Below are 144,179 nucleotides of genomic sequence, written 5' to 3' on the forward strand. Positions count from 1 at the left end.
CAAATGCAACATAACATCGTTGCATTTTCTCTCCCCTCCCCTGTCTGAGTGATGGGGAACCTCTGGCTCTCCAGGTGTTGTCGAAATACTACAACTCCTCCCATCCAGAGGCTTAGCTAGCAAGTCGGGTGCCCAGTGCGCCCTGACCCTCCTCCCCTCCTAGCTATACCTCTGCCACCATCCCTGGTTGTTTGGAATCCCAACAACCTCTGCAGGACCACAGTTGCCCCACCCTTCTTCCAGGCAGGTCTGCACCATACATTTAAAGCACACAACTCCCCCCACCCAGAAACCTGGGAACTGTGGTTTGTCAAGGGTGCTGCGGATTGCAGCTCTGCAAGGGGGAAACTACAGTTCCCAGGTTTCTGGGTGGGGGGAGTTGTGTGCTTTAAATGTGTGTTGTGTGCCCTTTAAATGTGTTGTGTGGATCTTCCCTCTATATCTATCTATCATCTATCTCTATCTATCTATCTATCTATCTATCTATCTATCTATCTATCTATCTATCATCTATCATCTCATATCCTCCAACATTTCTCCAATGAAAATAAGAACATCCTAATGAAAAGCAGGACATTCTAGGATCAAATCAGAAACTGGGCTGGCTTCTGTAAATCTGGGATTGTCCCTGGAAAATAGGGACACTTGGAAGGCCTGCTATCTATCTGTCTGTCTGTCTGTCTATCTATCTATCTATCTAGTGCTTTTTTTCTTTAAAAAATATGTTTAGGGGTATTCTCATTTTCCTACTCATATTGAATTACTGTCCCTCAATGAGGCCAAACTTAGATTCACAACATGTTTAGGGGTATGCGTACCCCTGCATACGCCCAGAATAAAAACACTCTATCTATCTATCTATCTATCTATCTATGAATGAATGAATGAATGAGTGATATAAGTATAGTTATACTGGGGAATATAGTTATATTCCCCAAAGAAGAGTATATGGTTCATTCTACTTCACATGTGCTGTATACCTTTCTCTCCCAGAATCACAGTACACATTCCTCTCTGACTGGATATCAGGCAGCTCCCTATGACCTGGCAGGTTACGGGCTTCAAGATTCGCAGCCTTTGTTTGCTTCTGATGTAATTCATTTAAGCCAGAGTTGCTACCTCAGTAATAGGCCTGCCTTGTTATGTCGGCGAGTGAATCGATGAGCTGGGGTTTCACTCTCCCTTAATTTGATGTGGTGTTTGAGGCTAAGTGGTGCCCCTTCTGTCATAGCCTCTGGCTTTGTGGTGGTCATTAGACCTTTTACGTCTCTCGGGAAAGGCGAGCGTCATCGCAAGCCTCACAAGCTGGGAGCTCCCATGAAACTGTATCGCCGCAAAGGGCTGCGGGAGGCTCCTGGGTCTTCTTAATGGAACTGAGGTAACTAATGGGACCTGAGGTTTCTCGTACGGAACCTCCCAGTTACGAAACCCAAGTTGTTATTCTGTTCCACTTGACAGGTCATCCTAGGGAGGAAAAGATCCAGCCTGCTCTGTCAAAACAAAAAGGAGCCAAGAAAGCCTTGCCTCTGAGGATTAATTATACAGACTGTAAAGCACAGATGCAAAAAGAAAAGAATCGGCACTGAGATCCTAAGCACAACACACTTTCTTGGAATCAGAAAATTGAGAGCAGATTCTCAAATAAGCCTAAGCAGGGTTATGTTTTCAGACAGCATTGGAAATTGGTAAACAAATTAAAAATGCACTTTCTTACTACCATGGTGCCAAGGGCTGCTCCAGACAGTGGCGGAGCTTCATGCTCTGGCACCGGGGGGGGGGGTTAGAGCAGGTGTGGATGTGGCTGGCGCACATCCCGGGGGCACATCCCAGTGCGGGCAGGGTGGCAGCCACGATGGCACTCCACTGGGACCATAATGCCGGGGACAGTGCGCTCCCCCCTGCACTCCTCTTCCACTGCCAGTGGCTCCAGATTATTTATTGAGCACTTGTTCTGATCTGCTTGCACAAAGCTTACATGATTGGACTATAGCCAGTCTTTATTGTACATATACTGTACCACTTTGGTAAGGTCCGGTTGCAAAGTGGTTTGTAAATCTGCAAATAAAGTAAGGGGAAGGGGAAAATGTGACGGGGGGCGGGACTCTGATGAGATGGAAAGATGGGGCAGCTTCAGAAGGTGCTGAGGCCATGGAAAATGAGACTGGACTTGTATAGGATCCCTGAGCCACAGGTTGTCCATCTGGGCTTTATAGCAGGTGTGGGGAACCTTTGGCCTTCCAGTTGTTGCTGAACTGCAGCTCCCATCACCTCTGGCCATTGGCCCTGCTTGCTGGGGGTGCTGGGAGTTGTAGTTCAGCAACATCAGGAGGACCAAAGGTTCCCCATGCCTCCTTTATATAAACACTGACATTATGGTCTCCTCTGTGCTGGAGAAGTGAACCTGCTTGAATGCTTCCTGTGTAAATAAACAAAGGCACCAACCTCCCCAGCCTGCAGAAAACAAGAACATCATAAAGCAGGCAGAGCTAAAATCCATCTCTTGCATGCAGAAAGAGTTGTTCTGACTGGAGAAGATTAAGGCTCATTGGGCTTCTTGTCCGGGCTGCATATGCTGGACCCATCCTCCGAGTCCCATTGCACTTGTGACCCTTTCAGGGATAGTGACACACCAGGCAGAATAAAAGTTTGCACAGTTCCATATATATTACAGATCTCAGGTTACTGGTGATTCTGAATGAATTTCAGGCTAGCAAGGATGCAGAGACAGTCCTCCCAGATTGGAAGGGCTAGTAAATTAACCTTGCCCAATAAGAAGAGCCTAAAACTGCAAGGATTTAATATTTCAGAGCGAAACCTCCGGCCTACTAACTGGTTCTCCTGGCAATCTGATGAACAGCATGCCTTTATGCCTTCCCAATTTCACCAATCAACAATCAAATGCATACGGGGCACTTTTACTCATCCCCGATGAGGTGGTGGTAGACCTGTTCGGCTTTTGCCAGTATCTGATGTGTGAAAGTATCAGCACTTCCTACATTAATGAATAACCATTTATGGCCCTCCTGAATCCCCAGCGGCTGTTGACATACGTTGGGATCATTCCTAGGCTAAGCAATTAAAAGGAACTTTTATTGCCACATAACGCTGCGTGTTTTGCCAGGGAGGTCTGGCTTTTTAGGTGGCAAAATACCTTCCTCTAGAGTCTAGGTTCCAAACAGTGCAAAGCCAATAAGGAGCTTTGGTGTGTCATATTGGCAGTACCCTCCTGTGGGTGACAAAGTAGAAGCTCCTCACTCCCTTGCAATCTGCATAAGACCTGGGTGGAATCTACACACATATTAAAAACACCGTGAAAATGCCGTTTTTTAAAAAAAAACATTTTGAAAAATACATTGAATTTGGCATAGCTCACTGTCACCATCTAGTGTCACACTTGTATATTGCACATTACAACACATTTAAAACCTTTTATTTGCAGCTGTATAGCTGAGTCCTTGGATGCCTCTTAGTCTGTGCAGGACACACCTTAGGGCTACTCTTCAATTCTGCACAAGCACAGAATTTTCTTGTTTAAAAGAAAAAGCTAATGGGCTTTAGGACTAGGGAATAGCTTAGTTGGCAGAGCATGAGACTCTTAATCTCAGGGTCATGGGTTCAAGCCCCATGTTGGGCAAACGTTTTCTGCATTGCAGGAGGTTGGACTAGATGACCCATGAGACCCCTTCCAAATCTACAGTTCTACGATTTTATGATTCTGTAATAACTTCTTGGTAATAATGCCTCTGAACCCAGAATGCTTCAGAATAATTTTCAAGCTTCAGAGAGCTATGCTTTAAGTGCCCTAAGCTACCCCTTTAAATGAACTAAAATGCATTATTATGCTTTTTAAATGTATAAATGCAAATATATCTCATTTATACAGGTTTCAGCACTTGGCTTTTCTTTGTACAGTTCAGTCACTTGCAGTGCAACATAAACAAAGCCCACCTCAGGGATGGATTACGTCTTCGTCTCCTAAACATCAATCATATAGAAAGCCAAAATTGCAGTGGAAATAAATTTGGGTAAGTAATCAGAAATTCCTGTCACCCTGTTGGTAAGAAAGCATGTATTGGACCCATTCCCTAGTTACATTTCCTAAACTGAAAGCAGATATGTAGAAATTGCCACGAGGATTAGCTTGCCTTTTGTTGTTGTTGCTGTTGCAAATATCTCGGCTCAGCCCTGTGCTGTTGTGAAGTGTGTCAGCCTGGCTTGAGAAAGCATCTTCTAGGTTGAAAGGAATCATGGGAGATGTGTGTCTCTCGCATGCTGAGCTGAGGATACAAGTTCCTGATGTCATTTTAAGAAAATCATTGGTCTAATCTTGGCTGGGTCTTTTGTTTGTCTGTCATCATCTGGAGTTTGTTAAATCCTTTTGGCTTAGTAGATGTGGATGTTGTTGTGTCATTCATCGCGCTTGCCAGGACAACAGCCCTCAGCCACTCCTGCTTTGGGTTTTTTTACAGATGTGGAACTGAAAGAGGGTGACAGTTTATTCCTTTTTTCCCTCCTGAATTGTTGTGTCAGTCATCTAGAGGCCTTCTTGGTGCAATGAAGACTAGAAGTGACTTAGATCATTTCAGCATTGTGGCCCTGAGGATGTCAGCAGAGAGCTTGGGGTTGGGAAGGCAATTATGTGGTGAGATTCTTGCCCATCCTGGCTTGTTAAGGCCAGTTGAGTGAAGCTTAGGAGCCTACTAGCTGAAACCGTCAGCATTCCACTGCAGGGAGGGAGGGACCGTTCTCTGTTAAAAGAGGTGGTTGTCTGCCCACTCCTGAAGAAACTGTCTTTAGATGAGGAGGATGGAGCCAACCTGTTTTCAAAATCTAAGAAAATCAATCAAACGTGTGGTGCCAGGGCAAATTAAGGCGTACACAGACGTTGCATCCTCCGTTGACCCATTTCTGTCAGGTATTGGGCTTGGTTATGGAACTAGGATGGCTTTAGTGGGACTGGTTGTCCTATTTCCTGCCAAAAAACCCATGACAGGTACTCTTACTTGAAATAAAGAAAGAAAAATGTGAACATGTATTATAGCAGTGTAACTGTACAAACTTGGCATCGAGGAAAAAACAAGAATCTCGTCTAGCAGCTCTTAAATGGCAAGGGAACAGCAACCAAACAATCCAGCCCAGGAGCAAGGGCCAGCATTCAGGCACCTGAGAGTAGTAAGAAGGGTTTCAAGGCTGAATGGGAGCTGAGAGGTTCTTCCAACAAGTTTCCCCACCTACATGCCAAATTGCCAAATGTTTAATCAGAGGTGGAGAATACCCAGTACACATAAGAATCCCTGCCCCTTCAGGATTTCCTGAACTGCAGACAGGCTTTCTGCCTATGGGGTTGAGTTCCCTGTTTCCTCTTGATGTGCCAGCTCTCCCTGGGTGGCACCACTGAATCCACTTTCCCCTCCGAATCCCCCTGCTCCTGAGCCCCCCTCACCTTCCACAGATGAGTCAAAATACAGCCTCTGGGCCTCCTGGTGTTTAGTCAGAATCGCCTTTCTTGTAACTGGAAGCCATATATTCAGTTCCTACCCTTTGGAGCAGGAGAAAACAAGCTTTCTCCATCTTCCATGTGACAGCCCTTTAGATACTTGAAGATGGCTATCATATCTCTTCTCAGTCTCCTCTTTTCCAGGCTAAACATACCCAACTCCCTCTACCATTCCTCATAAGGCTTGGTTTCCAGACCCTTGATCACCTTGGTTGCCCTCCTCTGCACACGTTCCACCCAGTTTGTCCATATCTTTCTTAAATTGTGGTGCCCAGAACCAAGGCAGAATAGAGTGGCACTATTACTTCCCTTGATCTGGACACTAGACTTCTGTTGATGCAGCCTCAAATAGCATTAGTATTTGTTGCTGCTGCATCACACTGTGGGCTCATGTTATGTTTTGAGTCTACTAGACCCTTTTCACATGTCTAAACCACAGAGCCTAGGGCAGCGGTTCAAATCCCCACGACAGGGTGAGCTCCCGTTGCTCGGTCCCTGCTCCGGCCCACCTAGCAGTTCGAAATCACGTCAAAGTGCAAGTAGATAAATAGGTACCGCACTGGCGGGAAGGTAAACGGCGTTTCTGTGCACTGCTCTGGTTCGACAGAAGCAGCTTAGTCATGCTGGCCACATGACCTGGAAGCTCTCTGCGGACAAATGCCGGCTCCCTCGGCCAGTAAAGTGAGATGAGCACTGCAACCCGAGTCGGCCACGACTGGACTTAATGGTCAGGGGTCCCTTTACCTTTACAGGCATTGCATTGAAATTCATGCTGTTAGCCTGGGGCTAGTTTGAACACAGAACACAGCAAGCTCATCTACCTCAATATTGTCCACACTGACTGGCAGGAACTCCCCAGGGTTTTAGACAGGACATTCCCAGACCTATCTGGAGTTGCTGGGGGCCTTCTGCTTGCAAACAGATGCTCTAACCACTGAGTGACAGCCCCACTACTATTGATCCTTTGTATTTAGAAATCTTTGGTTATTTTATTGTCGATTGTATCGTTTTACTTTGGAGAAGCTATCAGAAGTTTTTGAGATGTTGTAAAGGAAAATCTGCTTGACCCAAACAACAAAATTGGCTAGTAATGGATTTGTCTTTGGGGTTTATTTAATGCATAGGGCAGCAAAAATGGAGCGTAGGTTCCAAGATTAACCTCTTTAAAAATAAAATTCATATATTATTTGAAGGATAAAAATACAGTCTCTGTGGCCCTGTGTTTACCCTGCCGTCTTCAGCGCCCTCCAATTATCTCTCCATCTCTCTTACGCTGCTGTATAATTTATACCCCTGCAGTGGAGTGTTTTGAAGTGGGAGGTCAGGACTTGTGAGCTATGAGCCCGGAGCCTTAAAATTACCCCCTTGAGCCCCTTCGAGGTATCATTACGGAGCCCTCAGAATAGACTGCTGCAAAGTCTTGGCTCATCCTTCAATTTATCTGAATTTGCTTTATTTCTGAGCAGCACCCCTCAACAAGTCTACTGAGCGACCATGACTCTTAAATAAATGGTGGCCAGAGAAGAAATCCTTGGAGGAGCTGTGGAGTATCCTTTTGCCTGGAACACACTGGCTTGTTCCTACATCGCAACAGAGAACCAGGGTATAAGTCTCCCTGTGTTTTTATTCTCTTTGTGTCAGGCTGCTGCCAGCGACTCCCATGGCTGGTTGCCTAGGAATGTACAAAGCCAAGGAAGGTTCTTACCGTCCGCTTTTTATTCAATACTTACAGAGAGAGGCTATAGAACCCAGCCTCTTGGATAATGCCATTGTCCCAAGTGAATCTCCACTCCACCCCCTGTCTCTCCCACTTCCTCATTCGTCAATCTCATCATCTCTACGGGTGCTGATAAGTGCTCTCTGCCTTTGAGCTCTTTGCTCTCCTAATTTCAAGGCTCACCCGGTTCTGGGAGAGGGGGGTCTGGAATGCTTTCTAAAGACAGTGTCCATCAGCTTTCCCCAGCCCCGGTGCTTCCTCTTTCTCTTCCTTCTCCTCCTCTCCCATTATTTTTCAACTTTCCTAAATTTATTTCCTAAATCTTCAAGGATGCACTGGCAGCCTCAGTGTCCTATTTGGGAATGACCATCATAATCATAGAATTGTAGAACTGGAAGGGACCCTGAGGATCATCTAGTCTAGGCATGGGCAAACTCGGCCCTCCAGATGTTTTGGGACTACAACTCCCATCATCCCTAGCTAACAGGACCAGTGGTTAGGGATGTTGGGAACTGTAGTCCCAAAACATCTGGAGGGCCGAGTTTGCCCATGCCTGATCTAGTCCAACCCCCTGCAATGCAGGAATATGCACCAGTCCCATAAGGGGATCAAACCTGCAATCTTGCTGTTATCAGCACCATGTTCTAAACCAACTCAGCTATCCAGGCTCAATTTCTTATCCCACTGTTGAGTACAGACTGAGGAAATCTTAGGCCTCGTCCATCCTCTCCGTTCTGGAGCATCCCTGGTATGGGAAAATCCAAACGGAGGGAGGGGAAAGGGTGGGAAGACAGTGATTTGGAGGAAAATGGCATATAGACAGCAGAGAATTAATGGCGATACAGGATGCTCACTATCCACATGGAACAACAATGATGATGGATGAGGCTTTAAACTCAGAGCTGACTCTCCAGCTCTGCCTTTCAAGTATGAGACAACAGGCTTTGCACTCAATTCCACAATCAAGTGGCAAGTGGGTCATGGAAGTGGGAAAGTAAGAGTGCCTCCTCCTTCAGATCCGTCAAGAAGAGCGAAAACAGCCAGCAGGCATTCTTGGGTGTCCCTACAGTGCCAGAAAAAAAGTGCTTAATTGACAAGAAGAGGCCGTAGCAAAATCAACTGGACTGTTTTTCTTGGGGTAAACAAGCCAAGACGGACAAGTTAATGGCTTGCGAGAGTTTGCCTTGAAACCCTCCATGTGCACATTTGCAGACAGAGAGTCCCTTCACACTCTGCCACCCATCATTCTCACCATTTCCCCCCTTTTCACTTGCCTTGTTCCCTGGACCTTGTACGACCTTTTGTCTTTTTCTTTTTTTTCACTTCTAGGAATTCCAGCTGTTGACAGCAGCTGAATGTTCCTTCTCTGGGACTTCAAGGGAGGGGCCCTGGGACACTGCCAGGAGCCTCTATAGATTCTCTGCACAACAGGTTATGTAATAGAGCCTTTCGACAAAGAGGGAAATAATACAGAAAGGCAACAACAAAACTCTGCTGCATCTGCAAAGACGAATGATGCCAGCAAGCCACCCAGATGCAGACAGCCCCTTTTTCTTTGGGTTTCTGTTTACTTCTCACTCGCTGTAAGCCAGGCTGGAGATGAACATGCTGGTGTTTTCAATTAGGTCTCCTCAGCCAGCTCTCTCTCCCCTGCCTCACTTCCTTCTTGGCAGCAGGGTGACCTTGTGTTTACATGCCCTGCTAATGGAGCCTGATGTCCTCAGCCAGAGGCAGCGGAGATGATTTATTCTCACTGTACAGGGATTGTCTTTCCCTGCTGCTGGCTGGAGACGTTTGTTTTTGTGTTTACCCCTCGATGGAGATAAATGAATTGAATCTTGCCAGTTGAATTCCAAGAGGGGAAAAGGAAGCTAAGTAGTGACTGGCCTAAGGAACAGCACCAGTGCTTTTGAACTGCAATGAGGAGCAGGACTGGCCTTTCCATGAAGCAGAGTAGGGCAGTTGCTTCTGCATACCCTCCGACATTTCTCCAATGAAAATAGGGACGTCCTATTCCATTATTATTATTATTAGTATTAGTATTTTATAATTTATACCCCACCCATCTGACTGGGTTGCCTCAGTCACTCTGGCCAGCTTTCCAAAATATATAAAAACATAACAAAACATTAAGCATTTAATAAACTTCCCTATATAGGGCTGCCTTCAGATGTCTTCTAAAGGTTGTATAGTTACTTATCTCCTTGGCTCGGGGGTCGCATAACTCCATATCCTCCAATGAAAATAAGGACAACCTAAGGAAAAGAAGGCCATTTCTGGATCAAATCAGAAACTAGGATGGCTTCTGTAAATACAGAACTGTCCTTGGACAATAGGGACACTTGGAGGGTCTGCCTCAGGTAGCAAATTCAGGTAGCAAAATGTCGGAGGGTATGCAGAGGGTATGCAAGTGGAAAGTGGCAAAAAAAATGTGTGCCCTGTGGTCTGCCCTGCAGCCCCTAAGCTTAATTGCTGCCTGAGGTTGAGGTAGTCTTTTAAACTACCTGTGATTGTCTTTTAAACTTCATTCCAGAGGTGTGAGAAGATATGTATGACAGACTCAGTCAAATCTCCACTCGTTTCTCCTTTACATCATGTGTATAGCCATCACCTCGGTCCATGGATCTACCCATCTGTTGCTTTATGTTCCACTTATGCATAGTGGGGAGATTTGTGTTCTGCTCTTGACTCTAAAGCTGGATATGAGTACCTGGAGTACTGTGTCCAGTTCTGGGCACCACAGTTCAAGAAGGACACTGACAAACTGGAACGTGTCCAGAGGAGGGCAACCAAAATGGTCAAAGGCCTGGAAACGATGCCTTATGAGGAACTGCTAAGGGAGCTGGGCATGTTTAGCCTGGAGAAGAGGAGGTTAAGGGGTGATATGGTAGCCATGTTCAAATATATAAAAGGATGTCACATAGAGGAGGGAGAAAGGTTGTTTTCTGCTGCTCCAGACAAGCGTACACGGAGCAATGGATCCAAACTACAAGAAAGAAGATTCCACCTAAACATTAGGAAGAACTTCCTGACAGTAAGAGCTGTTCGACAGTGGAATTTGCTGCCAAGGAGTGTGGTGGAGTCTCCTACTTTGGAGGTCTTTAAGCAGAAGCTTGACAACCATATGTCAGGAGTGCTCTGATGGTGTTTCCTGCTTGGCAGGGGGTTGGACTCGATGGCCCTTGTGGTCTCTTCCAACTCTATGATTCTATGATTCTATGATTCTATGATTCTATGACACATTGTCCTTAATGTCGACAGCATAGTTTCCCCATCTTTGAGTACGAATGCAAAATGCAATTTCGCAACGCTGTTAGATTTCCCCGGAAAAGAATGCTGTGGAACTCTTAGTAGTTTAGGCTGACCCAGCACATGTGCTTGCCAGGAAGGACCTTTCCCCTGCATGATTTCCTTTCTGTGGTGCATGATGTCAGTGTACCACGTTGTGCAAACATTACTGCGTGTGATCAAGCACTGAGGATGAGCTGCCTCACTGGAGAAGGGCAGTGAATCCCTCAGGTTCCTGAGCAGACAATGGCCGGCACTTAAACTTGTTTCCTCTTGTTTGAGAGATTATCCCATTCTTTGTATTATCAAAGTAAACTTGGGTAGGGCATGTTTCTACTATCAGTAGCCTGCTTTTGGTCTGAGCATCTCAAAATGGCTACTTTTTAAACCCTTGTAATGCTAAGCTAGGGACCCTCAACCATTAGCTATCAAATTAAAGTCTTCCTTGCTTTGGTGTGTGTGAAAAAGAGTGAAAATCTGAAGTCTAGAAGCAAAGAGGATATAGCCAGCAAAGAGGATATAGCCAGTTTTATGCTCCTATAAAACCCTGAAAGAAGCTTGAGGCCAGAGCACAAGACATTTTTTGTCCTTTAAAAGTAAAATCCAAATAGCCCCCACCTAGCTTGTGTATTACCATGAACTGCACAGTTCCTGCTCATTCCTACGTGGTCTATAGAGTAGAAGGCCTTGGTACATGGAGCTCAAAGGTCAGATGGTCTCCTTCCCTGTCTGCTATTGTGCCCAACATTTGCTGCCTAAGGTTGGCTTCCTGTCCCCTTGTCTTGTGGTCTGCCTGCCTCTGAACACAACCCACCACCTTTACGCAACATGATCCAGTGAGTATTAATGCTTCTTTCCTTGTTTCATTTGAGAAACGGGGAAGAAACACACCTTCGGTGTTTCATGTTCCCATTCCAGCCCTGAGGGCCATTAAATCCTATCAAAGCTCCATGTACTTTTTGCTCAGTGCCATATAGAGGTGGAACAGAATAGCTTCTATAAAAAAACCAACACGTTTGAAGAATGGTTGCTTTGTTTGTGTCATTTCATCTGTTACGCAAGCAGTCTAAGGATTATATAAAGGTATCGAGAACATGGATGTCCATGTTTATGATACTCTGGAAAATATGGGGCATTTCAGAGAAGCTGGGTGTCAAGGGCAATAGATGCCTGTTTTCTGTGTGCAAGAAGAATCACTTTATACAGAGGGTACATAGAAAATATTACTGCCGTGAACTGCAGCAGTCTGATGAGTGGTGCCTATATGATCCATGTTTGTTGCAATTTGACTATTGATTCATACTCCCTAGAAGTGCCTTTCATTTAAGAGGCTTATTAACTTGGGTTTTATATATACCGTTCCCTGGGAGGGCTCTAAGCATAGGCCTGCAGAAGGGTTTGCCTAGACCAGGGGCAGTCAACCTGGTCCCTACTGCCAACTAGTGGGTGTTTCAGGATTCCAGGTGGGCGGTAGGGGGTTCTACGGCACATGTTACTGCAGCACTGGTGGGCAGTAAGGAAACTTTACCATCAAGAAAGATGCATTAGTGGGCGGTAGGTATAAAAAGGTTGACCACCCCTGGCCTAGACCAAGGGAAGAGAGGAAGTGGAGAACATATGGAAGTTAGATGGTTCTTAGGGGAACTGTGCACAGCTAACCCTAACACATTTTTAGGTGGACATTCATAGTGTTTGAGGTGTACACCAAAAACTGCAAGTAGAATGGGTTGTGTCCATATAAATGGACACAACTAACTTAGGTCCATTGATTTCAATGAGCTTATTCTGGGTGCGACTAACATTGGCTACAACTCAGTGTGCAAAGTTGTCCCAGAAGTTAGCATGTATGCCTGGAGAATAGGGAGCAGTCACAGATCAGCTCCGGTTTTACTTCAAACTACCTATCGCCCCCATTTCTGCATCTACAGCGGAGCAGAGATGGATAGGGCAACATGTGGCCCAGCGCCCACCTACCTGTCAGACCTGGAAATAAGGTGCCCTCTGGGTTGTGGCAGCAAAATAAAGGCTTACTTCTTGTAGCTGGAACTGAAACGGCCAGCACTTCCACTGAGTCCCTGCCTAGCACCTCCCCTCTTCAAACCACCCTCCCCATGGTGCTTTCTAGGGTAGAACTAAATGCCATGAAGCAAACATGGGGTTTAAAACCTCAGGTTTGTCTCCTAATGCTCATGTGGGGCTGGAGGGTGTTTGCAGGAGAATCTGTGGGAAGAATGCGGTGCCTAATGATGATGTCCACCACTCCTCATCCCGTGAAAAGAGTCTAGGAGAGGGATGCAGAGGACAGTCAACACACGGAGGAAGGCTGAAGCATCCTTTTCTCCACTGAGTGAGATTCTCCCCCTGCCTCCACATTGCTCCTCACCTACAAGCGTGTTTGGGAAGCATGTTCACTGGTGTGACATCTATTTGGATGTTCTGCCAAGACCCAGGATCCCAGTCTGGGGTCATTTCCACCCGACTTCTAGTTTGAATTAGAGTGTGGAGAAACTTTTAAGCCAGAGGGAGGGATAGATCAGGCCACTTGCTGTTAGAAGCTGACTCACACTGAATCGGTTTGTTGATCTACGCCACTCACCATTATTTAATCTGGCAGTGGCTTCCCAGTGTTGCAAGCAGAAGTCTTTCCCAGGTCTGCTACTTGTTATGGTTCATCTGGAATTACCAGGATTGAGCCTGGGGCATTATAGTTCCATCACACATGACCTGGGTCACAGCACTTTCTTCCCTCAGAAAAGGCTGGTGTCTCGTTGCCTAGGTGATGGGGCCTGTTTGTCAAATTAGAGGCCATGGGTCTCTTTGCATGCTTCTTGTTTGCTATGGATATACTGTCCTCACCAAGCAATAATTTATGATGTTTGCACAGCACTTGGAATTGCCTAGAAAGCTTTCCTATTGTTACCTCAACAGCCCTTGAACAAAGGTAAAGGTAAAAGGTAAAGGACCCCTGGACGGTTAAGTCGAGTTGAATTCGACTATAGGGTTGCGGTGCTCATCTCTGCTTTCAGGCTGAGGGAGCTGGTGTTTCTCAACAGACAGCTTTCCGGGTCATGTGGCCAGCTCTGGTGCACGGAGCACCATGATGGAAGCCAGAGCAAAAAGAAAACACTGTTCCCCCCCCCCCCACTACCTATTTAACTGCTCACACTGGTATGCTTTTGAACTGCAAGGTTGGCAGGATCTGGGAGAAAGAGAAGATGGGTGGGTGGATTGGAACTGCCAACCTTATGATCTGCAAGCTGAAGTGGGCTGGTGGTTTAGACCACAGCGCCACCCACATCCTTCTTTACCTTTAACATAAGAATGTATGAACACCAGCAAAGCCCCAGAGGCCCATCTCATTTAGTATCCTCTTCTCACAAGAGCCAAGCAGGTGTCTCTGAGAAGCCCACACACATGACTTGAGTGCAACAGCACTTTCCCTGCTTGCAATTATCAGCAACTGGTATTCAGAAGTATTACAGCCTCTGACTGTGCACAGCAGAGCCATCACGGCTGTGAACCACCCTGAGACCTTTAGGTATAGGGTGGTATATAATTTCAATAAATAATGATAAAATAATAAATAATAATAATAATGGCTAATAGCCACTGATAGCCTTACTGTCAGGGCCTGGACTGAGGAGGAATGGTGGGGGCCGCCGCCCCTTCTCCCGAACCTTCTCAAGAACCGGAGGACAGTATAGATTTAGAACAGTGGTTTGCAGAGGGGCATAGTTCAGAGGCTGCAGAGGGGTAAAGCTGGGAAATAGTGGAAGAGGAACAGCAGAAAGAAGAACAAGCACCAGGGAAGACACAGCTGACAGACTCAGTGTCCTTGGGAAGCATTCCTGACCCCCCCACCCCAAACTAGGCGGGCATTACGGGTAATAGAACAGAGAGCTCAGCGACAGAAAGCTCAGATTAACCGGTGCAGGAGTGATGTAGAATAGGGATGACGTAGGGGGGTGGGACTTTACTTGGAGCAATGTCATCATGGCATAAAGCAGGCATAGGCAAACACAGCCCTCCAGATGTTTTGGGACCAGTGGTCAGGGATGTTGGGAGTTGTAGTCCCAAAACATCTGGAGGGCCGAGTTTGCCTATGCCTGGCATAAAGACTACATTCCTTAGTCTCTCTCTCTCTGAATACTGAATAAATTCTGCGGTAAGGACCCTTAGTGTTATCTGCTTTTTTGGCTGCCATGGGGGGAGGGATAGGATTCCCTGAGCCTTGACACTTATTCTCCATTAATTTCTCAAACCCTCTTTAAACCCATCCAAGTTGGTGGTCATCACTACACAATGTGTGAGTGGATTCTGTTGTTTAACTATGCGCTGTGCACTTTCTTTCGTCTACCTTGGACCCCCACAATCATGGCTCTTGGAAGCACAGAGAAAGAGGATCAAAGGACCCCCCTACCCCTCCCCATCAAGATCAGTGCCCTGGGAGAAGCAAGGCATGAGAACTCCTGGCTTTGTCTTCAGTGCTGCAGGATGCGAGGGGTGTGCTCTGCATTCAGCTTGTGGCACTTGCTGCGCTGCTGTCTTCATGGAAACGTGGCATAATTATCCAGAGTGTAAACAACAGCTGAGCACATTCCAGGGAACAAAAGGAGTTGCCTGAACACCTGGCCCCAGCAGGCACCTGTTGCTGCCATTCTGAGTACAGTATGGAGACAAAGCTGGTGCCAAACACCAAAGCAAATTGCAGCATTATAAGGGACTGCTGGGAGGGGATGGGATAGGGCAGGCTTCCTCAACCTCGGCCCTCCAGATGTTTTGAGACTACAATTCCCATCATCCCTGACCACTGGTGCTGCTAGCCAGGGATCATGGGAGTTGTAGGCCAAAAACATCTGGAGGGCCGAGGTTGAGGAAGCCTGGGATAGGGAATCATCTTTGCAGGCTGTGCAGGGTTACTGTTTCTGTAGCCCAGAGAGTGATGTCTTTTTTACCAGAATCAGGTTCAGAATCAATAATTCCAGGCTAGATGAATTAAGGAAACTTTGTCTGTTCAGGAGACAAGGCAGAGAGTGATAAGGGCCAAATAATTCCAAGATCCATTGCAACTGAGGTCCACCGCTGGACTGGAACTTAGGGGCATAGGTGTAGGCAGATAGAAGCTTTATATCAAGTCAACCATTGATCCATCTAATTTAGTTCTGTCAGCAAGGCTAGCCAACATGGTACTGTCAGGTTGTTCCTGCACTACAGCTCCCATCATCCCTGACCCCTGGCTGTGCTGGCTGAGGCTGATGGGAGTTGGAGTTCAGCAACATCTAGAAGGCATCGTGTTGGCTACCTCTGATCACCAGGGGCTAGAAAGGCTCTCTGGGGTTTGAAGCAGGAAGTCTTGCCCTGCCCTGTCTGGAGAGATCAGGGGTTGTACCCTGGGAGCCCTTTTGAGTGTGCTCTGTGGCCCAGTGCAAAGCTGGGAACAGGTTGAGAAGGCCAGTTCTATGCATGGAAGGGCCAGGAAAGGCATTGAATGAAAGTTACTACTAAAGCTGTGAGGAGAAACAGAGGGCTGGGCAAAACTGTCCTGAACATGCAGCCACAATGTGCATTTCATGTCTCCTATGGAGACACATTTCTTTGGTCGGTGTACACAAATTGCTGTCCGCATAGTATGCAGGTATGGACCCTTGTAAAGGTAGGTCTACAAAAGGGCTTTTAGAAACCCCGAACTGCAGTACTTCTAAGGCTGAAGTGTATACACAGCCTAAGTGCAGATCCTCGTTTTTTCTTCTTCCTCCTCCTCCTCCTTCTTCTCTCTCTCTCTCTCTCTCTCTCTCTCTGTGTGTGTGTGTGTAGGAGAAAGAATGCATTTTGAACACAGACTTGGTGAATTGTGTCCATAATCTCTCCACTGCTACCTGCCAAAAAAGATTCCATCTGCTGAGTCATTTGTGTAGCCTTTAGGCGTTAAAAAAAACACCCCAATTTGTCTGAAGAACAGAACATGCTTTGGCAGAGATATCCTTCAGCGCTTTGCTCTTTGGACCTCTTATTTCCCTTTGTTTACAGCGTGTCTTTATTTAGCTTCCATTTGTCAAGAGCCCTGGGCTTTTCCTCACCCTGAGAGGGACACCTTAGCTTCAGGTCACCGGTCGGTACACGTCGCTTTCCCCACCAGCCCTTGAAACGCAATGCTCCTTTGGTGGCTGGGCCCTTATGCCCAGGTGAGGCCTCTGTTCCTTTCCCTTCACGGCAGGAATACAACACTTGGTGTTAGTTTACCTCCGTGAAGGGACAGCCAGGTAATCTGAGCGTCTTGCCATTGTATCATTAGGCCACGCTTGGTTTTGTAGCCCACACATGACATGTGGAAAACTACCCCAGTCCCATCATGCAAATTTCCCTGCTCCCTCAGTTTTGATTCAAACCGGCATTTGACTTTTGCCTCCTCACTTTCTGAATCATATGGAGGCAACTCTAATGGCATCAGTGCTATAGTGACAGGGATCCCCCACCCTGCTATGGCAGCTACTAAGGCAGAATGAAACGCAGAATACTTTAAAAGCTGAGAGAAAAGCCTATTGCACATAGTTTCTTTGAACGATCTAGTCCCTCTGTTCACTCTGGAACTGTGCCTTGGCTAATTTAAGATTAGCCATAGTGCAGCCTCAGGGGTGTGGGGGTCTTCTTACAGGGGAATTGTTAAGAGGTCATTCCTGGACGTCTTCCATTTATGGCCTTCTTCTGAACCACAGCAATGGCCCCCTTTCTCGCACCATAAGAAGAACACAGAAATCTCCTTTCTACCGAGGTCAGACGAGTTATCCATGTAGCCCAGTGCTGTCTATCCTGACTGGCAGCAGCTGTCCTGAATCTCAGGCAAAGACCATTCACATTATCTGTTCTGATCCATTTACCTGGAAGTTCCAGGAACTGAATATGAGGCCCTTTGCAAGGAATGCCATTGCACTCCCCATCTAATAGACAGCAGGCAGATGGAGCTCATAGGCTCTGGGTTCATACCACAGAAGAAGGGATGTCAGAGAATCCTGCAATAAAACAGGGGCAGATATAGAAATTGAAACAGACTGCTTGTTTGCATCCCAGAATGGAAATAAGTCAAGGGAAGACAAGTGGTATTTGCTCATATCATTGTTGTTTCTAAGCCCCCACATGGCACATGTGAACTATTTTTCACATGGTTTTACATTTATATTTATGCAGGGTATAGATGTGTGAAAATGTTCCCCACATGGAACATTCTCATGCTCCTGAACCAAGCGGGACTGAACTCCCTGCATATCAGCGGCTGCATGGGCAGTTCAGCCCTGCTTCCTGCAGAACAGAAGTGTGCCAGCCAGTTCTGTGCAGGGTGGCACGCCCAAAGCAAGCAGGATTGAATTCATGGTGTGAAGTCACATAATCATACCAATAATCATCACAACTGAAATTATGTTAAATTTGCAAGGTGAATAACATACTACTGGGCAGAAGACAAACTGCAGCGGAAAAGAAACAGCATCGTTTATGATGAACACATATTGGAATGGAAATTTCTGCCATCTTATATTCCTGCACAGTGAAATAGCTGCCATCTCCTAGAGGAAAAGAAATGCTGGGTTTACTCATTGTTGCTATATGACCATGTATCATTCTATGCAGAAATGTGACATTTCCTGCAAAATATTGTGGTCAGGCTGAGCCGTGTAGCAGCTGAATATTGCAGCAAATGAGAAACAGGAACTACAGCAGGTCAATCGAGGCCGTACTACTTCGCACCACCTGCAAGGATGTTACAGTGATCCTCATACCATACAAAGTGCAAGCTGATAACACTGATCATTGGGCTTCCATTAATTAAGTGAATCTTATAAATGAAACTGAGGGGGGGGGAGGTGTTGATGCTTACCCTTCTTTCTCCATTTGCAGGAAGGTGGAATATTTATTTCTTCTTATCCCACTTGTCAACAGAAATTCCTAGGGCAGTTCTGCATGAAAGGAAAACACACAGAAACAAAATAAATAAATAAAGCAGAACAAAATGGAACTATAATAAAACACAAGCTAAAAAGGCAGCAAGACCTTTAGAGCCAGATTAAAACAACTGGAGAAGATCCACAGCACAGCGGCAGAGCATCTGCTTTGCATGCACGAGGTCCCAGGTTCAATCCCCAGTATCTGCTGTCTGAAAACCTGGAGAGCCACTGCCGGTATTGTCAGTGTTGACAATACTAAGCTAGATGGAGCAAAGGCCTGACTTCAGTAAAAGGCAACTTCCTTTAGCAGGGACTAAAATTAAGACTGGGGAAAATAGAAAAGGACTTTGCCTGGCACTGAAAAGTCAACAAAGTATACCATAGGAAAAACATCTCATAATTGGGGGCCACCATTGAGAAGGTCCTCTCCCTGGTACCTTGCCTTAAATCAGGGGTGGCTAGACTGTGGCCCTTCAGATGTTGCCACCCTACAGCTCCTATAATATCTGAACATTGGCCATGTTGGCTGGGGCTGATGGAAGTCCAACATCATCTGGAGGGCCACAGGTTAACCACACCTGGCTTAGATTTTGGGGGGCATTCGCAGAAGGTCCTTGACATGGTTGTGCTAAACGCCCCATGACTGCCAAACTGTACTGCCAAATACTCCATTACTGTAAGCTGCAACCCTAGACACTGTTCCCATAGAACTAAATAGGACTTACTTTTGAGTAGACGTGTATGTGATTGTTCTGTTAGGCACCGTAGCAGCTGCATTTCAGGCCTCTATGCTGAGTTCTGAGTCATAGCTGCTGTTTTAAAGAAACATTTGTTAAACTCGTGAAACTGTTAACTATTGTCTGAATTTTATGTGTGCTAAGTCACTACAACTGTGGAGCCCTCATCAGTCACTAAAATTCCCCTCCTCTGTGAATATTACCTCCGTTAAGCACCTTTTGAATGAAAGCATTAACAGCAACTGGGGGAAAAAACAACGTACTGACAGAGAAATCTTAAGAGAGTTCTGTCTGGGGAGAAGGGCTCTGAATCTTCATGAGTGTTTCATCTCCCTCAGGAAGCAAAGTGGAGCTGATGGGGTCTGCTCTCAGGCTGTTATTTCATCATTAGCCTAGTAGCTCCTTTGAGAAATAGTGAAGAATATGGCTGTTAAGGTCAAAATTAGGCTTCTAAAATCTCGGCTGTTTTGTTAAGATGGTCTTAATGCTAGGGATGTGCATTGGCTCTGGATGGGAACAGAATAATGTGGGAAACTGAGGTTATTTGGGGGTCAAGTGTGGTGTCAATAATCCCCTGAGTCAGATTCTGTAGTGTATCGTTCAGCTCTAAATTGTCCTATATATCTCTATGGTCCGTGGGCTTTGCAAGGAATGAGGCTGTCCAAAATGCTGCCTGCAGAACACTGGATTTTTTGTTTGTTTAAGAATAACAGTGTGGGATTTTTAAAAGTTAAAAGCTTCATTTAAGTTTGTTTGTTTTTTAATTATATGTTGGTCTGCTAAAACTAAAACACTCAGAACTTGCCAGAACTCTGGTTGTTTGTAAGTTGCTTTGGGCAAGATAAAGAAACTAACAAATTTAATAAATAATAATAAATGGTGGAAGACTTCTTTAATATAAGACAGTTTATGGAAGGAACAAACCATGCAGCAGGCTGGTGCTGCTGATGCAGAACTGCAAACTAAACTGCTCACTGCCTAAGAGCTGACTGGTATGGCAAGCCAGGAGAGCCAATACACTATGCAACAGCCAAAAAGGAAGTCTGGAGTAAAGCTGCAAAACATTAAAAAAATGTAAGCAACAATACACAGCACTTCACCACTTCTTAATTATTTGAGGGAAGAGTCAGCCCCCTTCTCCCACCTCCATAAGGAATTCCTGAGAAATTGGATCCCCTTTGCTCCTCATATAAACAGCGCCTGGACTATCTGTCTGCATGGCAGGCTTAATCCCTAGAGACGACTGCTGCCAGCCAAACCACTTACATATGTTTTGCCTGTTGTATTCCAATCCTAAACAATTTGGCTGTGTTACATCTAAGCCCTTTGTGTGCTGGAGTATCAAGAGATCATCCCACTACTCACTCTGAAAGGGGCTGGCTGAGCTTTTGTGAGCACTTGCTTTGAGTGCTCGAGAAAGGTTTATAGGTGCTCAAAAAGCACCCACCTCTGCCACCTCCCTCTTCCTGTAGCTCTTACCTTTTAAGGAAGGGGAAGATGGCAGTCCACAATTTACGCACATTTAACTTGTGTGCATTCAGCTTTACGAGTGGCAAAAAAATAAAAAATAAAAGAGGGAGCAGAAAGGGAGCAAGGTTCTTGGGGGGAAATGTCTTTGGCAATCCCACCCGCCACTGAACCCAATGTGTTTTGCGTATACGTAATTGTGGCAATCGGAAGGTCAGCGGTTCGAATCCCCGTGACAGGGTGAGCTCCCTTTGCTCGGTCCCTGCTCCTGCCAACCTAGCAGTTCGAAAGCACACCAGTGCAAGTAGATAAATAGGTACCGCTCCTGTGGGAAGGTAAACGGCGTTTCCATGCACTGCTCTGGTTTCACCAAAAGTAGCTGAGTCATGCTGGCCACATGACCCAGAAAAACTGTCTGCGGACAAATGTTGGCTCCCTCGGCCAGTAAAGCGAGATGAGTGCCGCAACCCCAGAGTCGTTCGCAACTGGACTTTACTGTCGGGGGTCCTTTACCTTTTTAATTGTGACTTTAGGTGTAATACCTGGAACGTAACTCCCACATAAATTGTGGGCATACTGTACTGGTGGAACTTGTTTCCTCACCAACGATGAGATTGGGATTCCCAGTCTCATAATCCCTAAAAGGAAACTGATACTATTTGTGTCATTTCCACCAGACAGAGGAAAGGCCTGGGGGGAGGGGTGTATCTGCAACATGGTAGCAAAGGGAGGAACTAGATCTCTGACAGGCAAGGATGTTCTAGACACTAGCCAATACAGCCCGACCCCCATGTGCTCCAAAGAAACAGGCTGTATTCTTGCAGCCTGTTTCTTTGGAGAAAAGGGGGTGGGGGTAGTGACATTGCTTGAAATATTAGTGCTTGCAAGGAAGGTGTTTACTGAGCGAGAGGTTGCATAGTCTTCCCAGGAAAGCCCAGTTCCTGAAAAAGGCTCCTGGTGACATACAGTACTTGGAAATAAAGTGCATAATTCAAGCTTGGGCGTTTTGCTGTTCTGATAAATATGATGAAATCTCATAAGGAAATGAATTGTGTTTTCTAAGAAAACCTTGCAGTATTCATCTGAATCATCTGAATTTATTTTCCGTATGCCTGTTTCTTTGGCTGTTGGTTCTCTAATAAATATTTTATTATTCTTGTGTGCTTTTAATGTTTTGTGCATTTTTTCTTTATTGCCCCAGACTGGGCCAAGGGTGGCTGTCGTGCAATCACAATCATACCCCATCTCTGGCCTGGTGTTTTATTGTAGACCAAGCAGCATGATAATTTAGGATAGCACAGAGCTGGCCCCGAAACATTGCATTTGCATCGACAAACATTGCATTAGCACCCAGTGGGAATGAAACCTGTTTGCATCTGTGCAGCCTGCCAACTTTCCATTCCTGTTTGATCCAGAGAGATCGTAAAGCTGGAAAAAGACAATACATTTCAAGAGAATTCAAAACAAGTTGAGAAAGGCAAACCGCTTTTGTTGATTTGTCTCTTTTAGTGGAACTCTCCAATACCCTGCAAAACCTGGTTCGTAAGGCCCTGTGTAGGTGCCAAATTGTGGGGATAATGTGGAGGAGTAGGATTGTGCCCAGCGGTCTGGCTCCTGACCACTATATACTGAACATGTCTCTTGTGCATGTAGAAGCTCAGCAAAGAAGATCTGTTGGAGGTGCTGGTGGGGTTCAACCTGCTCCTCCATCCATGCATTGATCATGCCCACATTTTGGTCATGTCTCCAGGAATTAGAGGCAAAATTATGATTGATTGATTGCATTGATATACAGTACCACCTTTTTCTCCAAGAAATGCAACGTGGTGTACATGGTTCTCTCTTTTCTCGTTTACTCCCCATAACAACCCTGGGAGGTAGGTGAATAGCCCAAGGTCACCCAATGAGCTTCATAGCCAAGTGCAGATTTGAACCTTGTTCTCCCTGATCCTAGCTCAATACTCTAACCACTATATCACACTGGCTCTCAACTAGATTACTTGCAACTAAATGATTCTATATGACCATGAGCAGTGATCCCTCTTTCAAATTACCAGAACAGAAAACCTGTCATCTGCTCCCATCCTAGGCAAGTAAATAAGGGTTTAGAATGGACCTTTTCTATAGCTTTAACAGTGCCCAAATGCACAAGTAACTGAAGTAGTTGGGCAACATGACTTTTTAAGATGCTGGTGGAACATCATACAGTCCAAAAGTTGTGCCCTTGAAAACGTGAAAGAGCAATGCCAAAACACCATGCCCAGGTAGCATAAGCTGAGAGATGCATGTGCATGGAGCATATATTAAGGGCTGCAAAATGTCTTAGGCCAGCATGAGATCCAAACATAGATTGCTGTTTGCAAACATCCCTGCAGATTTAAGCATATTTGTATAAATGGTAGCAGTAAAAGCTCTGCTGAATGAAGTACAATTGCCTCCAGTCTATTTTTGGGGAACTCTGCATCGTGTTTAAGTTTTTTCCACCTCTGGCAATGGCATGACAGAGACGGCTCTGGACCTTGCAGCTCCCTGATGAGCCAGAATATGATGCACCTGCTTCCTCTTTTTCCTGCCCTGGTCCTTGTTGCTCAAACAGCCATGACATTGCAATGTGTCCGTACATTTATCATGCCTCTTTTAGACATTCCCAATAACAGCTGTTATTTTGGGGGCTAACAGCAGCTCAGAGGAGAGTTTTCCTCAGGATGGTGGCATGGGGTGAAAGGGGCATACTCCCCAGTCCCCACAGACCTGCTCCTGCTCATCTCATGCAGTTGCCATTTTGAAAATTAAAGAGAGAGAGTCAGTGTAGTCTAATGCTGAGACTGTTGGGCTATGACCTAGAAAACCAGGGTTTGAATCCCCGCTCAGTCATGAAGCTCACTGAGGATGACCTTGGGCCAGTCACTGTCTCTCAGCCAAACCCGCTTCACAGGGTTGTTGTGAAGATAAAATGGGGAGAGGGAGAAGCATGTATGGCACCTTGGGCTTGTTGGAGGAATGGGGGGAGTATGAATGTGAGAAAGACATGCAAGATCAAGAAGATGACTTTCTCAGCTGGGTTAGGCACAGCCTGTTGGCCGGGAAACATCTAGTGTAAAAAGTCTCAACTCTTGTGTTTTCCTGGGAGATGACTGAGACCTGTTTATCAGATCCCCTCAGTCCTTTCTTGGTTTGGGGCCAGGTCACCATGACTGAGTAATCAGGCAGAATCAATGGGAATTGTCCAATATGTATTTTGCTTACCATCAGTCAGTCCATGATTTGGCAAAATTGGCCGGGGGAGGGGGGGGCTTGTGTAAAGTTCTTGGGGGTTCCATTTTAGTGCTATGTGCATTGGCAGGGTGTGTTCCTATGACTGGACAAATTCATGGATAATAAGGCTCTCACTGACTACAAGCCATACTAGCGACATTCTGCCTCCACTGTTGACGGGACTATGCTTCTGAGTACCTCTTTCTGGGAATCACAAGAAGGGAGAGTGCTGTAGCATTCAGGTTCTGCTTGTGAGCATCCCATGGGCATCTAGCTGGCCACAGTGAGAACAGGATGCTGGTCAGATGGGCCTTTGGTCTGATCCAGCAGGCTCTTCTTACAAGGAGGGAGGGAGGTACCTGTTTATTTCTGGTCTCCTTCTGGGAAAGCTAGCTTTCACCTCATTGGTGCTTTCTTGGCCATCTTACTTTTTTGCTCACCAGACTCCTGCTTCCTAGTTTCACCCACTCTGCTCTCCACCATCCTTTCAGTTATCTACCACTAGATTCAATCCATATCTGTTTGGGGTGAAAAATCTCACATACCTGAAAGCTGGCAAATTAGGCCATTGCCTGCAAAAGATCATGCCAGAGCATGTTGCCACACTGTTCTAGATCTGTGCATTTTTATATTTTTATTTTTAGCTGGTAGGGAATAAAAGTAAACCATGACTTCCGAAAGCAAAACAAAACAGTTCAAAAAAAGCAGAAGGCAGAGCTCGAGGGCTTTTCTATATTTGGTAATTTACAAAGGAATTGGATAGCGAAAGAGCTCTGTTTTGCAAGCTCCGATCGCCCTCTACTGAGCATTTGCTGAACTAAAGCTTCATGGATATTGTTAGCCACACACACACACACACAGAGAGAGAGAGAGAGAGAGAGAGAGAGAGAGAGAGAGAGAGAGAGACCAGACACACAAACACGAGAGTTATCAGCAATCTTGGAGGAACCCCAAGGTTTGCAAAAGTACAAACAACTGCCTGCGAAAAAATTACAATGGAAACTCTGCAAAAGACTTATGAGGACTCTCTGAAGCCACAGAATGCTGGTTGATTTTGGTTGGGGAGGGAAGGAAGCTCAGAAAAGGAAAAACTCAGTGGGAGTGGAAATGACATGGAGTATCCAGGAAGGCGGGAATGGCTGGCTGGTTGGAATTCTCAGCAGGAGAACTCTATGCTGCAACACTTCGTTGCAGATTCCACTTGTGGCAATCTAACAGTCCTTTGTCCTTGGAGCTTTGTACTTGGAGCTATAACACTCCGTGAGGACTCAAGAGACAGCTTTCAATCTCAATTCAGAGACTGATAAAGTTACATCCATACCATACATTTAAAGCCCATTTGAAGCACCTGGCTCCCTCAAACAAATAAAATAAATCATAGCAACTGCAGTTTACCTCTCATAGATTTACAATTCTCAGCACCTTAACAAACTACACTTCACATGATTCTTTGGGAGAAGCAATGTGCTTTAAATGTGGGTATGGCTTGAATAATACATGGAAGCCTCTTTTATTTACAGGTCTAAAAAAAAAGTATTTGTGGGGCATTCATGCAGTTGGGGCTGTGGTTAGTCCTAGAATTAATTTTAATGTCTCTACTGTGACTAGGGCCTTGTTAGATACAACTCTCAATCCGCCCCCCCCCCCGTGTTTTTACTTGTGTAGCTCCCAAGCTCAGTTGGATCGTTCTGCTTTCTTGCCTCTGCCATAACTCATGAAAAAGACTGTCATAGTCAAGTCTCCTTGAAACAGTTCCTTTTATTCTCTGTTTTCCATTACAAGCCTTTCAGTCTTACTGTGCCTCTCTCTCTGTCCTTGTCAGGTAGCGGAGAGTGAAAGGAGATATGTGCTCCGTACAGTTCATTTTCACTGGGATTGTCATACCAGTTTCAGATGCTTTAAATCAATAGAACTCTGTGTTCTGTTTAAAAAATAAAGAAAACTTGGCAAGTGACTAATCAGTTCTGTTTTGCATGCATTTACATAGTACAGTACCTTAATAAAGGTGTGTCTTGAAGGTGACAGTTTCTCTCAAGTATAAGGTGACTGAACATTTAAATGTTCTGAAAGCGACCACATTGCTTACGCTAGAGATGCCTGCAGGCAATACCCAGCCTCCCCTCTCATTCCCTTGTCCTCATTCATCCTCTCACCACTCCTGGCAAGAGTGAAGGGAGCAATCTCTGCTTTCCGCCTGGCTAGCATCACTTCCAGGATGTTAGAAAACTGTGCAGGCAGAGCCAAAAGGGAGTGTGTGAGAACTGGCACTCTGGAGCTTTTTTCAACATAATAGCCAGCAACAAACAAACAAACAAGCCTTGGCCCACTACAGACTGTAAAAACAAAACAAAAAAACCTTTGTGTTTTTACAGTGGATTTACATCTAATTGTTCCAGTTTGTTTGCCATTCCTTTACTTATTTATTTCATAAAATTGATATGCTTCTCGAATGTAAAAAAAGAAGACGTCTGCACTTGCCCGCAGGTTTCAGGATACAGTGGTACCTCAGGTTAAGTACTTAATTTGTTCTGGAGGTCCGTTCTTAACCTGAAACTGTTCTTAACCTGAACCACCACTTTAGCTAATGGGGCCTCCTGCGTGCCGCCAGAGCACGATTTCTGTTCTCATCCTGAAGCAAAGTTCTTAACCTGAGGTACTATTTCTGGGTTAGCGGAGTCTGTAACCTGAAGCATATGTAACCTGAAGCGTATGTAACCCGAGGTACCACTGTAGTCTTGTTGTACATAATAAGCAGCTGGTGACACAGTTCAATGTACAGTATGTCTTTACATTAACCAGTGTCACTGGCAGCAGATTGCAGCTGAAAGGGAAAAAAAATTTCGGTCAAAAGCATATGAGCAAAGAGTGCAGTAGGGGTGGGTACTGATCTCCACTGCCCCAGTATTTCTCACTAACGGTGATCCCAAAATCAGCTTAGGACATCATCCCAGTGCTTAGATTCATCACTGTCTTCCTGCACTGCTTTCACTCTTTCTGTCTCTGAGATTTCACCTTCCTGCACTAGCTTTGAAAACTTGCCACATGCTTTGCAGTGCTGTCCATATGCTAGGCATTTTTCTTTTCTCTTTACATGTTGTTTCCCGCAATACAGGCATTGTCTCCTGCATGCTCCTCCACTAGGTGGCACATCCTATTTATAGTGATGTCTGGACTGTTGGACAGCATGCACCTGTGTCTCTTGGGTGCCTGCTAATATTCTAATTCTTGCTTTAGAAAGTTCTGCTGACCTGCGTACATCCAGGCAGCGATGTAGTGTTAAACTGGTTTCTCGCAACAGCTGCTCATGCAAATGCTGATCTCTTGTCCCCCAAACAATTGTGAATCTGATGAGTCACCCTAAAATTACAGGTTGATGCTAGAGTCCTTAACACAGCAACATAAGCATCTGCCTTCAGCACCATGTTCCCCCATAAAGAACTTGACAGTGTCCCACTGTTTCATTTTGTTCAGGTATACAGTATTCATCCAGTGCCTTAAAATATCTCCTCCAGAGTACTGCCAGTGATTAGGCCAAGAGACATGTCCTTCTTGCCCCTTGTCTCCAGTAAGGCAATAGGACAGCTTTACTTTGTGATTTTCCTCCTCTCTCTTCAAAGCAAGAACCAGATAAGAGTTTAAACTCTTCTCTCTACTGCCTCCATGCCTGGGTTAGATTAGCTGCAGTGAAATTTGGTGGTGAAACTACTCTCCTCAATGTGTAGTTATTGTGGATGCATCAGGAAAGAAAGGCCTGTAAGAGCTTTTCTGTTGTTGTGATTGTATGCTTTTAATAGAATATCTATCTACCTATGCTCGTTTTTTAATGAGTGGGGGGCTTTTTTGGCAGTTTAAAAAAACCCTGTAAGTTACCTTGAGACCCATGAGTGAAAAATGAGGGTGCACACACAAATATATATAAAACCACACTATGGTTTTATATTTGCTGTGAGCCACCCAGCCAGGGTGGGGAAACCCCAGCCAGATGGGTGGGGTAGAAATAATAGAATTCTTATTCTTATTCTACTATTTCTAATAAGAATAAGACTAAGGGAAAATGCAGCGTGGGAGCATTTTAGTATAGAGGGGCGCCGGAGACGTTCCCCCAAGGCGGGGCGAGGGACGACAACTTGACCCAATAACAACAGCAGGAGCAGCAAGCAGCCGCTTGAGGCGCTGTTGCTCTTTCCGCCCCGGGCCGCGCTTCCCGCCTCCCTCATAGAGCGGCAGCCCAGCAGGTGGCGCCGCAGCCCCGCGAGCCCGGCAGGGGGCGTGGCTGCGCGCTGACATCGCCGGCGAGGGTGACGTAGCCCGGGGCGGGGGCGGAGCCTGGGGAGCCGTGTTTTGCATCGGGAGCCGGCGGCAGCGGCGGAGGAGGCGGCGCTGGCACTTGACCGGAGGGTTCCCTTCGGGTCCGCTGCCCTGTAGTGTTTTCCCCCACCCCACCTTCACGGCCGCCATGTACCGGGCCCTGTACGGCTTCCGCTCGGCCGAGCCCAGCTCCCTGGCCTTCGGCGCCGGAGAGACCTTCCTGCTGCTGGAGCGGAGCAACCAGCACTGGTGGCTGGTGACCCGGGCGGGCTCCGGGGAGACGGGCTACGTGCCGGCCTCTTACCTGCAGCGCCTACAGGTCAGGCGGGGGGCGGCGACGGGGGCAGGGGGGCGAGGGAGGCGGCGGCGGGGACAGCTGTCTCGAGGGGGGCGCGGCGGGTCTCCGGCCCCTTCCTCCTCCTCCTGCTGCTCCCCGTCTGCCATGGGTGGGGGGTGGGCCTTGCGCCCGTGCCCCCCCTTCCAGGTGTGCAAAGTACACGCACGCAGCTGTCCTGGGGGGTTTTCCAGGCGCAGCCCATAACTTCGAGGGAAGGAGGCAAGTCCGGATTTGTTTACGGCTGCTTCACCTTTCTGTCGCTGCGCAGGTCCATGGGGCAGGAAGGTGCACCGGACCAAGGCTTCCCAGAGCCTGTGGCCTCTGGGGAGGTTGAGTGCAGCTCCGGGCACTGAAGAAGCACTTCGGTACTGTGGAAGGAAGGGGCGGAAGCGTCCCCCACCCCCGGGGGCTTTGCTGCCTTTAGAGAGCTGCTGGGCACCCGGTGAGAATGGTGCGCGCACCTTCCCCTGGAAAATTAGGCGGCGCTGGTCTCGGCGACGCCGTGCCGCTTTGAGTTGTGTCAAGTGGCGCAGGGCCTGCTCCGAGGAGATGGGCTGCTTGGCGTGTCTCACATGGTGTGTTGACAGGGTAGGGGTCAAATGACAAGCCTCGTGAGACTTGAAGGTGACTCTGGGCTAGAGAGAGTGTCTCCTTGCTAAAGGAAGCCTCACTTTACAGTGCATCCTAGTAGTGACTGTGTCACTTTCACCTCTCCATTTCAGGTCTTTTTCAAAGCTCTTTTGCGGATGTTTGTCCTTGGTTTGTCCCTCAGTGGCCTCGTATTGCTCTTGCCATGCACTTTAATTGACTGTGATTTCTTATAGTTGGGCCAGGCAAATGGTTAAAAATAAAAAGAATATTATGCAAAGAACGCTTTGCAATCTTACATCAGTAACTGCTCTAGTGTGCCAAAAGGAGGGGAGGGGGCATTTCTCCTTACTTCCAAATATCACTATGTGAGATGGAAACTGATGGGGATTGGTACATAGGGAGAAATGAAAATATGCAGTCTTGCTTAAGTGGCAAGGAAGAGAAACAGGTGCAGAATGAAAGATGGGATAGTATATCAGATGAGGTGCACCCTAAGATGCTTAGCCTACACCTGCTTCTCATTGCCCAAGGGATGTGATACAAGCATTTCATCCTAACATTCACACCAGAAAGTCAAGCTCTAATGTGGGCACGTTCAAGGGTGAGTTGCATACAACCCAAGGTATTCATGGTATACTGTATTCAGAAACTGATCATGGGGGGGGGGGGCTAACACACACTCCTTCCCTTTATCTCTAGTGTTTGCAAATCCAATGGCCCATCTTTCACACCTGATCTCCATGTGCAGAATATATAGTGCATTGGAGCTCGAGTGTATTGATGTGGATGAAATGTGAAGGCATTTGTAATGCTGAAAAGGAAAAGGAAAAGCTATGTGGCAGTTACTCCCAGAGGGAGCCTGTGTTGGATGATAGCCATTACAAAGGATTCAGAGCTCGACTAATGCATGTATTTCTTGATGTTTATGTATACATTTGTGTGTGTGTACGTACACACACACACACACAATCAGGCAGCTGTTTAGAAAGTATCTCTGAAGCTGGCTTTCTGTGTCTACTGAGAATACTGTGACTCCTTGAATGCAGAGGAGAGCAGCAGTGGTTTCAAACCTCCTTCTAATGTGGATTATAATAGAGAGAGGCTAATAACAGGCCTGTCCAACTACTGATGAAGGGGCCAGACGGCTAAGCCTGAGCAAATGTTGTAACAATAGTGGCAGTAATTATAGCCAAGTCAGACATGTTAGCAATTATGGAAAGTGAAAGAACAGATTGCTTCAGCCCAAATAGGAATCAGAGTGATGAGTGATAACACCCTCCTCTCTAGTGTGAGGGTGTATTTAGTGGAGAATTCCTAGGGATAGCATAAACATTGAAATGTGAATTTGCTTTGAAACAAACACAGCTTGGCTTAAAGCATTTAGTTCTAATGCTAGAAACTTGAACTTGTGCCTGAAGCAGCTGCATAAAGAAACCATGCTTTTGTGCTTAATAGTTATAATTTACTTACTTAAGAGTCAAACTAGAGGTGATGTTTGTCACATAGTTTACTCTTGCATCGTTGATTCCCTCCCCCATATTTGGGGTGGGGGGTAGCCTCTTTTGGAACAGGCATGGAAGAAGGGGATCATAAGTCTCTAACCCCAACCACTGTCCTAACCTCCCTCACACTTGCCATTTGCAGTGGGAGAAACACTCCCCTCTTTCAATGATGGGAGCATGCAACATACTTCATTGTAATATTTTAATGCACATATGAAGCTTCCAAATTTTTGAAAATGCAAAAATCCTCCAGTTCCCTCCCACCCAAAACCCCACAGCACATGTACAAGGCCCTATAATGTTCAGAACATTATACAAGGCCCTATAATGTTCTTAATATAGGCAATTAATTAGTGTGCAAATTTTAAAGAAATCGTGTCGTCTCATCAGAAGCACTGGCCTTTGTGCTTTTCAGGCTTCCCTATGTTTCAGTTGCTTATTTTTGAAAAGGCCTCTTTTGCTTCAGTATCTGCCTGTCTGCCAAGAGAAAAATGGGCCCAGTGTAAGGATGGTGAAGCCTTGCCGCTTCCTATTAGTGGCACTGCCACATCCTGCCAACACCCTCCTCTGTGGGCTGGATAAAGTGGATATGTGGGGCTGGAGCTGATGCAAACCAGCCCCGTCTGCTGTCCCATGCTCCTTACTGTATTTACATTGATGTGGACTTAGAACTTGTAAGTTATTATAACTTGTAAGTCATATTAATGCATGCTCCTTACTTCACGGGTAGCAGTTTATATTATGCTGTGTGAAGAGCTCTGAAGTAAATGGGACAACCATGACTGGTTATGGGAAGTTGTGCTCTCATCATAAAATATTTTTCGGCAACTGCTTTATAATGGATATTGGTCTGGAGCCTGTCATTAATTTAATGTCCTGTCAGAATGTACCTGAAACATTTGTTTTTTCAACCTTGCCTGGTGCATGATTATAGGAGTGTGTGTGTGCAAGAGAGTGTGCATACATGTGTGTGTGCAGGGAGCAGAATACATTCAAAACAGTAGACTCCACACTGACCTCTGCAAACCGCTCGATGCCAGAATTCCAGTTTTGTATCAAAAAACTGTGAAAGGATCAGACTGCATTGGGGGTGCTGTCTTCATTGATGATGTGAGGGTAGGAGAGAACAGTATTATTATTTTTAATAACCAAATTCAGCCAAACAGGAGTAGGGCATTTTGGAAATAGCTTCAAGCATTTTTAGAAATAACTGCACACAAAAACGTCTTCCATAGGGAGATGCTTAGTTCCCTGGGGAGATGTAAACTCCTCTCTGCCCTTGCGTAGCATGGAGCAAAATGCCAGCCTATCCCCTGTCTATGCATGCAGTAAGAAAGGGTGCTCCAAAACTTCTTTATTTTCACAGTTGAGGATCAGTGTCTCAAACTTGTATTTAGCAAGCATTTTCTTCTTCCAGTACCTTAAAATGCATTTTGAGTCCATCTTTTGCCATCTTTTTGTCTGTATACAGAAGAAAAATAACTAGTGGACTAACTCATCCCTTTTGGTTTAGGGATACTCTGTATTGGTTTTTAAGAGGATTTGCTTTTTGAGCAGTCCAGAGAAATGAACTCCCAACTGATGAGTGATGCTTTTGATGATCAGTTTCTTTCCAGGTTAAATTGCCAGCATCTAGAGCACATACTCAGGGATGTGGTTGGTGCTGTGGTCTAAACCACAGAGCCTAGGGCTTGCCAATCAGAAGGTTGTCAGTTCAAATCCCCGCGACGGGGTGAGCTCCCATTGCTCGGTCCCTGCTCCAGCCAGCCTAGTAGATAAATAGGTACCGCTCCAGCAGGAAGGTAAATGGCGTTTCCGTGCACTGCTCTGTTTCACCACATGACCCAGAAGCTGTACGCCGGCTCCCTCAGCCAGTAAAGCGAGATGAGCACCGCAACCCCAGAGTCATCCGCGACTGGACCTAACAGTCAGGGGTCCCTTTACTTTTATAGCACACACTCTGTTCTTCATAACACACTATTTTCTCTTTTGTTGTGTTCAAGCACCAGAAACCTAGCTCTTCTGGTTGTTCAGTAACTTGCTGTTAATTTAGTTGTGACTTTTCCCCCCACACGAGCCTAAAGACATTTCTCCCATGAGTTCATTCTGGTAGGTACTTACAGTGGAGTTCAGCTAGCCTAATCATAGCATCCTGTACTGTAGAATAATTAGCCACTGATTTCAAGGATTTGCTAAGTTATCCATCTATTGATTTTCAATCAAAACAAGGTTTATTTTTTAAATTGCTGTAGCATAGCATAGCTAGGCCTAGTGAGCCCAAGGCTTCAATTTCTAGGAGACAGTGTTCCGGTTGTTTCCAGTGATCTGAGCAGGAGGTTCCCAGTGTCTCGGTAACTGTAGGATGGCAACCTCTGTCCCAAATATTTCTGAGCTGCTTTCTAACTTTGAGTGTACGCCTATTGCTTCCAGTTTGGTGGTGATGCAAGTGTTGATGGATCGAAGATGCCAATAATAATATTTGGAAATGAACCAAATCTTTTATAGAAAACCTGTGTACCAAAGAGTAGCTTAAGGGTTCAAGAGCTGTCTGTTCTTGAGTCTCATTTAATAAGTGCATTGATGCTAATTAGCAAGATGCTTAAAGGTAATTTATGTTGCCACGCTCGCTGCAAGAACATTGCATCAAATGATAAGTGACAGTGTGTTGAGACGAGAGAGGATGTGTGGTGCCAATGAGAATCACTGTTGCAAAAAGTAACCCAGCAGCGAACTTCATTAATAATGCAGTCAGGTTCCAGGTAAACTCCACATGCTGCAAGAGCTACAGTCAGCGGAAGAAAACCTCCCTCAGCTGGTGGAACTTCCCAGTGGGAGTTATGAACTGATATCACAGCATGGCAATTGAAATAATGTAATTTAAAGTGGGATCTCTGACTTAAATTAAGGCATGGCACCTGTTAATGCCACCTGCATGTTTCCTTTGAGTTCTTCCGTCACATCTTGGCTTCAAGAGGCAAAATGCACAACTAGCTTTGTTTTAGAAAATGTTCTGCCAGGCCGTGTGTGTTTTCTCCAGCTTAGTGGTATGTCAAGCTATTTTTGTTCTGTGCAACTACAGAATTTATAGTGCTTCAGTGCAAAACGGGGCACTGCTAGGGTTTTACTGTTGACCTGGTTGTAAAGAGCAGCTTGAGAATTTGAGGGCCGTATCTGGTGAAACCTAGAACACCAAAGGGTGGTTGATTTCAACTGCAAGTGCATACTTGGTGAGGCTTAGTACCCAGTGAACCTATTGACCCCTGTCCCTGCAGGTTACCTGGAACAGACGTCCAAATCCATCTTTTCTCTTGCCTTATGCCCTACCATCTTTCTCTTCAGTAAGAAATGCAGATTAATTCATGAAAGAGTCCAATTCAGTTTTACTTTGGTGAATGGTTTTTCTCATGTTCAGGATCTGTCACAACATATTTGAACCGAAAAAAGCTAGCAGTGATCCTGGGCTTTCTTTTTTGCCTTCCCCTTGAAATTGTGGCTTGAGTCACCTTGATAATGGGAGAGTTTAATGTAAGCAAGGCTTTAGTGTCTAGAGTTTTGGATACAGGATCTGAGGTCAGCTACACTGTAGGGAACAATGACTTGAACAGGTGCTACAGCTGAGAGGTATGAGAAGCGCACCTGACAGCATCATCTGGTTAATTGCTTGGAGTTACCTGAGAGTCCCTAGTAAGTGCTGCCAATAGTTTAATGCAAAGCAGATGTTGTGGTAGGAAAACCAACCTATGAACTTCACAGTGTCTGACTAAACAGGAGGATGCCAGTTGTTGGAAGATCTCAAGAGTGTAAGAGTGATACTTAAATAGGTTGCGCACAGCAAAAAAAAAGTGTGGTGGCTACAATGGAAGCTTTCATCTGAGGCAGAGAATAATTTATTGTAGATAGAAGAGTGAAGTTTTATAGGAAGTAATAAAAAAAAATCAATTTAAAAGCTTCCTCAGGAGAAAGGGATTTATTCTGTGTGTCAAGGAAGTGAATAGTTGCTGAATAGGAAAGAAAGCCTGATGTAACAAATGAAGGCCTTATGGTTAGGTTAAACAGTCCATACATTATCTTAATAGTAAAACATGTAATCACTTAATGGGAATCTGGATCTCTTCCAAGTTTCAGCTTTTAGACCGTAAGGGTTTGGATTGCACCATAGCTGTACAGGATCTTCGTCATCAAAGATGAAAGTGAGAACAATATTGCCTCTGTCTCTGCTGTTGAAATCATGACCAAAATAATAACAATTTATTATCTGTTACTGTAGGACTGTTGTCTTCTATCTCTGAGAGTGAGATGAGGAAAAGGCCGGCTCAGCTGTCACTGTAGCCTGTTTATTCAGTTGCGGGAAATGGTCTGTGAAATATTAATCTGTTTTGAAACCCTCACACGTGCAAGCAGACACATGGGTAACCAGTTGCAGCACAGCTACATGGGTAGAACTCAACATGACCATGAGCAGCTCATCAGGCAGGTTGGATGGATTCCAGCCATGCCAGTGCAATTCCAGCAAAAAAAAAAAAAAGGGGGGGTTGCATTGACATGGCTAATCTATATGAACCATGTAGAGAGCTTCTCTTACATATGGTTTGCTACACGTAACTGCTCCCTTGCTGTGGCTGTATTTAAGAGCACTTGTTACCAGCTTAATATCACAAAAAATCTCTCAAGTGGCATACAAAGCTCAGAATATAGAACAGTATAAAACCACGCATCCCATGTCATTGTAATAATGGATAAAACACAAGTCACAATTGTCAGGTACAGGGGTGCAGCTTCAGTAACCAAATGCAGCGGTCAGGGAAAGCGTGGGAGAAGAAATATGTCTTTTAAAGATCTGTAAAACACAACCGAAGTATGGCAGAAGGAAGAGCATTTTGAAATGCAAGGGCACAATAGCCCATAGGACTTGTTGCTACAAGTAAGATTGAAGTGATCTATCTGTGGGCAGGCAGTCTTTCAGGTACCCTGGCCTAAAGTTGTTTAGGGCTGTATATGTCGACAGCAAGACAGCCATGGACCAATAGATGAATAGGATCTGTCTTTTGAGCACTGTGGATTTTCGTTGTGGCAGGTTAATTCAGACTTTTATTTCATGTCAAACTCTGAGCATTCCACGCAGCTGATTGTAGAAAGGGTCTTTAAATGATGAGTGGTGAGGACAGAGCAATGAGAACACAGCAGATGAGTCAGGGCAGGAGGTTAAGGGTAATGGCCAACAGAAGATCCTGTACAGGAGTGGGGAACCTCCAGTTCACAGGCCAGACTTGACCTGCCAGGAAACCACAACTGCCACCCCTACACCTGAAATCAGGTGTGCGGCAGGAAACTGGGACTTCAAAGAAAATGGGCTGCCTGTTGCTCCTTGGCTGGAGCAAGATTACTTTGTTGGAATGTGCCTTGCTCAGCAAGGAGAAACAGCAAATATTCTGTTGGAACTGTGTCTCCCTCTCTGCACTTTGAAGCCTCCCTGTGCTTCTTTCCATCCCCTCTGTGGTGGTCAAGGAACAACTGTGCTCCCAAATGTTCTTTTGCAGTGGGGTTTCATTTGGTGCTGGATCCAATCCCTGATGAAAGCAATGGGACTTGCATTTGGTGCTAAATTTTAAAAGGACTGAGTGCATGCTTCACTGCAAAGGGACAACTGGGATGACACTCTCAGCTGTGCCCTCCCAGTTGTTCTTTGGCAGCAGGGCTTGCAGTTGTCACTGTTTAAATTCAGTGCTGAATGCATCTCTTCCACACCCCATTGCTTTTGGCAGGGATCGGGTCCACCTTAGAATCATAGAATCATAGAGTTGGAAGAGACCACAAGGGCCATCGAGTCCAACCCCCTGCCAAGCAGGAAACACCATCAGAGCACTCCTGACATATGGTTGTCAAGCCTCTGCTTAAAGACCTCCAAAGTAGAAGACTCCACCACACTCCTTGGCAGCAAATTCCACTGTCGAACAGCTCTTACTGTCAGGAAGTTCTTCCTAATGTTTAGGTGGAATCTCCTTTCTTGAAGTTTGGATCCATTGCTCCGTGTCCGCTTCTCTGGAGCAGCAGAAAACAACCTTTCTCCCTCCTCTATGTGACATCCTTTTATATATTTGAACATGGCTATCATATCACCTTAAGCCAGGTGATTGGCAGCTGGGTAGACCCCACCCACCTGTCAGAGGTGGCCCACAGAGGGTCGGCCTCCTGGACAAAAGTGGTTTCTCCTTCTAGGAGTTGAGGAAGTGCGCAAGTCTAAAAAAACACAAGCCATTCTGTTTAGGTGGCTTCCTGCTTTCAGTGAGTTCTCATTGGAACGGCCTGTGTTCACATGCTCAGGCTGGTTTGCTGCTTGAACGCTGCTTCCATTCTTTAGCGTTGTATCCTTCCTTGTGTGAATTCTCTTGTCCTTCCCCCAACAGTATTGACCAAGTTCAAGGGTTAATCTTGCACTAATCTTATCCGTGGTTAATGCTATTGGAGTTCCCTCTGTAAGCAGAGATTGAAACCAAGACATGGACATGGTTTGCAAACCAGGGTTAAAAGGGAACTTATTTAGCATAAAACATGCCACTATAAGTCTTGGACTGAACCTGTGTACCTTAGAGTACCTTGGACCTTTATTGGACTGACCTCTGAGTAGAAGTGGACAGGATTGCACTGCACACTGAGAATGCAACTACAAAACGCTAGCCATGGGACTCTGTGCTCCCTACCCCAACCCATGTCTCCTTGCTCCGGTGGCTAGATTTCTACAGTTGTATTCTCAGTGTGCTAAACTTGAATTTGCAGTGAAATGGTGTGGAAGGTCTACTGTTGCTTTTGATTGGACACTGCTTCCAGTCTGGGAATAGGATTTTTAATTGCCTAGGTTCACTCTCTAGTGTGATTAATACTGGGTTATTTTAAGCCATGTACAATGGAGCTAATACTCCCTCTCTCAGTGGACTAGAGGATTTTTGTGACAAAGGAGGTACCACTGCAATGCCAATTTTAAAAGGAGCTGTTCTCCTAGTTTATTAGTCTAATTTCGAGTCTTCTCTTTAGAGAAAACAAAGGCATTGCCCATGGATTATAGCAAGGTTTGTAGCTTCTTCCTTGCTCTGATCTCCCTGCCTTAATCAAAGCCTCTGAGGATCAAGCTCAGTTCTGACAGCTCTATTATGCTGGCAGTTAAAACCTTTGTTGCTTTACAGTGCTAAAGAGGGCAAAAATAACTACCTTAGTGGCTGTGGCTAAAATTGCAAAGGCAGGCATTTAACAGTCTTAGATCAGGTGAAGCTGAGTAAGACCAGGTGGTGTTCCTTCCTCCTTTGAGGCTACAAGAGCTATGTGCAGAATTGGCCTGATGTCCTGCTGCAAAAACTTTCTTATACTTACTCAGAAGTAAATTCCACCGTGTTCTGTGGGCTTGCTCCCAGGTTCGTGTGCATAGGATTGGAACTCCAATGTAGTAAATACTTACGAAAGATTTTCTTCGATAAGCTTCTTTATCAGTTTCTGCAGAGTTCTCTAAATGTCAGATTTAGTGTTTATCGCTGAATCTCAGTGCTATATATTGTTATATTTTGTGTCTTATTATAGAGCCATAGGAACAGCACCACGCCTAAGGCATCTTGTTTGTCCAGCATTTACAATGTCTGAAAATCCTATTTGTTCTAAAACTGGGGGTTTGTCCTTTCAGTACGTGTATAAGGGTTTGGCATGGGCATCTGCTTCATAAGGGATGTAGGTGACCATTGTGTGCTAGTGTGTGTTGTGTGTGAGAACGAGAGAGAACGAGAGAGAACGAGAGAACATGAACAGTGCGGGAGGAGGGAAAGGAGGAGGAGGGAGGGGGTCGCTGCGTGAGAGAAGGTGTCAGGAGTGAGGTGCTGCATGTGTATGTCATTTGGTCAGGTCTATTTCCTGTTGAAAAATGTGTATGTGTTTTCTACATACCATATTTTCTCTCTCTCTTTTACTCTTACGCTTACTACTGTATATACTTTGTCTTGTGACTTCAGTTGTAGCCTATGGGTTGACTCATTCCTTGAGCCATTGAAATTCCTGCCATGGATTTACTTGATCTGCACTCTGTGATAATAATGGGCTACATTCCAAAGTTGTTATAAACTGCTCGATCTCTGTGTTAGCCCCCACCCCACCCCTTTGGGCCAATGCACAATACTGCATTGCAAAATTGTATGCCTACTATATTTCTGGACCAAATGACAAACGATGAGCATAGGAAAGAGGCAAGGGTGGGGGATAATTAAAATGGCCTACATTTTACAGGGCTGATGTAAAGTGACGTAAAACACATAAAAGTGTAGTATATAAGTATTATAAAGCCACAGTGATGTTAAATCTTGCTACTTTAAAGATGGCTCATGTGATTCTGTGAATTGTTTTCAAAAACAAGAAATTGTAGCATTAAAAAACCTCTAGTTTTAAGACTTCAGACTCTTACAGATTCACACATGTACCAAAAAATCACGTAAATTTCACGTTAAAGGAAGAACCTTAAGTTGTATGTCATGCAAACAGCAAGTACTCCATACGTACACTCATTCCTGTTCTGTGCACACTTAGATTGGCTCTGATGGCTGCTCTTATTTGGCAAAATTTGACAAGATGGAAGATTCAGTCACAGATCTGTGGTCTCTCTTACTTTGGCATTTAAGATACAGCGCAGGCTTTATTCAATGGTGGTTCTGCACAGCTGTTCCATGCTTGGAAATATTTAATATTGACATCATATAATATATAGCTAAAAGAAAGCTAGGTGTAGCCTTGGTCTCCTGTTACTAGGATGATAAAAGCAGCAGCTTGAACTGGAGGAAGCTCTTCTGAAAATGACAGCCCTTATCATATTATGTTTTACAAATGAATAGCTTATTTGGAAAGACTAAACAAATGGAGAACGAATGCAGAAAATGCATCACCTGGGTTATTGGTAAGTTTTCAACTCCTTACAGTTAAAAGTAATGATACAAAATGTAGTAGCAAACGTTGAAAAGATGTTGATGGAAAGTTTAACAGTTGGGGTGGCAGGGTTGGGAAAGGAGATATGAACAGAGGAGCTAAAATATTCTAGGCCAGAATAGCTGAGGCTCCCTTTCTCCCTGTCTTCATACAAGAATAACCTGGCATGCAATGAATCGAGAGTAAATACTCTGCCAACAAACAGTCTGTGAAATTCACACCCACAGCATACTGCTGAGGATATATATAGGAATAACACTGCTGCTTTAATAAAATTGTGAAGATAAGCATTTGTTTTTGTGTTCCAGAGTGCCTGCCACAAGGTTTTCAAGCAAGCCAAAGTTCCTCTAAATATCTACCACACTTGCTCTTGAACTGCAGGATTGGGCTATTTTTTTGGGGGTGTGTGTGCTTAAAAAGACCCTTGATGGATCAGATCAAATACTTAACCTGGTCCAGCATCCTGTTGTCAAATGTTGTCAGCCAGGTGATGCTTTAGAGTTCATATGAAGGGTATTTGGCCCCCTAGCAACTGATATTTAGAGAGATACTGTATCTGAACCTGAAAGTTTGATTGACTCATCTTGGCTGATAGTTCTGTTCTCCGTGAATTTTTCTGAAACACGGGATCTGATTGTTAGGCCAGTTCTTCACCTCCTCCACTCCATGGACCAGCTTTGACACAGATGGGCACAGCCACCCACCTGTCAATTCTCTGACGCTACAATGACGATCAGTCATCCTGCTTTCCTTTGCCCACACAGGCACTGGTGTTCAGCTGATTTTCAGCATCTGCAGATCCCTGTGCCTTTGTAAGCAATGTCATGATCATTGGCACTTAAGAGGCAGCACAGGGCTTCACAAGCCTCTGCAGCCAGATGACCTGCTGTGCCTTTGCATGTGACATTCATTGCAGTGGCTGTAGAGGGCTGTTGCCCCACATTTCTGAGCAGCAGATGCATTTCCACTTGATGGTTCTCTGCCTCTAGAGTTGTTGCCAGTTTCTCTGCCATTTCAGACAGGGTGCATCCAGAAACGCTTGATGCACAAACTGCTCCCACCAATGACTGCCACTGGGAGAGATCTACAACTGCAGTGGTGTCTTATTTGCAGGCCAGGGTAAGGGCAGCATCCCTATGACCTGCAGTTCCTGTCGTCTTCCTACAGATCACAGGGCTAGCCCTACAAAGGTTTGAAAGGTTCCCCTGAATTGCCAGTTCTTTCACCCTCTGCCACCTTAGGAAACTCTACAGATACACAGTGTATTGACTGATTGTGGATTGGGGGTACCACAAGCAATACCTTGATGTAAAATTACAGCACAATACCACTTGGAGTGGTATTTAACAATTTCCCTATCGTGCAATTCTGTTCAAAAACCCAATAAAGTAAAAGGAATGCGTGCAGGCAAACGCAGGTGAATTGGTACCTTTTCCTGCTGGGTCAGACCAAAAGTCCATCTAGTCTAGCATCCTGTTTCCAGCAGGGACTGGCCAGATTCTTAAAAAAAAAAAAAAAGCCCCAAGCAGCACTTGAAAAGTAACAGCCCTCCTCTGTTTGCCCTCCAGCTTCTGGGGATTCAGAGCTATACTGTCTCAGAACCTGGAACTTCCCTGTGTGCTTTGGCAGCCCTAAGAATTCAAGGAAAACCCAAAAATCTTGGCAGTTTATTGCCATGGTGATGTGTAGTCTGAACTCGTTGATATATTTGGCTATTATGCTGTTAATTGTTTTTAGTTTTTCAGGGGACATTGAAATGTTTTTTTGGGGGGAGGTATTTTGAAATAAGGGTGCTATGGCTAAAAGCAAGAAAAACGTATTAACCACAACAAACCAGAATGGAGGGGAGGGGGATATTTCCTTCTGCCTGTTAGAATAGCAAAGGTACTCAGTTGGAATTTTATTTGAAATTAGATTGATCAGTTGCTATAGCTAGCTTCCACTAATTACTATAGCTATACAGTATTTTTATTGGAAATCCCATTTTTGCACCATTCATAGTAATTAAAGTTTATAAGCTAATGATTTTTGGACCTTTTAAGTGTGAATATGGATAGACTGTGCTCATTTCTGGCATTTTGAGCAGAAATAAATTGAATCCTTGGTACTGAGTAGAATTGACCACTATGCTTGGATTCCCAAGTGTGAGTGACGTTGGCAGCCCAGGGCTGGCTGTGCAATCCATTGTTCACACATTCTATCAGCATGGAGCATGCTAGGGATGTGTAAACCTCTTTATAGAATTTGCTGTGATGACATGTCATCTAGTGTTGCCCTGATCACACAAGCTGACCTCTCCCTTAAGCAGTTGCAGAAGATTCGTTTTGAAACAGGTTTCAACCCAGTCTAGAGCTGTGTTTCTAGAGCTTTGGGGCTGGATTAGAAGCGCTCTATATTCACCCCAAACACTTTCTCTTTAAAGGTTATGCTCAGAAAAAGGTTATTTTAAGTCTGTAACATAGGCCACCATACATGGTTCTGATTGGTTGGCATGCTATGATGTCACCAAGACCACCCACCCTCACATTCAGAACAGCTTTGCACTTTATAACTTCTAGATAATGAGGGCATAAATGTGCATGCAGCACTTAAAAAAAATGAAACAGGCAGATCACGGGGAGCATGTGGAGAAGAGTAAAAGTCAGCTTCATGGTTTGCAAGGCTCATCCAAATTGCAAAGCAAGAATGAAGCCAAGCTTATCTATGCCTAAGGGTCATGTTGTGAATTCTTTTTATATAGGGCTCTGTCTTCAACCAGAGGGGTAAAGTCCACCTTGTGAGTTTTGGAATGCTACACGTTTTGGAAATGGGGAAATGGGTTGATGTCCTTTCTAAGTGTCTGCACATTTGAAAGATGTGTTCATGCTAGCAGTCTGGTTTACTGCTATAATTACCCCTGGAAGTGGCTCTGCCCTGCAGATTTATCCTTTTTCAGTAGCAGATGGGTGTTAAATTATCAGAAAAAGCACCTAGCAGAAGTTTCAAGCATGCTGAGGATACATGTTAGAAAACAATTAAAGGGTTTCTGGATAGATAGAAAGTTCTGCATTTACATTTTTCTGGGCACATGTACTTGTTGCGGTTTTTTTAAGATAGGAAGCTGAAAGTATTCTCTTTATACAAGGCAATATGAATGGGACTTCTATTGATATTGGGGAGGGGGAGTAAAGACAGATTCAGTGCACCTGGCAGAGGCAGTACAGACCACTCAGAAATGTGCTTTTACTGCTGAAGTTAATGTTAGGTTAGTCCACTGATGTTTGAAGAGGTAAGTGTGAATGTGTCTAATTTTCAATTTGGGTTCCCTTAGAGGTCTTTAGAGTACTTGACAGATGCATCTTAGTATCTTATTTTAGAAAAATAAAAATTCAATAATGCTTCTTTTCCTCGTGAGATTGGGAATTAATGTCTGCAAAACCATGATATGCTGAATTGGAATGGAAAGCACTAAAGAGAAATACAGTTGCCATTGGTACTAATTGAAATGATTAGCATTTGCTGACATGTTGTGTAACAGCAGAGATAATTGAGCCATACTAGAAGAAAAATGCCTGTGCTGTGAGAAATAGGGTTGCCCTAAGGATAGGCTGAGATGTAGGGTACTCTGGCTCTGAGCACAGGACATACTGCATAGTGCCCTAGTTGCAGCTATAGCTGTTATCATGCCCCTTGAGACATCCAGCCAATCTGCTTGCTTCCAAGTAGGCATTCTCTTCCATTCAGCAGATGGAAGCTGAGAATCTCTCTTCTATCCTTTACAGGAGCAATACTCTTTTTTTTTTTAATAATAATTTTTATTCAGTTTCCAATATACATTCCATCCATATTTAACATCCACTTCTAACATATACATCTTTTAGACTTCCCTCAGCCTATCTGACAATTTTCCATATAATCACAATTACTCACATTTCTTAAATTTATATTGAGCTTTAACAATCTTAATCTTATCATATCTTTTAAGCAACATTTCTATCCATCATTTTCACAGAGCTTCTTGAAAGCCAACAAGCGTTATTTGATTCTCACATACATTTTTGGTATACTCTGTAAATTTATTCCAGTCCTTGGTGAATCTCTGATCACGTTGATTCTGAATTTTCCCCGTTAATTTGTCCATTTCTGCATATTACATCAATTTCATTCTCCATTCTTCCCTCGTCAGCATTTCTTCCTGTTTCCATTTCTGGGCCATCAAAATTCTAGCTGCTGTCACTGCATACCTAAATAGTTTCACATCCTTCTTTTTAATTTCATTCCCTAATATTCCTAATAAAAATGCTTCTGGTTTCTTAACAAAAGTATATTTCAACATTTTCTTCATCTCATTATAAATCATTTCCCAGAAGCTTTTCACTTTCTTACACTCCCACCACATGTGATAGAATGTTTCTTCTTTTTCCTGACATTTCCAACATTTATTACTGACTTTATACATCTTACCAAGTTTCACTGGTGTTACATACCATCTATACATCATTTTCATAACATTTTCTTTTATTGTAGTGCATGCAGTGAATTTCATTCCTTCTTTCCACAATTTTATCCACTCATCAATTTGTATATTATAACCAAAATCTTTAGCCCACTGAATCATAACTGATTTAACTTCCTCGTCCTTTGTATGCCACTCAAGTAATAATTTATACATTTTTGATAAAATTTTAACATCACTGTCCAAAATTTCTTGATGAAACCTAGATTTCTTTTCCTGAAAACCTCTTTCTGACAACTCTTTTTTGAACATTGCATTTAACTGAAAGTAGTGCAACCAATCATTTATGTTTTCTTTAACTTCTTCATATGGTCTCAGTTTCAATTTATTACCTTCTTTAATTATCAAATTCTCGTAAGTAATCCATCTCCCTGTCATATTGATCTTTTTCACACTCATTATCTCCAATGGTGATAACCAGTATGGAGTTTTAAACTCTAGTAAATTTTTATACCTATTCCAAACTTCAATCAACGATCCTCTAAAGATGTGGTTTTCAAAACCTTTATGCACTCTATTCTTTTCACACCAAAAATAGGCGTGCCAACCGAATCTATTATCATAACCTTCTAAGTCCAACAATTCTGTGTTTTCTAACTTTATCCATTCTTTTACCCAGCAAAGACACGAAGCTTCATAATATAACTTTAAATCTTTAAATCTGGCAGGAGCAATACTCAGGGTACTGCTTCCCACCTTAGCTTGAGGGATCCCTGGAAAGAGCAAGGCAAGTGGTAGAGCAGCAGCTGATCTGTGGCTTGCCTCACGGCAACTCTTAAATGCTCTCTGTAAATAGGATTTTGCCAGTGGTCATCAGATCCACCCATCATGCAGGTGGATCCTAGGTGCCTCAAACAGGAAATAGTTCTCCCCTCTTAAACAGCCTACTGACAGTGCCCATCTTAAATACTCTCTTGAGGCCAGTCACTCTTCAAGCATGTAATCCATCGCCCTTTCAAGTCTTGCATAGGTGCCATATACATTTGGCAGGAATTTTAAAAAACCATCTTCACCATTCTGTTTCGCTTCCTAGCATCTCTCATTAAACAATCCCTCATAGCAGGGCGTGGAAAAACCTTTATCTGAGACTTCTGGTGCTGTTGGGGAAGAGAAGACATGACTGGGTTGGATAGACCATGGGTCAGACTCTCCACATCAAGCCACAACATCAGCATGTGTTTCCTTGGCTGCATGTTTTGTCTCAAGCTACAAAGGTAGAGTGTGTGTTGTGTTGAAGCACAAGTGTTGACACATGGTTTGTGCTCAAACCCATGTCCAAATCATGGATGTTATGGAACGTATTGGAAGGATGCTTCATTATTGCATGTGCATAGTTAACCGCTATACACAGCTAAAATGAAGGAATGGCCATGCCCACAGGATTAACGTCTAATAAAATTATGTAAAGGTTGTTCTCCTAGGGAAGGAGAAAAGGGGCCCTGTAAAGATTTGGTGGGATAGTTGGAGTTGTATCTAGCTAAATCATTGGATGCATGGAACAACATCCACAAGAAAAACAGAATTTTGCTTCTGCCCTTTGGAGCAGATTTGGGTGGGAAGGAGGAAAAGGGGAAGTTCTGTTGCACTCATGGAAGGGATTCTGTGCACAGTGATCTATTTAGATCCAACCCAGATCCTCTGAACACAACCTCCATGTGTGTAGTAGAATGATGGGAGTAACAGCAGAAGCTTGGTTAGAAATCTAGGCCCTTAAAAAGCACTAATAAGTAAGTAGAGATCATTTTTGCAAGCGTTGATATTTGGCAGTGGCTATTCTGACCTTAAGGGACGCGGGTGGCACTGTGGGTAAAACCTCAGCGCCTAGGGCTTGCCGATTGCATGGTCAGCGGTTCGAATCCCCGCGGCGGGGTGAGCTCCCGTCTTTCGGTCCCAGCTCCTGCCCACCTAGCAGTTCGAAAGCACCCTTAAGTGCAAGTAGATAAATAGGTACCGCTTTATAGCGGGAAGGTAAACGGCGTTTCCGTGTGCTGTGCTGGTGCTGGCTCGCCAGAGCAGCTTTGTCACGCTGGCCACGTGACCCGGAAGTGTCTCCGGACAGCGCTGGCCCCCGGCCTCTTAAGTGAGATGGGCGCACAACCCTAGAGTCGGACATGACTGGCCCGTACGGGCAGGGGTACCTTTACCTTTATTCTGACCTTGCTGATAAAGAGATCCTTCCTTTATAGGGCGTGTCAGTGTCTCAGACCTGGGCAAACACTTAGGCCTCTGTTTCTGTTACAGAGACCAATCTTTTCTCTTCCTCTTTTGGTAGCGTTTCAGTGTAAATAAAAATAAACAGAATTTTTAATAATGTCTTGGCGCAGTTCCCGGTGAACAATTTAAGCTTCATTCTGTCTCTAGCTAAGATTATGTATTCAGCAGCTGAGCTGTCAGGGAGCTAGTAAAAGGATAAATCCTGAAGGAGTTTTGAAAATTAAATACAAAATAGCCCTGATACACAATCATAGTATCAGTCTTCCAAAAAACAAACAAACTCCTTTCATTCTCTAAACTTAAACACTGACACGAGTGGTCAGCAGTAACCCAAATTACATAGCCACCAGGTTGTGAAGGATCCACAGTGTGCAAAGTATTAAATAGGTAATTATATTATTCTGTGATTCCGGAGAGGCTAAAATTGCATCCTTTCTTCATTACTGTAGCAATTTCAGTTGTATAATTTGCTTTGCCACCAGATGCATTTTGAATAAATCGTTGCAAATGCCAAGCAACCATTTGGAGCCCTATTGATCCTAACAAACCCATACCAAATCCAAGAGCTTTCCTTTCTGATATATATATGATTAGGTTGCATTTGTGAAGTGTGTTAGTGCCAGTGAAGGCATCTTCAGAACTAGCTTGCTACAGTGCTGTGGAAAGTGCAGCATCTTGCACAACACCATGTTAAGCATATTTTAACTCTGCTCACGAACAAATGCAGTAAAGCAACAAAATAAATCTGCCTGACAGGTGACAAACTAGATTCCCTCTTAAAATGCTGATAATCAATAAAAACGAACCTCTTCTAATCCATTGTTGCTGCTAAAATAAAACGGAGTACTTCATTGTAAGTCAGAGAGGCAACTTAAACACTACCAAGAAAACACATGTGTTTTCCCCTGCTAGAGACGGTTGCCATCTGTCTGTTTTTGCTTTTGTTCTAGCTGTGGGTTGGATCACGTCTGGAGTCATTTAAGCGTTTAAGAGTTGAAGTTAGTATGATGCAGGCATCATTTTCCGTGGTACATGCACTCAATTTAGGGCCCACTTTAAAAATAAAATAAATGCATTCCACAGGTGACCCTGGAATGACTGAACATGCCAGGAACAGTTTGGTATCTTTAATGTGTGTGAACTGTTACGTTATCTTCACTTAAAATGGATCTGTTAGCTTTCCTTTTGATTCCCATGGCATGGTGCTATGTGTTTCCATTTCTATATGTGCTAGCCCATATATTTAGAAAATGATAGTTTAAACTCAACAAGAGTCTTGCTGGTTCAGGCCAATGGGCCATTTATCCAGTCTCCTGTCCTTACAATGGCCAGTCAGATGCAAGCAGGACTTCACCTGCAACGGCCCACTCTGCGCTTGTGATTCTCAGCAAGTGGTGTTCAGAGGCATACTGCCTCCCACAGTGGAGTTGGTTATTGTTGTTGTTTAGTTGTTTAGTCATGTACGACTCTTTGTGACCCCATGGACCAGAGCATGCCAGGCACTCCTGTCTTCCACTGCCTCCCGCAGCTTGGTCAAACTCATGTTCGTAGCTTCGAGAACACTGTCCAACCATCTTGTCCTCTGTCGTCCCCTTCTCCTTGTGCCCTCCATCTTTCCCAACATCAGGGTCTTTTCCAGGGAGTCTTCTCTTCTCATGAGGTGGCCAAAGTATTGGAGCCTCAGCTTCACGAACTGTCCTTCCAGTGAGCTCTCAGGGCTGATTTCCTTCAGAATGGATAGGTTTGATCTTCTTGCAGTCCATGGGACTCTCAAGAGTCTCCTCCAGCACCATAATTCAAAAGCATCAATTCTTTAGCGATCAGCCTTCTTTATGGTCCAGCTCTCACTTCCTTACATCACTACTGGGAAAACCATAGCTTTAACTATACTGATCTCTGTCTCTGCTTTTTAAGATGCTATCTAGGTTTGCCATTGCTTTTCTCCCCAAGAAACAAGCATCTTTTAATTTCATGACTGCTGTCACCATCTGCAGTGATCATGGAGCCCAAGAAATTAAAATCTCTCACTGCCTCCATTTCTTCCCCTTCTATTTGCCAGGAGGTGATGGGCCCAGTGGCCATGATCTTCGTTTTTTTGATGTTGAGCTTCAGACCATATTTTGCGCTCTCCACTTTCACCCTCAATAAGAGGTTCTTTAATTCCTCCTCATTTTCTGCCATCAAGGTTGTGTCATCTGCATATCTGAGGTTGTTGATATTTCTTCTGGCAATATTAATTCCAGCTTGGGATTCATCCAGCCCAACCTTTCACATGATGAATTCTGCATATAAGTTAAATAAGCAGGGAGACAATATACAGCCTTGTCGTACTCCTTTCCCAATTTTGAACCAATCAGTTGTTCCATATCCAGTTCTAACTGTAGCTTCTTGTCCCACATAGAGATTTCTCAGGAGACAGATGAGGTGATCAGGCACTCCCATTTCTTTAAGAACTTGCCATAGTTTGCTGTGGTCGACACAGTCAAAGGCTTTTGCATAGTCAATGAAACAGAAGTAGATGTTTTTCTGGAACTCTAGCTTTATAGGCTTATCCATCATGAATCTGCCTTAAGCCCTTTAAAGGCCAGTCAGTTTTATAGAAGGCACCAGCACCACTGGAAATTGCTATTGCACCCAGGTAGTTTCCTTTCAGTGCTAGGAAAGGAAAACACTTAAGTTTACAGAATAATAATAATAATAATAATAATAATAATAATAATAATAATAATATTTATGGGCCAGCCACTCTGGGCGACTTACAGCACATATAAAAACATAGTAAAACATCAAACATTAAAAACTTCCTGATACAGGGCTTCCTTCAGATGTCTTTTAAAAGTTGTGTAGTTCGTTATCTCCTTGACATCCTAAGGGAGGCCGTTCCACGGAGGGTGCCACTACTGAGAAGGCCCTCTGCCTGGTTCCCTGTAACTTTGCTTCTCGCAGGGAGGGCAACAAGACACATGTGGACAGAAATGCTCATGCTGTTATGCCATTGTGGTATTTACTTACGAGTCGAACTACTCCAGTTTCTCTCTTCTGTAGCCTAGCTGGTGTTCTTGCCTTTCTCCCGGCTCCCATTTATGGCTTGCACGGTAATATCGTTTGGGTAGTGCATGAGTACATAGGGGCTAAGTACTCTGATGTTTTATTAGAGGTTTATTTTAAAAGATTGAGCTACAAGGCAAGCAAACACCATGTACACGCCTGACTTCTATGTTACCTGGGTGCATAACCTTACATGCTCTCATTTGCTAAGTAGTTTGGTGTAAGTGATGGTGACATTACAAGCACATATAATGCATTAGTTGCATTTTTCGTAAGTGATCACCAGTTGAAATCACACAAGAAGAAACATGGATTGACTCCCCTCCACGGAAAGAATTAAGTGTTCTGTCATCAGAAATGGTGAACTCTTATGATTATGGTTCTTTTGGTTGTTGATCTCACCACAAAATTGGGCATTCTCTAGAAAGTTGACCCGGAGGGACTTATACCTTATTTATTTGTGTACTTACTGGAGAGCTGCACAGCTATATCTCTGTCATTATGCCATTCTTAAATAACATACTGTATACTGTGTGGATATGTGCATTTTGACAAAACCGTTTATCATATCAAATGTATGTGAAGGCCTATCACACATGAAATAACTGTATTCTAGACATTTTTCTAGTCCTTCACACCAATTTCCTCCTGTTCTCCTCCTCTTGTGTTAGCAGAGATCCATTTAATAAGCAGTATTAGAGAAGGTTATAGCCTTTTGAATTGTAGTGCCTTGCCTCCTGCATTATAGAAACCTAGGTGGTGTTCCTTATAAAATATAATGCTAGATATAATAAAGGATGAATGCTTTTGGAGGTAACAGCTATGTGAGTAGTAGAAATTTATTACTTACAGTGATGACATAAATATTCATTCTTTCCTTAGTCTGTTGTTCACTGCTGTATTTATTCGCCCAGATTTTAGTGTGATGTTAAAATGCTGCTAACCCTTTTCTTTGTTCTCTGGATATTTAATACATTTATTTATTGGTTGAAGCATAATTGGATCTGTTCTTTTTTAAGCAATGTACAAGAGCTTGCCCTAAAGTGAAGAGAATGCAGACTACACAACATAAAGTCTATTTAAAGGCTGAAAGGCAGAACTTTAAATTGCAGCTGAGAAATTTTGAAGGAAGCTGTTTACATCTCACCACTATGCTAATCTATTGGGAAATATGATAGACAGCCTTGCTTTTTCTACCCAAGTTAACAGGCTCCCACTTGATATTGGCTGTGGAATTGTTGCAAACACTTTTAACTGCTTGTAACTCTTAATGCATCTTGTGTTTTTTGAGAGTAGACAACAAATGGCAAGTGAATAGCACATATTAGAAAATGGTGCTTGCAAAATGTGTTCTGAATTAACAGTGAGCTATAGGAACTTGCTGACACTTATCTGACCCATAAAAAATTACTTACTTAGAAGTGTTCCTCTCTGGTGGCTTGGATATCTGGGCAGCCCATGTATATATTTGAATTTCATATTGTACCTCACCTTTTTGAAGGCGTAGTATAGGCTAAAGTAAATTTAAACTGCTTGAATATGAAAACTCATTATACCATCCAAATAAAATGTACCTTAGTCATCTGGGCAGCCCAAGACCTCCATATTCACTGCCCAGGCTTGTGCCCCATGGACGTCACTTCGGTGCTGCCAGTGCAGCAGTTTGACTTCACTCCCAGAGGTGCACTCCATTGTCTCTTGAGACTGACAGGGACTCAAGGTGGCTTACAGATAAATTAAAAACAGCTAAAAACATAGGAAAAAATAAGCATTCAACAGTTATAGTAGGCCAGCAGCCTGATTTTCACCTGGCTATTTTTATTACAATAAATGTGCAGTTGATAACTCCATTTTGTGTAGCATTCCAGATCTTTCTCCGCTGAAATATTTTGTTGCTGGAAAATTTAGGGTTTCCCTCGAGTAGTGTGCATGTTGCAGTTATGAGTATTGTGTGGAACATGTAAAAGCACCCTACTGCATGGACCCTGTGATAAGCGACACAGCTTTACTTCCCTAATTACCTAAAACACTTTGGAAACTTTTTAATTTTATCACTTTTTCCTTGAAGGTTTAACAACTTTTGCTATACAGTAAGTGCACAGCTTATGCAGGGGTTGTGTTCCAGGGATCTCACCTAAAGCAAAAATTGCACATAGTCTGTACACATTGGGTTAAAATGGTGGGTGGGATTGCCAAAGCCATTTCTTCCGGAAGCCTACTTCCTTTCTGGCCCCCCTTTAAAAAAATGGCAACGCTCATAAAGCTGAATGAACACAGTTAAATGCATGTAAGTTGCAGGCTTATTGTATGGCTCGTTTGTACCTAACTTAAAAACAAAATATAAACAGGAACAGACACACCCACCCACTCCCCTTAACTGTAGAGATGCTTCATGCTTTTGTGAAACCTCTGTATGGAACGTGTTGTCTTTCCTTTGGAGAGTACCCTCACTTGTCACGAGGGTAACTGAGCATTGTCCATTTTGCTTCTGCTAGGAATAGTTATTTGTTAAAGAGGGCAGGTGAAATTTGGCCACAGCCCATTTCATGGTTGCTATGAGACTTGTAACATTTGCATTCCACCTGTTGCTTTTTGCATAGCATGCATTTCCCTGGTAAATCAGGGAGCTACTTGGGCTCTACACGTGAAAGCAATCAAGTCCATAGCTCCTTCTACCTCACCATATCATAGCAAGACTAGATAGACCTTTAATGGGAATGCCAGCCATGTCAACCAGAAACATTCTTGAAGCATTCAGAAATCCATTGGATTCTGTAAGCCTGCACAAGTAGAACATCTTAATGGCTCCTACACCACTGCAAAGGGGATTAGCTACTTCCAATCAAAACTACACCAGGAAGTGGTCTATCCATGCCCATGAGGTTATTAAAACACACTAATTTCAGACCATTACCCTCCAGCCCTGTTGAAAATACTAGACCTGGAACTTGTCCTGCAAAATGTTTTGACCAGTGATGTTTTGAGGCAGCACTGTGGTTGTTATAGTAGCCATGAAGCTCTGAGCTGGTCCTTCCAAGGCAGGCCCAACATGGATGTTAAAATCCACAGGGCAGCTGTGTGTGGGTTTTCCCAACACTGCAGCTCAAACAAGGAGACTGATGGGCAATGGGATGATTTTTATAACAACAGAGTTTATGTGTATTACCTATATATAATGACAAATGTTTATATGTGTAGATTAAAATGGTGGGTGGGAGATGGTGCGTGTGAGTCTTCCAGTGTTTTTGTAAAAGACAACATTAGGGGATTCTAGCCTCTCCATACAAACAGAAGTCTATGCATGAGTAATAATAATAATATAATATTCCACGCTGTGTAATAATGGTGAGTTTCCTCCACATAGATAAATGTGGTGCTATATTGATACCTGAAATCTTTTACCATGTACAAGCCCCCCTTCCCCCAAAAAACAAAAACCCCATATGAAAGTGACTTTTCTGTACATTCCTTGTGATGGAGATTCACCTGATAATAAGCTATAGTAGGAGTTATTTTGAATGCATATGACATTAGAATTTATGTGGGTGTTTTTGTTGTGAGGTGATGGCCCAAAGATAACCCCGTTTTAGGAAAACAGCCGTGTGAATGACCTTGTTTAATATGAGCGTGTCCCGTACGAGGCAAAGCCTTGTCCTTTAGATCAGAATAAAACGTGTTCAGGGAACATCTCAAGGTCCCTTTAAAGTTTGTGCTGATGCCTTTAAATTTCACAATGACAGCTTTGTAGGAAGAAGTGGAGGCTTCTCTGTCAAGCCCCTGGGTTCTCTTCCGATTGCTGTTAAAAAGATCCTTGGGATTTGTGTCTCTGGTTTACTGTTCTCTTTGTACAATTTCTCTCACATCTGTCCAGGAAGAAAAATGTAACTAGTGGCATTTTCTTTCCAAGTCCGTCCCTTGAGCATAAGAGGAGTGCCTTTCCCTCATTAGTGGCTTTATTAAAGTACACATGGCTTTCCTTATATAGCTTATACCTGAAAGCTATGTTTTGTTTTTGCATGGGTTTTAAGTCCACAGCTTCCCCACTGGCTTCATTGATCCCCTTCCTTCCCCCTTTGCAGCTGGGCTGTTGACTGTAGAGCTGTGTGACTGCTGGCAGCTTCCCTTTTAATAACTACTTGCTGATGCTGGCTATTGATCAAGCAGCAAGCTGAGCTTCAGCTAAGGGGAGCAAGGTCAGTTTATTCTTCCTCCCTTTTCCTTTCCTGTCAAGTCAGTGCAGAACTCCCTTTTGAGCTGTGAAACTTCAGAACTCATGGCTGGTACTGTGCCTGTGGCAAACAGGCACTATCCACCTGGCATATGCCAGTCATGAGGAATGTAACCCGACTGTGCAAAGGAAGGGAGGGAATTTACCCCTTGTGTACTAAATATCTGCCCTGTAAACTATTTCTGCATGTAGCCGGGGGTGTTTTCAGTGGGGGGAGAAGAAAAGATGAAGACGTGGTTATGTTCTCTTGGTAAGGAATGGTGTTTGCTAAGATGCCAGGGTTCTTTTGGTTATCAGCACCTCCGCAGCTAGAGTTACAGATAGGTAGCCGTGTTGGTCTGCCACAGTCAAAACAAAAAAATTCCTTCCAGTAGCACCTTAAAGACCAACTAAGTTAGTTCTTGGTATGAGCTTTCGTGTGTATCTGAAGAAGTGTGCATGCACACGAAAGCTCATACCAAGAACTAACTTAGTTGGTCTTTAAGGTGCTACTGGAAGGAATTTTTTTGTTTTGTCCGCAGCTAGAGATAGCCAGGGCAAAGGAGCATTTATTCGTTTATTACATTCACTCCACACCTTTCACCAAATGGGCTTCACTGCAGCATACAATATAAAACACTAAACTAGATGGGGGAAGAGGGTGGACTTCATTGGATGTCTAAAAAATAGCGAAGAAAGCACCAGAATAACATTTCTGGGGTAGGTGTTGCATAGTTTGGGCACCATCAGACTAAAGGCTGTGTTACTGTAGTTTAGCCGATAGGTTACTAGTGCATGGATAATTAGCCAAACTGTGGACACAGTCCATGCATTACTTTAAAGTGAGCTGGTGCATATTGCTTGAAAGTCCCTGCAAGCAGCTCCTCTGCACCTTGTTATTACATGTGAACCAGGCCATTATCAAGAGCTCTGGAAAATAGTTTTAATGGACAAGCCTATGAAAGAAAGTCAATGTGTCTTGACAATTCCATTGAGAGCTGGTACCTACTTGCATAGTATGCTAACCAGCATTCATCCTGTGGTCATATTGCTAGAATGTATGAGTAGTTCTAGTTGAATATTTTACCGTATAATTTCATGGCTATTCTGCTATAATTCTAACAATTTTTCTACCTCTATGACCTTTATTGCTTCTATCGCCGTACTTGTACTCTCAGTGCTTTCTATGTTTATAAGGTTCAAAATTTATTTTTCTCTTCATTTTTATTACTCTTGTGAAAATCCATAAAAATGTAATGAAGAAATGAATCCTGAAACAGGGATGGCTTAAAGCCCTCCATATGCACTGCCAGGAGTCTGCTTATACAAAAAGGTGCACAACTTGTTTTTGCCTGGGAGAGATCTAAGGGTTGTATCCAATGCTACTCAGAGTAGACCCATTGAAATTAAAATATGTGACTAACATAGGTCCCTTTATTTCAGTGGACAGGATTTGCCTAATGCGATGTCAGCAAAAGCCCTGCTCAAGGACTTATTGCGCAATGGGGCTTCCCCTCCTCCTCCCATGTACCCTTGCCCTTGAAATTGGATAAGCCCCCCAGAACAGGGTTCAGGGGGAGGAGAGGGGGGATTGTTTCATCTGTGAGATGCTTGCACTGGTAGGAGGTTTGTAATAGTATGACATTGAATTCCACTCATTAGGTTAGGCGACAGCCTTAATAGGGTTTCTCTCTCTCTCTCTTTCTCTTTCTCTCTCTCTCTCTCTCTCTCTCTCTCTCCCTCTCTCTCTGTGTGTGTGCTTTTCACACTTAACCTCTAATTATAACCTATTGCCCATTTAGATTTAAGAAACACACTCACAGTTCAAGATTTGTTGTTTTTACTTTGCTCCATATAGACATGAGTTTCCCACTGACCTTTTTTGTAAGTGCGAGATACTAGTTTTTAAAAATACTGCAATGTGAAATGGAATCTGTAATGTGAAATGGAAGGGCTAAGTAATAGCATTTCTGCCCTTGAATTGCTATAGACCTTTACTCATTTCCTGGATTCTAGTTACAGGTGAGCCGTGTTGGTCTGCCGTAGTTGAAACAAAATAAAAAAAATCCTTCCAGTAGCACCTTAGAGACCAACTAAGTTTGTTAGGAATTTTTTTTTGTTATGTTTCATTTCCTGGAGTCTCTGCTTAATGAACCAGTCCAAATGTGATATGTACAATCTGTTGGAAAGTGGGATTCTCAACTAAAATCTGATTTTGTAGTCCTCTAAACTTAGCGTTGGCGGAACAATTCTTCCTGTCTTCATCCAGGAAAAAAATGGCTCACTAAAACCAGAATTTCCACCGTTAGCAAATGTTTATTATAACACAAGGTTTTCTGAAACAGTTCCCTAAGTTTATTTTATTTATTCCCCATGCAAGTCAGCAGCAATGTAAAATGTCTGCCTGGCCCCACTAAAATGCTGTAAATCCACGAACTCAGTAAGCTGGCACTTGTGTGAGTCTACCACATCAAGGCACTAAGAAGCAATCAAAAGCAATTTCAGAGGTATTTGACCCAACTTACTGGAAAAGTGGTCCGTTGAGCTGTCATATGTTGGCTAACACCATGTAGTTTGTGTCCCCAACTTGTATGGGAGTGATTAGGGCAGTTTCCATGCTTCTTCGCCTATATTTTTATTGCAATGGATGTATTTTTCAGATAAGAGGGGGGAAATATGGATGTATTGATCCTGACAATGTTGAGCTCCTATCTCCTTCATTTTAGCCCTCTGCTATTAGTGTTGGAACTAATACTCGATAGCCAGATTTGTTTGGGAAGGAGAGGAGCTGATAAAGGAGAAGGAAGGTCTTATTTCTTCCCAGTAGTGCTGTTCTTCTAGGCTCCTCAGGTGGGGGAAGGGAACCTTGCACATTGTGTTATCCAAGGCGATCCAAAGTTGATTGTACTATTAATATGTATATTTTGGTCCAAGCCAGGGGTAGACAGGCTGTGGCCCTCCAGATCTGCCTCAATGAACCTGACAAATGGCCAGAGATTTGGGGAGTTGGAGTCCAACAACATCTGGAAGATCACAGCCTTCCTATCCCAGGGTAAGAGTAATTCAGTCTATTATAATGGCTTGCCCTATAATTACTCTGAGGAAAAAACTGTCATTTGGAACAATCAGGCAACCCCTAAGGGAGCAGAATGTTCTGGCCGCTTACGGTCTCTGAGTTTGTCTTGTATTCTTGGGTGCACCTTCTCTATTGAAATGGGATTTTAGAAACAATGTAGCTATTTATTTAGGCAAGTTTTTAAAAAAGAATTTACACTAAATTCTTCCCTGGAATCCATATTCACAGTACATAATCACATGGACAAAAGTTAGGGGGAACCACCTTCATGCATTACAGTACTGAGATCATGGCTAGCGTAAAAAGTGCAACTATAATCATAGATATGTTTTCTTTTTCTCCATGTGTACATGCAGGTACACACCAACCTTTTTCCATGTGGTTGTGGACACTTGACTATATGATTTCACAGAGGAATGCAACAACTGGCCTTTTGTTTCTACATGTGCAATAAGCCTGGCCCTTGAGGACATAACACTTTAACCACAATTAAGTGTGGTGTCTGAAAACTAAAGCTATTCTTTGCTTTTTCACTACCTTTATATCCTGCCTTTCCTCTGAGTAGCTCAAGGTGGCTCTCTCCCGCCCTCCCCATATTTTTATTTTCACAACAATCCTGTGAGGTAGCTGAGTCTGAGAGACAAAGACTGATCCAATTGTACCCAGTTGAGATTCATAGTCCAGTTTGGATTTGAACCTTGGTCTCCCAGGCCCCGATCCAACACTTCAGGCACCACACCACAACACTCACTTTTCAATGCTTAAGAATTGGTCACAGAGCAGGTTGTAAGCAATGTTTAGCACTAACCATGGTTAAGCATTTAATTCGCACTGAGCAAAGTGTGATTCGGGCAGTTTTTTCACCTCACAAGCTGGTTCTGATACTGCCTTCACACTGGCATCTTTTGGGTGGAAAGTATTGAAGAAAAGTGCAGCTAGCAGCACTTACAATCTTATGGCAACAGCAACAAAAAGGTGAGTGTGTGGTTTCACATACTCTTCTGTTTTCCTGCACTGAGCTGAAGAGTCTCTAAAGACCTTCTGGCGTGGCTCTGATTTTAACTGGGTTAAGTCAGCCAGCCATGGTTATGCAAAATATGGTTAAGCATTATGTCTGCAGGAAGCCACTGTAGCAGAAAACACCTGAACAACATCTTTGTTTCCCCTCTGTCTGCTTCCTTGGGAGGGTATGCAAACTATTGTTGACACTTGCTTGAATGTGGTACATTAGCTTCTGTAAGTAATTCAGATTTCTAACCTTGAATGTAGAAAGCATCTTGCTTCTAATTTAGCATGCGACCTCTGGAATGAAACCATTTCGGGCCTGTGTTGCTGTCCCCTAAATTGGGAGAGACAAGGAAGGAGTAGAATATTATTGTGCTTAATCTAACCTTGCCAAAGGAAAGGAAAAACTTGGTTTGAAAGGCACATTTTTCAGGGGCTTGTCATATCTGTAATAGGCCCATTGCCTTAAATATGTAAATTGCACGCACAGCGCATGCCTGCAGTCCATCTTTGGTTCTGTCAGCAAACCCTATAAGATTCCATTTGTCTAGAAAAATGCTTTTCTGAAAGGTATGATTATTCTAGACTGCTGAACAAGTTTTCCTATGTGACTGGCATTTAAACAACCATGGTGTTTTGTAGAGTGACACTTAGAGAAGTACTCTGCAGGAGTGATATAAGTGTGTTGGAGGGAGGCAGAAAATGGAAAAGAGAAAAGTGGCTGGGGGATGGGGTGTAGAAAGAAACATACTGTACTATCATTACGTCCCCCCTCCCATTCTGATCAGCACAAAAGCCTGAATCTTCTACAGTCAGAGGATTCCGAGCAATGACTGCAAAGAGATGGATTTTTATGGAGAAAGGGGTGAAGGCAGTTCTTTTGGGAAATGCTGATTAGTAGTTCGAACACTTGCATGAATATTCTGTAACTGAGTTTAATTAAAAACGCTTCTGAAAAGTGAAGATAATCTGTCCTGTTAGTTGTTGGGAAAGGAGCAATTTCTTTTTATGTTGGTCTCAAATGCAGGCTCAAGCATGTTGGATGAAGCTTTCAAGCAGGAAATGTCTTATTTATATTATTTGTTGTCTTAATCCAGCAGAGAAGTAAGAAGGCCTCTGAGATTCAATGATTAAATTGCCTGTTTGCTCATGTTAATAACAGAGATTGGAAATATCTGTGTCTTGATTCAGTTCTATAGCTTTGCCTCTTGCTAGACTATAAACAAGGTATCCTCTGCACAATTAATGTTTGATGATTCAGGCCTCTTCCAGAGTCAGTCTAACATGTTTGAGCAACATGGACCTCTCGTAGCACCATGAAAACACACCATGGGGTCAATCACTGCTGTAAGGAAAAGCCTCCACATTTATTTGGTTCACGTAATAGTTATACCTGCTTTGACTCCTTTGTTTGAAACCTGTTCTATGTTTCTCACATCTTTAAACATGCATGCTTACAAAATTCATTCTATTGTACAAAGACATCTGCATTTCCCAGCAAAGGTTTCTTTGCTGGTAGTGATTGTGCAGGGATTAGGAATGCTAAACCATTGAGGTATCTGTCGGCATTATAAAAGGGTAAAACGCCTACTAGACCCACAGAGGTGAGTCTAGCATCCTCATTGTATAGCTTCTGTCATATGGTACAGATGCAACTCTTTGCCCTGGTCTTTGACACCTAAGATACATGTTTTAAAGTCCTAACCTTCTCATTTTAAATGGTTTTAACTGATTTTAATATGGTATGTTTATATCATTGTAACCTGCCCTAGAACATTATGGTGAAGGTTGGGTAAGAAATTCAGTTAATACTATATGAAGGTTATCGTTATCATCACCGTCTTCTTTCATGAATTTATTGAATAATGCTCCTTTTAAACTCACATCTAAGTCAGACTGGTTTTGTCTCAGGGGCATGTCATAAAGTCCTAATAGCATGGTTTCCTTTTCAAAACAGCTGTCGATTGAGGCACTTTGAAGCAGTGAAGGATCGGAAGGGAAGGAAGAATGTGCTTACCCCTTTCCCCACTTCCTATTTTCCTGTTAATCTCCCCATCTCCTAAACTCTGTATAATAATAATAAAAAACATAATGAATGCATTTTATTTATAAGAATAATAAATCTTTATTGCAGTCCAAAGACCCATAGAACAATTTCAGAACAAAATACAGTTAAGACAGCCAACCACAAAAGAGAGAGAAACCGAGGCGGTCATTTTGTTATGTCTCAGGCATGATGATTGTTATGTCTCAAGCATGACAGGTCTAATGATATTACACTGGCCATGGCATTTTATTTATATGCCATTCTTCTGCTGTCATACCCCAGAGTGTAGCGAGGGCCAGCCCAAGGCCCTTTGGCACCTGAGGCAAACCACAAAATGCTTCCCACCCCAACCAGGGAAGAAGGTGTGAGTGAAGATCTACATCAGGAGCAAGGGCAGGAGGAGACCAGCAGCCCCTTCCATTCACCAAGAAGCCCCTGTAGAAGTGGCATGGGGTTTGATTTGTAATTTACAATTGCAATGTACTGGTTTTTATCCCTGAGCTAAAGGCAGGGCAAACCCACCTGTGAAGCAAGATAAGGCAACTGCACCAGGCAGCAGGACCCACGGGGGCAGCAGATCCAGCTTCCAAGGAATGCATTGCCCACTGCTGCTGATACAGTGGCAGTGACAACTGTGGCGCACTCCTTGAGGGTCGGATCTGCTGTCTCCTTGGCCTTTTGGCCAAGGCAGAAGGTGAAGGTTGACAGGGGAGATGCCCCTTTACTGTGCCAGTTCCCAGGCTGGTGCAGTGAAGAGGCCTGGATAGGTTGTTGCCATCATGGGCCAGCTCCTGAACTAGCATTTCAGGATATTTTGTTGGCTGCTGCTAGCAGAGATGCTATCAACAGTACCTTCCCCTACATTTTGGGTTGGGTGAATTGGGGTGCTCCTTGCTGGTGGGGCTCCCTCACTGATGATGGCTGGGATGGACAGAGGAACACACCCCACTTGTATAGGGGCTTGGATGGTACTGTTAAACAATGGTTTAAAACACTGTTTGAAGAGATCTGTCTAAATCAAGTTTCCACTTCGTCATTCATAGATCCCCTGAAAAGGAGTGCCTGCTACTTGGCTACTATGCCAATGGAAACATGATAGTTTACAACTTTTTAAAGGGTTAAAACTACCTGGGCGCATGCTCTAAAACCTCTGGTCTTGCAGATCATGCTTACTTAAGAAACAAGGGGTTAGGACTGGAATTGTGAAATAATAGATTTCTGTCTGGCTCTTCTGTACACACTGAAAGGCAGTAAGCAAGGTCATTTGCCTAAAGGTAACTTTAATTCAGGATAGAGTTCAGTGTGCTGGGTTGTGGGTTTGTTTCCAGAAGCAACTTACTGCTTGCCATTTGATAAAACTGTATTTCTCCATGAGATGGAAAGTAAATTTCTGTGAAGCTAGTTATAAATATTCATAATTTGCTGTAATACATTGTCTGCAATCCATTTTAATACAGAATTAAGCATCCTTAAATCCGTTGAAAACAATTGGCTTAAGCATACTTTATGTTCTATTTATAATGCTTGACCTGACAACTCTTCTCCATAGAGAAGAGTAGGCTTAAACTCAGGGTGTTTGATGGAGGGCCATGAACGGAGTTTCATGAGCAGCGTAGAATTTAATACGTTAGTATTAAATTCAGATTTTATGTTTAACTGGATTTTTTAAAAAAGTGACAATTGATCTAATGTGGGAGGGGAGACTGACCTTTAAAAATATGGTTGTACATGATGGTGGCTTTGCATCAATCATGTGATCATTCCTCCTACTGGTCACAGCCCTTTGTGCCATAACCTGCACTGTTTGAGGGGTCCCCAGTGCTTAGAAGAAGCCAGCGGTGGAACGTATGCCTGTGCTGCCCAGGGTGGGTTCACGGGGCACGGAAGGCACCCTCCATGTGCCACAGTTCAGGGTTAGGAGACGGGCGGGGAAGCTGTTGCCCACTCTCCTGCTCTCTACCACCAGGTCAGGCACCAGGCAGAAGCACTGCAGCCAGGGCACACCTCCTTCTGACATGGAGCCAGGCTCCGATGAAAGAGTCTGCTGTGGGGGCACCTGTTTGTGCCCCCTCTCAACATTGCCCCCGGGGCCACGGCACCCCCTGCTACGCCTTGGGGAGAAGCAGGCACCCCGTCTTGTGCAAGGAGAAGCAATTCTGCTAGCACTACAGTTTGTTAATTTCCCCCCACCCTGGATGTGATGCTGGTGGCATAATCTGCAGCGCTTCTCTGGAAAGAGAGGTGTCGGTTTGGGGTGGGCTGTCAGTCCCCGATGCAGTTTTTCTACTCGGAAGAACAGGTGGTGCCTAGGGCTAGGAGCTGCTTTTAACAGCAGATCAGCTGTGCTCCTGCTCCAAAATCGGGAATTTTGGCATCTTCTATCATGCATTTGTAGGCTTGAGGATCATTTTAAAATTATGCCATTCTACCAGGGACTGCTTTGAATATGACTTGCAGCTTTAATTTAGTTCAAAATGCTGCATGCTGCCTCCTTGTAGAAGTGTGACTGTGAGGATGTATTCAGCCAGTATTGTGGTTCTGTTGGTTTTCTCAGCCCCTTCACAACCTGTTAACAACATATACCACCCACCTGGGTCGCTTTGTCAAGAACCTCCAATGTAAAAGAAGCAATAACTGCTGTGGGGTGGATTATGACGTTTGTGCAGCAGCCCCAAGACTTTAGAACATGTCCCTCCCAAGTTATGCTTTAAAATGATAACATTTTTAGAAACCATTTCTTTAGGTGCTGGTGGTTTTGAGGGCTAACTTGGTGCCGCTTATGGCGTAGTATAAGTACTTTTGTGTGTGACAGAAGTTACATGAACTTTAAAAGAAGAGGGGGTGCTTTTTTAAAAAAAGACATGCAACGTTAACATGATAACTGAAGAGCTGTGTGTGTGCATTGCATTGTTAAAGTCAATAAAGGCGCATAGCTTATGTTCAGAAGCTTTTGCTGTGAATTCATAGAAATGATGTAGCGCCTGACTCACAGGAGGGAAGAAAGGAGGGGTAGCCCAGATGAGATGATAGCTGACAAAGATGCTCTAAATGTCTTAATTGTTCAGTTTTAGTTGACACTAGTAAGATGATGTCACAGGAATAAACAACAACCTCTTCTTTGGAGAAGTCTGCACAGTTTGATACTGCTGTTTGGGGGGTGGGGGTGGGGGGGTGAGCTACCCAAAAGAGTTGTACAAGAAGCATTGTTTGTGGTGAAGGGTTCTCAAGGAATTACCTCAGCTGTAAACTGACTTCATCTACATCTCCTGGCCTGATGGCAAAGTTGCCCTCATATTTTATCACTTTGTAGAATTGTTAGTAATTAACGTTGTTAGTAATTTTTGCACATTTTTTTAAAAAACTAAAAAAAAATTGTAGCATGATAGAATGGACCTGGTATTAGCATATGCAATGACACAAACTGGAAATAGACTCTTCCATTTGTCTCTAGGTGAAGGTGTTAAATTGATTTAAGAACTGGTTTATGTGGTGCTCTTATTTAAATGTCATTCTAATAGCTATTTTAAATTTTGGAAATGTGTTGATCTGTTGTAACTGCTGGGCATGCACCCTAAAAAAGGAAGGAAGAGACCTTCCATAAAATGATAGTAAATAGTAAACTATTTTAATAGCGATTTTGTTATTACTAGGGCAACATCTTTGGCCTGTTGGTAAAAAGATCAGGGAAGATTCCCAAAATAACTTCTTCCAAACATGAGAAGCAATTCTCATTTGCTGAGCTGCATTGTCATAGAAGACAAGCTGTTTTTCTCCTCAAGTTTTTCCCTAGTCTCGTTGGGGCTGTGTCCTCTGCAGCCATCACCATGACTTTAGTGGTCTTGATTGCAGGAATTATTTGGGAGAGGGTGTGGCAGATCTTACAACTTGGGTAGGAGATTAGACCATGTGACCATTTGGATCTTTCCTACTCTGAATTTAAATAATAGCTTTCCCTACAGAACGTACCCTGCAAATGAGATTCAGTTATCTTCTGCTTAGACTATTAATCACACAGTATCCCGTGCTCTCACTCTCCATAGGAAAGGTTTACAGAGGGCTTTCTCACAGATTTGTATTAAAAACACCAAGGTAGCTTAGACCCATTTTTGATATTTTTAATGAGTCCGCAGAGTGTTAATGAAATTCATATTCTTCTCCTCCATTTCTTCTCCCTGTCTTTTCTCTTGTAAGATAATTATTTTGGGAAAAAACCCCGGAAGTTTCATCTTGACCTAAAAGCTCAGCTGATGGCAGCGTAGTATCTAAATTTTGGAGGACTGCGAGGTCACTTCCGTTTGTCATCTTTGAAAGTCTATTTCCATAGTATTCATAGTATTCTTTAAGTACAGATTTGGCATAGTAATGTAATGCCTTCATAATGTACAGTGCTTTATGGCATTCATATTCCTTTGTATGGGCAACAAAGATCTTAACCCCCTGGGGAGCTGGTACCTTCTGCTGTACAAGAATCCTGCCTAAGGCAAATAAAGTTTCTAAACACTCCTTAACTGAGCAGAGAAGATGGTTGGCATTTATATGGCATTAACCCATCTAAGCAAATTGGGTTTTGCCCACTAATGGCTAATACGTAAAGGCTAATACATCAAATGTCAGTCAAGTACTCTTCCCTTAAACGTGGTAGGGCCACAAAGCTGATCCTGTGCTCTGCTTCATAAAATGAAACATTAGGCTTACAGTACTGGTAAAAGGAATTTTCTAAATATTGCTCTGACTTGGGGAGTTGCTGCCACATCTGTATCTAACAGATTGAAGTTGAATCCTGACAAGACAGAAGTTCTGTTTTGGGTGGACAGGAGACGGGCAGGTGTGGAGGACTCCCTGGTCCTGAATGGGGTAACTGCCCTGAAGGACCAGGTGCGCAGCCTGGGAGTCATTTTGGACTCGCAGCTGTCCATAGATGCACAGGTCAGTTCTGTGTCCAGGGCAGCTGTTTACCTGCTCCACCTGGTACGCAGGCTGAGACCCTATCTGCCCGTGGACTGTCTCGCCAGAGTGGTGCATGCTTTGGTTATCTCTCGCTTGGTCTACTGCAATGCGCTCTATGTGGGGCTACCTTTGAAGGTGACCCGGAAACTACAACTAATCCAGAATGTGGCAGCTAGACTGGTGAATGGGAGCGGCTGCTGAGACCACATAACACCAGTCTTGAAAGATCTACATGGCTCCCAGTACTTTCCGAGCACAATTCAAAGTGTTGGTGCTGACCTTTAAAGCCCTAAACAACCTCAGTCCAGTATACCTGAAGGAGCGTCTCCACCCTCATCGTTCTACCCGGACCACTGAGGTCCAGCGCTGAGGGCCTTTTGGTGGTTCTCTCACTGTGAGAAGCCATGTTACAGGGAACCAGGCAGAGAGCTTTCTCGATAGTGGCACCTGCCCTGTGGAATGCCCTCCCACCAGATGTCAAAGAGAACAACAACTACCAGACTTTTAGAAGACATCTGAAGGCAGCCCTGATTAGGGAAGCTTTTAATGTTTGACAGACTATTGTATTTTAATATTTTGTTGGAAGCTGCCCAGAGTGGCTGGGGAATTATTATTATTATTATTATTATTATTATTATTATTATTATTATTATATCTGGGTAGCTGTAGCTAGAACTCTGCTGCACTAGCATGGGAAGAGTGGGGAAAGAGTGCTGGGCAGAAGCCTTGGAGCCAACCAGCCACTATCTCTAGAGCTAGATCCATGTCTATCAAATACTGGAATAAGTGAGTGATGGCAAATGTAATGGTGGACTTTGTAGCAGGTTTTAGCAAGGAGTGGACTGCACAGCTCTCCCCCTCCCTACTTTCACAGAATGCCCCTAAAGCTGCAGACTTGCAGTGGAGGTTGGGATTGGGCTTCCCAACTTCATAACATGCTGGCCTTTAGTGGGTCAGAACCCACTACCAGGCCACAGCCTGATCTAAGTTGGGTTGCAACAGCAGTATCCAGCACCGTACAGATATATGTAAAATAAAAATAGGAATGGGTTCTTAATTGCATGTTTGGGTTAAAGGTGGGTCCTGAGTTAGCAAACATTGAAGACTATGGATCTATTGAGCTCCTGGTTGCTCTTCCCTTCAGATCAGGGCCTTTTTGTACTACGTAAACACTTACTGATTAGTCAGAGGAAGTTAAAAGAATAGCCATGTTCTTGCCCAGCAAGAATTCCTTCTCCTTGACTTCACCTTCACATAATGCTTTCTCCATTTTCCACCTTCCAATTTTATAACTTTCATTTCGTTACAACTCCTTCAACTTTCCAACAGGACCTTGCCACTTCTAACAGCAGCATACATAACTAATCCAAGAAAGGTCTCACTCAGTATGTCAGATCATGCAGAGCCAATATGTGAGTGTCAATGATGACTTGTGCCTGCAGTGAAGCGAATGGAAGACTGTAGCCAACAGTCATCAACATTCATTTGTTTTCATAAGCATATTAAATGTCTGGGGTAGATAACATTTTGGTGAATGTGAGATTCATGATTTGCCTTAAAAAGATTTGACAAAAACAAAGCTGGTTGATGAAGGGCATGCCCATTTGCTTGGAGAACAATAGCCATAGGGATAACCTTACTACAAGGTTTCTGTCTAAAGGGGCTATAGTGCAACATAAGTAGGATGAAAATAAACCTGAATAGTTGTGGTATAAATGGTACAGGATTTCAGAAGTAACAGGATATGCGCTGACTGGAAATGAAGCAATAGGACCACCCTACAACTTTTGCCGGTGCAAGCAATATTTAAAGTGGGATATGTATGACTACCCTGATAACAGCATGAGCACAAATCATCATGAACGTGCAGTAAAAAAGGCTGTCAGGTCAGGAGGAGCCTCAAGTGGTATGAATCATGGGATAGCTGTTCTCAGGTGTCTGGTTGCCTGACGTATTTCAAGTCAATGCTTGCGCCTATATTTTTTCAAGATGGGTGTTGGGGTATGTGGGAATCTAGCCCCTTCCTTCTATTCTAAACGCAAGCAAAGATAGTGGAAGGAAACACACTTCAAATTGTCACAACTTGCAGTGGAGGGTGGAAGAGTCACTGTGGCAATTTGAATGTGAAATTGATCTGAAGAGCTGCTTTGCGCCTCTGAAGTCTTGCCATTGATCTTCATGTAATGAATTGCTGGGGCTCCAGGGCCCAAGATGGGTGAGTGGAGTTGTGATGTATCCTCTGCTGCCTCCAAACAAATGTTTTTCTACTCTGCCAATAAATCTTGCACAGACAGAATCCATTTTGTATATTACTTTTTTAAAACACACGCATACACACACACACACACCCCTTGGGGTTTATTTTTTGTTTATTTTTAAAGAAACTTTTATCAAATACCCCTAAGAAACAAAATGAGGGAATTGATTTCTGTTACAAATGTACATTGTGGTTGAGTACCAAAACAATGAGAGAGTTTCAAAGTCTGTCCATAAAACAGAATTAAGATGGCTACGCTTGTCAGTTTCACGTTGTCATTATAAGTGTTGATGGGGAGATGAAAGTGAAGGTGTTTAACACAATGCCTGTTACATTCCTTAGGTGCTGGAACAAGATGTGGTTCTGCAGTCTATTGACAGAGCTATTGAGGCCATTCATAATGCCGCAATGAAGAATGGGGGGAAATACAACTTGGAGCAGAGGGATGTCCTCCAGTAAGTACAGCAAGCAGGACTATTCAAGACAGTATGGAAATAATGTTAGGGAAGGCACATCTGAAGGCAAATGACTGTAAGGCATGCGGTTAGCATTCAGGGCCAAGCCAGGTGTTTAGAAGACACATGGAGCGGTGCATGCTGTATCACTTTTTTGTACTCCAGTCTCATCAGGAATTGTTGGAGCTAACGCCTGATTGCTTCACATCTCTGCATAATCACAAAACCTGCTCTCTAAAAAATAAAATAATACTAACAACAATGTTATTATTTGTACTCCGCCCATCTGACTGGCTTGCCCCAGCCACTCAGGGCAGCTTCCAGCATATACAGGATATGATAAAACATCAAACATTAAAAAGAACCTGGTGCCTCCAGAGAATGGAGAGGGAGGAGGGAGCAACGAGTCCTGGAAGCCTAGAGCTTCCTTAGCTAGCAACTCCTCGCAGTCACTTTGAACCCCGAGAAGCGCAGAGGGCGGAGCAAGGCAGACACATTCAGAAAAATCGGACTAAGCACAACCCAATAGTGGACAAAGAAACATGGGTTTTCTGGAGAGGGTCCCGGGCAAAAGTAGAAAGTGCACACGTGAACCTCAGGACTTTGCTAGCAATTCTAGATCAGCCCTGAGAAACTATCCATTTACTACAGATTTTCTCATGATAGTCCCACCTAGAAAAGGCTGCTGTGTATCTGGGCTTGACATGTGCAGACACAATCTTTCTTTTGTAATATATTTTTAATTGTTTTTCAATTGGTGGAGTGTTATCTGGCACTAATAATGGTGGCTACAACTACTACCCATTCCCTTTCCCAGCCCTGCCCACCCAATAAAGGAAAAGGGGAAAAAACAGAAGAAAAGCAGTAGGCTACTAGAATAAGCAACCCAATGTAATAAGCAATAAGGAAGACAAAAGGCTTGAATATGCAAGAAGAAGTGGGAAGGGTAGGGAGAATGGGATATAGGAGGGATGTGCAGCAGCAGAGGAACCCAGATAATATGAGAGTCACAAAGAAAACCATGCCATATAAATGGGAAGATGTCAGCATGCTGGCCAGTGATTAAGCGATGCTAATCCAGACACCCTCCTGGGGGAAACATGAGGATTTCCAGTTGTAATAAGATGATCCTTTTGGCAACCAAAGCACCTCTATGAATCTAGAGCACCTGATTTTTCAGAAGTGCCCATAGAATTGGTATGTATTCCAGATCAAAGTATTAAAATTTAAGGAAGAAGATAAAGCCACAGTAGTTTCATCACAAATTATGTGCAGGTGCCAAGATACCAAAGAGTTGTGTAATCTTGAAATCAATGAAGCTTTCTTTCCAAGGTGGTAACCAAAGCTTAAAATGCTGCATTCACGCTGTTTGCAATCGAGTTTCATTGGAGGGGAAGTAAAGAGCTTTGCAGAGTTTCTTCCTCTAAACTGAACTCCTTGGTTTTCTAGGCTAAAAATGTCTGGTGCCTGCAAATCAAAACAGGTTTTCTTTCCAACATTGGCACTTCAGTTTCATGAGAGATACATTCTTTCCTCGCACACATCTTTTTGTTGTCAAATATGTAATGAATCATGAACAAAAGGGCAAGAAATAGTAAACCTTGCACACCATGAGTAGGAGATGGGAACATTCATTGGGAGGAATTCAGCATTGCACAGTGGAAGCTTTTCAGCTTGTCAGATGGAATGATCCCCTCCCCACTTGCATGTTGCTCTGGGAGTTCTCCCAAGCCCCTCTCAGAGCCAGTTTCTAAGGGCACAGGGAAGTGGGGGAGCCCTGTTGTGAAAGTGGAAGACCTTGCAAAGGCACTCATTAGATGAATCGTGCCCATAGCTCAGTGGAATTGGATTCATTCTGCCGTTGAAGTAAGATCTTCAAGGTCAGTCTGTGTTCACAGTTCAGTAATATGACTTCAGCTTTGGAACTCTGGACCAGTCCTGTGAGCTCTGCTTCCTCAATATGGCTGTTGTTTTATATTGCCAGGAAGCTGATACATCATCGGAAAGAAACTGTTTCCCGCAAAAGTCACTCGCCGTCCACTCAAGGAATGACTCCATCTTCCAGTGATCATCACCTGGACCTAGCCAGGCAACCCAATGGCGTCTGCAGGACTGGATATGAGCGACACCATAGCTTGCCTAACACAGATCCACAAGAGGAGGAAGTTGGTGTTTACCAGGTGAGATCTGTGGCATATTTAATCCTTTATCTTACAAGATATCTACTCCATGTGCTAATCGTGTCGAATTTTTTTCTTGGGTGGGAAAGAGAGAATTTCCACCTCTTACACTTAACCATTTATAGCTGGCTGTGAGTGTTGATCCTAGAGACTAAGTAAAGAGCTGGGGTTTTTTATTGGACCTGCCAGCTATTTAGTTCAACCTCCATTCGTTATTTTATTGAGCATAGGTGAAAATATGTTACATGCCACCTGCTGTTTCTTGTCAGTGTTCTATTTTGAGAATGAAGGAGGTGACTGCAGGTGATATTAACTGAACGGCAGCTTGAGATCAGTTCTTAAGTTGTGTTCACTACAGTTGACAAGCGCTATAGAGTAGCTGAACCTGTGATAGACCTGGCTACTGTGTATGATGGTTTCATTTGTAAAACTTTTGGGAATTCCCAGGAAGAGGCCAATAGGAGAGAGATTTGTGAGAGCAGATTAGGGCATTCAGCAGTCTCGTAACTCGCTTTTAAAGAGATGCTGATTTCTCAGATAAGTTGGGGAAATGTATTTGGGACAGTGTTTCTTGTTGTCTTGCCCGTTCTTCGACAGATTAGTTCTTTTAACTACAGTGACTGCTTGTTCCCCAGTTTACTGCATTGTGCAATATGCCCTAAATTTTCTGTGCTGATGATAAACTAAGGAAGGAAGCACAGGAAATATGATTTGTAAGCAGAGATTTGTTTATTTAAGGCATTTATATCCTGTTTCTCTAAAAAGACTGTTGGAGCAGCTTACAAAAATTACCGTATTTTTTGCTCTATAAGACTCACTTTTTCCCTCCTAAAAAGTAAGGGGAAATGTGTGTGCGTCTTATGGAGCGAATGCAGGCTGCGCAGCTATCCCAGAAGCCAGAACAGCAAGAGGGATTGCTGCTTTCACTGCGCAGCAATCCCTCTTGCTGTTCTGGCTTCTGAGATTCAGAATATTTTTTTTCTTGTTTTCCTCCTCCAAAAACTAGGTGCGTCTTGTGGTCTGGTGCGTCTTATAGAGTGAAAAATACGGTTGTACTAGGCTGGTCCATGGCACACTAGGAAAAAAACAATGGGAGGGACAAAGGAAGCAAAACTAAATTTGTAGACATTTAAACATATTCTGAGACTTCTCTGATGCCCGTGTATGTCTTTCAATTGGTAGGATGAGTTCTGAAGGTGATAGTACAGTTTGCTGGAATTACTGGCCCAGTAAAGTATGGGTTCCTTTCCCTCCCAAAGGAACAGGGAGACTCTTCCTTCAGAAATGACGTTATTTGTCTTAGTGGTTGTTAGGACATTAATATTGACGGGAACTATAAAAAAGGTCATCTGAATGGAATGGAGCATGTCATTTGCCATAACAACTTGTTTCTTGATCTATTTATATCTACACTCAAGGCAAATAAACTCATTAGATCTCCTTTGGAAGAGGCCAGAGAATGCTTCTCTATAGACAGAAAAATGAATGATGGAAATCCACTCCCCATCTGTATTCTCCATCATGACCCTCAGTGCCAGTGAAGCTCTAGCAAAACATGAAGTGCCTTGACTAATAGGAAGGAAGCTTCCCAAACCCAATTTGGCTATAAATCCTACACAATCTCTTTTGAGTGTGCTCCTGATGGAATGCGCTTTGCACTGTGATAAACAGATGATGAATTTAGAATCACTGGAGAGAAGATACTTTTTGAACATCCAAATTGAAGAAGACCAACCTGTCAGCTATCCTGATTGTTAAGATTGACTTCTCTTTGGCGCTATCATCACCGTTGTTTCCCAAGTAGAGTTGTTAGCAAAGGTAAACAGGGAATTGCTGCCAAAATGATATTGAGGATGGGGCAATGGGGTTTGGAGGACACCTGTCGTAGGGCACACATCTTGCAGAGCCAATGCCCCTCCCCAGATACTTTTAAAGATGCTTAAAAAAAACAAAACCCCAGAAACCTTGGACTTGGGGGAAGCATGTTCTGTTAGACAGCTTGCTCTCAGCCCCCCATACTAGGGATTTTCTGGATATCGGGACATGTGCTCCTTTTTGCACAAGAATCTCTAGCTAGCAAGGGCATGCTAAACCTGAAGTGATCAGAACTTATTTAAGGGTGTGGCTTGTGATATGGTCTTACACGTGAAACCAGCTTGCAAGGAGAGAAGGAAGATGGAAGTAGATTCGCCATCAAACAACCCCTCCCCCCACCATTTCTTTTCAGTATTCCCTTGTTATTGTTGGTGCTTCTCTTAGAAAGCATCAAAGCATCAGCAGCGTGAAATTGACCTGATTCTTTGAAATTTCACAGGCTCTCACTTCTGGTCGACATCCAGAAAAGCAGCAAGCAGCAAACATGTTCAAAACTGGGCTATTCTTGTCATTCTACAAAGCAAGGGTAGATGCAGAGGAAACTCAGGCAGCTTCAACATTGAGAGCAGAATTGTGCTTCATTATGGAAATATGCCATTTCCAAGCTTGTGTTGCCTGGTAGTGCTAAATAGGGACGGGGCATTTACATGGGAGAATTCGTCAACCACTGAGTGGTATTGACAGTGTCCCTCTCCCGGTCATTTTAAAAAACTGTTCTGCCCACCATCATGGGCTCTGAGGCTGGAAGAAATCTGGCTGTTGGGAGAAAAACATTCTTGTGAGTATTGACAGGGGAGGATTAGCAGGAGCTGTTGAGCTTTCTTGCCCGCAGGCACACGAACCAGCAGGAATGTATTTGAGAAATATAAATTTATTTGCCTGTGCAAAGCATACTTACAGCTACACCTGCGGCTGAGCTTCCAGCCTTCATAACAATAATGAAGGTGTTCCTTTATAATCTTATGAAGTCTCAGACGGAAGTTTTAAAAATAACTCCTGTTTATGCAAAACAACAAACTATATTTGTCTTATCTGTGTTGCATCCTGTTTTGGGGGTTTTAAAAAGATTTCCTGAACACCACCCAGGACTAAAGTACAAATTTTCATCGTTTTGTAAAAAAGAAAAGAACAAATAGGGGTCAATTTGAGAAGTTTGATGGAAACCATTGAAAAACCAAGATCCTTTTCTTAGCTGACTGCAATGGAACGTTTAAAATATCTGGCTTATTTAGTTATATTTATTTGTTGGTTTCCAAGTGGCGTGAAGCACTTTTATTTGCAGTTTTGCACACTGCCCTAGAATCCTTTATTGGAGCGCTGCTAAGAACTTAAATAAATAATATAAAAACAAATTCTGCTGCTTCCTCGTCATACCAAGCAGTTCTCAGAGCCTTTAAAGTTTAGAGAATGCCAAGGTTTGAAGATTTAAGTTGACTTGGTGCATGTGCATATACATAATCTTTTAGGGCAGGGGTGGCCAACTCCCAAAAGACTGCGAGCTACTCACAGAATTAAAATCTGGCAGTGATCTACCCCCTTTTTGGGGGTTCAGGTCAAAGTTGTTGGTCTTTTTTAGGGAGGAGGAAAGCCCCGATTTTTGAGAATTCAAGGGGACAAAAGGGAAAAGCGCCACTCACCAACGGATCACTGGCGAAGCAAACAGCCTCACTGAATAAACTCCGTCTTCCATTCTGCAGATCGTGCAACGATGGAGGGTGGGGTGAGGGGGCGGAGACGGATTCTGTTTTACCAATGCTAAGGAAAGGGACCCAGCCATCGACCGCAATCTACCAAAACCTCCCAGGGATCTAACAGTAGATCACGATCGACCTGTTGGACATCCCTGCTTTAGGGGAAAGGAAGAGGCATTTTGCCAGTATTTTGAAAGACATCCTTTATGTCCTTAACTCCCAGCTGTCTGATATTTATTGAGATGAAATACCCATAATTTCTAAATGAACAAATGAGTTGTTGTCTTTCGTTAGAATCATGTGTAAGCATTGCCATTTTTCAAATGAGTAACACTTTTTTCTTTAAACTTAAAAAATAAATAAAGGACTGAGCTTGCACTTCATCATGGTTTTAAGTATTGTGTTTATGAACTGTAACTGTTAATTCTGGGCTTAGAGTAAAGAATGACTGTGGAAGGGAAACACATAGGCCTCACTATGGTAATGTAGTGAATGGGATGGAGCTGTTTAAATAGTATCTTCCATTTTTTAAAAAAATCATTTCATTTTATCTATTTATTTATTTTTTATTCTGGATTACGATTGTCAGAATGATAAAAGGCCAGAAACAAAGTATGGCGTAAGTTAACATATTTTATGGTTGTAGTTTCTAACTCCATATACCCTAATTTTAACTTTTTAATACTTAAGTGTAAAATGTTCTGCAAAACATAACCATAGGCTATGCTTGTTCTGTTCAAAAACTGCATTTCATTTTAGTTTCCATTTCTCTCCTGCCCACTGCTGTTTAACCAATAATGTTTATATATAATTCCTAGTATACCGTTGACATGAAGCTGCCACTTGCAAATCACTATTCTGCAAAATACGCTGCTTACACTAGAATATGCAAACGACTGGCTGTTTGGGATGCATGGAGTTCCACAAATAAGCTGGCCTAAGCACATGAAAAGTTCTGAACATTTTTCTTCAAATGAACATCTTTTGAACATCCTTTAAAGCAGCAGCCGCCCCCAACCTGATACCCTTTGGGTGTTGATAGATTATAACCCCCTCAGTTTCCAGCCAGCATGGCCAGTGGCCAGAGATGATACGACTTTTAGTCCCAAACATCCAGTGTAGCTTCTAGAGGAGCCAGGTTTGATTCCTTTTTAGTTTATTTATAAAGCAGCAAAGCATAAAATAATAAATTCAACAATAGACTAAAATAATAATTTATAAAACAGTATGTGTTTTAGATATAACATGCAATTCAGCAAAGCAATAGGACCTTGAGCAAAAACAACCTCAGCTTCCACCAAAGGCCTGAGTAAACAGATGTGTCTTAAGTAGATGCCCCAAGCCCAGAAGTGTTGAAGCCACTGGTGTCTCCAAGAGCAGAGAATCACACAATCTACTATACATCACCACACAGCAAGATGCACCTAATGATGGGACAACTAGAAAGGCCCACCAACAATCTCTATGTTTGCACTTTTTAAAAACATGAAAACCATGAAAACCAAGACCAACACTTGCAAATCAAAGGAAGCATGCCTAACTCATTGTGCAGTGGATTGGAGCCATACTTGCGAGGAGTGTTAAAGACCTCCCTATCTTCCAAGCTATGTTTATGATCCAAACTGGGGCCCCTGCACTGGCAACGTGTGGGAAAGAAAGAACCACTTACACATACAAGCACAGCTACATATCTTAACATAATGCATAGTTTATCTCTGAGTGGTGCATCCAATAAATCGGCATTCACCAAACCGATGCCCTCCAAAGGTTTTAGATTACAACCTCCATAAACTGGAAAGGTTGCTACTAATAGAAGACACTGGGCATTCCTTTTGTAAATGCTGTGTCCTTTTCTAAGAGATCACTCTCTGTTTAAGGTGTATCAAGAATGAGGAACCTGCAGCCCTCTGTGCTGTTGGGCTGCAGCCCAGCTGCCATCATCCTTGGCCATGCTAGCTGGGGCTGGTTGATGGTAGGGAGTCCAAGGACATCAGAAAGGCCTGAGGTTCCCCATTCCTGATGCGTATGGTGAGATCTTGTTTCTGTGGTATATTACAGGTCCCATAAAGAGCACTCATAAGTAAGATGGCTTTTTTTATTGAAATACTGTCACAGAGTTGGAGAGTGTGGAGGACTAGATGCTACTGAGTTGCCAAAGGAGCAACAGATGGATTGGGAGATGGGGTGAAAGATGGAAGAGCTATGGAAGACTCTTCCAAGATGGAAGACTCTTTCTTGGGGAGCTAACCAATAAAACACACACAGAGAGAAGGAAGGACAGAGCCTCTGGCTCCAGGATATTTGAATCCTCTGAATTTCTGCCCCCCCCCCTTTATATACTTTTATACTGCCATTTTACAGGGTTTAGGTTGTGTTCTTGTTTTAATGATACATTACCTGTTTTAGACTGTACTCTGCTTATTTGAAATAATAATCAGTATATTTGAATAAGTATAAGGAAAGGACTGTCCTTTTTTTCTGGGAGGGGGAGAGAAGAGAGGGAAAAACATAGATGAGGAAGAAGAGTGCAAGAGACAAGTTGAAATTTACTCAGAGTCACAAAGTGATTTCATGCTCTTTATTCAGCTCATAGTGGTGAGGAGGAATGAATGAAGGTCCCCTCACAGTATCTGCTTTATATACATTATTTACACAATGGGCTGCACATGATTGGCTAATTCTGGAATTCTACTGTAAGCCAATCAGGTTGTGGATTCACTTCTATCTGGAGCAGGATTGGGTGGTTCCTGCCAACCAATCATACTGCTGCATTGTTCTAGGACCAATCAGACTGCTGTATTCTGAATCCTATTGTTCTAGGACTAATCAGACTGCTGCATTTTGGATCCTATTGTTCTAGGACCAATCAGACTGCTGCAGTTTGGATCCTATTCAACTCAGTACATAACACAAGTGCTGGTCCAAAGGGTGAGATTTTTGGTCTCCACCGTCCGGACTCCTCCAAATAAGCATTGGTGTCAAGAGAGTTGCTTCCAGCTGCCACCTGAGTGGCAAGAACTCCAGGAGCAGAATGAGGCCAAATAGAGGAAATCAGGTGCAGGACCCCTGTGGCGATGTAACCCCTCAGAGCCTTAAGTTTGGGGAAGTGGGCTAAGGAGCCCAGGATGACGTGTGCCATTGGATGGGAAACTGTTCTCTAGCTGGCTAACTGCTTTTGTTATAACAAACACTAATGGGAAGCAGTGTTAAAAACTGAGATATGAAAACTAGGAGCTAAATGGCACCTTAAGCCTAGGTTATGGGCACAACAACTGAATGTCTAGGTGTGCTTTTTTATAACAAGAATACAAAGCTGAAAAAGAATGAACTGCAGCTAAAATAATACGTTCATTTTTCACATGGTCTAGTCCTTCCCCTGCCCACCCCCCTAATATTCTTAAGAGGGTCTCTTCTCCAGTCTTCAGAAAGTAGCTGAAAGTGGGGAGGCAGAAAAAGGTCCTCCTTTCCTTCCACTCTGCAGTTTTAATCTGAAATTTTAGGCGCAGTACGGCGCCTAAACTGATTGTGCTAATGAAATTCCCTGTTGCAAAATGCGCCTAGAACAATAGGAGTTTCTAACACGGCTGGGAAGTGCTTCTTCTGTATCCCAAAAGAAGGAAATTGAGCCTTAAAACCTAGAGCTACTTCTGTCTAATCCAGATGTCACAGACAGACTATCTAATCTAGCCTCTGCCCCACTCATCTCCCCCCACTGCTGATCAAGCTATGCAATTAATATTCCAGCCTTATCTGCTCACAGAAGAATTGTGTGACTTTGGAAGTGTGCTAGCTGTAGGGAGCTCTAAGCACCGTGCACGAGTCAAAGCTTTCCTTGTCAGGAGCCTCTGCAGGGAATGAATGGCATTGTAAATGGCCTTGTCTAGCCTGAGACTTTTTTCCGGTCTCAGTAAAAAATGCTCTGAATGCATTAATGCGAAGAAAACCTACATGCTTCTAGTCTTTGTCTTTATCCCTTTGCGAGCATAATTTGTTGCATGGATCGCTCCGAATGCATCTAATATGCACATGGTTTGCTGCCTCTGTGGAGGGGCTGAGAGGAAGGCAAAGTGTACGTGTTTGACAGGTCTGTGTAACACAAGCACACAGTGCACTGCTGAACGTAGCAATTAAACATGCTGCTTGTCTTGTCCATGGGAGGGAAGAAAGCGACACGTTCAGACGCTTCCGCTTTGCTCTTGGAGGAAACTGATTATTATTAACATTGTTATCCTCCAGCGGCATCTTTAAGGAATGAAAAGAGCAATATTGGGACAAATTTGTGCACACAGAGAAAAAAAAATGATTAATTTTTTATGTGCCTGTCTTCGCTACTTCCTTTGATTGTTCTAAAACCTTTTCTTCTAGATCCCACCACAGCCACGCCGTGCGGCTCCCGTTACTCCGCCACCGCCAGAGAAATACAAAAACACACAGATGGCTGCCTCTGTTAAAAGTAAGAGAAAAGCTTTTTGCGGCTGTATGACACTGAGGATCAGATGCATTGCTCAGCTAACTTATTTGGTTGTCAATGATTAGGAATGTGGAAAACTTGCTTATAGTATGTCAGGCTGTTGATCCGTCAAGCTCAGTATTGTCTACATCACGGTGGAGATCCTCTGAGTTACAGGCCTGGTTAGGCCCACCAGGCCTCCCTGTTTGAACTGTCAGGTCGTTTTGGCCAAGCCACGTCCACCTGCCTTATAATCATCTGGTGTGGGGTGGGTAACGTACTGCTGAGCTACTTCTGGCTGTGTGTGTTCCACAAGATGGAAAGGAGTATATTATAGATAAGAGTTTATTCCAAATGTTTTGCTTTTGTATTTTTTTGCCATGGAACTTTGAAGAAGGCTTGCAGTCCTAGAACAATTTTTTCCAATTGTTCTAAAACCTTCTAGCAGAAAGCTTTCCAAACTTCTCATGTTGGTGACACACTTTTTAGACATGCATCATTTTGCGACACAGCAATTCAGTTTTACTAGCAAACCGGAGGTTAAACTAACCCCTTTCCAGCCCTGGAAGCAACGTGGGGAGCTTTTGCGTGACACACCTACACACTGTAGCCGACACACTAACGTGTCACGGCACACAATTTGGAAAGCTCTGTTCTAGCATGATTTCAGCTAGTTGAGAACTTCAGGCTGTTCCCATATGATTTTTTTTTTTTTTTTTTTTTACAAAACCACCAGTCCTATGACTTAAAGTTGTTATCATGGGAAGATTTTCATGAGTAAGCACACAATATAAACATGCGTATTTTAGAAAGCTCAGGAATGGATTGGTGTATCTTTGTGTTCTTTGTGGCTAGATTTAGGTATTCCAGAAACTGCTGGAATCTTTCATCAGTTAGAGAGATACATGTGCCTAGGGCTCCCACCTTAAGAATTTTGGTTCTGATAGTAACCTGGAGGGAAAACTTAAGAGATTGATGATAAACAGCTTCATGGGAACCACCATCCCTCCTTCTTCCTTTCTAGTCAGTTTCAGATGAGCTGGAAGTGGCAGTGGTTGGTCTTTCCCAAATGACCTGGCAGTATTTGAATGACAGACAATGCCTCTGTGCAGTTAGTTGCTTTGGCTAAGGTGCATAAGCACTTCTTGTTGTTCTTTGGAGTACTGCAACCAAGTGTACTGAGAATCCCAGCTTTCCCCTGACCAGGATGTGATAATTCCATAGATCACCAGGGGGAGCCCACTAATAATGCAATGATGAAGGGCTCAATTAAGAACGAGCTTTCTGGGAACAATCCATCCTGCTCTTTGTTCAGAGCTGAACATTGTAGAAGCGGTGCTCTCGGGAACCATATTCTTTCAGCTTTTACCAGGAGGGTGTGTCAGTTATGTAACTGCTGGCCGTCACTGATGTATGTTCATTAAATCTGAAATGCCCAGTGTTGTTGAGAACAAAGCAGATAATTCTCCGGTGCTATGCTTTTTAGAAAAATGGATTATCCAAAGGGTCAACCTTATTCAACGGGAACTATTTTCTTCAGGAATGCCCAGTGCAGACATAAAACATAGCCATGGTTAGAACCAATCAGCATTTGTTGCTTTATCCCTGGTTAAGGTTCCTAAGCTAAGTGTTGCCCCTTTAAGTCACCAGTGAGACCCACTTGTCACCTTGTAATCAGAAATGTTTGAATGTCGGAAGCTGAGCTTAAGTCATAGACCAGGGTTGCTCATTGTGGATTTCAGTCAGTCCTGACTACTTCTAACCATAGTTATAATAGCTGTACACACAGCCTCTTTGCCCCTGCTTCACTCTTCCTTTCATGCACATAGCAAAACAAACCAGGAAATTGCAGTTAATCAAAGCTTCCCCTTATGTCTGAAATGGGCAACTGTGGTTAATGCCTTCCAAACAAGTCGGGGAACTAGAGGTGAATTTTAAACCATAGATCCATATCTGGCTTGCTTCTAAGCCATTAGTTTGGGCATGTTACCATCGGCTTTCTGCCTGCTTCCCCTGCTTATGCAAAGGGAGGAGTGAAGAAGGAGCAAAAGGTGCATGTATAGATTCAAGCTGAAATTTTCAATAACAATAACTCCAACACATCTAGAATCAAGAGCACTAGGAAGAAACTTTGTCCAATAATTTTTCCATCTGTTTCCTCTTCAGAGATAGATAGCTAAAAATCCAAAAAAGTTGGAAGGAACCATGAACCTTTCTAAACTAGGGACATAGTGAGGCAAATACAACAAAAGCAACTCATATTGCTTATAGGAGGCTTGAGGTATGACGGTCAAAGTATTAGATTGCGTGTAGGTACTAATAATTTACTTAGTACCAGATTGAGCACATACAATGAGTTTCATTATTTAAAGTTTAATCATGCTGGATTATTAGGTGCAAAGGAATTTAGGTGAAAATTTATACTCTGTTGAAGCAACCAGGCAAATGATAGCATTGAAAACTTGGTGTAAGGAAAACAAACATTGGTTAAGCATTATGACTTAGGCCAAAAATAATAAAGTATAGTACTTAAACTTGTGCATTACTTGAGTCCTACTGGTCTTTGACCGTAATAAATTATCTGAATCTGAGTCCTACTCTGTATAGAAAAGAGATCAGTAGGTACAGAGATTACCAATGTTTCTTTTAAATAAATAAAGGAAAGGAAATATTCTGGAGCCAGATCCTGCTAGGCGTGTGTGCTGAGTTCAAGGCAGTGAAAGCGTGTTAGTGATTCATTAGCAATTTTAAAAATCTTTTTGGGAATTGAGAATAAATCTGTTCCCCTTTGGTTTTTAAGAGTGGTGGGTAATATAAAAATTATACAGTTAATCAAGAATTAGAATCAGTGTTGTTGCCATTTGAAAGTACTGCTTCTTTCCTTTTACAGATAAGGTTCTCAAGTTGTTCATCTATGTCACTATTTACTATATATACTCTTCCTTGTCTTAGCAATGAAAGACTGACTGGGGGATATATAGTAGCCTATTTTGGGAAGATAAGGAGTAAAACTTAGTACGGAAATGCAGGCAGAATCTTAAACAAGACATTCCAGCAGTTGGACTGTTCATACATATATGCTTGATTTGCCTTGAGTATTCGGGTTTGTGAAGGTATGAGTTTACTGCTGCAAAAATAGCATGGTACTTAGAAAGCCTTAACCAGCAGGATTGCTGAAGAAAATAAATTACGCAAATCTAATAAATTTATTTATTTATTTTACTTATTAGGTACAAACCATTCCTATTATCTGTAAAAGTTGCAACTGGTTATTTCCACTTCTTAAAAACGCCAGCCATGCAAGAGCGAATCGTAATATAATGCAACTTTTTTTTGTTACTGAAAACCAAAGGGCATCCAGAAATTCCATGCAGGAGGAAGATCTCTGACCAATTTTAGGATAAACCTTGTGAACCAACATCCCATTGTGTTAGTTAACAAGCTAAAGGTCAGAGATGCAGAACTTTTTGGCCTGGAGGGCCAGATCTTTATCTCCACCCCACGGGCCAGTTTTGTCAGGCGGATGGGACCACATACTGGTCAGTCATATTACAACATAATGATGCCAGGTGATTGACACCTGTCTAAACACAGTGCTCTTCACAGTGCTTTCCAAGCATCCAACATCCAACTGATTGTTGGGCACTTCTGAAATGCTGCGTGAAGCACTTTGTAAGCCGTGCACTTGGCGACTGTCAACCAGCCAGCAGGGCCTGCAAAGCCCATCAGTCATCATCCTATGACCTCACTTAACGTCCTATGACTTCAGACATATGTTAGGTGGGCATGGCTTACCTGAAATAGCCTTGTGAGCCAAATGGACAGCCCTGGCAGGCTAAGTTTTGCCCATGAGCCACAAGTCTTATAGATGGGTGGCGGTCAGTACCTTTTAGCCAATGATCTCTGTTGTTGACTTCCGTAGATAGTACATTCTCAACTGGTGCTTGAAAGTAGCTGCAGAAAGGAAAAGGGGGATGCTTCAGCAATGGGCAGTTTTCCTCTTGTAATTTGAAATATGTAAGAAACATTATTCAAAAGTAATAGCTGTATGCTTAAAAATGAAAGAGAGAAAAAAGTGCATCTATTCCTGTGGGGAAAATCTCTTCCACCCGCAGATTAATGCTTTTTAATAAAAACACTGGGATCTTTGAAGAAAATTCATGTCTGCAGAGCAGCTTTTTCTCCCTTGTTGGAAAGAGGTTAGTGATCAGGAATACTCAAGAGAGAGTTAATACAATTTTGCTTTGAGATAAGTGAACCAGGAAGGCTAGTTAAACTACTTTGGAAGCATGCACAATGTGCTTCTTAATGGACTCTGCTGTTGCAGTTTGTTTTTTCCCCTCCTTTCCTTTGATGCTGTTGCTAAGACATTTTAATCGTTGCCTTTCAGACGCAGTTGAAATCACCTCTCGGTCAGTTTCTAGTGCCTCCTCTGTAAGCACAACTTCGCTGGATACCTTGTACACTGGCTCGACAGAGTCGGCTCTCCCGACTGCTACTCCCAGCCCCAGCAACACCCCTCCCCCTGTTCCCAGCAGAAGTGCCCACACGATGGCATCGCACAGCTTGGATATTAGCCCGCCAGGGCAAAGAAAGCATGGGAGTGCAAGCAAATCAGCCCAGACCAAGAGGGCTGCCCCACAAGTGCCCGTGCAAGCAGGGGCTTCAGGTGCAAATGACGAGAAGACCGTACAAGCCAAGGAGACTGTGCCAGTTGCTCCAGAGGAGGCAGAGGATTTTGACTCCCTTTGCCCGGAAGATAAAAAGCCAGCTGATCTAGAGGATCCAGATCATGAATCACCGAGCCTAGTAGTATCTGTGCCAAAGACAATAGGCGCTGAATTGATTGAACTCGTCCGCAGGAACACGAATCTCAGCTATGAGCTCTCCCGGGTTGCCATTGGTGTAGTAATTGGCCATATCCAAACTTCTGTTCCTGCCACTAATAGCATCATGGAGCAGATTCTCATCTCATTGGTGGAAAGCAAGGTAGGAAAATACATAGGTTGAAAAGCATTTTCTGTGGCTTGCTGGCTGATGAACTTTTTTTTTAGAAGGCATGGGGGCTTTTTTTGGTGGGCAGGCAGTAGTAACATGAGTTGGGAGCTCAAGTACTTAGGTGATATCATATTCTGTCCAGCATAAGAGTGGACATATCCCCTTGAGGATATGTCGGCTCCTTTAGAGATGGTTGAACTCCAGACTAGCAGGATGTCCTTGATTTTTTTTTGTTCTAGAATCCCAAGATCCACCAGTCACAGCCAGGTGCAAAATACATTGAATAAGAATTAAATAATTTTGAGCCCAGAAATTTGATTCCGGAACCAGAGCTGAATTGAGGTCACAGTCCTTTCAGACAAGAATCCGCTCCTAAATACCCCTGCCCCCTGGTGTGTCAGAAGTATAATTTGTAGCCGGGAAGGGGGTGTCGTTATTGTTAAACAATTGGGAGTCAATAATCCTTGCCAATCTGCTTCAAATTACCCAGATATACCAGTATATCCTGCTTTCTGCCCATCCCTACTCTATGGTGTATTTGTCACCTCAGAAAGTAGCAGAATGCATGTTCAGTTACTGAGCTTTATTTATGAAGAGATGGTAGAATTACTAAACACTTCATATGCCAGAAGAACAGCAGAATAAAAAGGGAATGGGATCATGCGGTCTTGTTGACATCCTTATTGGTAACTAATACACTGGCAATGTAGGGTTAGGCATACAGAGAAAGAACTGCATAAATTTGGCCTGCATAGATTGGAACCCTAAACCAGAGATGATTTAGGCAGCAACTTAATGACCCTGGTTGGTATAGACTGAGTTAGTGTTATAAAAATAGCAGTTGGCTATAAAGGGAAAAAATAATACAGAATCTGCAAAGAGGTGGGAGAACCATAAGCAACATTGGTTCATTGCGAGGTCCTGTTCAGATTATTTTATCCAAAACCACATCCCCCCCCCCCTAAATTAAGAGTTCTAGAGATAATGCTGTTACACTGCTTTGCGTTCATATGGCCCCAAAAGTCAAATCCTTTGGTCTCTGTCCCTGGGGTACGATGTTTTCTTTTTCTTTTATTTATCTATAAGCTAGTTTTGTTTCTATCCTGCTACATCTTTTATTTACCAGTGTATGGTCTGAGGTCACTGCCTTGCTGAAGCTAAGCAGGCCTGGATCTGGTCAGTGCCTGGATGGGTGTCCGCCTGGGAACCATGTGTAAAAATTAGTGTAAAATAATCAAGTAACATCCTAGCAACATTATCACAGGACAGAAACAGCACCAAGAGCATTGCCATAAAAAGTGTGTTTGAGCTCAGTGCGCTCAATGACATGGAAAGCCAGATCTCCCACAGCTATGAATTACATGTTGTGAGCACTGATTATGAGAAGGTCTGATCTGTGTCCTCTACACCTCACAGGTAGATGGATGCTTAACACAGATTCTGATGGGTGCAGCATGTAGGGCCAGGTTTATGCTTTGTTCACAGTTTCCAATTCCCTCTTTAATGCACCAAGTGGCATCTTCAAGCCACTTGAGCTATGCTGGAACTGCTCGTTCCCCCAACATTAAATTGCGCACTCTTGCCACTGACTCCATAGTCTGTCTGGCTAACTGGCTTTAAGTGGAAAAATATTAAATTCAGTTCCTTTCTGTTGTGTGGTAGTGGAGAAGGAAACTTCCTACTGACCTCTAATAGGAAAGCTTTATTGATGCTGGCAAGATTACAAAAGGGTTTAGCGAGGCATACAGATATGGAAAACTGTTTTGCTCAAAATTCAGATCAAATCGTAATCCAGTTAGCTGTCCATAGTGAACACAATCGCTAGATGCAGCAGCGGAACTTCACATTTCTGGGATCATGTGACCACTGGGTAATCAAGATAATTGCTTTTTAACTTGATAAAGATGGCGTATCAATACTCAGCCTCAATTCAGCAGAAACCTATAAGCAATTTCATGCTGCAGCCTTTTCTCCCCACAACCTGTCTCCAATTTGGCTTAGACTGTTGGTTTCTGTTCCTGTTCTATGGCTCAAAGGAAACACCTACTTCAAGCTGACCGTATCCTGATAAAACATTAACAAAACCAATTTTTAATTGAAGACTGGAAATGTGTGGAGTCTGTGCACCAACTTCTCGTGTAAGGATAATTTTAAAGGGCTGTATCCAATGCTACTGCTACTCAGAGTTGCCCCATTGAAATTAATGGGCATGACTAGCTTAGGTCTCTTAATTTCAGTGGGTCAACTCTAAGTAGGACTAGCACTGGATCCAATCCCAAATGTGCAACCTCTCTTGTCACTTTTTCCCAACTCAGAAAAACAAGACCGTGGTTTTTCCCCCATTTGGCAGCGTATGGCAAAAAATTATCAATATTATTAATTCCATTTCTGTACCGCATTGTATTTTAAAGAAAATTTTCAAAAGTGTTTTAGAACACATTAAATAATCAAATAAAACGATCCAGAATAAAACATTACTGAAGAAAGTCAAATATAAAGTATACAGTCAAAGCAACAGGGCAGCCAAGAGTGTCTACGAACCCAGGCAATTTCCTTAATAATTTAGTGGGAGTGAAGAAACCACCAAAATCTTAAATACAGAGCTAAACCACAATCCTAGAAGTATCGTTCTGAGTTTGAGGGGTGGCATGTAACAGTATTACTTCATGATTCATCTCAAGGTCAACCCCATCCCAATTACCTTTCTTTTAGCTGACTATAACAACCTAATTGCATAGTGTTTGGGTGAACTAATTCAGCGCCTATTATAAAATAAAACCTACAAGCATGAAATTGTTGACAAGGGAAGCCATGTGTATAAAAATTATTCAGGGCCAGCAACAAATTTAAAAAACCAAATTAAAATTGTGATGATAAAATGTTGGGGCAAACAAAGCCTTAGAGCCCACATATTTTCACAATTGCTCTGAAGCGCTTTCCCCACCTTTTAACAGTCCACTTTATTTTCCTCCCATCTCCCATCCACAGGGTTTCCACTGTGAACCAAGCCGTTAATGGACTTGAACGAGATTAATCTATTAGCAAAGCTCTCTAATCTGACTAACTTCTTGACATATCATGCACCTCCTTAATGCGATTTCATCACTAACTCCATTTCTTTCACTCGCACTGCTAGGGTCAGATCTGCTCTTATTAAGTAGCTAGCAACGATTACTGCTGTATAGCCACCCCATACAGTTGTTTCCCGGAACCAGGCTACGCCTTACGAAAGCAACAGCCAACTTAAATGATTTACACTACAGTATTTGTAAGATGTGCCTTAAGCTCATCAGTGTTTGTCATTCTGCATTTGGAGGGCAAAATTATACGCGGGAAACATCCAATCGCAATCTTTTCCGCTGAAGAGAACATGGTTATTTTGGGAAAGTTCCCTCTGCTGCTATCTCGCCTCCACTGCTAACAGATGGAATGACAATTGTGCTGTGCAAGCATGGCTTCACTTCTGCAAAAGCTGCTCCGCTCCTTTCCCCCTAAGTCCTGGCTATCCATTCTAGAAAGCCAATGGCACTCTCAAAAAAATGTAGGCAATATTTTTAAGGGGGGGGGGTTGTTTCTTTGTTTTTTGAGTGGGTGTGCACAATCATCTCCCCCAAGCCCTAAATAAATAAATAAATAAATAAATAGGTATCATTGTATATTACTCCGCTGATGACTGTGTGATAAATCCCTGTACTAACCTATGCTTAATGCAAGAGATGGGGCTGCCATCTCAACAGCACACCCTAGGAGACTCCAGCCCAGATTAACAGTGCCGAGTGAGACAGACACTTAATTCAATTTACTGAGCCTCTCTCTAGGGTAGAGCCTTTGGAAACTTAGTGTTTCATTTAGGAGCAAGCTCAGCTCCCTGGCTGAGTGTGTAGTAATTACAGGGTGTTTCCTTCCTCCTTCTTCTGGAGTTATAATCCTCTTACAGAGAAGGCTATTTTACAGCGCAATGGAGGCAAGTGCTTACAGATGTTCAGCAGCACCGGACAGCAAGAGGAGTTTTTTTGGCTTCTCCTATTGCAATAATTATGCTTCCCCCACTTTGCCTGTCAGGTATTCCCATCGTCATCTGTAGGCCAGTCACTCAAGCACTCCTTCCACAGAGTTATTGGGCCGCAAAATATGCTTTGGTGACTGCAGTCAAGGGACTTAAGGCACAGCCAGGTTTCCTGATCCCAGAAGGATCTCAATGTTTGTCTTGCAAAACTGGAAGCGCTGAACAGCACCGGACACCAAGCTGGGTTTCTTTTATTTATATATAAACTCACATTTATTTCTATCCTTGTGTGTGAATCCCACCACAGTCGCTTCAGCTCCTAATGTAGTAACTTTCCCTGTACAACTAGTGATGGCTGTCCAATTCCGGTACTTATTTCAGCTCTGGATCTGGCTCTCCCATATTTATAGGAGGAGGCAATATCATGAAGCATTTTCAATGGAAGACCCCATAGTAATGCAAGGGGCATAGGCCCCAGCCAAGAAAAAGCAAATCCTGTAGCTGCTTATAGATCAGATCAAACTCCTACAAGAGGATGTTTGGAGCTATTTAGTCGAGGGAGAATTTTTTTAAAAAATGAGTAAGTGGGGATGCTATGGAAGTTCACAAAATTACACATTGTGCAGAGAAAGCACACTGGGTGATTTTCTCTCTCTCTCCTCCTGTCATAATAGTAGAACCCAAAAAGCCATCCAACGAAGCTGAACGGTGGGAGATTCAGAACAGACAAAAGGAAATGCACAGTGCATCTTTGCGCAGTGCATAGTTAAACTATGGAATTTGAAGTCCAAAGACGGCCAACATTAAAAGAGGATTAGTCAAATTCCTGTAGTATAAGGCCTATAATGACCATTATTCATTCGTGATGGCTATAGATTACATTGAGTGTCAGAAAATCAGTACCTCTGGGTACCAGTTGTTGGAGATTATGAGCAGGAGAGTGCTGCTTCCCTCACCCCCTGCTTGTAGGCTTCCTGCACAGACATTTGGTTGGCCACTGCAGAAGCAGAATGCTAAACTTGATAGGCCTCTGGTCTGATCCAGAAGGGCTGCTCTTTTGATCTTATGGATGAATGCATGTTTGCCACACTTGGATATTAAATAAAATGTGCAGAGGGCATGTGTGCAGGGGCACTGAAGTTACCACAGGAGCAGCTTACACGGTGTGCGAGTGGGCCTTCAGCAGCCTGTCATTATGAGGATGTATGTTCTCTTACATTGCCCAAATGGGCAATATGTTAAAAGGCAATTTAGAGAAATAAGTGGAAACCCAAAGCTCAAGGGAAAGCTAGCCTCTACTGACATTTTAAAAAGAAGTCTCTCCTACATCAAAGGAGGCCTGAATTACACCTTTGGCTAGATTCTCTCCCTTCCTGCCTTATTTAGGTATATGAGAGTACCTGAGAGGTACAAGTTCCTTCTTTTTGAAATTGCTTCCACTATAGAATAAGTGCAAGGACACCCTGGCAGTCTATGTGCAACATCAGAGGTATGAGTATATTTCTTTTCCCTTGATCCTTGTATTGCATGAGCACAGCAGCAAGGCAGGCCTGAATGAAAAATACCACAAGCAATTCATCCTTCAAAAGAGCACATTGGGAATAAGTCTGTGGTAATGGATTCTAAAATTGATTTAGTAAAGCAGTGCTTTGACTTTTAATTTAAAGTAGGAGGACAGAAGAAAGGATACAACTAATTAAAGAATGTAATATGAAGCCTGAAAAAAGGTTGAGAGATTTAGTATAGAGCAGCAGGAAGCTTTAATCAATGATGATCTCTTATTCCATTTGGGAGGAAAAAAATTCTTAGAAAATCTTTCAGCTCCCTCCTCCAATTCTCACTTTCCCCAGAGAGAACATAGTTAAAGTTGTTTGAGAAAGAAGCACTTAACTTCATGCTGAAGCTAGCACTGCTGTCCATACACACTTCATGAGTTTGGGAAAAAAAACATGCTCACATTCTCCGAAACACTACTTATACTCAAAAAGCTTGCTTATACTCAAAAATTAGTCAAGCACCATTTTAGCTTGAGGCGCCCTGATGGGCTGCACAGAGGTTCCTTGAAGGAAAGACCCTCAAGACAGGGAATTGCCCCCACCCCCAATAGCACAGGGACCATGCTGCCTTGAGTCAACCCCTTGGGGCTGGGAACAACGTCTCAGTGTTGCAAACCTGTGAGGCCACTGCCTCAGCACTATGCCCAGTGTTCAAAACTCCCATTGTTCCAGGCACATTTTGTGACGGGCAATTTCATTAGCGCAAGCGGTTGCTGAGCTCAGGGCGCCGTACTGCACCTAAGATTTCAGATTAAAACTGCAGAGTGGAAGGAAAGGAGGATCTTTTTCCGCCTGCCCACTTCCAGCTGCTCTCTGAAGACTGGAGAAGAGACCCTCTTAAGAATATTAGGGGGCTGGGCAGGGGAAGGACTAGACCATGTGGAAAATGAACATAATATTTTGGCTGCAGTTCATTCATTTTCAACTTCATATTTTTGTTATAAAAAAGTGCGCCTAGACATTCTGTTGTTGTGCCCGTAGCTTAGGTTTTTGTTGTTGTTGTTTAGTCGTTTAGTCGTGTCCGACTCTTCGTGACCCCATGAACCAGAGCACGCCAGGCACTTCTGTCTTCCACTGCCTCCCACAGTTTGGTCAGACTCATGTTTGTAGCTTCGAGAACAGCTTCGAGCTTAGGTTTAAGGTGCCATTTAGCTCCTAGCTTTCATATCTCAGTTTCTAACACTACGCTGCTCCCACACTGCTGTTGACTATTCTAAAGGTCATCTTATATGGCACATTAGTTAAGCCCTATCTTGCTGATTACAGAACAAAGTTAGTTATTGTACTAAGCAAATAGCTGACTTGGATCTTGAATCATTATAGTTCCGTGATAAGTTACATCAACCCAACTTTCAATCCATATACACCCAGGGCACACATAGTGGCTCTTCGGGAAGAAGGACTGGATATAAATTTAATAAATGCACGAGTAACATAGTGGAACTGCAATTATGGCTGCCCAGCATGGATAGAGGGGAAACAGTTTTGAATGTGCAGCTGCCCAAATACACTGACCTTTGACTTCTTTATCATCATGGAGAGTCTGGTCATGATCCCTCAAAATGACAGTGTAAAACTAGGGCCTAACTTGTCTTCCAGCGACACAGCTTATTTGTGCACCTTTGCTCGCAAACACCTTTTGTTTACACTCTAGCAATGAAACACTTTAGTTCTGCACTCTTCAGACTACCAACTCTTAAATAGTCAGCCAGCTACAAATTTAGTTTATTTCTTACCCAACTGGCAATATTTCACTTCCATGCTCTCCTCTATCCATACTTCTGGATTAAACGTTTGCTATTTGGGAACTTGTGTTGGGAACTCGTCTGATCACATAATAGTTCTGCATGTACCTTAGCATCATACAATGCTTCTCCTCTGGTTTGGGTCATATTATGGTCTGAATTGATCTGTTTGTGGAAAATCCTGTCTCAGACCATAGGGCTGGATAAAGACCTCCATCACTATAAGTCTATGTGAAGATAAAAGCATAAAGTTTTATCTTGGTCCTGAACAAATGTTGCATGAACCATCTATAAGGCTCAGTCAGTGTGGATGCACAGAACAAGGGCTTATTTATTGTGGCATCACTTGTTTGGGGACACCCCTCCAGGAAAAGCCTGGTTTTTGTTTCACCAAGCTTTTGTGGTTTTCAGAGCCTAGTATCTTTTGTCCTTATTCCACTCTCCCACCCTCATCCCAAATATAAGGCCTCAGGTTCAATCCCTGACATTTCAAGGAACTGTAGTAGGGTCAGCATGCAGCTAAGTGAACTAATGGTCTGACAGTATAAGGTGGCTTCCAATTTCCTTCCTTGCAAATTGCTTAGATACTGAGAGATGGCATTTCAAGGTGCTGATGGCAAATTCTAGGGCATGTTTTGCATGGAAATCAGGCCTCTAGAGAAATCATCTTGCTCAGTTCCAACCATGTGTTATCCTTTCTACATGAATTACTTTTCAAAGATCCCCCCCATCCACACTGCAAGTTAGCCAGCTAAGGAACTCTTGGCTGCATCTAAGCAACTGCCCCTGTATCGTTTTTCTTGTTGTTGGGTGGTGGGGAGGCACCCCAAAAAACATTAGCATGATCCTTTACCTGTTCCCAATATAGTACCAGTAGCGCTCCGTCTAAGGAAGGGAGAGAAAGGGTTGGAGAAATCTGATAGAGTTAACAGTGCTTCTGTTCTCACAGTGTTGATTTAAAATGAGGTTGAATGAACAGTGTGATGGGAGATGGAGATTCTTACCATCTTAACTCTAAAATGATGCAAGGCTCTTTTAGTTGGGTTCCTAGGGCTATGATTTTCATCACATTTTGCAAGCACATCGGGTCACTTTCATGCCTTGTGAGAAAACAAAAGTTGCACAAATAGGGAGAAATGGATTTCTAATCTTCAAGAGAATCACAGTTGCTTTATACACCTCCTCTGCCAATGTGAATTCATTTGTTTAATCAGGTTAATGGCATAGTTGGCAGGTGCAAAAACCCAACAGTTGTAAGATTCCCAAATTGCCTCCTTCCTTACAGATATGATTGTGCCCAATGAGCTGTATTGTGTTGACACTTCTGCTCCCCAGGTTATACACATCTTTGAGGAATATCGTTTTCTGTGTACCAGCTGAATTAACTAATTGTTCAAGCTGTTTGCCATCCGTTTCCCAGGACACTGAGCAGAACAGACATTTCAGTTTTCAGAGTACTAATTCATGCTTATGACTGAGGGTATTCTCATAAGTGATACTAACCCCATTAAACCTCTTGTGGCTAGTTCAAATAAAATCTTTATTATGGCCAATGACCATTAAGAAACAAAGGGTAAGAAACAAATAGAAGACATTGTCCTGATGTGGAATAAAATAAAGTAAAATAAGTCACTTGTGGCATTTTTGGATGCCTGTACATGATTTGCAAATGGCAGTTCATTGAAGGCCTTCACTTGGAAGGTGCACTTACCTTAGCCATTTAAATCTCAGTTGAAAATTAAATTATAGTTGAAAACAAGTGCTTTTCCAGTAAGTGTGTCCTGTTAAAGCGATGTGTATTATTTTTGTTGCAGGATCTTTGTTCAGGACTGCCTTCTGGTCAGATCTCCCATGATGAAGAGAGGCTAAAGGTTATATTTGCAGATCTGGCCCGCCATAAAGATGATGCCCAGCAACGCAGCTGGGCCCTCTATGAAGATGAAAACGTCATTTGCTGTTACTTGGAGGAACTTCTTCGTATTCTGGTAATTTCCTGCTCTGGCTTTTGCATGGCTTGAGTCTTTGTTACTTTCTCAGACTTCTGTTCAGCAGAAATGTAAAATTTGATTTATGTATTATTTATTGAATTTATACCCCCACGTATCCTCCCAGAGGAGCCCCGAGTAGCAATCAAGACAGGGTAACTTAGAGCTTTCCAAACTTTTCATGTTGGTGACACACTTTTTAGACATGCATCATTTTGCGACACAGTAATTCAGTTTTACCCATTAAACTAACCCTTTTCCAGCCCCGGGAGGAGCGCGGGGAAGGGTTTGCTCAACGCAACTACACACTGCAGCCAACACACTAACATGTTGCGACACAGTTTGGAAAGCTCTGGTGTAACTTTTTAGCTGGGGTGGGAGATGAAAAAAAAGAATGATGCAGATGCATTTCTGTTATGTATGTGGCATGATAACCTTGTCTTGATCCATATCTCTCTTGAGAGGCCAGCATGTGTACGAACAGGAATGTGAACTGAAATGTGAAATTGCCTAATGTTGCTTGTTTTTAGCGTGAACTTCAATAGCGTTTCTAAAGTAAGGAGTCTGCAGGTGGGAATTTACATTAAAAGGCCAACTCTTTCAGAAGAAGCATCTATTAGCAAGCGGAAAAGAAGTCCAAAACAACTTATACCTCTCATATTTGGTGCATTTTAGTGAATGTTCATTATTTAAGGATGTGATTGGCTCAAGGTCCTTTTCCTCTTCCAGGCCTGAAATTAAATTGGAAATTGGGGGTTGGGGGGGGGAACCCTTATAGGCTATTTTGTCTTCCAGAATGAGAGAGATATTACTTTATAGGTAGTGGCATGCTCTTGTTGGGCCTTTCAGCAGCTTGCATAGCTCTCTGGAATTATATATGGGGGGTTTTTTGTTTGGACCATACATCCCTAGACTGTTTTTGTTTCAGGACAGAGACTTGTTTTGGTACTGAATGTAACTTTAGTTTGCATTATGTTAGTATATGTTTCGGGAATGGAAAGATTGCGGTTTGGGACAGATCTGCAGGTTCATCTTGCATGGCTATTGTCAGAAACAATCCATTCTTGGTTCACTGGGAAACTGATTTTTTTCCATCCAAATTTCCAGACCGATGCGGATCCTGAAGTCTGCAAGAAGATGTGCAAGAAGAATGACTTCGAATCGGTTATGTCCCTTGTTACATATTATCAGATGGTATGAGGCTGCAGTCAATATTTTTTGTTTCCAGAGAATGGTAGAGGATGTTTTATCCCATGCTGATGGCCTTTCAGCTGATTCCCTGGTGGCCCAGATGGGTGGGGTATAAATTATTATTATTATTATTATTATTATTATTATTATTATTATTATTATTATTATTATTATCATCATCATCATCATCATCATCACAGCTGCATGTAGGGGGCACAGTGTTTTTATGTAATCCTTGTTCACAAATCAAAACTGATGGAGAGTTTTTGGGGACAGGAATAAGTGAAAATGTGAACACAAGTTTACAACAGTGTTGTCAAGAACCTTAACCTCCTCCTGGTGTTCTCGGTTCCAGGAATATTTGTAATTGGTTTGTCTAGCCTGTGAATAGTGAACCTTTAGCCATCCAGATGCTGTTGGAGTCCAACTCCCATCTGGCCAGTGGTTAGAGATAATGGATGTTATAGTCTGGCAACATCTGGTGGGGGGCACAGTTTCCCCATGCATGGGCTTGCCAGTTAAATCAGGCAACTATGAAGGCCGTAGTATTCCACACTACGATCAAGTAGCCAAACAGTAAGAGCAAAGGAAGAATATGAGCATGCTGAGTGAATCTAGAGAGTGTAAGCTGTAAATGAACCCATAACAAAGGACTGCTTATTTCCAAAGTTTATTTGTGGCATCAGGAAAAGTGTGCCTGAAAACAAGCCTTATATCTGGGTCATGGACACATCTCGGCTAGCAGCTTGGAAGATAAATCTAGCTGCCCCTTATAAAAACACACAAAAGCACTCCACTCAGGAACAGAGGTAGCAGCTTTGCTGTCATCGAGAGGAAGGATTTCTGAGAATGCCTTGGGAACATTGGCAGGCTGTTCCTGCTCTTCTCTTAATTGATGCACATCTGTGCATTCATAAACAGCTTTGGGTAGGAAATTAGGTTATGAAGATACTTCTCTGGGACAAAGGAAGGAAATCAAGTATGCGGAGAAACATGTAGGTGTTTCTCTTTAGTGCCTACAAGAATGCTTCTTTGCTCCATCCCTTTCCGAGGGCTCGCTGTTACAGCCATCTGCCCTAGATAATCCACTCTCCTATGCTTGTCATAATTAATTCATTTTATTTTAAACATGTTTTTATTTTAAAAATCCAGTGCATGGAATGTAGGGGGAGGTCTGTAGTTTACTGCTGGAGCATCTTTTTTGCATGCAGAAGGTTCCTGGTTCAATGCCCAGCGTCTCCAGGTAGGGCTGGGAGATGGAGATATTCCTGTCTAAAACCCCAGACAGCCACTACCAGTCATTGTAGTTGCATCTGAACTAGTTTGACCAACGGTATGACTTGGTACGAGGCGTGTTCCTGTGTAATAATAATAATAATAATAATAATAATTTATTATTTGTACCCCGCCCATCTGGCTGGGTTTCCCCAGCCACTCTGGGCGGCTTCCACAGAAACCAAAAATACACTAAAATATCACACATTAAAAACTTCCCTGAACAGGGCTGCCTTAAGATGTCTTCTGAATGTCAGGCAGTTGTTTATTGCTTTGACATCTGATGGGAGGGCATTCCACAGGGCGGCCGCCACTACCAAGAAGGCCCTCTGCCTGGTTCCCTGTAGCTTTGCTTCTCGCAATGAGGGAGCCGCCAGAAGGCCCTCGGCGCTGGACCTCAGCGTCCGGGCAGAATGATGGGGGTGGAGACGCTCCTTCAGGTATACTGGGCTGAGGCCGTTTAGGGCTTTAAAGGTCAACACCAGCACTTTGAATTGTGCTTGGAAATGTACTGGGAGCCAATGTAGGTCTTTCAAGACCGGTGTTATGTGGTCTCGGCGGCCGCCCCCAGTCACCAGTCTAGCTGCCGCGTTCTGAATTAGTTGTAGTTTCCAGGTCACCTTCAAAGGTAGCCCCACGTAGAGCGCATTGCAGTAGTCTAAGCGGGAGATAACTAGAGCATGCACCCCTCTGGCGAGACAGTCCGCGGGCAAGTAAGGTCTCAGGCTGCGTACCAGGTGGAGTTGGTAGACAGCTGCCCTGGATACAGAATTGACCTGCGCCTCCATGGACAGCTGTGAGTCCAAAATGACTCCCAGGCTGCGCACCTGGTCCTTCAGGGGCATAGTTACCCCATTCAGGACCAGGGAGTCCTCCACACCAGCCCGCCCCCTGTCCCCCAAAAACAGTACTTCTGTCTTATCAGGATTCAACCTCAATCCATTAGCCGCCATGCATCCTCCAACTGCCTCCAGGCACTCACACAGGACCTTCACCGCCTTCACTGGTTCTGATTTGAAAGAGAGGTAGAGCTGGGTATCATCTGCATATGTGGTGAGAGTTGCCATTGTGACAGATAGTCAACTTGTATGGATCAGAAATTACTTTTACAAGTGTAATGTTTCCTTTCTGTGATGAAATATCTGAAAGGATCTTCACACACAAAAAGAAATTATAGAGGAGTTGGAGTTATTTATTAGTGGATAATTCATCTGTTCCCAGTTGTATCAATTAGGAGACTCTCTCTTGAGGAATAAGCTTACTTTCCTCTAATCCCAAACAATGCTTGGATTGCACTCTATCCCAAAACTTGTGTGATGCTACAAATTGACGCAGAAGGCAAATTGGAAGGTGATAATAAATGGGTCTGCCTCAAGTAGGAAGAGGTTTTCTGGCACTGTCTTGTAGTGTGCAGAGCTGGTTTCGACAAACCAGGAAGTCTAGGTTAACTGTCATTTCTCTGTACATCCAGTCCAGGAAACTGTGGTTAATAACTCCCAAACAAGCTGTAGCTTCATTTCTGGCTTGTCACTAACCTTGGTTTCCTGGTTTATTGATTATCTTATTCATAAAGAACTAGGCAAGAAACACTAATGGTGAAATCCAGTTCACCACCATTTTCCATACCCTGAAAGGCCAGCTTCCATGTGAGCTCACTAACTTGAAACTGTTCCAGTGAAGATAAATGTACTCGCTTTGCTGAGCTCAGTTCTTAAACTAAATACTTAACCTTGGTAAGTACAGATAACAAACAGGAAGAATTTTCCTGGCATTTTGCCATTTAAAATTTGTCGTTTATAACTTTTTAGGAGCACAGAGTGCCATTACGGCTACTGCTTCTGAAGTGTTTTGGAGCAATGTGCAACTTGGATGCTGCTATTATCTCTGCTCTGGTGAATTCGGTCCTGCCAATGGAGCTAGCTCGAGACATGCAGACTCATACCCAAGGTAAGGCAAGCTTATAAAATGGCTCTTGCTACATCTCTGCTGCTTGTCATGGAGATCTTGAGGTGGTATTATTATTAATATTACTACTACTACTACTACTACTACTACCTACCCACCCATCTGATCTGACTGGGTTGACCCAGCCACTCTGGGCAGCTTGTGAGGTATTGTGGGGTTGTGAAGATTGGGCATCCAAAATAATTGTTACAGGTATTTGGACAGCAATCTAATCCACCATTGCAAGAGTCTCTGAGATGGGTGTTAGTAGGAAATTAAGACTGATGGGCACAGTGGAGTTATGCCACCAAGTTGAAGCAGATAAGGGCTGAGGCTGGACTATAAACAGGAAGCGAAGAGAGGGAGGGAAAGTAGATCTGAAAGTACATTCTCTTACCCGTATCCTTGATCAATTGCCTGGCATTTCTTCCACGCTTCTACATCCTTGGAAATCCTGTTGCAAGCTGAGGAAGCAGCTCACGATAGCCAAAGAGAGAGTGCTTGAGTTTTAGTTTGGGTTTTGCAAGCATCTCCTGGGTAGCTGAGTAAGGTGCTGGTCTATGTGTTTTGAGTTCACTGGCCTCCTTCTTAATGATCATTCAAGTAGCTTCTGTTTCCATTTCCCCAGCTAAACTCTTCAAATCTTGCTCATTCTGAATTGTCATGAATTTGGGCCCCTGGGATTGTAGTTGAATGTTCCGTTTTCAGTATTTGGCTTCACTAGCATTTCATTTAAGTGACTGCATGTCTCCCAGGTAAATCTTCAAGTGGCTCAGAAGTTGGCTTGGGTGAGTTTGGAGACCATTGATAAAGGTTTTTTGGGGGGACGATACCTTGATCGTTCTATGATGGAAAGTGTGTGTAAATCTTGGGGAAGGGTGGCCGTGTGTATTTCTGATTTAGATATGAGGGAAGAGCAATAGCATGAATATGGCTGTGGTACTGGGGTGGGGGGTGAACTTGCCTGGTTCAGGCAGTTTAAAAAGGGACGGTAGATCTTGATCTCATGGGTGACCTTGTGTGAAGCCATGTCTTTGAAAGCAAAGTTTTGCAGAAGAAAAAGATGGGAAGTGCTTTCATTAGACAGAGAACATTTTTTATTAACTAGGTTTAGGAGAGCCAGCTACTTCTGCTCTTCGATATGTATAAAATATGCAGCAGGCTGAATAAATTAATTCTGCAGTTTGTTTATTGCTGCCAAGTGCCGATTTAAATCTCTTGGCTTTCTATCCGTTCCATGGCTTTGATGGGCAATGCATGCATATCTCGGAGAAAGAAGCCCATGGTGTCTTTCTAGTGGGCTGTATCTTGTTTCCTTTTACCTTTTTATATTCAGCTGCTGAACATGGAATAGTTAAAAAAAAGAGTTGCTGTCTTTGACTTCGCGGTGTTGTCACCTGTTGCCATATAGTACACCGGCAAAAGTGTGGGAGTTTTATTGGGATTTAATGGGCTATTTGATTTTTTAAAAAATCAGTTAAGTATCCCTTAAAAATTATCTGGCTTAGTATCTCTCTCTCTCTCTCTCTCTCTCTCTCTCTCTCACACACACACACACACACACACACACACACACGTGCTGCAACAGACTGCCACCGTGGGAACTAGTTTAATTAGAACTCTGAAACTAATGCAAGCACACATGATAAAGTCTAGACCCTTAATCTTTTAAAACTGAATCCATAATCCACTATCAAACGTGGCATTAACAGCCTGCTTTCTATACAAACGAATAACCCTTTGAAAGTAAGCATTATAAATGATGATTATATGACTACCCATATTTGCATCCCATTCTTTGACTGTGCTCAGGGTAGTGAGCTACCTGTACAGGTGAACTAGCTCACTTTATCCTCATAGCCTACTAGTGAGAGGTTAGACAGAGGGTGTTAGCTGTATAAGCTTAACTCTGATCTTCCCAGTCCAAGTTCACCGCTAACCTTTGCACCCCACTGCCTCCTGCGATACAATCCTGTTCAGGTCTGCTCAGTAGTAAGCTCCTCTGAGTTCAATGAGACTTCCTCTCATCCAGGTGAGCATAGGATTGCAGCCTTACCAGCTCTGGGTGGGATTCAGCTGCACAGCATACATCCACACAAGCATTTCAGCTTGCTGTATGGAACAACCCACCCCTTTCCTCTGTGTAGCTATATACAGTGGAACCTCGGTTATCGAATGTAATCCATTCCGGAAGGCCGTTCGATTTCCAAAACATTTGACAACTGAGGCACAATGGGCGGTCGGGAGATTCCATTGAGAAACGCGTCTCGGAAGCCATTCGACTTCCAAGGCACGTTCCAAAAAGGAAGCAATTCAGCATTTGAAAACCAAAACCTTTGGCTTCCGAGATACTCAAAAACTGAGTTTCCACTGTATCTAAAATGAGGTTTGCTCTCAGACATCCCAAGGCTTCTGATAAAGGATTTGGAAGCTTAATGGCTTTAATCTAGAGTTACGGGTTAGAGGGAAGAACCGGACATTTACCAAACAGGTGCAACGTAGCTGTGGTAATGAGAAACTGTGTTCCGTCTGTCTAGGGTGCAAACAGATCTGTTCGATAAGTCCAAACAGAGGCTCACTACACTGTTTCTTTGAAGAACAAAACTTTGAAGAGAATCCACTGGCCATCTTTAAAAAAACCACAGTTCTGTTTTGTTTCATTTGTCGCATTCAAAAACCATTCGAGGGGTACACTCAGGTGCTAAGCATAGGGTTGATATGTACCAGTAAGACGGCCTTTCCTCAGTGCAAGCAGCAAACAAGGGAGAGGGGATTAATTAAAGCCAGCAGAAGCACAAGGTAGGCTAGAGAACATGAATGCCCTGCACTTGATCGGATGCAACTCTAAGCCTTGCTGAGCTGCAAGGGGATGAGAGGGAATGCCAGGCTGCCGTTATCTGCATACAGACAGCCAAGATTGTTCTGCCCTGAAGGTATAAAAAATCCGACAGTCACACTTAACACAAACAAAATGGGAAAACTACAGAGCAGAACTAGCATGGGGAGCAGGCTGGCAATGTGTGTTCTTGAGTGGGTGGGATGGTGATCTGAGAGATGGCAACTGGCTTCTCACGCAACAACCCGGCTGTCAGGGAACTGCCATCGGAGCATCAGGTGGTGGAGGGACTCAGGGAGGAAGAAAGAGACTCAACAGCTGAAGCAGGGACCAGCAGGGGGAGGAGTGGGTCTCTGAGGGAATGCGAGCAGGAGGGAGGGCTCGGGGAAGCTTCCAGCGAGAACAGTGGGGAGGTATCTGAGTCTCCCATAGGGAGACCCACACCTCGCCGGAAACTGTCACGCCGTGAGTCCAGGAGACGCGTTTCCGTTAAGGAGCTCCTTTGCTGGAAACGCTTCCGCAGACAGCCACTGTCGGACTCTACTAGTGACTAGAGCAGACATGTCTGAGGAGCTCCGTCACACACGGAGGTTTGTGGGGTCGCACAAACTCTGAGGGAGCACGTTTTTACGCACAAGCAGCTAATCAATCCCTAACAGCAGTCCGACAGTCTCTGTACGCTGCCTGTGCAAGAGAAAGCATCATGAGCGAACCAACCGGAACCGGAGGAGCGGGGGCTGGAGCTGGTCCAAGCTTGGAAGATAGATACCGAGCGTTGGAGGTCCAACTGGCGCTGCAGACGGCGAGGCTGGAGGAGAGAAGGGCTCAGGATGCAGACAAGAAGGGGAGAGCCACTCAATTCCCCAGAAAGGTACCAGGATTGGTGCAAAAATTTGGGGGGGACCCCAAGGATTACCATGCCTTTAGGACAGAGATGCAATATGCCATTAATGTGCAGTTCGATGAGTTCCCTGATGAGGGATCGCGAGTTGCTTTTGTAATTGGGCATCTTGAGAAAGGGGCGAGAGACTGGGTTCGACCCCTAATGGCAACGCACAATGACATACTAAAGGACACGAGGAAGTTCTTTCGTGCAATGGATATCATGTTTTCCAGCGATATTGAGGAAGGGGCGGTGCGCAGACAGCTAATGGCTTGTAAGCAGGGAAGTCGATCTGTCCGTGAGTACTGGACTGAGTTTACCATGCTGATTCACAGACTGAGTTGGGATTTATCGGCGGCACCCATTCAAATGCTATTTGAAGAAGGTCTTTCTTCGGCGGTGAAAGACGAGCTGTCACGGAGCCCCAGGGCGGAGTCTATGGATCAGCTGACCAAATCTGCGCTGACCATAGGAGCGCGGCAGGAGGCAAGAGCCTTGGAGAGGCGGGAAGGGAGAGGGGAACGTTGGAAGGAGTTCCGCATTCCAGACATTCCTGAGCCAGCTTTCCCGCCGGCAGAGCCGATGGAAATCGGAACAGCGCGCGAGCGCGCATTTTCAAAAACCAGCGAGGGGGCTAAGAAGGAGGGAAAGGGCCCCCGGAAATGCTATCTCTGCCAACAGCCAGGCCACTTTGCCAGAGTCTGCCCCCAGAGGAAGGAATGGCAAGGGATGGTGGGAGCTGTTGAGGGGGGAGAACAGGGGGGAACGGAGCAGGTAAAAGCCAACGCCTGGTTGCCACAATCGGGGCACTGCAGCCAGGCCAAAGAGCAGTGAAAGTGCCCGTGCCAGAAGCTCCTCGACCTGCTCTAGTGATTGAAGTGTCGCTAGAGCTGCAAAATGGGCACCCCCTAAAAATAAAGGCGCTATTGGACTCAGGCAGCTCCTGCAATTTTATGAGCAAGGAGTTTGCTGCTGAACACCAGATACAGACTATCCCCTTAAGCAACCCCCTGCAGGTGACCACGATTGATGGCAGGGAGTTGTTGGGAGGAGGAGTCAGCTTGCAGACTGTCCCAATGATAATGAGGGTGGCAAGGCACACAGAACTGATAGCGTTTAATGTGGCCACCCTGGGAGGCGCTCCCATTATTTTGGGAATGAGCTGGCTAGCTCTACATGATCCGCTGGTTGGCTGGCATCAAAGAGTGGTGTCCTTTGGTTCAGCACATTGCTTAGAACACTGCAAAGGGGGAAAGGGTTCAGCAGGGGCCCAAGCCACCCTAGCAGGGACTGAAGTAATGGAGAAGGTGAAGGTACCACCACAGTATGCAGATCTCAGCGACGTGTTCAGCGAGAAGGAAGCTGACCAACTACCACCTCATAGACCCTTTGATTGCCAGATCAATTTACTCCCTGGAGCACAGCTTCCCGTGGGCAAGTTGTATGCCATGTCAGACAGAGAAATGCAGGAGTTGCGAGGGTTTATTGACAAGAACCTGAAGAGAGGCTTCATCAGAGAGTCCAAAGCAGCAGGGGGTAGCCCAGTGTTCTTTGTGGACAAAAAAAACGCGGACAAGCCGAGACTTGTATGCGATTTTAGGAGGTTAAATGCAGTGACTGAACCGGTGGTTTTCCCTATGCCCAGAATTGATGATATTTTGACCAGGGTGAGGAAGGGAAAGATTTTTACAAAGCTGGATCTAAGGGGGGCGTACAACCTGATACGCATAAGGAAAGGGGATGAATGGAAAACCACCATGTTTACCCCTTTGGGGGCATTTGAATACCTCGTTATGCCATTTGGATTACAAGCAGGCTCAGCGTGTTTTCAATCTTTTATGAACCACGTACTGGGCCCTTTGCTCTACAAGAATTGCGTTGCTTTCCTAGATGATGTGTTGGTGTATTCGGAGAATGAGGAGCAACATGTGAGAGACGTCAGAGAAGTGTTGAGCAGACTGCAAGCCAACAGGCTGTGGGTCAAACTGGAGAAGTGTCGGTTCCATACCAAGGAGGTGGAATTCCTGGGGTACCGCCTGTCAGACAAGGGATTGGCCATGGATCCCGGCAAGGTACAGGCAGTGCTGGAATGGAAAACACCCAAAACCAAGAAGGATGTGCAGAGGTTCCTAGGGTTTGGAAACTTTTATCGTAAGTTCATCCGCAACTTCGCCCATCTGACGGCGCCCATCACTGACTGTCTCAGCAGTAAAAAGAAGTTTGTATGGACGGCGGAGGCGGAGCGAGCGTTTGAGGAGCTGAAAAGGGCCTTCGCCTCTGAAGAACAACTTCTGCATGTGGATTTACGAAAGAAGCTAAGGGTTGAAACAGACGCATCTGACAGAGCCATAGGGGCGGTGCTTCTTCTGCAGCCGGGGAAGGAGGAGTCAGAGTGGCGACCGTGTGCCTTCTTTTCGCGAAAGCTGAACAAATCCGAGAGGAACTACACGGTGTACGACCGAGAACTTCTTGCTATTCATGAGGCGTTCCGGAGATGGAGGCATCTGCTAGTTGGTGCACAACATAAGGTGCAAGTGTGCACGGACCATAAAAATCTAGAGTATTGGAGAACTGCGCGAGTGCTCAACCAAAGGCAGTTGAGATGGGCCCAGGAGTTCTCCAAATTTAACTTTGAGATTTGTTACGTGCCAGGCCCAGAGAATGTTAGGGCGGACGCTCTCTCACGCAAACCTGAATATTTGGAGGGGGAGGGAGCACCCGAAGAAACCCATATCATTCCAGAGGACCGCTGGGTGTGTGGGGCGACTTTGGTGGGGCAAAGGGAATTGGTAGAGGGTACGGTGCAGGATGCATACGCCCAGGACAAACTCAGGGATCTCAGGAGGGAGGAAGACAAATCCGGTGGTTTTGAGGAGAGAAACGGGGCATTGTATTATAAGGGAGCGTTATATATACCTGAAGGGGAATTGAGGGAGAAGGTACTCAAGCAGCTGCACGATAGCCCCACAGCAGGGCATTTTGGGCAACACAAGACCATGTGGCTGGTTACCAGGGAATTTTGGTGGCCCAAGGTCAGGGAAGATGTGCGGGAGTATGTGAGAGGGTGTGAACAATGCCAAAGAGCCAAGGGGGAGAGGCGGGCGCCGGCTGGTTTATTAGAACCACTGCCCACACCTGAAAGACCGTGGGAAGCAGTGGCAATAGATTTCATGACTGATCTGCCAAGGTCTAGAGGGAAAACAGCCATCATGGTTGTAGTAGACCTGTTAACTAAAATGGCCCACTTTATAGCCTGCTCACATGCGGTCACAGCAGAAGAAACAGCCAAATTGTTTGTAGAGAATGTGTTTCGGTTGCATGGCGCCCCCTTGAGGGTGGTTTCAGACCGAGGGAAACAATTTACTTCCAGGTTCTGGAGGAAGCTCATGAGCTTACTGCATGTAGAGGTTAATTTTTCAACGGCCCGTCATCCAGAAACCAACGGGCAGGCGGAAAGAGCAAATGGGGTTCTCCAACAATATTTGAGGTGTTATGTTAATGACAGAGAGAATGATTGGGTGGAGAAGCTGGCGTTGGCAGAATTTGCCTACAACAATGCAGAGAACGTGTCCACGGGGATGAGCCCCTTTTTGGCTAATCACGGGTGCCATCCCAGAGCCTTCCCAGGGGGGGAGGGGGAGAACTGGAGCGTTCCAGCTGCAGAACAGTTCGTTGAAGAAATGGAAGCGATCCATCGCCAGCTCCAACTCAACTTAAACAGGGCTAAGGAGGAATATAAGAGGCAGGCAGACAAAAACCGAAGGGAAGGTGAAAGCATCAGGGTGGGGGACCAGGTGTGGCTGTCAACCCAAGGGTTGCCGTTCAAAGGAGGTTGTAAGAAATTAAGACCCAAAAGGCTGGGTCCGTTTGAAGTCATGCAGCAGGTCAATCCAGTGGCTTTCAGGCTCCGGTTACCGAACCACATGAAGCTGCACCCAGTTTTTCACAGGTCGTTGCTGTCACCGTATAGAGGAGACAGTGAAGGGAGGGTCACTAGGGGACCAGCAATGGAGGAGAAGGAACACAGCTACCATGTAGCGGAGATCCTCGATTCCAGGTGGAAGGGAGATCAAGTAGAGTATTTGGTAATGTGGGAAGGGGAACCGGAGTCGGAAAACACCTGGGTTAGGGCAGAGGATGTCAATGACGAAGTTTTAATAGAGACTTTTCATCAGAGGTTCCCACGTAAACCTCAGCCTGTAGCGAGGTTCCGAAGGGAATACTTTGCCACCACCGACGAGGAAGAGGAGTTGGAGGGGTTCCCAGATTCTGAAGAGGAAGAGGATTCAGCGAGCCAGGACGACGATCGATGGAGGGAATTGTTCGAGACGTCGGAAGATGAGGAAGATTCGTTTCGGGGTTTTAGCCCTTCACCTCCCAGGGGAGAGGAAATGGGAGGGGGTGAGGGGGGCCCTGGAGGGGAGGTGGATGTCAGGGAACTGCCATCGGAGCATCAGGTGGTGGAGGGACTCAGGGAGGAAGAAAGAGACTCAACAGCTGAAGCAGGGACCAGCAGGGGGAGGAGTGGGTCTCTGAGGGAATGCGAGCAGGAGGGAGGGCTCGGGGAAGCTTCCAGCGAGAACAGTGGGGAGGTATCTGAGTCTCCCATAGGGAGACCCACACCTCGCCGGAAACTGTCACGCCGTGAGTCCAGGAGACGCGTTTCCGTTAAGGAGCTCCTTTGCTGGAAACGCTTCCGCAGACAGCCACTGTCGGACTCTACTAGTGACTAGAGCAGACATGTCTGAGGAGCTCCGTCACACACGGAGGTTTGTGGGGTCGCACAAACTCTGAGGGAGCACGTTTTTACGCACAAGCAGCTAATCAATCCCTAACACCGGCTATGCTCTGTGATACATTCATTCATTCCCTGTGTTGCTGCAATGCAAATATGATCTGTGCCTGCACTTTATACTTGTTATGCTTATAGATGTCTGAGCTTTCTCTTTATCACAGCAGTTTATTGATTGTCCACAGTGTCTGAAGTTGTTAGCATTTTTTATCTTGGCATGCAAAAGTCTCTGTAAGGGTGTTTATTTCTGCTGGTTAAGATGGCAATACTTGAAGCTGTAGTTCTCATTGTTCACTCTAGCGGGAAGCTTGCCTGGATTTCAAGATTAGTCCTAGCTTGCTAGCATCTAAAAATAAACTTTCGGCTCCATACATCACTAATTTATAAGTTCATCTACAGGCAGATGTTTTTACTCTATACTCCGTATTTCTCACAAATGGATTCCTTTCTTCATCTACTGCTCAGATAATTCAGAGTTCAGGTGCCCTTTTAGACCTCTAACTTGTCTTTGCTGGGGGCGCTGAAAAAGAAGGTCTTTTTTGTCTCCTGTTTCTTCCTTCCTCCTACAAGTCCATCCTGCCAGAGTTGTGTGGTAGCACCTGCACAACCTGGCCTGCCAAGTTAGCTGTCATCAAATGTGCAGACCATGTTCTCCTGGTAGCTGCCCTGGGCTGTTCCTTTGTGATCTCCCTACAGATAGTACCTTCCAATCTTCTAGAGTCAGCCTCTGGCTTTGTGGCCAGTAGGTGCTTCCTGGTTAGTATTAACTAGCTTTTGTGCAATTACGCCCTAACAGTTTTGTTTTTCAATTCTGCGTGCTTCAAATACAATACAAATAAGCTGCCAGGGGAAGAGACCATAAGGCTAGATTATAAATATTACATATGCTTTCGTTTGACTGAAGCATCTGCTTCTGGAAAGGTATTCTGCCCCATGCCCTCCTGTCACGTTTATTTTCAGCTTGAGCATCTTCTATCCCCACCCAGCACATCTGAGGAGCATTCATCTTGCGCACACACTATTGCTCATGTGTTAGCAATGGCAGACCTTGACAGGTATGTGATTTTGACAGCCAAAACTATCCAGCGCTTTCCCTTCATGTCAGTTACCAGTTCATTTGAAATAACACTTCACAATGAAACAGGACTGATCACCGAGACAATGAAAAAGTGGCAAGGGGCAGTGAATACTTTGCCACCGGTCCATGTCAGCCATTTCTTTCTTTCCAGGGGCCATTTTGTACAACAGTGCTTAGATGATTTCTTTTTCTTTTTCTGCTGTTGCTGTCACAAAACTGTAAACAGATTCTCTCATGAAAAATGACCTTGAGTGCTGGAGTGATAGAGGCTTACTTTGTTGCTTGGAACTTGGGAATCGAGGCTGATCTGTCTTCTGATAGACTGCAGAGCATCTAATCCCTTTTGCGGATGGCAAAGAGCAGAGCTATCCATGCCAACTCTCAGGCGGCTGGGGATTGTTGTCAAGCCAGAAGCAAGCGTTCCATTGGATCCTGCCTGGTGCTTAAAGAGGAATACTGGAGGCTAAAGCTCTCTGCATGGATTCTGGATGCTTTTGATGAAATAATGCTTTCCCCTTGTGCTGATGCAAGCACCTTGGCTGCTGTCCAACTTTTTCTGCTAGATGCTTCTTGCCCCTGGACAGTCACTTTCCTGTGGTGCTTCTAGTCTGCAAATCTTTTCCACATGGTATTTTTTGGGGGAAGCTTATTATAAGACACAGCAAGGCAGTATTAACTAGAACAATTCTGTTTATAATCCACTCCTGTAATCAACTGTCCCTTGCCATTGCTACATAGAGACACAACACTGCTGTCAGTTCTACATTTTTCTTTGGCTCTCTCCTTTTTTATGAGCTTCACTTTTTGAGCCCTTCCAAAGTCCTAATCTTCCTTTGTTGCATTTGTGGTCCAGAGGATTGGCTTTGTGGTTAAGTTCAGAAAACATTCAAGTTGACTCAAAACTCTGGGTAATGCGGTTTTCATTTCCTCTGCCCTTCATAAACTGGCCTCAGCTTTGTGTGTAGTGTCAGTCATCAGAGGTCCCCTCTGGTGAATTGTGTCTTCAAAGTGAATTGGGTTGAATCGTGGTTTTTTAGTCTTCGTAGAGCTACAGGTAACCCTTTCCCCTCCTCCTTTAATATGCCCAGGATAGAAAAGTGACTGGTCACATTTGCTAAGGACGCACCATTTTGCCATGGCTTAAGAGAAATGAACTAGGTGTTCAGAACAAATCTTAAGGTTTTGTATCAATGAGTTTAGCATGCACTGAATAATTGAATTAGCTTACATATTGCATTCAGCTTCTAGCATTCCAGATATATTTCTTACAAATCTTTAATTGCCTTAGCTCTTTTCATTCCTCTGCGAGTAACTGCTACCGGGTACAGTACCAGAGAAGATGGTAGCAGGGGCCAGTGGCAGCTTGTACGTTGCCACTTGTCACTTGCCACTGCTGCCCAGTGCAAAACCTGCTGCAGTGATGGCTTGATATCTTTAGAAGGCCCATCAGCCCCAAATAGTTCCTTGCCTAGAATCCCCATACACTGGTGGGTGTGCTATTTGAATAGCAGAGACCCTATACAGCACAACATGTTTCATTGTTCTGCTCTTTCCTTGTTTTAGTTTTAGGGTGCTTTTGAGTTGTTGACATGTTGTCAGATCATGTGTCGTTTCCCCCAGTTTCTTTATCCTTTCTCTTCGCTAACTGGGGCTTCTGCTCCTTGACTCCTTTCCCAGGCAGCCAAAGGCCTTCTCCCAGGCAGCTGCACCCATAAACAAAGCTGATGGTGCCTGGACACGAGAGTTTCCCCTAGGATGGCACATTTGCTGGTAAAATAACAGAGCAGGTACATATGAAACATTGGCGCCCCCTAACCTGTTCTGGAGCTTCAGGGAAGCCTGTGTCCAACCCTGCCACAAATTCTTATGTTCATCTGCCTGACTGGTGGTCACATCCAGCGGAGGGGGATGGTTGTGCCAGATGAAAGTTGGGACCCACCTGGGAAACAAAACATGTTGAGAGAGAAGTGGACAAATCCACACTTTCGAAGTCCAAGTACTTTCCTGCTAATCGTCACATAGAGTACATAACCCAAGTATTGGCCTATACAGAAATGAGCCAACTTTTACTGGGTTATTCATCGCTGCACATAATAACTAGGCTGTGTAAACCTCTCCATGCTTTAATGATCTCTTGTAAACAGTGCAGTGCATATTTCATTGTGGCCATATGCCCTATCATGTGGCGTTTCTTATTTAAACCCCTACTGGAACATGCCAACTAATTAAGATTCAGGAAAGGCTGTGGCTGTGATTCTGTGGAGCGCTCATGTATAGATGCTGCCAGTGAAAATTGTGCTATACTAGCAGGCTGCAGGACAGGTTGATGCATGAGGTACAAATGTGCACTGGAAAGGAAGCGAAAATGCACACCTGGAATAGTCTGAATCTCAGGTGACTTGTAGCCAAACTATTGCTGATTTATGAGAAAGAAATGTGTTCTACAGGAACGGCTGTTAAAAAAACACACCAAACCAAATTAGAATATATGTGAGATCTTGGAATACTATTTGTGGTAGGGGAAGCTGTTTAACCCAGTTTTATTATATTTTTTAAATTGTCCTGCTTTTCTTTCACTTAGGAGCTCAACACAATTAACAGCAAAGCAAACAAACAAATCCATATACAAAGGGCAGAATTTAATGTGTGAGCAAATTTCGAATCATGCCCAGAACCTCCCCTTTCCCTCTTCCCCCTTGCAGCCCCTCCCCCACTATCCCAAAATCTGTTCCAGAGGCTCCCCATACCTTTTGGAGAAGACTCTGAGGTCCGTGGAAGGCTCTGGGAAGTGGGGTGGGGAGAAGAGCGGTGAAATTCCTCTGGGCAAGCAGAAGTCAGTTCTTCTCCAGCACATCATTTGATAATGTGCCATACCCCCTGTTTTATTAAAAAGCAAATCAGAATTTAATACTACAATAATACAATTAGCAGTCAGAGAAATAGGAGAAGAGGTCCTGTCCCAATGTGCATCAGTAACGAGTTAAGACCAGGAATTTTTATTAAAGCCATTTTTCTTTAAATGTGTGCTCTAATGCCTTAACCAACCTTGTTTTTCCTTTAAAAAGCAAGTTTATCCTCCACAGTGAACTTCATTTGTGTAAAATTTACTTCCGCTTTGGTCTAGTCAATTTCACCAATCTGAAATGTATTGGGCAAAAGGTGATTGGAATTAGGAAATATGAAAGCAGGGAATAAATAGACTCTTTCCTCTACTGCCGATTATGTTTGTGCTATTAGAGCCAATGGATGGAGGCACCCTTTGCAGTAAGGAGTAAGTCACTACCATTCTGCTCAACAGCAGGGATGGCTAATCTGTGACTCTCAGGTGTTGATGGGCTACAACTCACATCGTCCTTTACCATTGAGGCTGGTGGGACTTGGAGTCCAGCAACATCTGAAGGACCACAGATTTCCCATCCTTGCCCTGCAGAAATCAAACTCTGTTGCCTTAACCAGACAGAATGGATATCTGAAAGTTCAGTTAAACTTAACATAGAACAAGAATTGTAGAAAAAAAGAAAAATCCAGCAGACGTGGAGCTTGGCCCTTGCCTTTTGCAGTGACATGCTGGTCTTTGGACCAGAGATGAGGAACCTGTGGACCTCCAGATCTTGCTCAGCTCCAAGTCCCAACAGCTTTAGCCAGCATGGTCGGGGATGGTGAGAATTATATAGCAACATCGGGCAGTGGGCAAATTCCCTATATTTAAACTTAACAGTTCTGCATGTAGCTCTTGCATACTCCACTTCAAGACTCAAGACTTTGTTGACGGTATCAAATATCGAGAGAAATGTATCGTATTGCCCCAAATATAAGCTACACTCCCCCCAAAAAAATTCAACTGTGTAAAGTTAAAATGTGGCTTAAATTTGCGACCTTACAAAAATTGGCTGCTATGATATCATTGCTGAAACACATACGGTAAAATGGAATGGGTGTGAGTGCCCGCGGAATTTTAAGGGAGCGGCTTGTATTTGGGTATTGTCTTTTTTTCCCCCTTGAATTTTAAAGGTGTGGTTTATATGCGGTTGCGGCTTATATTTGGGCCAATACGGTATCTGTTTAAGAGCTGACACCATGACGGAAATGTAACGCATATCTGCTGATCTGCTGCATTCATTGTATAATCTCTTCTTCCACCTTGACTTTTTTCAATGTGGCAGAAATTTTGCCTTAGGGGAGAAAGAGAGCAGACCTCCAAGCAAGCCAGCTGCCTTCCTTCAATGGCTGTCCTAGATGCCTGCCATGTTTAGATCGCATGAGCATGTGCCCTGGCGCAGGTGTAACTGAACTCGTGGCTTTCTTTTCCAGACCATCAGAAGATGTGCTACTCCGCTTTGGTGCTGGCTATGATATTCTGTATGGGAGAACCGCTGCCATATCATCACTATGGTGAGAAAAAGCTCCACCGCAGGGGGTGGATGGCAAGCTGCCACTGAGCAGCGGATTTCTGCAGTTTTTTTAACCTATAATTAAAGAGAGACAGCTTGATCCGAGATTGCTCTCCACAGTCTGGGAAACGGCTCACCAAAACGCTTACAGGGAATATGAGAACTGGATGGAGCCCAGATGAGTGAAAACTTGCTTGGTCTTCCCTTCAGAACTGTGTGTTGAATTCAGCTTCCCCGAGATCAGTCAGGACATTTGTTGGAGGGCAGCCATATCTTTCTTATTAGCTGATAAATGGCCATAAGCCTTCAACTCCGTCCTTCCAAAGTCTGTGTCTGTCTATTTCATTTATACCCCAAGGAGCTCAAAGTAGCATACATAGTTCTCCTCCTCATTTTATCCTGTGCACTAGGTTATGATGAGAGCAGGAGAGACTGGCCCAAGGTCACCCAGTGAGTTTCATGGCTGAGTGGAAATTTGAACACTGGTCTCCCAGATCCTAGCCAGGCACTCTGACCACGACACCACACTGGCTCTCAGTAAACCACCCTTGCAGGGCAAACAGCAGCTTGGGAGGAGCAACTTTTCAAGGGAAAATATGCAAGAGGAAAGGGGTGAAATCTCCGTCTCCCAGCACCATAGCTACCAATCCTAGTCCCTCTCCCCAAGAGCTGTGTTTAACCAACAGGTGGAGTGAGGGCATAACAGGGATCCACTCTTTTATAATCTAGTTTGGGTCCTCAGTTAGTGGAACTGTTTGGCCTTGGTGACTGCTGTGCACCTACTTAATACGAATACAATACAATATGATCCATTTAATGCACATCAGATACAGACTTCCTGTCTCTATCAAATGGACATGACTAGCATAGTTTCATTTATTTCAGTGGATCTACTCTGAATAGGACTTAAATACAACCCCAAAATGAATAACCCCAGTTTCTCATTTGCTACTCAGCTTTGTGAAATGTAGTGGCTGGACTTATAGTTTTGCTCCACATACCAGAAATCATGTCCCTGTGGAGTCTTTAAAAAAAAAAAAGAACAAATACATTTCTAAACATATTTTATTTTGCACAGAGCACCTCAATTCCCAGTTTGTCCAGTTTCTGTTGGATGTGATTGAAGATGGGTTGCCATCAGACACCACAGACCAGCTGCCTGACCTGTTCATTAATGTTCTTCTGGCTTTTAACCTTCACATTCCAGGTGAGTAATAAAAGTTTTCCCAGCTGAGATGATGCCAAGGTTTGCAGTGAGCTGTGGAAGACTTTTCACTGTACTTTGTTTAAGTTGCAAGAAGCCTCTGTCTAGGTTTTGGAATGGGTAAAATACAGATTTAAATAAGACACTTGGCCATGCTCTACAGGTGGAAAGGGAGCAGATTTACATTTCTGAAAATATGAGCTCAGGTATTATTAAGGGAGATTTAAACTGCTTCTGGACTAGCCAGCAAGCTCTCATTTCTGCACCTCTTCCTCGAGAGGGAACACTTTCCTCCCAACTTGGTAAACATGGTTGGCAGTTTTCCCCTTGGAACTTTACACTGACCTATCAGAGCTCTCCTTTTGCACTGTGATCAGTATTTCCAATTGGCTCAGCAACATGCACACATCTTGGCACAATTCAGGATTAAATCCACAGTCACCTCCTTTCTAGCCAGCTCCATGCTCCATGGCCAACTCTTCTAGGGCACTGTCATTTAAGGTATCTAGAAATTTTGCCTCTTTGTCCGGGTCAGAACACACACTTGCCCAGTCTGTGTGAGGCACATTGAAGTCATGCATTATGATTGTGCTTTCTGTGTTGGATGCTTCCCTGATGGTATGTCTTCAGTACGGAATTAGTTTGAGGCTGGCACTGCCCCCTAGAATTATTCTGTGGATGAAGCTGTTCCATTGGAGAGTCCTAGTTTGTTTGGCACTGTGCCCTCTTTGATGTCCACAGTATGCCCTTCCCTGTATCCCCCCATTTCTCTTTCCACAAGGTTTCCTTTTTGCCCACTACATCTATGGCTCCCTTTTAAAAATGAGCACGCCTATTCTACTGTCTTGACTTGGAGGCTTCTATTGGTAGCATATAAATATTGATACATGTTTTCCCCTACACCCTTTAGCTTCCTTGACTGGCTGTATGCTCATTGTTTAATATTAACCTGTCAATAGTAACCTGTGCACAATCAAAAACAGTTTCATCCTCCTTCCTCCTGCTTTCCCCAATAGGTAAAGTGTGCATGTGAGAACTGCACTTTCATAGTTGTGCTCCATGAAATGTGGAGACTCAAAGCTGGGGTGCTGGGAGGAAATTCCCATCTGAGACTTCGTTGTAACAAGTATTGGGTCCTTAGCAATGCAGTTAACTGGGCATCTTCCTCCTTTTGGTGATTGGCAGGTGTTCTGCTTATCCCTTGCTGTGCCTTGTGAATTTCATTAGCTGTAGACGCATTGTAGGTTATTCCTTATAATGGTATTCTGCTGGGCAGCACTTTCTCCAGGAATACTTGATCTCCCCTTGTTCCTGCCAGGCTGAGCCTTTTGGGAAGCAGCTTAGCTTAGCCTTGCTGTTGGTGATTGCAGGCACTTTTTAATGTAATTTGTTGAGTGGGCAGTCATAAGCAGGTCAGAACACACCGTGGTATCAGGCTGCATCTTGTTAATCCTGAATATCTTGGCAAATTATTACGCTGCCAAGTTCTCATGGCCTTGCCTTAATTGCTTTCTGCTTTTGCATGGGATGCCTTTCCACCTTGGCTTCATGAAGTAGAATGGATTAAGCAGTTATAAACACATCCAGTAATTTGCCACGTAGTATTTAAGGGATAACATCATTAAGATATGGGTTATAGTAAAGTGTGTGTGTGTGTGTTTGTAAATAAATAAATCTGTTGCATTATTAATCACCTAATAGAAACGGATTTAAGTCTATTTTTTCTTCCCTTTTATTCATTACAGTTTTATTCTTTCAGCGCTGGCTAGTTTGAGTAATTACCTACACTGTTTCACCTGACGGGCAGAGTATTTATATGAATTATTTTGTGCCCACCTGGGGTACAGTGGGAAACTGGAACTTAGTCAAGAACTTACAAACTAATGCTCAGCCTCTTTTTGGACTGCATTTCTTTTTGTGTGGAAAAAAGCCTATGTCTTTCAAGCCACCAGAGTGTGTAATGCAGAAAAGGCCACAAATTCTGCTTCTCTGAAACCTGTTCAATGTGTGTGTGTTGTCTTCGGCATGACGCTTTCTGAAATGTTACAGATATTTCCCGGCATGTAGAGGTTCTACTGTTTCCTTCCCTGACACATCTCTGCCTTTCTGTTGTCTTGCTCTGATTAGTCCTAAGAGTGCCAACTAGTAGTAGACACAGCATTCAGTAAGTGCAGATGGAGGGAGCAGTAATGGAGGCAAAGACGTCACCATGGCAAGTTGAGGTCATTTGCAAATTGCAAGGGATGGCAAGACAGAATCAGTTGCCTTCTTCCATCCTTATGGGTTTCCCTCCCCACTTCATATATAGCCATATTGTATGGTTCTGAAACAAAAACAAAGCCCAAATTCTTGTTATAACCATGCATCTCTTCCATCCTAGGCCTTCCAAAGCAACTTCCAGTTGAAAAAGCATAAATAATGAAGGGGGGGAATCATGTAAAAGTGGCAGCACATTCTTAAGGATTAAGATTCTTTATTTAAGGAATAAAGCACAAAAACATAAAATAGAACAGAACAGAAAGAAATCCTTAAAAATATTCCTCCCTACGCATGAATAGTAATGAGATTGTTGTCCATGAAACAAGGGGTGGGAGGTAGCTGGCGCAAAGTCAGGTGACTCAGACAGACCAATGGTAGCCCTGATTGGGCAGAGGCTATGGCATCTCAATGTTGTTATTGTTTTTTTGTGGGGGGGGGGGAATCATTTGCATTCATTTGCTGCCTTCATTACAAGTTGTTCAGGATGGGAGTATGAAACATACAAAATTAAACTTAAACCAGACTGTGAAATACTAGCTTTTTCACAGGGAGGAAGGGAGCTGTTGCCTACTTACTCCTGTCTCTTCCTCCTGCACTTCCATGCCCATGCTGTGTGATAGAATGGCATCAATTATGGAATGTGCCGAAATAGCGGTGGGCCTCCACTGCGTGGCATTGTCTGAGCCTCTTTCTGGCTTCTTCCCATCCCCTGTGGTGGTGTAGCATAAGTAAGCTCAATTTTCTATATGGTTGTCTGAATAATCTTGGCTTCTTAGTTGAGCAGGTGTAGTTTGCTGACTGGAGAGCAGGGAGCTTCACATTACCTAGCAAGACATATTTCTGCAGCTGAATTTTGCAGCATAAACCCTGATGACTATTTCAGGAGCAAGCTGTGAGCCCCTGTTTTGAAACAGTGCCTGACGCAGTGACTAGATGCAAACGCACACAGTAGAAATGAAGAAGTGCGTATTGTATAAGTTAAACATTTGTTCTAGAATCTTCAACCAGATTTTGAATATGGGCTTCCATGGCTTTAATGCTTGATAATGGCTAGTAGCAAATTTAGTAGTTTCATGTATGAAAATAACAAAAAGCTGTATTTTTTAAAAAGAAAGTAGTGGTATTGATTTTTCCCCCCTCAGGTGTATAAAGTAATAAAGAAAACTAATAAATGGAGGATACAGGTGACAGCCCAAAGATTGTGGAGGGGACACATGTATAAAATGAAAATGGCATTTTTAACAGACAACTACGTTACAACACTGGTTGCATCATAACAAGGCTTCAAACAGCAAGGGTTTCTCCAGATGACATATTTCTTGAGCATTCATCTTGACACGCTTACCGAAAGTTTATACAGAGGCAGTTGTTTACTGAACATTGGTCCTGATTGGTTTGCGAGGAAGTTATATGACAGTGAACAGTCATCCTGATTTGCTTGCTCCATGTCTTTGTTACTTCATTTCATTCCATTTGTTCATTTCTTAAATATACTACCCTTCATCCAAAGATCTCAGGGCAGTTCACAAGATTAAAATACAGGATCAAAGTGCAAATAAATACAGTGGTACATCAGTTTAAGAACGGTCCGGTTTAAGAACGATTTGGTTTACAAACTCCGCAAAACTGGAAATAGTGTCTTGCTTTGAGAACTTTACCTCAGTCTAAGAACAGAATCCAAACAGTGGAAGGGCACCGGCGGTGGGAGGCCTCATTAGGGAAAGCGTGTCTCAGTTTAAGAACAGTTTTGGTTTAAAAACGGACTTTCGGAATGGATTAAGTTCGTAAACCGAGGTACCACTGTAGTTAGAACAAAAACAAAACCATAAGCCACCCCCCAAACACGTTTAAAAGGCCATAGAATATTAATCAGCTTTACATCTAGTATTATGCGAGAGCGAGAACACCCTTTCCCTATCTACTTTCTCCACACCAAGCATAATTGTATACACCTCTGTCATGTCTCCTCTTACTTGCCTTTTCTCTAAACTAAAAAGTCCCTTGCCTCCATTCCTTTGATAATTTTGGCAACCCATTTTATTGTGATCTTGCGTCAGCTCTGCAGTAGCTGTACATGGCATTCCCGGTGCAGTCCCACCTTAGGCAACAGCATTATGATATTGATATGTTCGTGTTTGTGAGACCTGATGGAAGTGGGATGTGCATCCGGGTCGAGTGATCACTGTGGGGTAAACATCACTAGCCCTGTTCAGTCATTCTGCTTGGTTTCAAGCCTTAAACATGAGCAGAGACAAGCATACAGAGCTCCACCATTACCCATGTCGCTATCCCCATTGTGGAGGATGACTATGAAGCCTCCTCTACTAATAAAAGATTCCCACACATTGTAGGCTCCTGAATAAGTGGTATTTTGATTGGCACAAAGACCCTCCATTCATAGAGAGAGAGACCCCAACTTTGCATCGCGACGCTCCAGAAGTTGGGGGTGGGCAGTGGAGATGTGTCTTCCCCCCAGCTCTACCTATCACTGATAGGTATTGTAACTAAGCCAGTTATAGGCAGCTGGTCACTTCTAATAAAGCCTGTTTTATTTCTTAGTGCCTGAGCATAATGTGATCATGGTTACCGTGAGCAAGCACCCCAATGTCAAAACCTTCACAGAAAAGCTTCTTCTTCTCTTGAATCGTGCGGGTGAGTTTGTCTGCAGGTTTCTGTTACGAGATAACGGCAGCACTAATGGCCAAGTAGATCTGAAGAGTGGCACCTGCTGACATTGCAGAGGAGGGATAATTGGCAAACAGTTTCTAAGCTCCCGTGAAGTTTTCTGCCTTTTAAAGTTTCTAGGCCAGGGGAGTCGGTTCTGCCTCTGTGGTATAAGGAGAATGACCTGCTGGAATGCAGGTAATTGCTCAGTTAGTGGCAGAACGGCATGCAGTGACCTTATCTGGCCAAAGAGCTGTATTCCAGGTGTGTAGAACTAGACAAAGCGCCGTATGGAGTACAGCTCCCCCAACATCTTAACCGTGGTGTCCTTAGAACTGTATTTTTGAGAACTGAATTTTTAATAGCTGTTTGCAATCACTTTGGAGTGTCTTGGTTGCGAAGCAGAATAAAAATATAAAAAATATTTAGTACAAAGCTCTGTGCAGCTGTTTCTCGGGGATTTTGAGATCTGTATAACCAGGGAAGATGGTATTCAATAAAGGATCTGGTGGCTGATGTGAAAACCTAATAACCCTTAAAAGCATGCTTTCTAGCCTTGGTAGTCATGTAACAACCCAAGGGACTCCCACTTTGTTCTGTATTTTGCTTCTGCTTTTCCCTTCCCTCCTTCAAAAGGATTTATGGTTCGACAAACTGGACTTGTCATCAGCTTTGGATCTATACTGATTCTCTTTGTGCCCAACCTCCAGTGATATTTTGAAACCAGGGTGTGTGAGTGGTTGTGTATGTCTCAACAACTGGATTTTCTTCCCCCACTGACACACTCTGTGAACCAAAAACCTCCAGAGTCTAGCTTCTTAGGGGATCCTGTTGTGTTTTCTTCCTCTCCCAACCCACCAGCTCTTCAAGTAGCCCACCTATAGAATACTTTGCCGGCGCTGAACATTGTGTTGAGTCTGCTGTAGAGCCTATTGTAAAGCACTTCATTAAAGCAGGAAAGCTTTTTCCCTACACTCTCTAATTCCCTAAGTATTCTACCTATGCCTTCCTAACAAAGGATTGTGTGGTCTAATGTATTTAGCAGCATGGGGGTCCTGCTTGCTTGTGTGTGTGTTCAGGCTCCCTTTACTTTGTTGATTTGCTCTTAAATAACTTCCTGTGTTTCATGCTTCTACTTTATCCCTGGTTTAAGCCCTTTTCCAGACTGAAAATGATGTTCTTAGCACACTGCAGGCTGTTTTTAGCTTTTGAATCTCCTTGCCTTGGCCTCCTTTCAGATCCTTAGTTGTTGCTAGAAAGCCTACTCTTGACACCTCACTTTGAGTTTATTTCTCAAATGCCAAGACTTAAGCAAGGTTCTCCTTGATCGCCTCCCTACAGCTACCGTCTTTGTCCCTTGTGCAGGAGTATATGTCCTGCACTTACACTTTTTCATGTACGGAGCTGCAGTGAAGTGGTCCATGGAAGAAGTGGGTGTCTTAGGGGGTAAGCTAAATGTTACAGTTGTATGACCCATGTGTCACAATACAGTTTATGCCAATTTTCTATAAAGAGAGACGCTGATAGAGAATACAAGGCGAGGGTAATGCACATGTGGAAAGCTTTCTCTCTCCTCCTAGGGCAGTACTGCAATGGGGAGGGAAATCTCTCTGCTCTTCAAGAGACTGGTTTCTTTGCTGCTCAGAAACTAGCTAAGCCTCTCCTTCCACGCACATTGTGTATAAATTGCTGTCTTCGGCTAAAGGGAGCTTGTGTCTATGCATGTCACAACAAGCTTCTTTCTCTCTAACCTGTGATCAGACGACCCCGTGTGCATCTTCAAGCACCAGCCGCAGCCACCCCACTCCGTGCTGAAATTTCTTCAGGACATCTTTGCCAGCAAGGACACGGCAAACATCTTCTACCACACAGACATGATGGTGATGATCGACATAATTGTGAGGCAGATTGCAGATCTCTCCCCCGGAGAAAAGGTACTTACAGAAAGAAAAAGAAAGCCCATGCCTCCTCTTTGGAAAAAGAGAGAGGCAGAACTGAACATGAGTGAAGAGGTAGAAGCTTCCTGGTGTGTGTCTGAATGGATAGGCAGCTCTTCCAGCTTGCAGGCATTTGCCACACACTTAAAAGCATATCTTCGCATCCAGCAGGGTTAGAAAGATGCTTTTTTATTTTAAGAAAAAGTAAAGCTCTTAAGAAGCCAAAAGGGACAGCCAGTGCTACAGCTTCTACCTTTTGTCGGTGGGGTTTGTGTACAGGCTCTGAGGCTACACTTGCTGTATCATGAAGGTGCATCTCCTGGTAGTGATGGAATGCTAGAAGCGCATTATGCCAATGCTCTAGAACTGCAGTCTTCAACCTTTTCAGACCAAGGCCCATCTTCAACCCAAACATGCATTTGGGGACCCACTGCTTAAGTTTTCAGCCATATATTTGTGTGGTGGAAGCACTGCTGCTGTGACTCACCATAGATCAGGCCACAACCCAATACAACCTTGGAAGTTGAACGGAATCGGTTCCGGAAGTCCGTTCAACTTCCAAAATGTTTGGAAACCAAAGCGTGGCTTCTGATTGGCTGCAGGAAGCTCCTGCAGCCAATTGGAAGCCGCTGAAGCTCCGTCAGACGTTCGGGTTTCAAAGAACGTTCGCAAACCAGAACACTTACTTCCAGATTTGTGGCATTCAGGAGCCAAAACGTTCAGCTTGCAAAGCGTTTGGGATCCAAGGTACGGCTGTATTAGGTCCTGAACCACCGGTTGAAGACTAATGGTCTAGAATCTGCATTTGCCTCCCAGGACCAATTCAATGTGCTCCTGTTTTGCAATGAAGTTCTGATGGGTTTGGGGCACCAATATTTCGTCATCTTGCTTCTGAAATCACTTTAATATCATCCTGATAGCATTTGGGCTCCAGAAGCTCAAATGGGCCCAAAGGTTGTGTTTTGTTCTAGTCTTTCCATTGCCGAACTACTTTTTCTAGGGATTCACTAAAAGCCTGAATTATGCATGCATAAGATATATTTTTATATTTCATAGTTTCAAAGAACATCTGTTCTTAAAGCTGTCACCCATCTCAAACTTTTTCCGATAGGCTAGACTACAAGACCAATAAATATGGATGGCTGACAGCTTCTTTTCAGAGGAGGGCTTCTCAGTTTACTGGGCCTTTGGCCGGTCAAGGTTGGGGATTTTAGCTGTCTCTCTTTTTGGATTCACACAGTGAGCCTGAAACCTAAAGGAATGTTTCTACCATCTCCTTTCTCCCCTGTGTAAAGCAATGAGGCTGTATATTCTAGAGTCTGCATTCTTTCTGGCCAGGGTTAGTTGAGTAATTGTTCTCATCCCTGAAGCTCCTTGAAATGGAAGAGGCAAATCTAGCACTGGGATGTTGTTTATTGAGCCACCTAAGTCCGAGTCCAGTTGACTAGTATTTGAAAGCCATTCAGCTAATTCGATTGGTTGGCTAAATAGATTTCCAGAACTCCTCTGAAAGTGAGGGCCCCTACGGACCAATGGGGAAAACAAAGATTGCAGGGGAATCTTTCACCTATGAGCCTATTCTGTTTGAAATTGCTTGTGCTGCAGTCTTGCGCTTGACAAACAGATTGTTTTCCAGTGTCTGTGTTTCTGCTTGTGTTTATCTTGCTGCTAAAGCCCTTTTCAATGTCTTCTGTTCCCGCAGCTGCGGATGGAATACTTGTCTCTGATGCATTCTATCATCCGGTCGACGCCATACCTGCAGCACAAGCACCGTTACACTGACTTGAAGAGGACCTTGCAGCGCATCATGGTGGAAGAGGAGGAGAATCAGCAGTGCCAGATGGACAAAATGATAATCCAAGAGATCTATAAGGAGTTTCCAGAAATATCTCCTGGAGACAGCTAACTGGTGCGGGGAAAGGACAGTTTGGGATAAGAATGCCTCTTGTGGTTGTATCCTTTCCATCCCTTTTTCCGGTACCACTCATACCTTATTATCCCTTCAGGTGAGCCCTAAGGTTTAAGTGGAGTGCCATAAGACCCTACAGAAGAAATGTTCAGCATTTATGCAAGTCAGTGGGCAGTTAGCTAAAGTTGATTGTTTGCCCATTTCTAAGGGGTGGGGCAAAACAGCTGGAGACAAAAGAGGTGTCTTCACAGATGGAGTGCTTTGACAAGTCTAGGAGAATATACCTCCCTAGTGACCTTTGCACAGGAGAGAGGGCAGAGGGACTTTGAGCTGCACCTAGGATCCCAAAGCAAGAGGTCTCTGCTGTCAGCATCCATTTCCACCGGCATTTCTTGTCCTGCCGCTACCCAGTGGAGTAGGCCAGTGTTTGCGGCCAGCTTTTGTAACATCTCGTCTGCTGTGTCTAGTGCTCAAGTGCTGCAATCCTAGCCAAGGAAGCTGCTGCTTGCTACTCTCTTAGTCCTGTGTCCAGTGAGCCTTTCAGTCCTTTTTAAACCCCACTGCTTGATCTCTGGGTTAGAGACCGGCTTATCTGGGGTCTAATACAAGTAAGCACCTGCTTCTGTTCCTGTTCTATGCCGTGGTGTTTGCGCTTAAATTTCTCGCCCACGGCGGCAGCAGAGAGATAACGATGGTCCAGGCAGCAGGAGTTCCTTCGACAGATCTTCTGCCTGGACTCACTGCTAAGGTGTGTCCTTTTTGAGAGTTGTTGCTTGTCTCCTGCGATGTACTGGCCTTGTTGCCTCTGGCACTGCACACACAAGGACCATGTATCTGTAGATGGCAGCGCACGCTCTTCTCCCTTCAGCCTGGGGGTGTTTCTTGCCTTGAGCTTAATAGCAATTGGTTCTGCCTAGCTTTACCTTTTTATGTCCTGAAGGCTGCTTAAGCCTGTTATCTGATAGCTCTGCTCCTTAATATGCACAAATCGAGAGAGCTCCCTTCTCTTTATCTAATTCCTCCAGGTCTCCTGCAAAATGGATTTGCCTGCTTTTTTCCTATTTAGATCTTTCCGACAGGCTCACATACTAATACGGGTCTGTAATATCTTAATAAACATGCACGCTGCCAAAGCTCTTTGCAGAGTGGGTAAACAAGAGCTTTGCAACCTTCAGTGTAGAAGTAGCTTGAATTAAAACTGGAAATATTTGGATAACCTCTAAACCTAATGTGAACCAAATAAATTAAGGAATTGCCTTGGGCCAGGGCATCTGCTTTGGTATGATGTCAGTGCCGGGAGCCTCCAGAATTGGCCATCAGGTTTGAGCTGGTGAGCAAAGTATTAGTTTGGGGGTCACTGTCTGAGACGAGTGAACAGCCCTGTTTTTAAGTGAAATGTTTAAAATAAAAACCATTGTGAACGTTGAAAGGGATTTGTATTTTCATAGAATCAAATAAACGTAGTCAATGGATAAATATGTGTGTGTGTTTTTTTAATTTGATAATATTTGCATATTCTGTATCAGTTGCAGGATATTGGAAGTGTGTTTTTACAAAGGGCAAGACAACACTGCAAAATTGCTAGCTAAAGCAGTCTGCACATGTCGCTAACGCTTTGTTTTATAGCCTTGGGCCTGGTGAGGCCTGGTGACTTCAAAACCTGGTTGCCCCTGTTCTCCCTTGCCTGCTCCACTTCACTCCCAGAACCAGCTCAACAACGCAGATAAAGTGGATATCTGGGGTGTCCCAATGCAACAGGCACCCAACCATACAAATAGGAGCACATTAACTTAGACCATTGCACTGCTTCTGGTGCGGCAAACTCCCAGTGTCAATGGAGAGAGTACCCTAGCATTCTCTGCAATTTGAGCAGGGGCACCTCTGCCCTGTCTAGGACAACCATATAATGCTTGCAATTCTCCTTCTCCCTGTCCCCACCTCAAATATGGAAGGATGAACAAAATGAGAACCACCACTCCAATAGGGTTTGATTCTGTTCGTTTTATTGTAAATGATAAAAAACCTTGCAACTTTCCTCCTCCACTTTGACATACAACTTTTGCCAGGGGAGGCGGGTAGGAAGCACCAAGAGTTTCTCTTCGTTTGTTTGTTTGTTTCTTTCTTTGTTTGGTTTGTTTGTTTGTTTGTTTGTTTGTTTTATCCCAGCAGTGAATGACGTAGGTGGCTGGCATTGAGGAAACTGCCAAGAGCTTCTGCAGGCCTGTGTGTTCATTTGATTATCTTAAAATGATTCAATTACAGTTGCTTCCTAGCTTTGGGAGTTTGGGCGATTTCAGCTAGTCAGTGAGAACAAATAAGCTCCAGGTGTCTTTACTGTTGGTGGGGGTTGTTTAAAACACCATCTTTTGCTTGAGAAGTGCATTAAGTGAGGTTAATTCAGCTTCTCTTCCCCAGTCAGGATATCATGTCCAATGCCGGATTTATGTACCGTATTTTTCGCCCTATAGGACACACTTTTTCCCCTCCAAAAATGAAGGGAAAATGTGTGTGTGTCCTATGGGGCGAATGCAGGCTTTCGCTGAAGCCTGGAGAGTGAGAGGGGTCGGTGCGCACCGACCCCTCTCGCTCTCCAGGCTTCAGGAAGCTATTCGCAAGCCATGGGAGAGCTGCGCGACTTCGCACAGCTCTCCCGTGGCTAGCAGAGAGCTTACCTGCACCCAGAAGCTTGGGGCGGCTGAGCTCAGCACACCCCAGGCTTCCGGCTTCGCGCAGCTCTCCGCTAGCAGCCTGTTCTGGGGGCGGGGGAAGCTCAGGCTTCCCCCACCCCAGCCCCGCACCTGGGGGGGGAAAAATTTTTTTCCTTTATTTCCCCCCAAAAAACCTAGGTGCGTCCTATGGGGCGAAAAATACGGTATAAGCTACCGTATTTTTCGCCCTATAGGACGCACTTTTTCCCCTCCAAAAATGAAGGGGAAATGTGTGTGCGTCTTATGGGGCGAATGCAGGCTTTCGCTGAAGCCTGGAGAGCAAGAGGGGTCGGTGCGCACCGACCCCTCTTGCTCTCCAGGCTTCAGGAGAGCCCCGTCGCCAGCCCCGCAAACTCGGGGGATAGCGGGAGAGGCGCAGCGCGCCTTTCCCGCTGTCCCCCGACTTGGCTAGAAAGCTGGCGGAGGGCTTTCCCCTCCTCCAGCCCCACAAGCTCCCAGAGCAATGCCAAAGCTGCACGCAGCTTCGGCATCGCTCTGGGTCCCGTTCTGGGGGCTGGGGGAGGGGGAAGCTCCGCTTTCCCCGCCCCCAGCCCCACAAGCTCCCAGAGCGATGCCAAAGCTGCCAAAGCCCGAGCTTCCCCAGCCCCGCGCCTGGGGGGGAGAATAATTTTTTTTCCTTTATCCCCCCCCCCCAAAAAAAATCTAGGTGCGTCCTATGGGCCGGTGCGTCCTATAGGGCGAAAAATACGGTAAACAAGTTATAGCTTAGGGCCCCACTCTCTTGGAGGCCCCCCAAAAAATTAAAGGGGGAAAAACTGGATGTACATTTCCAAAATAAAAGATAAAAAACCAAATAAAATGAAACCTACATACAGTTAGAACTTAATAATTATTTCACTATTAATATACTTCTTCTTAATTGTATTGCGCTATTAATATACTTCTTAATTGTATTTCAGTTCAACAATTACTTTGATAAAATACATATTTGGTTATGTGCAAATGGCCTTAGATACCTATTAGGTCCATAAATTACCATATAGCATATATTCAACACAAAAAACAGCGACAATTTGTTGTTGACAAAGGACAGCTGGACATATAAAGGGCTTGGGGCCTCATCAAACCTAAATCCAGCCCTGATCATGTCCTAGTGTGGTCAGATAATTGCTTCTCTCATCTTTGGTTCTGCAGATCATGAAGAAGTTTTCTTCCTTTTTTCTTCATAGATTAAAACCATGACTGACCACTCGGTGGGCACTCCTCTTGTGTGACACAGAGCACTTAAGTCAGGGATGGCAAACCTGTGGCCCTCTGTATGGTGTTGGACTGCAACTCTCATGATCATTATCTATGATGGCTGGGGGCTGCCACCGAACCCCTCAAATATTTTATTGGGGGGACCGAAGGGACCTCGGTTGCTAGTAGTTGGCTCCTATGCTCCTGACTTCCTGCCTAGTTCAGTATTTTGTGAAGCTTTTTAAAACATCAAGAGGACAATAACTGAATACTTCATTCCTTGCTGCTGAGGCCAAATTTGCTGGGCTTATAAACAACCTATGCATGATAATACATCAAAATTAAAGTAGAGATAGATCTGTCACCCATGAATTGCATTTTGTCTGCATTTAAAATTGCAGACCATCACATTTTTGCTTGCAGGGCTGAATTCTTTTTTTTTTTTTTTTTAGAAAAGCAATGCATGATGGCAGCAGGTACTGCTGACTGCTCCCTACACAATCTCTCTCTCTCTCAGATTGAAAATAGGTATAGTGCAGTTATGCTTGTCTGCCAATCTCTGCTCTTCTGTGGCAGTGAAATAACTTCAATAAATTGAGAAGGAACTAATATCTCCAAGGTGCTTGATAAGGCCTTTCCAGGATATTGTACAAGGAAGATGAATAGCTTTTGCAAAGCCTTCCTCATATTGTGATAAGGCCCATTATGTAATAACGGTGTCCTATAAACTGAAGGAGACATCTTGTCAAAGAGTCTGATTGGAACGGAGCAGGCCTGGCATTTAATGAGATGCCTTTGACCCCTATGTCTGCCTAAACGCCTTTCCGAAAAGAGGGTAAGGGGAGGGGTTGCTATAAGCAGCCCCCTAGCAAGGCTATCTTTGTTCACTTTTGCATGTATGCCTTGTGCTGTACCCACTGTTGGTCCTAGAAATTTCAAAAATTGTGTGTATTTTTGCTTTGATTTTTGACACTACCATAAGAGTCCCTTAATCTTTTTATACATTTAGTTGATGTCTTGGAAGGCTCACAAAAAGTGAAATGGGCAAGGTTGTTCCTGGTGTCTGTAGGAGGGGTATGCCACTCTGAGGACAGTTTTGACAGCATGGGAGTGAATTGTTGGATAGTCTGCAGTGGGGGAATCAAAACTACATTTATGTATATCTGATCGTACAAGGATATTCCTACACAGTGCAGAAGAAAGGATGTACATATAACATTTTTTAATTCGTTTTGCTAGCTGATCCTGGGTGACTGGCTTTCCCCCCCCTTCCTACTGATACTAATTTTACAGATGAGCAAGATGCGTCCTTTGCTCACGAATTTCGTGGAGGAATTCAGAAATGTGATGTCTCCCAGGCCCCTTAGTCCTTGTTCCACTGAGAATGTTTGGCTTTCCCTTCCCCCTCCCCCGGTGGGTATAATCTGCATTCATTTTTTTTTTTTACTTTGCATTTTCTGAAAGAGGCAAATCAGGAGTTGAATCAATTCTTACTAGAAAAAAATGGAAGTGGGTGCAGGATTACCAACTAAAATTCTAGGTTGGAACTTAATTGTTCTTATTCTTGGAGTGTGCGTGCATGCACATGTCTGTGTGTGTGCAGTTTTTTTTTAAAGTACAATGATTTAAAAAGCTGACTGTTAAGCAGTGTATAAATACTTGAAATAAATAATAAATGTCATCTTCTCTGTAAGAAACATCTCACAAAGGAAATCCTTCAGTGGTTAGTTGTTGCCAGAAGATTCACTAACATTGTTGAAAATGTATTTTTAACCACCTGTTGTTAAATAACAAGGCTGCTCTGGTAAGAGGGGGCAGTCTGTGTTTTGATTTGTTTGAAAGACACCTGTCAGGCAGAATTGCAGACTTGGAAAGTTTGTAAGGCAAATTTTTTATTTTTAAAAAAAATTATATATAAAAAGTGGTTTAAAATGTGATTTTAATGCAAACATAGTGCAGATGCCATTCATGGGCTGCTGCCAGGCTGACTCTATCTTCGGGTGAGATTCAGTCACATACTGGTAAATTCAAGTTGTGCAATTATAGTGGGCTGGGAAGTCTGGCCCAACAAATGAATCAGAACGAAAGCTCATTAACTAGCCAGTGTTGTCTAAATTTCCTGCAAGAACATGTAATCTTCTTGCAAACATATCACAATGAATCCTCAACAAACAGGTCAGCTAGAAGTGTCCATTGTCTCTCAAAGCCAAATCCACAAACCTTTACTGAACACAGAAGCTGAATGCTGCTCTTTCTGCAGAAAGAGAATCTGCTCAGTGCAGGCAACGTTATGACTTAAACCCAACCAAGAGTTAGGTATGCATTGAGTTTAGTAGGCTTGAGAATGCCCCAAGCTGTGTTCGGTATAGGCCTAAAAATATTGCCACAGCAGGTCTCCTATTATTTTACCCTGAGCTTAAAAATGGGGACCAGAAACTAGTTAGCCATCACAGCATCCCGGCCCTGCTTCAGAAGATGCTCTCCTCAACCATCCCTTGGCCACCTGCATGCACTCACACTGCGGTGCAGCTAGGGCTCAATCTTGGGGCTGAAGTCCAGGGGTCTACAACTTGGAGGGGCCACACATGACCACCCAGAGAGCAGCAGCAGATAGCAAACTGGCCAGTATCAGCCCCTAGGACTGTCATGGGCATGTTGGAGCTATCGGGGTTGATGCTGGTCCCCACAGCATCCTTTCAGAACCATCTGGGGAGACATGTACAGGGTTACAGAGCCTATTTTTATCATTTGTACTTTTAGAATACATTAACCTTGTCTACAGCAACATGGGGGACAACAAAAGCAGCTATCTTATCCCTGTCGCCAGGATGGTGCTATGATTTAAGTGAGGCTTTTTTTTAAAAAATGGAAATTGCACGTGCTCAGAAGGTTTTTTCTTACTAGGGTTGGCAAGCTGCTTTTTGCTCTAACACATCAGGAAAGTAGAAGCAGTTGTATGGGGAGGTGTGGAGGGAGGTGTGCGCAGCATCACATAAATTTGCAGCTGGGTTCTCTCCAATTCTTCTGTAAAAAGCACATTCACTGGTCCCAACACAAGAAAGTGTAATGTTGTGACGGCAATCTGCCCCAGTTACAACTTTTCCATCTATCCCTTCTTAAGTCGTTAATTCGGCCACCGCATTCAGTAGATTGCAGCTCCTCTAGATACAGCATGGTAAGAGGGAGGAAAATGGAACCCAAGATACTGATGAGCAAGGGTTAAAAATACCGATTAACCAAAAACAAAACCCTTCCTCCTCCTCTCCCTCCACTCATCGCCACATCCCTGACGGTTTGTTTCCATAAAGATAGTCATCTTCTTTTTCTTTTTAACTTCCTTATCCCAACATCTTTTTAAAATGTGGTTGCCCGAAAGGGAAGCCTTGTTGTGGGTCTTTGGAGCTGAAACTCTGTGCATTGTGGTCTTGTTTAAGGCTAAAACAAAGGCAGCTTTGGGAGTTAAATAACGAAGCTGATGACAGGTTTGCAAATGGAACAAAGCCTAGGTTAGCGGACAGCCTCTTGCCTCCATTTCTACAGGTGATTGACTCTGAACTGCCAGCTGAGATAATGGGCATAGGACTGATTGCTCTTTCCATTCCAGGTTTCTTTCATACATTCAATAACCTGCTTTTCCCTAATAACAGGCAGGCTGTGTCCCACAAATGCTAGGTGATGGGTGAACCACAGATGAAATACCCATTACGTCTAGGTTATGTGCCAGTTCATTGAAAGAGCTAGAAAAGCAACCTTTTGCAAAAGGTCAATTGTATATAGTTTCCCATTATCTGAATAGTGCAATCCGCAGGAAGTTTTTAAGCCAGCAGATACGCACTTAGAACGGGTTCTGTCTCTCTTGGAAGTCAGCTGGACTCAACTTCCTTGAGTGTAGCTACCTCTGCTTAAGCGCTCAGGTGCACTAAACATGCCCAAAGAACAGCATGGATTACTTACAGGTCTACAGACCTTGAAAATGATGGGCAACCTTGGCCTTCTTAATGTAGTACATGGTGACTTCATCACCAGCTATCGTAACCCTCAAACCTATCTTTTCTGTAATAGGCCAACTCCTACCAATGGGAACCACTCTGCACCATGCTGCTGGTTCAGACTAGAGCATCTGCATCAATGCTTGGACCATCCATAGATGCTGGAGCCTCTGTCTGGGGAGAGATGCTCAGCTGTTGAACTCACCTGTTTTAGTTTTGCTTTATGAACATGCTTATATCCTTGCCCTGGAGCTGTAATGCTGTTGAGGAAGTCACATCTAGTGTGTTTGCTGCCTGCCAAAGGGCATGAATTTGTGCCTTGTATTTCGTGGGGTAGCCTAGGAATGTGAGTTTTCTGCTGTGCTACAGAAGAGACAACCTTGACTTCAGCTCTTTTGCACAGCTTGACTTAAGTTTACCTTGGCCACAGTGACTGGACTGTCAGTGTTTCCTTGGCTACTCTTTTTCCTAGCTCCTACCTGTTCCTTTTTTATATATAATCGACCCTTCTCTGTGCTGCTCGCCTCTTATCCTTTCCTGCCTCTAATATTGCCCCCTCTGCTCTCAACAGGTAAGCAGACTCTAGCCATGTGGCAGCCCACTGTTTTCTTTTGTGAGGAACTTCCCCAATTGTACTTGCTTCTTATACCTAGTGCTGAACATTAATGAGGCTGTAAACCCCTGTTATTCCTAAGCCTATTAGAGGCTTCAGTGGATTATAGTATGATATTAGCTTTATCTCTATCAGCTGATGGCAAAAGTCACAAGACTGATGTAGTCATCAGCCCTCGCTACTCAAAGAGCAGCTTCTCTTCCCTCTCTCCCCTCAATTTTTTTATATGAAGGTGGGGAGGGCATTTTGACAATGCCCCGTTTCCCTCCCTCAGATGCAAAGATTATTTTTTGCTTGCAGTGCACAAGAACAGACTTAAATCCATGCATACATGTAAATAAGCCCACACACGAAAAGGCAAGTGTCTGCAGCTAGGAGCTACATAACCAAACACTGTGTTAGCACTGTTCAGGCAAATCTTTGCTTATATGCATATTTGAGGGGCTCCTTTGGACCTGTGACTGGATTTTAAAGATCTGTCCCTGCAGAGAGAGAGAGTGTGTGTGTGTGTAAAGCATGTGTTTGCACAGTTACAAGGACAAGCAGGATGAGTGCTTTTGCATTCAGCTCCTGCTTGCACATTTTCCTGTGGGATATGGTTGGTGACTGAGACCAGAATGTTGGAATGCAGGGGCCTTTGGCTTTATAGTGCAGGGCTCTTATTATGACTACACTTGGAATTAGGGATATCCAACAGAGGGCGCTTCTTCGCATGAAAGGAAAGGGTCATTACAGACCCTCCCAAGTGTCCCTGTTCTCCAGGGACAGTCCCAGGTTTACGGAAGCCGTCCCAGTTTCTGATTTGATCCAAGGATGTCCCACTTTTCCTTAGGACAGGCATGTCCAAAGTCCGCCGGTCGGTTTAATCCGGCCCCTGTGGTAGTTTATTTCCTGGGGTAAAATCCTAAAAATACCCTCAACTTCAACAACTTCAATCCTCAAAAAAGCTCAACAACTTTGGGGGTAAAATCATAGAAAAGGTCAACAACTGGTTGTTGGTCAGCCCTCACGGCCCTCCACTTCATCAAATCTGGCCCTCTTTGAAAAAAGTTTGGACGCCACTGCCTTAGGACGTCCCTATTTTCATTGGAGAAATGTTGGAGGGTATGGAGTTGTGTGACCCCTGAGCCAAGGAGATAAGTAACTATGCAACCTTTAGAAGACATCTGAAGGCAACCCTGTGTAGGGAAGTTTTTTTACTGTTTTGTCATGTTTTTTTATATGTTGGCTGGGACAACCCAGTCAGATGGGTGGGGTATAAATAATAAAATTATTATTATTGAATAGGGTGTCTATTTTCATGAGAGAAATGTTGGAGGGTTTGCACAATGGGCCTAGGCTTCAGCCCCTGCTGATCTCTTGCCTGCCTGTAAAACAGTTGAAGACCAGCAGGTCCTGTGCAAAACCCACAGCTGTCTTCTTCTAACTATCACCCCTGCAGCACCCAAGGTAAAGGCATACCTGTCTCTTCCCAGAACACTTCTGGCCCCTCATAACATAGCACTAAAATACAGGACGTTGGTGGCTGTCAAGCCCAGAACTAGGTGAGAGTGGCTAGAGAGGAACCAGTACAGGATACTGGCAGGACGTATGAACATCAAAATGCCAGCTCATTCTCTCTCTCTCTCTCTCTCTCTCTCTCTTTAGAAAAACCCAGCCTACAACATTTAATCTGGATTTCGCCTAACTGCAGAAAAACTGAAAATAAAAAATTCCTTCTAGTAGCGCCTTAAAGACCAACTAAGTTAGTTCTTGGTATGAGCTTTCGTGTGCATGCACACTTCTTCAGATACACTGAAACAGAAGTTGCCAGATCCTTCTATATAGTGAGAAGGTGGGGAGGGGTATTACTCAGAAGGGTGGTGGGAATGGGAGATTGGCAGATAGCTGAGATGAGCCTGTTGACGACTCTTAACGACTGCAATAGGTCTTACAGGAAAAGGCAAGGGGTGAGAAGGTGAAAAATGGCTTAGTCATGTATAATGAGATAAGAATCCAATGTCTTTGTTCAGACCAGGTCTCTCCATGGTTTTAAGTTTGGTAATGAGTTGCAATTCAGCAGCTTCTCTTTCCAGAGAAAGATAAGTGAACTGATAAGCCAACTGATAAGTGAAAACATGATATGTAGCTGCACTCATTACTATTACGGAAGCCTTTAGCATTTGGGAGAGGGGGTTGTTAAGTGGGTGGTGGTGTTTTGGTGGGTGGTTTCTGTCATCACACACACCCTACTTCTTTTTGCTCCTGACCTGAGCACCACCTCGCCATTTTGTTCTGGCAGACTCCAATACCAAACAAAAGGCACCTGTTTCAACCCATTTCTGCATCCTGACAGCACACTTGAATTTCAGCGGCCTGGTTAGAGGAGTCTCTGAAGACCTGGTGCAGGCAACCACATACAGTGGGAGAGTACACAATCAGGACATGAGGGCATCTCTAACTGTTCTGTTCAGCATCTCCTGATGCTGTGCCGCCTGAGGCGACATCCCGCCAGGCCTTCTCTGCCCCTTCAAGATGGGGACCCGTCCCAGTGGACATTAGGGGAGGCGCTGTAGAAGCCTCACCCCCATGGAGTTGGTGTGTGCCATCATCCACACCTCTCTCATCCAGGCAAGCAAGAGGCATGATCATATTCTACCCAGGCAAAACCACTTGAGAAGGGGACACAGCTGGAAAGAGGGGTCTGGAGGTAGGCCAAAGGCTCTCTACCTCGGCTATGTAGGAACGGTGGTAAATTTGCCCCCCAGGAGGCCTTGTGGCTGGCAGCGTGTGCTTCTTACCCCACTGAGCTCTCCAACAAAAGTGCTCTTCTCCTCGCCCCCACCCCCCTCAGATCAGTATGCAAGAAGAAAAGCAACATTGCAGCTACAGGCAGAATAGAAAGCAAAGGCTTCTTTCTGTTCTGCGGCTTCCCTGAAATATCTGCACACCTTTATGTTGTCGGCCCTTTTGATCTTGGCTTGCAGTCCATGTAGCTTCTGGTGCCAAAGGCTTGGGGCTGCACTATGCAGAGGAAGGCTGAAGAAAAAGTAGGACACCTGAGCTTACAGGAGAAGAAGGAGGAGGAGGAGTTTGGATTTGATATCCCGCTTTATCACTGCCCGAAGGAGTCTCAAAGCAGCTAACATTCTCCTTTCCCTTCCTCCCCCACAACAAACACTCTGTGAGGTGCGTGGGGCTGAGAGACTTCAAAGAAGTGTGACTGGCCCAAGGTCACCCAGCAGCTGCATGTGGAGGAGTGGGGAAGTGAACCCGGTTCACCAGATTATGAGTCTACCGCTCTTAACCATTACACCACACAGACTCAATGTGCATCTTAGTATTGATGTAGAGCTGTGTATCGGTGTTTGCGCATCTCTTCCCATTCAGATGGGTTCATTAACCTCACTTCCAAGTCCATTGGGACGACTTGCTCATGCGCAACACACTTTGCCAGGCTTGCCTGTTACATACCGGTATTTGTTCCATGGAGTAGCCACTTTAACTACAGCAAGACACAATGAGAGGTTGGTCAACAGAGCCTGGGGTCAGAAAGCTTCTGGTAAAGACCCTAAATTGGCACTGTTGTTCGGTTTGCTCACTCGAGCCAAGAAAAGAACCTGATAAACTCAGCTCCACCTTAGCCAAATCTACTGGATCACAGCTTTTGCCAATCTGTCTGTTCCACAAACAGAGGCAGGTTGTTCAACTAGATGACCTCCTCCTCCTGTTTTAATAAATACTTATACAGTCTCTACAATTTTCTAAGTTCTCTTTCTCTCATATGTTGGAGATATAGATATAGATGTAAAAGGTAGCTCCTGCCCATGCAATCACAGTCTAAGGGACATGAAATGAAAGAGAAAAAGGAATGCAGAGGGAAGAGGGAAGCAAGCATTGGAGCATCTAAAAGGTAAAGGTAAAAGGACCACAGGACGGTTAAGTCCAGTCAAAGGCGACTATGGGGTGCAGTGCTCATCTCACTTCAGGCCAAGGGAGCTGATGTTTGTCCACAGCTTTCCGGGTCATGTGGCCAGCATGACTAAACTGCTTCTGGCATGACGGAAGCTAGAGTGTATTGAAACGCCGTTTACCTTCCCACTGCAGTGGTACCTATTTATCTACTTGCACTGGTGTGCTTTTGAACTGCTAAGTTGGCAGGAGCTGGGACAGAGCAATGGGAGCTCACTCCGTCATGGGGATTCGAATCACTGACCTTCCGATCGGCAAGCCCAAGAGGCTCTACTCCTTCCCTGGCCAGCAGATGGGGTCAGGTGTGTCTCTCTCCCTTGCCGTGTTTCAGGTCTCCTTTAAGTGTATCTGAGGCATAGAAACTTGGGTGGAAATTCAAAGTTTTCAAAGGAATGAATCACTAGTGCAGGGACTGGGAAACTCTGGCCTCCCTGGTGCCACATCTACCATCATCACTGACCATAGGCCCTGTTGGCTGAGGCTGATGGGCATTGGAGTCTAACAACATCTGGAGGGCCACCTGTTCCTTGTCCCCCTGTACTAGGGTAAACAAGTCAATATGAACATATCAGTAGAGATAAATAACGTTGTTGTTTTTTTTAAATAATATTTATTAAAAGTTTAAGAATTAAAGAAAAAAGTAAAAAAGAAAGAGAAAAAATAAACAGTACAAATCAACACATTACAATACATATAAAAAAACAAAAAACACAATACATCAAAACAAAAGCAAAAGCAAAAGCAGTTAAAAACACACCCAACATTTCCATATCTTTATCTTTCATTAGCTTGTTTCATCGACCTCCTCACACCTCCCTTTTTGTGTTCTAGTTGTTAATTATTTCAGCAAATCCTTTCCTTCTTTCACTGTTTTCTGTCATTTAATTATCTTAATTTATTTTAACCTTATCTTACCATTAAAACCCTAAAACTTATTTATGACAGTGGTTAAGAAGGTGAAATATTTAGGGGTTTATATGACATCTAAGAATCTGAATTTGTTTAAAGATAATTATGAGAAATGTTGGTCAGAAGTTAAAAAGGATCTAGAAATATGGTCAAATTTGAAGCTTTCCTTGTTAGGCCGAATTGCAGTTATAAAGATGAATGTATTGCCTAGAATGTTATTTTTGTTTCAAACATTGCAAATTCTTGACAAGATGGACTGTTTCAAGAGGTGGCAGAAGGATATTTCGAAATTTGTCTGGCAGGGCAAAAAGCCCAGAATAAAATTTAAGATTTTAACGGATGCAAAGGAAAGAGGGGGATTTGCCCTTCCGGACTTAAAATTGTACTATGAATCAGCAGCGTTCTGCTGGATGAAAGAGTGGATGCTCCTCGAGAATACAGATATCTTGGACTTAGAAGGTTTTAATAATGTATTTGGATGGCATGCATATCTATGGTATGACAAGGTCAAAGTGCATAAAGCTTTCAAAAACCACATTGTTAGAAAAGCATTATATAATGTCTGGATCAGATATAAAGATTTGATGGAAAACAAAACTCCTAGATGGTTGTCACCATTGGAGGCTAAGGCTGTGAAAAAACTCAATATGGAGGCCAAATGGCCAAAGTATTGGGAAATTTTGGAACAAGAGGGTGATAAACTGAAACTACAGAGTCAAGAGAAATTGAAGACCAAAGTACGAGATTGGCTCCATTATTATCAAATAATGGAGGTTTATAAACAAGACAGGAAAATTGGCTTCCAGGTGGAGAAATCAAAATTAGAAACAGAATTGTTAGAGCCCAATGCTAAGAATTTGTCTAGAATGTATAACTTGTTGCTGAAATGGAATACACAAGATGAAACAGTTAAGTCAGCTTTGATTAAGTGGGCACAGGACATTGGTCATAACATTATGTTTGCTGACTGGGAACAGTTGTGGACCACCGGTATAAAATTTACGGCATGTAATGCCTTAAAGGAAAATATTATGAAAATGATCTATAGGTGGTACATGACCCCAGTCAAGGTAGCAAAAATCTACCATTTGCCCGATAATAAGTGTTGGAAATGCAAAGAAACTGAAGGTACTTTTTATCACCTTTGGTGGACGTGCCCAAAGATTAAGGCTTTCTGGGAAATGATATATAATGAAATGAAAAAGGTGCTTAAATGTACCTTTCCCAAGAAATCAGAGGCCTTTCTCTTGGGCATTGTCGGCCAGTTGGTGCCAAAGAAAGATAGAATTTTCTTTATGTATGCTACTACAGCAGCAAGAATACTCATCGCAAAGCATTGGAAGACTCAAGATCTACCCACCCTGGAAGAATGGCAGACGAAGGTGATAGACTATATGGGACTGGCTGAAATGACTGGCAGAATCCGTGATCAGGGGAAAGAGACGGCGGAAGAAGATTGGAAAAAATTTAAAGTTTACCTTAAGAAATATTGTAAAATTAATGAGTGCGAAAATGTCTAGATTTGAAGGGAAAAGGGGTGTACAGCTGAAAAAGATTAAGTAAAAGAAAAGAATAAGGGATAAATCTGATGAAATTAATGTTCAGTTTCTGTTAATTGGTTCTCGTGGGAAACTTGCAGATTCTAGCTTCTCACAATTAACTCAAGCTGGTGTCAATTTACTCTTGGCAGAAAGCCCAGGTCTGCTTGACCTAGAAACTACTCACTCTGATTGGTTAACGACCAGCACTCTACTCTGTTATCTAGGATTGCTAGCACAGTTTGGGTTGAGGTGTGTTAGGAGTTAGAAGTGCTGTGTATGGTTTTGAGAGAGAGAAAGAGAGGATTTATTTTGCTTTTATTTGTATGCAGAAACTCTGCTGGTTTTATTTTTCCTTTTAATAAATCCTGTAAATAGTTATTCTGAGTCTAGCTGACTAGTCATTACTGCCGCAACTAGCTTCCTCGTTGTGCAGGAAAACTCTGCTACGTTTGGGCTAAAGCCAGTAGGGCTATGCCTGACACTTCAAAGTTCCATGAGGTTATGGGCATTGTGCTGCCAGCCTGAGTTGTGGTGGTGTCAGCATCAACGGTGTTGGTTCCAGTAGTTCCAGAAGTTGTTGTTCTCTGGCTGGTTCCTGACCGTGGTGAGCTGGTGACGCAGCGGACAGAAGGACAACAGCTGCAGCGTGTGAGTGCTGGGTGCTGTGGTTCCTGTTTTCTCTCTCGGTGGTCGTGAGTAGCTGGTTCCGGGTTCCAGGGACATCGCTCTCAAGATGGCCTCACAACCAGTTCAGATGGCTTTTGAGCGTCTGAATGACTCCAATTACTTGCTGTGGTCGGAACGCATGCAGGCAGTGCTGCAGAGGGATCGTCTCTGGCAAGTGGTGAGTAAGTTTCCTACGAAGCCCGATGATGAAGACCTCGATAAAGACCAAAGAGCAAGGGCCACAATTGTCTTGGGGCTGGAAGATTCCCAGTTGCCGTATGTGAGGGGAATCAAGACAGCTAGAGGTGTGTGGCAAGCACTTAAAGAACTCCATGTGCGTGAGACAGCGGTTTCCAAGCTGTTCATTCGCAAGGCATTGTACAAGGCAATGTTACAGCCTGGGGTTACAATGCAGGAACACCTACACAGTTTACAGTTAAAGTTTGCTGCGCTACAGGAAAGAGACTGTGCGCTAGACCAGCAGGAGAAGGTGGCTATTATTTTGAGTTCTCTCCCGGAAAGCTGGGATAATTTAGTTTTGTCTCTAGAAGGCATGCAGGAGCATGATTTATCAGTCAGTTACGTTACTGGGCGTTTGATTGAAGAATGGCAGAAGAGGCAAGAAAGGTCGGTGGCTGCAGAGGCTTCTACAGGTGGACGGTTTGGAGGGAGTTCTCATGCCGTGCCAGAGGTGAAGCAAAAGCAGCGTACTGGTGAGGAGTCAGCGTTTGCTGTTAGGCGTTGTTTCCGATGTGGGTCTTCAGCACATCTAAAACGACAATGTCCGGAGTTGGTCAAGTCTCAGTTGCCGGTGCAGGAGCAGAGACGAGAGCAGCAGCAGCAGCAGCAGCAGCAGCAGCAGCAGCGTAAAAAGAAATTCTTCAAACAAAAACAGTCGGCTCAGCTGGTGACCGGCGAGGTCAAGAGTGCTGATGAGAAACAAGCGGTCTGGGTGGTCGATTCGGGAGCATCTCGCCACATCGTAAATTCAGATGAATTGTTTGTTTCCAAGAACTCAGCACAGCGCAGCCAGGTGGCTCTAGCAGACGGAAGTACTTCCGAAGTGATTTCGGGGGGTGCAGTTTTTGTTCCTTGTCTTCGTGAATGCCTGCAAAATGTACTTTGTGTGCCGTCATTAAGGAGCAATCTGATGTCTGTAGATTGTTTGCTAAAAGCTGGGTTTAAAGTGTATTTTGAAGGAGACAGTTGCATTATTAAGAAGGCTGGTGAGATTTTAGGCACTGCTAAGTCAGAGGGAGGCTTGTTTTGGCTTAAAGCAGGATCTCAAGTTGCAGCAGTAGTCAGTAAATCTCAGCCTGCAGTGAATAACAAAGCTATACATGACAACTGTGTGCACTTATTGCATAGGAAAATGGGGCATGCCTGCTGGAAAAGTGTACTAAAAATGTCTGAATTGGCTGATGGGGGTAATTTAAAGAGTTGTAACAAGTACCTTGATTGTAATGTGTGTAAAAAGGTTAAAACCCACAGAGTCTCTTACCCCAGAAGTGACAGAGTTAGTGAGTCACCGCTACAGCTGGTTCACATGGACGTAATTGGTCCATTTGCTGTAAGCAGGGGTGGAGCGCGTTTTTCACTAACAATTGTGGATGACGCCACGCGTTACTCCTGGGTTTTTCCCATGAAGAATAAGGGTGACGTGTTCACTAAGTTTAAAGGCTGGGTGGCATCTGTGGAAAGATTTCTGTCTGTTAAACTTAAAAGGATTCAGACAGACAGAGGTGGCGAATTTATGTCAAATGCCTTTAGAGATTGGTTACAAAAGCGTGGCATTGGGCATAGAAAAACGAACGTTTTTTCCCCAGAGGAGAATGGCGTTGCAGAGCGAAAAAACAGATCTTTACAAGATATGATGTTTGCCATGCTTGATGATGCTGATTTGCCCATGTCTTATTGGGGGGAGAGCATGCTCACCGCGTGTTATCTCCAAAATAGGCTCTTTCATCAAACAATAGGTACAACCCCGTACTTTAAATTGTTTCAGAAAAAACCTAAAATTGACCACTTGCATGTGTTTGGATCAAAAGCCTGGGTATTAATTCCGAAACAAATGAGAAAGAAGGGAGATCCTAAGACCAAACAGTTAGTGTTTGTGGGTTACCAGGAGCTGGGAAAAGGTTTCCGCTTTGCTGAAGGGACGAATGGCATTGTGATCTCCAGGAATGCCAGTTTTTGTGAACATAGTGGCTGGGAGAGACTACATGCCAATACTGAGGTTTGGTTTGAACCTTCCCAGGAGCTCCATGACTCTGAAGGTAGACACAGAGAATCAGAGTCTGAGGGGGAGGAAAGTTCAGATAAGAGCTCTCAAGAAAGTGGAGTTAGCCAAAGACCAGTTGCTAAGCAACAAAAGAGAGGTCGTAGTTCTGAGGAGGAAAGTGGATCAGAAGAAAAATTTTCTCCCAGAAGATCTAAAAGACAAAACAAAGGAGTGCCTCCGGTGCGTTTTTCTCCTGATACTGCAAATGTGTTTAGTGTAATTGCAGAGCCCAAGAGTTTTCAGGAGGTGTTAAAGTTACCAAAAGAGGAGGCAGAGCGCTGGAAACAGGCAATGGAGGAAGAGATGTCCTCTCTGAATGAGCACAAGGTCTTTACACCAGTAGCAGCGCCTGAGGGGGCAAAGATTGTAGGCTGCAGGTGGGTGTACAAACTTAAACCTCTGGTGACAGGAGAGTACAAATACAAAGCTCGTTTAGTGGCTCAGGGATACTCTCAGAGGCCTGGAAAAGATTATGACGAGACTTTTTCCCCTACTGCTAAGGGGGACAGTGTAAGGCTGATTTTAACGCTTGGAGCAAAGAGAAAACTCCTGTTGTACCATTTTGATATCCAGACTGCATATTTACATGCATCAATATCAGAAGACCTGTATCTAGCCGAACCGCCTGGTTATGAGACAGGTTCCAATAGAGTGTTAAAATTAAACAAAGCTCTATATGGTCTCAAACAGGCTGCAAGATCTTGGAACAAATGTTTCCATGAGGCCTTAGTGTCATTTGGTTTCAAGCAGAGTACAGCTGACAATTGTGTTTATGTACGTGGTACAGGCAGTGATCAAGAGTTTTGTCTGATTTATGTAGATGATGTATTGTATGCCTGTAAAACAGATAAACAAACTAAAAGGTTTGCCAAGCAATTGTCCAGTAAGTTCAAAATGAAAGACTTAGGCCCGGTTAGGACATATCTAGGGTTGGAAGTGTGCTGGGCCCAAGATGGCAGCTGCCTAATTAGTCAGCAGAACAAAGTTAAGCAACTACTGACTACATACAGGATGCAGGATTGCAAAGGGGCAGCAGTGCCTATGGATCCAGGTTTCATAAAAACACTTCATATAGATGAGAGTCCTGAATTTGAACATCCTAATGTATATCACTCTGTAATTGGAAGTTTATTGTATCTAGCACAGTGGTCCAGACCTGATATTAGCTATGCAGTAGGCATATTAAGTAGATTGGTCTCAAAACCCACACTAAATGCCTGGAAAGGGGTAAAACAAGTTCTGAGGTATCTCAAACAGACAATTGGCTATATGTTACAATTAAATTCTTCCGAGGATGAAATGTTGAGTTGCTACTGTGATAGTGACTGGGGAAATTTGCCAGATAGAAAATCTGTCACAGGACTAGTCATAATGGTCGGTGGAGCTTTAATCAGCTGGCGGTCACGCAAGCAAGACGTTGTAAGTGTGTCATCAACGGAATCAGAGTACGCCGCATTGAGTGAATTGTGCAACGAGGTGATTTATTTCAAGCATTTGTTAACAGATTTAAATGTAAATTGTGGAGAACCAGTACAAGTTTACATTGATAATCAAGCTTGTATAACCTTAAGTAAAACAGAGGGTTTCAAATCGCGTTCCAAACAGATCTCTGTAAAATACCAAAATGTACGTTGCTGTGTACAAGATAATATAATCACCTGTACTTATGTGTCAAGTGAAGAAAATGTAGCAGATGTGTTAACTAAACCATTGGCAAAGATAAAGAACAAGCGAATGTGCAAGGGTTTAGGTTTGCTGGAAAAATGATCTCCTACATAGGTGTATTTGGTGTTAATTGTTCAGCAGAATCTGTGAGGGGGTGTTCAGTTTCTGTTAATTGGTTCTCGTGGGAAACTTGCAGATTCTAGCTTCTCACAATTAACTCAAGCTGGTGTCAATTTACTCTTGGCAGAAAGCCCAGGTCTGCTTGACCTAGAAACTACTCACTCTGATTGGTTAACGACCAGCACTCTACTCTGTTATCTAGGATTGCTAGCACAGTTTGGGTTGAGGTGTGTTAGGAGTTAGAAGTGCTGTGTATGGTTTTGAGAGAGAGAAAGAGAGGATTTATTTTGCTTTTATTTGTATGCAGAAACTCTGCTGGTTTTATTTTTCCTTTTAATAAATCCTGTAAATAGTTATTCTGAGTCTAGCTGACTAGTCATTACTGCCGCAACTAGCTTCCTCGTTGTGCAGGAAAACTCTGCTACGTTTGGGCTAAAGCCAGTAGGGCTATGCCTGACACTTCAAAGTTCCATGAGGTTATGGGCATTGTGCTGCCAGCCTGAGTTGTGGTGGTGTCAGCATCAACGGTGTTGGTTCCAGTAGTTCCAGAAGTTGTTGTTCTCTGGCTGGTTCCTGACCGTGGTGAGCTGGTGACGCAGCGGACAGAAGGACAACAGCTGCAGCGTGTGAGTGCTGGGTGCTGTGGTTCCTGTTTTCTCTCTCGGTGGTCGTGAGTAGCTGGTTCCGGGTTCCAGGGACATCGCTCTCAAGATGGCCTCACAACCAGTTCAGATGGCTTTTGAGCGTCTGAATGACTCCAATTACTTGCTGTGGTCGGAACGCATGCAGGCAGTGCTGCAGAGGGATCGTCTCTGGCAAGTGGTGAGTAAGTTTCCTACGAAGCCCGATGATGAAGACCTCGATAAAGACCAAAGAGCAAGGGCCACAATTGTCTTGGGGCTGGAAGATTCCCAGTTGCCGTATGTGAGGGGAATCAAGACAGCTAGAGGTGTGTGGCAAGCACTTAAAGAACTCCATGTGCGTGAGACAGCGGTTTCCAAGCTGTTCATTCGCAAGGCATTGTACAAGGCAATGTTACAGCCTGGGGTTACAATGCAGGAACACCTACACAGTTTACAGTTAAAGTTTGCTGCGCTACAGGAAAGAGACTGTGCGCTAGACCAGCAGGAGAAGGTGGCTATTATTTTGAGTTCTCTCCCGGAAAGCTGGGATAATTTAGTTTTGTCTCTAGAAGGCATGCAGGAGCATGATTTATCAGTCAGTTACGTTACTGGGCGTTTGATTGAAGAATGGCAGAAGAGGCAAGAAAGGTCGGTGGCTGCAGAGGCTTCTACAGGTGGACGGTTTGGAGGGAGTTCTCATGCCGTGCCAGAGGTGAAGCAAAAGCAGCGTACTGGTGAGGAGTCAGCGTTTGCTGTTAGGCGTTGTTTCCGATGTGGGTCTTCAGCACATCTAAAACGACAATGTCCGGAGTTGGTCAAGTCTCAGTTGCCGGTGCAGGAGCAGAGACGAGAGCAGCAGCAGCAGCAGCAGCAGCAGCAGCAGCAGCGTAAAAAGAAATTCTTCAAACAAAAACAGTCGGCTCAGCTGGTGACCGGCGAGGTCAAGAGTGCTGATGAGAAACAAGCGGTCTGGGTGGTCGATTCGGGAGCATCTCGCCACATCGTAAATTCAGATGAATTGTTTGTTTCCAAGAACTCAGCACAGCGCAGCCAGGTGGCTCTAGCAGACGGAAGTACTTCCGAAGTGATTTCGGGGGGTGCAGTTTTTGTTCCTTGTCTTCGTGAATGCCTGCAAAATGTACTTTGTGTGCCGTCATTAAGGAGCAATCTGATGTCTGTAGATTGTTTGCTAAAAGCTGGGTTTAAAGTGTATTTTGAAGGAGACAGTTGCATTATTAAGAAGGCTGGTGAGATTTTAGGCACTGCTAAGTCAGAGGGAGGCTTGTTTTGGCTTAAAGCAGGATCTCAAGTTGCAGCAGTAGTCAGTAAATCTCAGCCTGCAGTGAATAACAAAGCTATACATGACAACTGTGTGCACTTATTGCATAGGAAAATGGGGCATGCCTGCTGGAAAAGTGTACTAAAAATGTCTGAATTGGCTGATGGGGGTAATTTAAAGAGTTGTAACAAGTACCTTGATTGTAATGTGTGTAAAAAGGTTAAAACCCACAGAGTCTCTTACCCCAGAAGTGACAGAGTTAGTGAGTCACCGCTACAGCTGGTTCACATGGACGTAATTGGTCCATTTGCTGTAAGCAGGGGTGGAGCGCGTTTTTCACTAACAATTGTGGATGACGCCACGCGTTACTCCTGGGTTTTTCCCATGAAGAATAAGGGTGACGTGTTCACTAAGTTTAAAGGCTGGGTGGCATCTGTGGAAAGATTTCTGTCTGTTAAACTTAAAAGGATTCAGACAGACAGAGGTGGCGAATTTATGTCAAATGCCTTTAGAGATTGGTTACAAAAGCGTGGCATTGGGCATAGAAAAACGAACGTTTTTTCCCCAGAGGAGAATGGCGTTGCAGAGCGAAAAAACAGATCTTTACAAGATATGATGTTTGCCATGCTTGATGATGCTGATTTGCCCATGTCTTATTGGGGGGAGAGCATGCTCACCGCGTGTTATCTCCAAAATAGGCTCTTTCATCAAACAATAGGTACAACCCCGTACTTTAAATTGTTTCAGAAAAAACCTAAAATTGACCACTTGCATGTGTTTGGATCAAAAGCCTGGGTATTAATTCCGAAACAAATGAGAAAGAAGGGAGATCCTAAGACCAAACAGTTAGTGTTTGTGGGTTACCAGGAGCTGGGAAAAGGTTTCCGCTTTGCTGAAGGGACGAATGGCATTGTGATCTCCAGGAATGCCAGTTTTTGTGAACATAGTGGCTGGGAGAGACTACATGCCAATACTGAGGTTTGGTTTGAACCTTCCCAGGAGCTCCATGACTCTGAAGGTAGACACAGAGAATCAGAGTCTGAGGGGGAGGAAAGTTCAGATAAGAGCTCTCAAGAAAGTGGAGTTAGCCAAAGACCAGTTGCTAAGCAACAAAAGAGAGGTCGTAGTTCTGAGGAGGAAAGTGGATCAGAAGAAAAATTTTCTCCCAGAAGATCTAAAAGACAAAACAAAGGAGTGCCTCCGGTGCGTTTTTCTCCTGATACTGCAAATGTGTTTAGTGTAATTGCAGAGCCCAAGAGTTTTCAGGAGGTGTTAAAGTTACCAAAAGAGGAGGCAGAGCGCTGGAAACAGGCAATGGAGGAAGAGATGTCCTCTCTGAATGAGCACAAGGTCTTTACACCAGTAGCAGCGCCTGAGGGGGCAAAGATTGTAGGCTGCAGGTGGGTGTACAAACTTAAACCTCTGGTGACAGGAGAGTACAAATACAAAGCTCGTTTAGTGGCTCAGGGATACTCTCAGAGGCCTGGAAAAGATTATGACGAGACTTTTTCCCCTACTGCTAAGGGGGACAGTGTAAGGCTGATTTTAACGCTTGGAGCAAAGAGAAAACTCCTGTTGTACCATTTTGATATCCAGACTGCATATTTACATGCATCAATATCAGAAGACCTGTATCTAGCCGAACCGCCTGGTTATGAGACAGGTTCCAATAGAGTGTTAAAATTAAACAAAGCTCTATATGGTCTCAAACAGGCTGCAAGATCTTGGAACAAATGTTTCCATGAGGCCTTAGTGTCATTTGGTTTCAAGCAGAGTACAGCTGACAATTGTGTTTATGTACGTGGTACAGGCAGTGATCAAGAGTTTTGTCTGATTTATGTAGATGATGTATTGTATGCCTGTAAAACAGATAAACAAACTAAAAGGTTTGCCAAGCAATTGTCCAGTAAGTTCAAAATGAAAGACTTAGGCCCGGTTAGGACATATCTAGGGTTGGAAGTGTGCTGGGCCCAAGATGGCAGCTGCCTAATTAGTCAGCAGAACAAAGTTAAGCAACTACTGACTACATACAGGATGCAGGATTGCAAAGGGGCAGCAGTGCCTATGGATCCAGGTTTCATAAAAACACTTCATATAGATGAGAGTCCTGAATTTGAACATCCTAATGTATATCACTCTGTAATTGGAAGTTTATTGTATCTAGCACAGTGGTCCAGACCTGATATTAGCTATGCAGTAGGCATATTAAGTAGATTGGTCTCAAAACCCACACTAAATGCCTGGAAAGGGGTAAAACAAGTTCTGAGGTATCTCAAACAGACAATTGGCTATATGTTACAATTAAATTCTTCCGAGGATGAAATGTTGAGTTGCTACTGTGATAGTGACTGGGGAAATTTGCCAGATAGAAAATCTGTCACAGGACTAGTCATAATGGTCGGTGGAGCTTTAATCAGCTGGCGGTCACGCAAGCAAGACGTTGTAAGTGTGT

General features: G+C 43.9%; 1 protein-coding gene and 2 long non-coding RNA genes across 4 annotated transcripts; 1 reads left to right on the forward strand and 2 right to left on the reverse strand.

Annotated features, from left to right (window-relative positions):
• Positions 1–17,404: 17,404 nt before the first annotated feature.
• On the reverse strand, positions 17,405–19,231 carry LOC310700265. The gene is made up of 3 exons (XR_014522546.1): positions 19,162–19,231; positions 18,370–18,448; positions 17,405–17,509 (listed from the first exon to the last, which is right to left on the reverse strand). It is a non-coding gene; the product is annotated as an uncharacterized lncRNA (long non-coding RNA).
• An 8,952-nt stretch (positions 19,232–28,183) lies between these two features.
• NCKIPSD (NCK interacting protein with SH3 domain) lies at positions 28,184–121,658 on the forward strand. Of its 2 annotated transcripts, XM_083489307.1 has the most exons (14): positions 28,207–28,522; positions 67,221–67,333; positions 69,318–69,513; positions 73,669–73,698; positions 77,445–77,532; positions 81,920–82,518; positions 91,649–91,819; positions 92,927–93,013; positions 96,094–96,232; positions 110,130–110,210; positions 111,288–111,416; positions 116,232–116,324; positions 118,098–118,270; positions 119,976–121,658. In XM_083489307.1, exons 1-14 carry the CDS (start codon positions 28,352–28,354, stop codon positions 120,177–120,179), a joined length of 2,274 nt encoding a protein of 757 aa, XP_083345433.1. In that variant the 5' UTR covers positions 28,207–28,351; the 3' UTR covers positions 120,180–121,658. The 2 variants fall into 2 exon arrangements, with proteins under 2 accessions (XP_083345434.1, XP_083345433.1); XM_083489308.1 differs by lacking the exon at positions 73,669–73,698 and having other exon boundaries at positions 28,184–28,522.
• Positions 41,603–48,288, reverse strand: LOC310700257. The gene is made up of 3 exons (XR_014522540.1): positions 46,222–48,288; positions 44,755–45,847; positions 41,603–43,353 (listed from the first exon to the last, which is right to left on the reverse strand). It is a non-coding gene; the product is annotated as an uncharacterized lncRNA (long non-coding RNA).
• Positions 121,659–144,179: the final 22,521 nt, after the last annotated feature.

This window comes from Podarcis liolepis (genome assembly GCF_965112155.1).
Source record: "Podarcis liolepis genome assembly, chromosome: 2".
In the NCBI taxonomy this organism is placed as follows: domain Eukaryota; kingdom Metazoa; phylum Chordata; class Lepidosauria; order Squamata; family Lacertidae; genus Podarcis; species Podarcis liolepis.

Excerpts from the sequence above, each read along its gene's own strand:
- NCKIPSD (XM_083489307.1), top strand. The coding sequence starts at position 28,352 with ATGTACCGGGCCCTGTACGGCTTCCGCTCGGCCGAGCCCAGCTCCCTG. Across the intron at positions 28,523-67,220 it reads CTTACCTGCAGCGCCTACAG|GTGCTGGAACAAGATGTGGT; the intron begins GTCAGGCGGGGG and ends TACATTCCTTAG. Across the intron at positions 67,334-69,317 it reads GAGCAGAGGGATGTCCTCCA|GAAGCTGATACATCATCGGA; the intron begins GTAAGTACAGCA and ends TTATATTGCCAG.